This window comes from Taurulus bubalis (genome assembly GCF_910589615.1).
Source record: "Taurulus bubalis genome assembly, chromosome: 21".
Lineage (NCBI taxonomy): Eukaryota > Metazoa > Chordata > Actinopteri > Perciformes > Cottidae > Taurulus > Taurulus bubalis.
The window spans coordinates 7,646,246-7,757,748 of record NC_136609.1 but is presented as its reverse complement, the minus strand read 5'-3'; the positions used below and the strand labels follow the sequence as shown (position 1 = coordinate 7,757,748).

Below are 111,503 nucleotides of genomic sequence, written 5' to 3'. Positions count from 1 at the left end.
AGAGCTCGCTGTGACTGCGGCACGTAGAGTGTGTGTGTAAAGAGCATGAAGCCATCATCATCAACAATCAGTGATTCTGATGCCCTATTGATTGTTGTTTTTTCTTTTTGATATGCTCATTTTATTTCGTTTATGATCTGCATGGTGAAGCGTACTTTCAAATGCTGGATAAAGCGTTGGGAACAGTAAAATAATAATAATCTACCCCTTGTTTCATCCCCTTAACTGACTGCATAATTAATTGGTATATTTCCAGTATATTCATGCTGAAAGCTTCATGAAATAATCACATTTCCATCATGACGCAGCCTGGGAAAAAAATTCTACATCTGGATCAATTGTGATCCAGGTGCAGCATGTAGACTGTGCACGGTGTGAGTCATGCAAGATGCTCGTCTAAAGTTCACCACCAGCAGCACCACCACCAGCAGCACCACCAGCAGCAGCACCACCAGCAGCACCACCAGCACCACCACCAGCAGCACCACTAGCAGCACCACCACCAGCAGCAGCACCAGCAGCAGACAGCGTCACCCAACTACTGTTGCCCACACAGGCGCCTGAAGAAGAGGAGGGCGCTGCTGGATCCCGTCTGATTCGACTCCGCTGGACTGATCACATTGATTGATCGCTCGCGGGTTCGTCCCGGAGGAACCCCTGCGCGGAGCGCGGAGGGAGAGGGGAAGGGAGGAAGGGGGGAGAGAGAGGGAGGGAGAAAGAGAGAGAGAGAGAGAGAGAGAGAGAGAGAGAGAGAGAGAGAGAGAGAGACCGCCGTGTGGGTCGCAGATGACACGCAGAAGAAAGTGTGTGGGCGGATGAGGAAGTTCAGAGCACGGATTGATGGTCACACACCTATACTGTACTGTCACTTCATCGCAGCGGCGGCAGCAGCAGCAACATCGCCGGGATCTCCGTTCCACCGATTTTTTTTTTCTGTGATCCGGAGGGGGGAGATCCGCGCATGGGAAAATGACAATCAAGTTTGGGGTCATCCTCTTCATACTTCTTGCGCAAGGTGCTCGGTGAGTCGGGTTTGTGCCCTTTTTTTAAAATGTATTTTTATTGGCACGATCAACAGCTGAGAGATGTTTATTTGAAGCTGTAAAAGTTCACATGTTTACTCTGCTGTTGGAGGACGAGGGAATACGCATTGCATGTGAACGAGGCTGATAATGCATGTGGTGTTTTTTTTTATTAATTTTTTTCTCAGGGCTTTCCCTACACACACACACACACACACACACACACACACACACACACACACACACACACACACACACACACACACACACAGAGAGATAGATAATAATCCATGTATACTCAATATGCCTTCAAATATAAGCAGCATACGCAACTGCTGCTGCGACAAAGTTGTGTGTGTGTGTTTTTATTAGTTATTATGATAATGGTGTTCATTAAGGAGGGGAGCAGCGCATCAACAGGATTAACGACCCCCCCTCCCCACACACCTTTTGTTATTCACACCCCCAGTTCTGATCTACTGGAATATGGCGCCGACGACGAGGATCCCAACGACACCAGTGTCAACCAAATGCTGGTCCCCAGGTCGCACCAGGAGGACGCCACGCGCATCCTCAACAATTTGCTCAAGGAATACGACAAGACGCTGCGGCCGGATATCGGAGGTGAGGTCGCATCGCATTGACGAGTTTTAGAGCTCGTGGGGGGGAAACAAGAAAGAAAATCAAATTCTGGGTGCTGTCCATGGTTCTGATTGTCATTGGTTGGGAGCGGAGCTGTCCGTGGTGCTGAAACAAGGGGACGCTTGGTGGGGGTTGTTTTACCCCCAGTCTTTTTATCAGCTTATTTTTTTCCAGATCTTAGTTAGTTGAAGGCTGGGCCCATTTTCAAGTGGAGATGTTCTACATATGTTGTCCAGCGTTTTATACTTGTCCTCAAAGTGCAGGCGGCCATATTTGGTGTAACTGGAGGTCCACTATTCGGAATAAAGTTCTGTGTGTTTAGACGCTGTTGGGCTGGACAGCATGAGTGGACAGCATGAGTGTAATAATTACGACCCCGGGCCTGCAGCTTGTTAACAACGTTGTCTGTTTACTGAAAGATTAGAAATATATATAAGGTGTTTGAATGTGGTTTCAGTATCTGCAGTATGGTCATGCATGAACTAGGGCTGCAGACAGTTGTTGACATCATCTGCTGATTATTTCCCCGATTTTGTGGACAACATGTCAGAGTATCGTAATTTATAATTGTCTGTCGCCTGAAGTGCCATCTTCAGATGTCTTGTTTTAACCAACAGTATGAGAGTCCCCCAACCTCAAGATAATTGCTTTTGTGTCATAAAATGACAAAGAATAGCAGCAAATCTTCACATTTAAGAATCTTCAGGATTTAAAAAAAAGCATTGGGATAAGGAAAAAACAACAAATCCAGGCAAAAATTGACAACAAACAAATCAACCAATGCCATTCCTTCGAGAATAACTAGGTTTTGAGATGAGCTGTAAAACACTCAACGGACTGATTCAGCCAGGACCGGAAAAGCTCGATCACCCTGAGTCTTGAACTTTGAGCAACCTACTGTACTTGACCTGTAAGGGATACGCAGCTCACTCATACAGAAATTGTATGAGTGCTGATTGTGCAGCGCCATTACAATGGTTGTCAATTTGACAAGAAGCCAGCAGCAGGATTTTTGAATTCATTGTAGAAGTGCTGTGGCATCTTGGCCTAAACATTAATAAAGTGCATCCCAGTGGTCTCAGAGACAAGATGGTGGAAAGACAATAGGCGACGCAACTATCTTGAATGAAAATAACAGGGCTGAATGACTTGAGATGTGTCTCAACGTTCAACATGGGACTAAAAAATGGAGCCTTGTTTTGATTTAACTTCAGAAAGGCCCTGACCTTCTTCTGACCATTTTTTTTTGTTAAATGGACAGATTTATGAGTCGAATAGCTGTCATACTTGCCAGAGTATTTGTGATGTCAGATATCTCCCCAGGAGCAACTGCTTTACCAAAACAGAACTACAATAAACGTGTGTTTCAAAGCAGAACTACCAGTAATTCAGTATTATTACAGTGAAGAAAAACTCCATTACAAATACAAGTTCTGCATTGAAAATTTTACGAATTGTGATCAGTGTACGACGACACTTCCTGTCCTTTCGGGGAAACATGACTCCATGAGATCGTGGTCATGAAAAATAAGGTGAAATAGAAAAATGTAAGGCTGCATGGTTATCGTTCCCTGTAGGCCTGTCACATACAAGAAAGGTCTGTGTGTGTGAGAGTTTGAGGGTGGTGGCCTGAGTCCAAATCATTCTCTGATTGCGCCCATATTATTCCTGCACCCATATGCTTCTGGAGCAATCAAAACGCAGAGCTTCCTGCAGGGGGAGTGTTCCTCTTCAGAGACGCTAATCAAATGGTTACTGGTGAGATTCCCTGCAGTGTTTCCACTGGTGGCCTTGACTGAAAAAGTTCCCAGCCTTAAAAGAATAGAAGGAATGTTACCAAAGTCCCATTTATCGAGTTTCAAAATACCATAAGTAGCTTTAATTTTATTCTCCTACAATTTTGCTAATTTACTTCTGCTGCATTTATTTCCCCTGCTTTTGGGATTTTGTATTTACAATCAGCAGTGTGCTGCAAAAATCAGAGGAATAGTTGATATGTGGAAACCATTTGGGTATTGCTCTACTCCACATTCTGGAATAAACACTGTTTGGGTTTCCTAACTTTTTAGATGCCATAGTTGTTATCTTGTTTCCCGCGGCTCAGTGTGCCATCTTCTTCACCTCTCGTTAGCTTAAGTCCTTGCTAACCTGCTGGTATTCATGTCAGCGGGGCCAAGGCCAGCGGCATTGAACATCTATTTATTTTATTTTTTACATCAAATTCTTATATAATAGTGAACCCAACACAATCAATGCATATTATAACGTAAATATTAATTATGTTAAAATTAAATTAGTAACTTAAAAATCGACCCCGGTTGACTCCCGTCTTTTGATTGGTCGCTCAGAGCTCGTGCGTCACAGACGAACGTGTTTACGCTCTAGTCTGCAAAGTTGGGCTGAATTAGCTAGCATTTAGCTAAACTACACGTTAGCCGCAAGTGAGGGCATTTTGTGTGTTTATTTTTTGCGCTGTGGGTAAGTTGTTGTCCGGTTTAGTTGTTCCGGTAAAACGCACAAGGCGGAAGTTGACAGCGACGCAACTTCACAACATTACGGAGTCGCGCGACGTGACGGTTGGAAGAAGTATACAGCAACGATACCGGGCCCTGGGGTGCTTTCATGGACTTATTCAAACTGTTGGGCAACGATACCTTTTCTTTTTGTATTAACATTTTTGTGTAAGCGTCACGCGACCGTTTCGTGCTTTTAAGTCGGCTAAAAGCACAACCTGAGAGAAACGGGACACTGTGGCCACCGGTGAGTACACGTTTCGTTGAACTGACTATATTAAGTGGAGGACCACTGCTTGCACACTCTGTGTCGTGTAATGGATATCATGTGCCGGGTCACGTCTCTTTCTACGTCTCGTTTCTATATGTTGACCATTGTGTAGGCGGTTGGTGCAGAGAGCCTCGGAGTACCTTTTAGCGGAGGCGAAGTGCCTCACAGCGCTGGGATTACGATTACCCATCATGCATTGCATTTAGCATCATTCTTCAAAAAAGTATAGCTTCCACTTACTGAGAGATTTCCCCTACAGTTATGGAGACGATTTTAATGCAGTATGTGCTGTTGTTGCATTAGTTAAAGAGAGATGTGAAAAGCATCTGTTGAAGTATTTAATGTTCATGAAGTACGTGCATTGCTTTTAACGCAGAGAATGCAAACTAAACATCAGAACAAGCTGAATGTACTGGAAGTATCAAAGTGAAAAGTGCTTGTTTTGTGACTGATTAATCTATTCTATATGACATTGCAGCATTACATTGTTAATGTGGTTGCAGCAATGTGTTAATGGCATTTTATGTTGTAGCTGGTTTGAACTACTTGTTTATACAATGAGGTAGTCTAGTCAAGTGGTTCCCAGATACATCTAGGAAGTCGTAAGATGATTCATGGATTTAAATACATTGGATTCTTGTCCCTCTTTGTGCCTCAAACGCACACCTTTCATTCACAAACTGACGCTGTCAAACACCACCTAGGAGGAACATCTGTCCCTCAGCTGCAGGACTCGTGGGTTTGAAGTCATATTAAGGTTTAATCCGTGATGACACAGCCTCTTGAAGTTGCCGCCTTCAAGCCTGAAAAACTTTCACTTGTAACAGCTCCAGCTGGGGAGTTTGGAGATGAAGTTTCGGAAGGCTTTGTGGAAAGACTCTAGCGGGAATGCTTATCGCCAGATCACTGCAAGTCTTTATTTGTGTTCTTAGGTTATCTTCGAATGACCGAGGCAAGCAATCGGCTTTCACTGGCAGTACCTGCTGGTGGGAATTGATTTATTTGTTTGTTTTTTGTTTTCACTTCCGGGCCGCCGGCTTGCTCGGCTCAGTTCAGTCGGGGTAGCGGTGGAGGGAATCTCCCTCCAGCTCCGCTCCCATAATTAAGGATGAAATTTTGATGAGATCCAGTTGACAAACCTCCAGTGTCGTCCATGAAATGTTAATGTCGTAGCAGGATAATGTGAGGCAGCGGAAACACGCAGGCAAAAAAACAACAACACACACGTAGAGATCCACACTCTCGAAGATGACGCTGAGTCAAAGACAGATCTGGGACATTTAAGTCATTGTAAAAAAAAAAAGTGGGTTCAGTTGAGAAGTGCTGCAATGAACCTCTGTGAAACACACGCACAAAGACAAGTACACTCACATAGACAGCCAGCTACTGTCAGAAGTCAGAGCAGTGTGGTTCATTTCCGAGATACACCTGGATTTTGTCTAAATCAAAGTCATCTTCCACACACACACACACACACACACACACACACACACACACACACACACACACACACACACACACACGGTATCAAACAATGATTTTTCTCCGCCGTTTGCCTCATTTTTAAATGTGAGAAACTTCTCTGCGTTTCTGCTTGTTAACATGCTGCTGGCTGTTGGACCAGAGCACAAACTGTTGTTTTAAGCATATTTCGAGATGTTCTGTATTAATTGGCCATTAATTCAATATGAGAAGTGTGTTTGTATCTCACAGTACCCGCTCACTTCTTTGGTGGAAAACAGCCTCTCTAAGCTGAAACAAAGTAGGGGTAGACTGGAGCTGGTTAGACCTTTACATTTCCTTTGTTGTGTTAGACCTTTTCTAAATCTTCATTTGCTGCGCCATTTACACGACCACTTGTAACACATTGCTGGTACGTCTGCACAGAGCAGGTTACGCCTCGTTATGATGACATTTAGGCCACACGGATCCTTGTGGATGCCGAACGTATACGTTTGGTTTTAGGGATGCTGAAGATTAGCCGTTTTCCCCTTCCGTCCATTCTGTATGCTATGCTAAGCTAATCTACTGCTCTCTGTAGCCTCATATTTGTTGTATGAATATGAGGTTGGTATCTACCTTCTAATCATGTTTTTCGAAAACATTGTGCCTTCTAAGTATTTATTTTAGTGCACTTTAGGTGACTACACTTCTAAATGCAAATGGTATATTCTTTGTCCGTGAAATAGATCATTTCTGATGTATTCTGGTATAAAAATGTTGTTTGTCAGAATCATCTTTTAAAACTAGTAGCTAAACAATTTTTTGTAATTTCAAAATGTCATGCTATTTTTATTTACCTTTGTAACTTGCTGATATGAGAACTATTCATTCTGGCCACATGACATCTATTGCTTCTGTCCATCTGGGGAGAGAGATCCTCCTCTGTTGCTCTCCCTCAGGTTTCTTCCTTTTTTTCCCTGTGAAAGGGTTTCTACAGGGGAGATTTTCCTGATCCGATGTGAGGTCCCGGGACAGGGACGTTATGTGTATAGATTGTAAAGCCCTGCGAGGCAATGTTGGGCTATATAAAATAAACTGAATTGAATATGAATACAATGTCAGCACTTTCACTTTAGCTACTTTCACTATTATTAATATTTGAGTCTTAGTTAATTTATCTTTCTTAGGAATCTTTCAAACTGTCAACAGTACATTTTTAGTCCCGCTGTAGTGAAGCAAAGCTTACAGGAAACAGCAGAAGAAGCCCAAGATGCAACGTATAACAGGGTTATTATCTTAGTTCCCGTGTTTGTTTCCCCCCGTCTCTTCCAGTCTTGTGAAGTCAGCAGCGAGCCTAATCTTCATATAAAGTGGGTGACTGGTCCGCTCGTGAGAAGGCCTCCCCGAGCAGAGCAGGGCAAGACGTGTTGAGCCTCACCTTAACCGATAAGAAGCAGTCCGCCTTGGATGAAGATGAGATGCTTTTGTGTCCCTATTGTGTCACTTTCCTTTTGGATTCAGAGTGTGATCACTGCGTGTGCTTGTGTGCGATCCCCGTGCACTGCGCGGACACGTGCGTGCGTGTGTGCGCACGAGTACGTCGGAGCGTTGGCGAGTGTGTCGGCGTTTGCGTGTGTGCTCACCAGGGATTCAAGGACAAAGGGGGTTGGAGTAGTGGGGCTCTGCAGCCACGCACATGTACGGTTTGAGTTTGAGAGCCAGGGATGATTCAAGGTGTTCCATTAAGGTCTGGGCCTCGCTCTAAAAAAATACATAAAAATAAGGTAGGCAAGAAGGGCTGGGCGGTATGGCCAAAAATTAATACCACGGTATTTTGTAAGATTCTGGCGGTTTCATGGTATTCTTTTCCGAATAAACACATTGATTTATTGACTGCAAAAAGGACTGGCGCCATAGTTGTTGACCTGCTCGCTGGCCAGCAGCTGTTTGTACATTGGTACATGGGTTGTGTTAGGAAGCTAAACATGGAGGGATTTAGGACCCAGGGGAATGTTGTTATTTCATATCCCTTCATACTAGTGGCACATACATAGCCGTAACGACTACTGTCATTTTTCGGCAGGCAGCAACATTTAATGTTTACAGTCACAGCTGCGCTACTTACGTCTCAGGGATAGAGCTTGACTCATGGTTTGAAAGAAATGACATCGCCAAAATGTATGCTGGGTAAAGCCCGCCCACTCAGTCGCACAGGAAGAGACTTCTTCCTGCATAAGAAGAGTCTTCCTGTACCTTGTGTGTGTTGCCGCACAGCCCTACAGGCAAGGTTAGAGTCTTGAGCCCACAGGCAACCATCTTTGTCCAAAGACTATTAAAAGCAGGTCACGTAACTATCCACACACACACACACACACACACACACACACACACACACACACACACACACACACACAAACTGACTGTAGTTTTGACTCTCAACCCCTGGGGGTACGTGAAGAAACTTTAGGCGGTACATGAGATTATATATATTTAAAATTAGCATCCATTCAAAAATCCTTTTCAAAATAGTTATTGAATGAATATTGAATAAAATATAAGTGTACGTTCATAAACAGAATTGTATATGTTCTATATTAAATCAGACACTGATGGCACAGCGCTTTGTATTACATCTTTTTTCAAACCAGAAATGCTTTACGCTGGTTAGAGGGTACATCACTGCACTTAATCTGCTGCTGAAAATAGTCCCTCAACAAAAGCTGTATAATGCTGTTTGAGTAACATTTGCCACAATAACCAACTTCTTGAACACCAACAAGCACCTGTCCCTTCTCCTCATCGGTGTGTTGCCCCTCACCTCCCCAGACTTCTCCTGCTTATAGTTAGCTTGCTTGATGAATGAAAACCCTTGTAGATGTTCCGACACATACCAGTGGTTCTTTGCAGGAAAAAAAAAGCAGTTGCTGCGCAGCAAATGGTGCATTTAACAGCAGCAGCTGTTTGTTTTGCTATAAAAAAAAAAGAAGGAAGAACCGTTGGAGCTAAGCAGCAATAGACGTTGTGGCTGAAAAGACAAGGAAATTACCCTCATGGACGTAGACGCAACAGAGAATCCAAGAAAGTCACGGTACTGATCCAAGAGAAATTAGTATAGCTGCTCAGAAGTTGGAGACAGAACATCTGATTAATTAAGCCATTATCACTTTTAAGAACCCGCCCTTATTCAACATCCCTACTTTATTAGAAATATACCAGTGAAACAACTGGACCATATCAGATTTAAACTCCTGATTTTTGAGTTGATCCAACCGACATGCGGTTTCTCACTCTGTCAGGTGCTCGGTTCATCGTCAGCCGGCATGCAAATGCAATCAAGCTGACAGCTTTTCAATACAGCCAGGTACACAATCCAGAGACTGTGTGTGTGTGCGTTCGCAGCCGGTGGCTGGGACTGAAGGCTGTAATCGTCCATAACTAACAAGCCTTTGATCTACACTGACTGACCAGGTCGTTGCAATCATATCCACCATTATTGCCTCCCTGAATATGTCTGCCGCTTGCAATTATTTATGTTTGGAGTGAAAAGGGAGAGGCTGTGTTTGTGCATATGTGTGTGCGTTTTTCCATGGGAGACGTGTGTGTGTGTGTGCGTGTGCGTGTAACTGTATCCAACAAGCAGCTGCTGTTTGTAGTTGTACTGTACTTTTATCCATCTCTATGTATTCCTTTGCCTCTTTATTTATAAGATGTGTGGTTGGTCAGTGGTTTCTTTGCATACTAGTAAACTGTGTGTGTGATGATTGGTTTGTAGCTGTTTCCTGCTGCTCTCTCATTCTTTTTCCGTCGGTTTCTCTGTCTCCCTCACTCAATCACCTCTCTTTTGTTGTCCCCCCTACTTACTATCCATCACTATGTTGTTACATAATTTACATCAGTTTTTTTTTTTGGAACCCAAGTAAAAGTTTGACCCACTTTGCGTCCTATATTAAAACCTCATAGATCTGATTCAGAAGTCATGTCAGATTCAATCACTCCAGGGCGAAGCACGCGAGGAGGAAGAGGAAGAGGAAGAGGAGGGGGAGGGGTGTTTCAGGCAGTGCAATATTTGGTCTCCATGAATTCTACTTGTGTCTTTGTTCATTATATGCCAGCAGCCCTACATTGTCTCCTTGCTTGATGAAGGATTTAGATGTATCCTTTGTTTTATTAAAGAAACCAGTGGAAATCAGATCTAACAGTCTTTACTTAGAAAGTTCCATCTGGGTTTGTATTCTTTTCTGTATGCCACTGCCAGAAATATCAAGGAGGTGTTTGTCTTGCGCTCAAATGCTGTGATTTACTCTAACGAGTAGCTGGTATTGAAACGCAAAGGGAGTGGATGGAAAATGGAGGAAGTATACTGGTCCTTTTACTTGGGTGAAATTAAATAACCATTGTAAAGTTTAAATCCTGCATACAATTTTTTTTAATTAAAAGGAAAATGAGCAGCTTTTCAACCTCATCTCTAGCCTTGTTATGTATATCGTGTGAAAATCGGCTGCAGTTGCAGATGTTCTCTGTGTCTCTGGGTGCAGCTGCAAAATCTGTTCACTGTACACCAGTGACAGGATGTTGACGTACTTCTGACTGTCGTACTAATGGCTTTAGGGAGTTTTGTGTCTGTTCAGTTTGAATGCAGTGTGTTTTACAATGAGTTTATAAAGCAATCGAGCCGTCTTAGTTCAGTGAAAGAGAGAAACCTAAAGTCCGAAGGTGTGCGATTGCATTTTCCTGTTTTAGGTGTCAGAATAGAAGGACATTGTGTGAGTTTATTTAGTTCCTTTATCAGAAGTATCAAAAAGAACTCTCTGCTCTTCTCAATGCATCCTGGTACATGTAGAAATCGGTGTTCTCAGTCAATATAGCACCCACTGGGGAATTAACTTCTTCAGTGGACTACATTTACCTTCAGCACCGATTGGACATCCGACTAAAAGGTGGTGTATTTTCCTTCTAAAGCTACTACGGGGAAGTTTAATTTTGTGCTGATTTTGGACCAATACGGTGGTGTTTTCAGGCACCAGAGACTCTTTAGAAACCCTGTAATTTTACTGCCACTGGATCTGGATCGGTCCACCGGTGGGCTGGTTGCTGCCGGAGGCCCCGCTGGATTCTGAGCTCAAGGAGTGGTACCGATCCAACTCGGTGGTACCGATGACCAACGTTAATAATAACTATGTAGATATAGCCAATCTTTTGGCTGATAGTCTTCTTTACTTTATGTAGGTCATATAGAGGCATCAATATTATAGTGAGACTGTTTCATAACATGGTCAAAGTTCCTCATAGTAACAGTTTTTTTTGCAATCACATTTCATCTGGCCAAAGATATGTGTCCAATAAATACTGTGAGCAATGAAGGTTCAGACACTAGACAAGAGATATGTGATCCCCTCGCGCAATTATTTCTCCGAACACGCATTACCTGCACTGTATGAGACATCGTCTGGGGGAAATACAAAGGGATGACACAGCTGTCGAGTATTTTGCAACCAAGACTGACCTGATGGCATATTTCTTTTTAGTTAGCCCTTTATTTTGGGTAAACATTTTATTTATATTTTGCTTCAGGTGAATACGAACCGTATAAGTTTTATTTTGATGCAGAGATGTGTACATTAGCTAGAATGTAGCACAACAATGGAAGTGGAAGCAGTGTTCTTGTTCATTTAAACGTGAAAGCACAATAAAAAGATGTTGTCCCTAAAATGAATGAATAATCGTGATAAATAATCGTGATTATGATTTTGGCCATAATCGTGCAGCCCTACTATATACTATATACTCTAGCCATGACTGGGTGAATTAAGTTTGATGTATTTGTTGTTAACTTCTTTTAGAAGAGGTTTGGCATCCTGACTCCTGATGGGATGATTGCTAACCGGTTTAATCTGCCCTTTTTAGAAAACACACTGATGAGTCATGCAGTGGAATTATATGCAGATTTTCCCTGTATGCCTCTCAGTGTAAGGCCTAATTGAAACATGTGATATGAAGCACATTTCAGGGACTTTCAGCCTTTTGTTGATGTTGTTTCTCCACAATTTGGTTCAGTATCCCATTCATCACTCAAACTCCTCCGTGTTTTGTTTACTTTGTGTGTGACTAAAGTAATTTATATTTTCTCATATCCTCTTGTAACTTCTATCAGTTGATGAGGCTCTTTGGTCTTTGTTTTCAAAGATGTACATTTGCCTGAAAAGATGGTAAACTATCATAAACGAAGGTGGATGATTTAAATTGCCTTGAAGTGATGGCAGCCTCTCTGTTTATTTGCTTCCATTTAGTTTTCTGATTTGCACTTGCATTTTTTATTTTTAGATAACCTCGGAAAATATGCATTCAAATAACCAAAACATGCAGGCTAATTCTGAAAAGCTAATGCAGTTAATATTTCATTTTAACTGCATTACATTCAAATCATCAGATACGATTAATTAATTGGTTTCATGTTTTTTTTTTTTTAACGGGACATAATTATCATGAAGTGGGGTTGTTTGAGGTACTGATCCGTAGTAGAGTATTACTTTATGGTAGCTCCCATTAATGTGACCTTAAAGGGAGGGTTTTAAAAATATGTTCGAAATTCTCATGGACAGCGATTAATGAATCGAATGCAAATCCAGTGTCCGTTGTTTGTGTTTATAACAAGAATTTGAGGGAGTGGCTTTGGAAGGAATGGACAGGCTGCCAGTGTTGCTGACTTGGCGACTTAATTGCAAGTTCTAGTGACTTTTTGAGCTTGTGCTGCTCGCTACTTTGCTTGGAAAAGAGTTGTGAACACTGGTGTGGGTTCCTTGCTTGGGTCATTTAAAGGAATAACCCCCATTCCCCCCAAATTTGAAGCATTTCCGCCAGATTAAAATAGTTGTTCTCTCCACCTTTTGGCTCAGATCTGGGCGCCTTTTGAGGCTGACTCGGTCCTGGTGGGCCTCCTCCCCTTGATCCTCACAGAGATGACATTTGGCACAGCAGCGACGCCTCGCCAGCTGAAAGGACGATTCTCCGTCGAGCCTCCTCAGTATTTCAAGTCCAGTGACATTTCATTAGATGAAGAGGAGTTTAGATCCTGGCGAACGCTCCGCCTCGCATCCTCGGTAGCCAGGTTAGCCGAGCCGACAATGGCCTGCGGGAGGGAGGTGCGGGCGCTCCGGGCACACAAGCAGACGGGAATGGATACACACTCGCAGACGCACACACACAAGCTGCCGGATGGGGTAACCTTTTAGGAGCTTGTGCGTGTGTGTTGGAGGGGCTTAATGTCTCAGGATTAGCAATGTTTTCCTTGAGTTTTACACATAAGATTTAGGATATCCCCCCCTATAACACTTTCGGAATCATGATGGAAAATGTGAGATCAATCGAATCCGCTTTGCAGCCAATCAGATGCCACGTGACTCTGACTTCAGCCAATGGCTGAGCTTCATTTTTCAAAGCCAGCTGCAAGTTAAATGGTGGATGTGTTTCTTTTCACGTTGATAGCCATATAATGTCATGTATTGCCTCGTCATGTATTGTCATCTGCCACAATAGTAGACTGTGTGTGGGATGTTACGTCGCCATGGTGATGTCTGTCTGTGTGTTGGCAGGCATTGTGATCATAATCACTTACAGATAAGACGATCTCATTATGTTTTTGAAATCTTTTTCTGAAAATTAATACAGTCTCCTCTGCCATTATTAAAAAAGAAGAAAGAAAAGAAACACGCATCTGAAGAGTCGAATCACGGGCCATGACCAGATTTTTAGCTTCTCTAAAAATGTTTAATTCCTCTCCAAAGAGAGGTTGTAAACCCCCTCGCCTTTCATTCCTCCAGCATCGCAGAGTTAATGAGAAACCACAAAGGAATGGCCAAGCAATCGCGTGGCGCCTTAAAGTGGAGGGGCTGATACCAAAGTGAAGTGCATTAGGTGGTTATAAGACCAAGCTGGGTCCAGATCATGGCTGACACATCTCTCATCCCTGTGAGCTCTAACCATTTAATCGATTTCCATCTGTGTCTCCCATGTCCACTCCACTCCCGCCAAAGCACCGGTGGTTAGCCGGGGATTTGGGAGGTGGGGACAGGCTTTGAAAGAGAAAGAGAAAGGGCGGCTTGCACCTGTGCTGTTTGTGTTTCTAATTAAGCTTAGTCATTTAGTGGAGCTGCTACGGAGAACAAAGCACAGCGAGTATTTTTTTGGACCTGTCTCATACTGCTTTGGCGAGGATATGTCTTTATGATTGTGCCAGATTTGATGGCAGATTAAAAATGCGTAAATATCAACAAAGAAATACAGTGAAAAACATACCCATTGGGACAATGATTTCTATTTTTACAAATGCACTTAATGTGTCACCATTGAATAAAAAAAGATATTGGAAGGAAAAGGATTCAGCTTTGTTTCTATGATAACTGAATTAGTGGTTTTTCATTAACCGTGGTCACTGAAAAATCTAGATTGGGAATGGTTGGAAGGTGTGAGTCAGCTTTTTGAAACCCGGACAGTTCAACTAGACACCAGGGGAGCCAAATAATGCATAATTCATTGTTTACCTGACGGACACAAAGTCTAATTAAATCCAAAGTGTCTCTCGTTGTGACGTCTGTCTCGGATTTGTGTGTGTTAAAGTTGCAAAGTTGCTCGCGGAGAAAGTTGCAATGCACTGAACTCTCCTGTCAATCTCATGTCTGTGCAGCAACATGGCTGTGTGCGCGAACGAGGCGTCTAGCATTCAGTTTCTTCCCCCATCAAAGAGATTAAAGCGTTCCCTTTCGTCGTGGCAGACGTCCGAGGCCTGCTTGCATTATTATCAAAAAAATATATTCCATCAAAAAGTTTTTTTTAGTTTTTGAGCACCAAAATCTTCTCACGACTCACGGAAATGACTCGCGCTCTTTCAATTCAGTCAGTCCACGAAGTAACTAATGCAATAAATGGGTTGTATGCTACTCATTCGCCAGTGTGTGAGCAGGCATAAGAGCTGTTTACTTTATTAACAGAAATTGAATTGTGAGATAATTCATTTTGAATGCCCTCCTCATTGCATTGATAACTGTTTGTGTGAAACAAGCAAACAAGCACACCCCCATCTTATATTGCAGCATTATTACTTGGTGTTAGCTGTGTGATTGCCTGGTGGCGATTCATAAGCACTGAGACCTTTCCCTTTGCTTGGCTCTCATTAAACCTCTGCGGGAACAGAAATACCTTCTCTTCCCAGATCTATTATATTTGATTCAGGGAGCTGAATACTGTACAGCTAGTCCTGTACTTGTAGGGTATACACACCCACGCAGACGGTCAATATCTGTCCGAGGGAACGTCTTTTCATTTAGACTTGCAATACTCTTTTATGCGTTCATGAAGAGAATATATGAGTTGTTACCGAATCCTCGGCACACCTGACTCACATCATCTTTTGAGCTCCGTTCAAGGAAATGAGCCAGACTAGTGTTTCCACAGCGCGTTGGCTCACTCGGCGTAGTAAAACACACTCTGCAGGGTCACCCGGTGAACCTGCACTCCTCAATTTACATAATGTTTGTTTATCCAAGGAAGATTTGCTGAGCAAACGTGTGTCAGCAATACCAAATGTATCCAGGTAGATGTACACAGCTGGCTGCTAATTTAAGCCACAGTTCTGCTGGCTATGCAGTACCCTTGCTCAAAGGCACCAGCTTTATGGTACTGCATAGCGAGTTTCAGCTTAATGTTCAGGTGTTCGGTCTTTATGTTAAAAAACAAAAGCCCACTGTGCCCTATACCTGCCCAGCTTCAAACTCGCGAGTGAACACATTGGAGCGTTTAGCAGCTAAAGCCCAGATATGTCCCTCAGTAGCTGGCAGAGACCAAAAACCGAGCATAACTAGTGAATAAAGGACTTTCATTCAACAGGTGAAAACAAACATGGCTCCCCATGAACGATAATGTTGCTCAGTAACTGCTTGATGTGTAACATTTTAATTTTAATTGTGAAATATGTGTTTTATTCCCTGCTTGTCAGCAAAGAAGTTATTTCAGGTTTATATTAAAAACGGTTCTTATTTGCTTTCTTGCCGAGAGTTAGAGGAGACGATCAAAACCACTCTCTTGTACGCTCGCTAAACAAGAAGCTACTAATCCTGTCCTCTGTCTTGTTTGTTTTATTCGTACAAACCCAGTGTACAATTGTTAATTTAAGTTTTTGTTCAGGTCTTCATGCTAAGCTAAATTGCAGGCTTTTGCATCATATTTGGCTAGCAAGACGTGTTGTGTCGATCTTTGCATCTAAGTTAAGAAAACAAATATACACATCCTTCAAATTATTCCTTTAAGTATTATTTTTCCAACACCAAGGTGATTATTTATTTATTTTCTCCACCATTTCACAACTATTTTCTTTTCACACTGCAGTTCTGACTGTTATGGCGCTGGTATTAATAACTTGCTGTACAGGTTCACACAATAGAGCCTCTCTATTAAAACTGCTGGGTTCTCTTTGCTGTGTAGCATCACAGTTGTCAAATTAGTCCGTACTTTTTTATTATTATTATGTTATTAATTGTAATCAGCTGCTTTCACTTCACTGCTGGACTTGTAGTGTTTGCCAGAGGAAAGGCGGTCAGATGATGTGGAGGAGTTCAGCAGGAAGCATCACCTGCGTGTGAGGGACTCCAGCTTCCCAGTAGTTGGGTGACTGCAGCTGATGCCGCTCTCTGCGGGGCCGATGGCTCGCCCCAGCTTGTCCCGTTGGCGTAGGGGGATGCCGAAATGTACACATGTGGGTCAAATAGCATTTGCAAAATAATTTTTAGCCTTCGCGTCTCCCTGCTTGCAGAAACCAGATGGCTTCTGTCGTCCGCGGCCTGCATGCCGTTTGAGTTATTTAAACATTTCTTTGAGACAGAAATAGTGTCGTTAGTGGAGTTGAACCCCAGTTTCCAGCATTAGCTGCAGTGCAGTTCAGGATAACACTACGGGTGTTATTTTTACCACGTCATCTGATATTTAAGCCCGGCACCTGGCTTGCGTGACTTGAAGAGACTGGAAACTGACAAGATGAAGTTTGGGGCCCGTCTCAAAAGTGAGAGAGCTTTTCAGAATTTTTCTTTCATCAACATAATTTCATGCGCAACCTCCCCCTTTCCTCATTATTATTATTATTATTATTATTATTATTATTATTATTATGAAGAAGAAGAAGAAGAAGAAGATTGTCGTCTGAAATTGTGGACATTCAGTTATATATTTATATCTGAGGTCATAGTTAAGGGATTGATAATAACTGGGCTACCTGATATTGAGAGGCATTTACATATTTTTTTGTACTTTCCATTTACATTCATGAAGGGAGAAGACTATTAGTGACATCTCTGAATAGAGTGGGATGTTTCCATTGGACAACAAATATTGTATAGAGAGGTGTCTGAATGGGGAGGAAAAAAGTATTTGTCTGATCTTTTTACCACCTCTCCATCTAATTGCCTCGGTTTTCAACCAGTGTGAGCTGAGGTGTGCTCTGACATTTCGCTCAAATGTTATGTAAATTGATCCATTATCAAACAAATCCATTTGATCAATTTCATTAAAAGCTAGTTCTGAGAGCTTTATTTGTATATCAGCCAAGTCCTTTTGTCTTTTTTTTTCTGGCGCTTGAACAGTTTGACATTTTTCAGCAATCAACCATTTGTGTGTGTGTGTGTGTGTGTGTGTGTGTGTGTGTGTGTGTGTGTGCGTGTGCGTGTGCGTGTGCGCCTCGACAATCTACTACTTTGCCAATGTTGGTGCAGCGCCATGCTGTCTATGAAGTGCTGGAAAAGACAGCAGAGAGTGGTTTCTCCCCTATTGGAGCTGGTGCAGTCACATGCATAAATATTAGGGGCCACTGTGCCCCATCACCACATCCAGACCATTACATATAACTATACAGCGAGGCGTCTCTGTCCTTCACATATCTCAAATTCATCCGATCTACTTTACACTTGGCGGGTGTGTGTACTGCCAGGGACCCGAGAGAGGGCCGTCGTGATTTTTAGACCAACATCAGGGCATTTGTGTCTGCCACGCCAAAAGGGAGTTTGGGGAGTACATATGACGAAAAAAAAATACTGCTGCACGGCCTACTTGTGATCACCGCTAGGGGGCTGACACCAGAGAGCTGACACAGATATTCCTGTCGTCAGCCCATATTTACATGATTGTGGCTGTGAAATACAACACTAACCTATGAGAACAGGCCTGCAGGCTCTGAAACAAAAGTGCGGGAGCGGTGCTTTGGTGCTCTGAAAAGGACCGGCACACGATGGCCTCCTATTAAGTTGTTGACAATAGTTTAAGCCCAGAATTTGTACCATTCAGTCTGAGCTGGAGGTGCAGTTACTGATCGAAAAGCTCTTGGTCGCGCCCCGTCAAACACATACTCCAGGAGGGCATTGCACCCAGACAAGAAAAAGAATATAACAAAAAATATATGATTATTGTGCTTTAGACAGACTGTTAGATTATCTTTAGACAGAGCTAAGATAGCTCTTTCCCTCTGCTCCCAGTCTTTGTGCTAGGCTAACTATTCACTGGCTGTAAGTTCTTATTTAATGGGCAGACATGAGGGAGGTATCCATCCTCCTCTCAAACGCTTAGCATGAAAGCAAATGAGCTTGTTTCACAAAATGTCGAACTATAAAACGTATTTCTGACCGTTTCTGGACCCAAACTTGGAGCTACATAATTGTTTTGTCAAAGAGACTAACAGTTGTGGTACAAACACCTTTACAACTTTAGCAACAAGCATTTCTTATTTCAAAAGGTACAATTCTGCATTCTTTTATTTATTTATTTATTTCCTCTGAAAGTGTCCATAAAAGCCTTGTTTGTAACAATGGCTCCATGTGTTGTTTTATCTTTAATGTTCAGTGTCAGTTTGTACTAAACTAAGTCTTGCATGTTAGTTCTATAAGGAACCTATACTCGGTAGACTAAGTTTATACTGAGTGTATATAGTATAACTTCCTCTCGTCGACGTCGTTCAGCTTCATTACCTACAGCAGCAGAGAGCGTATGTTCACCACCGGAGGACGAGAGCAGCAACAGCTTTTCCACTGCAAACCCAAACCAAAGGCATTGTGGGCTGCAGGGCGTTTACACAAACCAACGCTGGAGCGGAGAGGTCACGCATGACATCATGTGTGATTTCTCTGGATGGACCGTACCAGCGCAGCAGAGTGTGGAGTGATGGATAATGTCTGCGGACTAAATTCTTTGTGGATCCATAACCGACTTGAACTTATTGACCCGTAACTGTGACTTGGAAGTATACGGGAAAAGCAGCTGTAGTTACGAGCAGACTGCACTTGTTGAACTGGAATAATCCTAACGAACTGTTTCTAGGAAAGTGATCTGACGAGGTTTCTGGGTTCAATTCTCTTTGACATTTTGGGTCAACTTTGAATGAATTCAGCAACTTTTGCAGCATGTTTGGTTCACAAAATTCAAGGATGAAGCATTTTGGATCCACTAGCGCTCTGATTCACGATTTAGGCCGGCTTCGTCTCCATAGCAACAGCAGCCGAGGCTCATAAGTATTGTATTTCGAGGCGTACACCATGGCTAACTGATGTACAAAAGATTTAAAGACACAAAGCTGAGCGTAAAAACCACATATAGGACTCTTAAATATTTCGGTAGAGTGCCTCATTTCTATAGAGAGATATCGTTGGAAGTAAAATTACTTTACAGCTCTAGCCTAAGCACAGTTGGTTTTATGGTTCAGAGAAATTTAATGTTTCTACGGCAATTTTATCTGGTGAAGCTGATGCCAAACAGTCACCCATATTAGGACAGAGTAGTACTTGTAATTGTGAGCCTTTTGTCTCACAGTGTTCTTCTATTGCAGCCACCTGAGGCAAACAGCTAGAGGGATTTCAGTACTGTAGACGACTTTTGGTAAACAGGACATGATGAATTATTTTACAGCACATTTATTTTGAAAGTGAGACTGAAGATGTGAGGCGAACCCTCGGGATAGCATCTGACAGCCCACTGAGGCGGCACTCCCAGTACAGTGCTCCTCGGACTCTGAACATATGGGAGTTAAACGGTCAGCTGGGGTGTGTGTGTGTGTGTGTGTGTGTGTGTGTGTGTGTGTGTGTGTGTGTGTGTGTGTGTGTGTGTGTGTGTGTGTGTGTGTGTGTGTGTGTGTGTGTGTGTGTGTGTGTGTGTGTGTGTGTGTGTGTGTGTGTGTGTGTGTGTGGGCTGACAATGCGTAATGCATTTGTCATGCCAGCAAGGCCAAGCAGGCATTAAAGCCCTTTCTTCTTAATCGAGGCCCACAGGGTAATGTGGTAATACAGATGGGGCCTGTCATGCTTTTCTGAAAAGCAAGACGAGGAGGAGGAAGATGAGCAACATGAAGAGGAGGAGGAGGAAGGATTCATCTGGTCTCTAGACTGGATCGTGGTTCCTCCATTAGAAATGGAAAATTAGGTTGATGGATGGATAGGTTGATAGGTAGGAAGATGTTTTTAAGTTTCTTCCCGTATTGATTAGACGTGCTTTTTAACTTTATTTTTCTCTTTGAGAGATGAAAGCGAGCAAAACAAGCTCCCACACAGAAGTGTGGAGGGGAAAAAAGAGAAGAAAAACTACACAGAAGAAGGGCATATCTGTCTCAAATGATCTCTTTTTACAGCAGCGTCATCATTACCTATGCACCATCCCACATGAATCTGCCATGCGCTATTTGGACATATGTCAGGTCGACTCAGCTTTTGTGATGGTTGTGTTTGCTCAAAGACACGCACACACACTCACAGACACACACTTCCAGGGAGGCTGGAATCAATGGACTGTAGTTATTTCCTCGTGTATTGCACCGGGAAATGAATCCAAGAGAAGACGGAGTGATTACTGTAACTCAGTAGAGCTGACTGTCTAAAACACGACTTTATTCCGACTGTCATCTTCTACCTTGATTATCCACCGTGGTGTAAATTGAGGACGTTTTCCCTCAGGTTGTCCCAGTTCTCAAATGCTGCTGCTAAGCTGTAACAGATCAGCTTTCCAGCCCATGCTTCCACTCCCGTGGTCTTTTAAATTGTCTCAGTTTCCTCTGCAAATGGGTCCCAAAGGAGGGACGCTGTCACCTCGGATCTCTTTAGGTGTTTTTCCGCCCCATAATCCAAAAACCTGCAGATGAGTTGGACTAGTCGGCATTGCCTAAAGGTGTGCATCTTGTTTATCTCCGTCTGAGAGGGGTTTTCCCACTGCATGCTCGAATACCATCCCCCGGTTCCCCTTCATGAACAATGGAGGCATCTGTATTTTTCTTTGCTTGTGTATTGTGTCGTGCACGCCTTCAATGCCAGATTTCCCCAAATGGACCACAAAGATTGGATTCTCAGCTTGAACTTGGGCTCGATGCCCATGCAGTAGTGGTGCCAGACAGTACTCCCTAAGAGGGTTAGAGATGTTAGCCAGGGACCAGGAGGATGCCAGGAGGAAACCCTGCTGTGACTTGAACATTATTTTAAAGCAGAAATGAACCAATCACCAGAAGTACTCCTCTTCTGGGTCCAAGGGCGCTGTCGGTTCAACATGTGACCAAACTTCATCGTGATTATTGGCGTCAACGTCATGGTGGCTCTGGAGGAAATGACTGTGGGCCAAGTCATTAGGAATCTGTAGTTAAGGCCAATCCATCCAGTCGATGTTGAGACGTTTTACTGGATCAGTGAAAATGTTGAAAACAAGCGTTATTCAGATTCATCCTCTTGGGACCACGATTGTCCGTACCAAATATCATGACAATCCTATCATAGTGGTTCATTTCCGCTAGGGCTGGGCGGTATGGCCAAAAATTCACATCACAGTATTTTGTAAGATTCTGGCGGTTTCACGGTATATCACGGTATTTTTTTTCCAAATAAACACATTAATTTATTGACGCCGAAAAGGAACGCCATCGTTATTCACCACTTACTCGCAACTGGCCAGCAGCTGTTTTGATTGGTACGTAGGGAGCTAAACTGGAGGGATTTAGGACCCAGGGGAATCCCTTGATACTAGTGGCGCATGTGCGGCCATAACAACTATTGTCATTCTTCGACAGGCAGCAACATTTAATGTTTACTGTCAAAGATACATACAGCGGTCTGAGCTACTTACGTCTCACGGATAGAAGTTGACTCATGGTGTGCAAGAAATGACATCGCCAAAATGCATGATGGGTAAAGCCCGCCCACTTTGCTGCACAGGAAAAGACTTCTTCCTGCACAAGAAAAGTCTTCCTGTGTGGGCGGTGTCATTTACCCAGAATGCATTTTGGTGATGTCATTTCTTGCACACCCTGAGTCAAGTGAGATAACATGAGACGTAAGTAGCTCGGTCCGCTGCTCCTTCAACTTCAAGCTGTGAACATTAAATGTTGTTGCCTGCCAAACAGCGGCGACTGGTATGACGGTATATGGAAAAATTCATACTGTATGGAAAACTGAAACCGGTATACCGCACAGTCCTAATTTACGCTATTGCTGAGTGCAACATTTAAAAGTAGCTCCCCCTCATATTATCAGCATTGCCACTCTTGGAAATGGATGCTGTGTTTTTTGGAATACAGATTTCTACCTAAAGACCACAGAGACTGTATCTGTACTACGAGGCAATCTGAGTCATAGACAAATAATAATAATCATAATAATAATAATAATAATAATAATAATAATAATGTCAGAAGCGCATCTGCATTGTTGTCCCTCATTGTCCAGTTGGTGGAGCAGAACATGCTGCTAGAGTCAAATCAAAGCCTCCCAGCAGGCCTTCGCGAACCAAAACTGTTTGCATCAGTGGTCCAGCACAGCGGGTCCCTGGAGACATGACACGCAGGCGTGCACACATGAACACACACGCGTGTGCACGTCAATTCAGCTTTTCACATCGACATCACAGGATGGCATGACTGGGGAGACGATTTAACGATGTCGTAAAAAGTCTTCAATATCAGCGAACCATAAAGAACCTTTAAATGAGTCATGGATTCACTAAGGAGCGACATGTGTCGACTAACATTATTAGTCAACATCGTTTAGTGCTGGTAATTAATCCAGCGCTGTCTGTAGATAACCAAATAGATTCCAATTAAAGTCGCTGTTCATTTTTTTTTTCTTTTTCTCTCCTCACCTTCCTGTCGACTTGTTTTTGTGCCGAGAAGATTTACTTGAGGATATTTGTTCCCTGCTTCGTATTCACACCTGGAAGCCGCTCTGTGAAACGGCAGACTTCGTCTCGTTGGATTGCGAGCGGCTTTACTGATCGAGGTCAGGGGTTAAGCTCACCGCTCGCAGACACCTTCTCTGCAGGGAAGGAGTATAAACATGTAGAAGGATGTTTGTAGAAGGATAACGCAGCCACAACTCTTGAAATTGTAATAATGTAATTATGCAGTGCAGATAAAAGAGGCCACTCTTTTTAGCTGCAACTGGATCTGTAAAATATCTCGTGTGTGCATGATGACAACTTGCTCCGAAAGGACTTCCCACAGAGATTTTTTTACATATTTTTTTGACAACGCAGCACCTTTATAGCGGAACGTCTCACCTTCTGGGCGCAAAAAAAATGACATTAAAAGGCGTCTCGCCCTCCTCACGTCACCCACTTTCCCCGCCAGGCCGCAGATTCCAGGCACGTCCAATCCGAAGGTCACAAACATGCAATAACAATATCAAACTGTGACACGGGCGCTCCCACATGCTCACACACTTGACCTCATTCTATAGGCTGTAAATTAAGCAGATCGACCTTCATTTGCACTATTGTCTGAACGAGGCTGTGCAGTTGTTCGAGAAGTGTTTGTGCGTCCGGTCTCTCAGCCGTGATCAAAGTGAATGGCTGCAGTAAGGCCACAGCGTCTTGTTGAGAGAGAACTATTCTGAGGCTTTAATGGATCCAATGATGTCATGAAACGGATCCATCCTTGTTTGGTTTATTGGACAAGAATGTCACCTGATGAAACGTGAAGGATTAAAATGCATCTTCTTGGGGACAGGTCTGTATATTTAGCAACAAATTATCCCAAAATTATGTGGCCATGGAGGTCACCTCGTCATGTTAAACACCCCTAACAGATATGTGTGTGTGTGTGTGTGTGTGTGTTTGTGTTTGTGTTGGGGTGAGTCATTAAATTGAGAAGAGGCAGTGTGAAAAAGAAAACTCTTTCTTGCTGTGTGGCAATACAATAATTTAAATTGACCCTATGATGTAGGATGTTTACCAGATACATCATGTGTATTCTGAGAAAACATGTTATGTGACATGAACGTCCAAGAATACAACGTTTTGTGTTGATTGCCTTGAACCACAAACGATGGAACACACAACCCATGTCTCTTTTACTGTAATGAAGCAAAACAGAGATGCAGCATTTAGGTCTGTTAAACATTTATTTTTTCTTCCTGGAACCGAATGTTGTTGCCAAGCAAAATTATCCAATATCCTACATACTCCCTGGAAATGCTATTAATTGCCATGGTAACACAGTAACAGCTCCAGGAAGCACGGTGCAGCCTTTTCTGATTTCAGGAGTAAATCTTGCCTCTCTGATTGTATTGGTTCAGGCAACATTGAGCGATTAAAAACCATTGTTTTAAAACTCTATTATTGATTTGATCGTTTGTTCTGGACACACATAACAGCATGAAAACAGACAAATGACACATAGAATGATCGCATGTATAAATGTCACATGTCCCACTTACAATATGTGCAGCTACCGTCACTCATTCTTCTCCCTTCTGCCTCTTCCAGTGAAACCTACAGTCATCGATGTGGGCATATATGTCAACAGCATCGGGCCTGTGTCATCCATCGATATGGTGAGTTAATGCTTTCTCTCTGTATTCCAGTCTCACACACACATATTTATCCATTGCTCCGCGTTAGCGTCATCCTACGTGAATGCTGCAATCACTTGGTCTGCATGTGGAGGTCGTGGCCACCTCAGCTGGTTCTGTGCTAAAAGAAGACAGGTGTGGACGCTTTGTTCGCGGCTCGAATTAGAGCAACTCGAGTGGAAAACAAAGACGAGCAGAGCTGACCTTCTCTGAGGCCCAGCCGGGGCGTAAAAACTGTGTTTTTAATTTATTTAATTGGCCATGCAGATGGTGAGGTGGTGAATTGAAGTCAGATTGTATAATGAAGCCTCTCACACATTTAATTTCCCTTCCAGGGATAGTTTAGGTCTCTTTTGGAGTTGGGCTGCACAAGGCACTTATCCATAGTCGATGTCAGCACGACCCCAGTTGGGAGAAGGAGACACAAGTTTTGGCACACCAGCAAAGCACTGCGTATTTTATCCTCCTTAAACAAAGGCAGACTTAAAAACAATCCATACCACTTTAAGTGTGCGCTATGTTTAGATTATATCCGCCGGTTAACCTTTCCGCGAGGCAGCTAGACGGTTTGTGTTTGACGAGGGAAACGAAGCCGCAAAGCCTCCAGACGGTGATTTTCTTTTAAAGGCAACATTGCATGCAGGTGTGCGTGTGCACGCCGTATCTTGGCTAATTTGCGCATATACACATTTAGTATGGATCCTTCTAATGCTGTGTTCACACCAAACCCGGCGGAAGCAGAACTAGTAGTTATTCCATGGTCGATAGCGGAAATGAAAGCTCTTTTCATGGAGAGAAGCAATGGAGATAAGCCACGCCCCCTGTGTTGTGATTTTTCGCGTTTGGGGTGAACACCCTCTTTTCACTCGCACGAGTAAACTAAAGCGTTGGTTAGACAGCATAAGTCTATATGGATCGTCGCATATTTTAATATCGAAGGCCTGATCAGATGCCATAAAACTCATGAAATGCTGAAACTAAAAGCCTTATGTGCGGTAATGAGAAAACAGCTACTTAATTAAGGCATACGTAGTCTGTTGTTTGGACTAAATGCAACCGCTGTCAATACACTCACATAATATATTTCTTCTGCTCGGAAATTCTCTCAAAACCTCATTAATGTGTTGCTTTGAAAATACTAACGGAGTTAGACATGATAATGAAAGTGTTGTATCTCTGAACTCACCATATCACCAGATGTTGAGTTGTGACAGTTGCCTGGCAACGTTAAATATTCCCAGATATAAAAGCAATTTAGCCTTTTTTTACTGTCAGCTCTGGCCTGTGACTTGTATTACTTCAGACTACATCTGCTCACTCAGAATGAAATTACGCGAAATAAAAAAATGAATTAGTCCATGAACCAATATGCTGCACTCAATGTCATTTAAGTGCAATGTTGTGCATGTCTTTATTGTTATTATTGTTATTTTCCAGAAATAAATAAATAAAATGAAAATAAAAAGATGTTAAAAGTTAATGTCTACTCGTGTGCATGTTTACCACGTATTTCATGAAGAGCTTTGCCACAATAGAATTTATTTTAAATGAGTTGTTCCAAAATTGGTTGCCAGATCATTACGATTCAGCCGTTTAGCATAGTACACTTAGAATTCCTTCCAAAGTGCAATTGGGTAAATTCAATTTGGGATACAAAATGGTGTAGTTAAACTGTAGAAGTTGTTTTTGTTATCTGGACTCAGAGGAGCCAACAAAAGATGCACAGTCACTTTGGAAAATACTCTCAACTTTGTAGTCGCTGCTTTGCAGTTGTAGTTTCCTGTAGTTATTAATTAATAATCCATTCACATGAGGGACAGAAAGAAAGAGATGATCGATGTTATTAGTGGAGTTTTTCTTTATCTGAACCAAGGGTCTCAGGATAGAATTCCCTTGAGTCAAATTTGTAACATGTGATTAAATCCTGTCACTCTTTGGCTGTTCTATCCTATAAAAAGGCAACAGCCCAAAACATGATCTTAAAAAATGAATGAATGGTAAACATTGAGTCTGATATCAATGAGGAAAATCTCTGCAGAATCACATACGAAATAATTTCCTGTATCTCCTTTTGTACACGGGAAAGCAACTTGGATCTAGCGTTGGAATGGTGGAATATTGCTGAAAAAAGTACATACCATAAAAAGAATCAACAAGAGACCATCTTTTAATGCGGTCGTACTATTCTTTTGAATTGCATTACATTGAAGAGGTGTTGCTTTATCACCCACTTGTAGGTTGTGATTTTCACAACAAAGGGATAATACACAGCCAACTGGCCACTGCTCCAGCTGAAGCCCCTGTAAGATGATTTAGCGAGTAGATAGGAGGCTCTTCATAACACTGAAGGGGCTTATTTCACCATGAGGACTTTCTTCCCCCAGAATCCCACCTATTACATGGTTTCTTACAAAAGACATCAATCAATTGACACTCCAGATAAATCTGATGCTTTTATTTCAAACTAAAGCCACCAAGGAGCTTGAAAAGCAGGTCTGCCTGCATCAGTAAACAGCTTTGTGGTAAAAGTGAGCTGATATGAAGAGAAATCAACAAAATGGACCAGACGCCCATGGCTAAATGGGATGAAAGGGACGTCTGGGCAGACCTCAGATTACCTTTCAATGGCCAATCAGAATTGAGTGTTCAACAAAGCTGTCTAATATTAAGCAAAGTGGCATACTGCCACTCTATATTGCAGCTGGCAGAGGTGCAACGCGAACACGGATAGAAGATAATCCTCAAAGATGAATCTCAGCAGCATCACATTATAAACCAATTTATAATTTGCACTTTAACTCAAAAAAAAAAGTTTGAAAAAATAATAATTGCTGACTTGAAACGCCCAGTTGGCAGACTTCTGAAGTGAAGCAGATGGAGCGGTCGGCGTTCCACAAACAGATGTCTTCGAAGATCGTGCTGCCACCACCCAAGAGCTGTGTTGGCGTTACGCTGAGCACTGACAGTTGCTGCTTGTCAGAGGGTTCCTGTGAAGTTACCGCCATGTACCTTAAACATTGGCAAAGAATGGATCCATTCACTCTTGATTGATTAAAGGGCCCAAAGGAAGCCAAAAGTAGGGAACCCAGTACTGAGCCATGGGGTACCCCTTTGTTGACACGAGCGGGGTTGCATTTAGTTCACTGCTTAAAGTAGTGAACCACATGCTGACTGATTTGGTGTTTTTAGCTGAGCTCGACCAGAGTACATTCGGTTGAAATAGATCAGTGATGCTGAACTGTCCTCATTGTTCTCCATGAAGTAGGCTGAAAGGTATTTAATGTCGCTCCATGCGCTCATTATTTTAGCATTTAGCTAACACACCAGTCAGATTTGTTTCAATCAAAACGCAACTCCTGGCATTTGCTCCACATGTTCTTCACCACTGTTGGGGAAGAAGGGAATTATGGGAGTAACAGGCTAACTAGCTTTAAAAGGGACATTTTCCATTTCAGTGTACTCCCGACCACCCGACTCGTTATCAAGAAAAACTTCCAGGGGTTTTGATAGTAGAACCCTACTTGTTTTCCTTGTTTTAGTTCAGTGTTGCAGCAGGAATGTGTGTATCCAACAGACAATGCATCAGTTCCTCGGAGATAAAAGTATGAGTACTTATTTCCATAAGTACTCATCCTTTTTTTTCATAACTCTTTGAATCGCATACATTTTGATGAAAAGCATCCTTAATTTCAAAGAAGTTTTTTTTTTTTAAAGATTTGGTCTATTTCAGGATGTCCTTGTTTCCTATTTATAAATGGAACCAGCTATGCAAATCATCATGTTTATTTTAGCATTCATTTCAAGTAAGAAAATCTCATCATTTTACACTTTGTACTTTGTCTTTTTAAATCATGTAGACTCTTAAAACTCTGTTATAATTGTTGCGAGCTCGGCTTCTACAAAATAGGAAACACACACACACACACACAACCAGGAGTGATGGAGTTGTTGTGTATTAAAAACTCCTGCCTGTAGTGGGTCAGTGAGCTATGGCTCGGCTCGCCCAAACTTTGTTTCAGCGCAGAGCCGGAGCCCGCTGTGACATTCCAGTGATTTCCTCCGTGTCAGCGCTGATTGGCTTCACCCTGTCAGGGTCGGTGGACGCTGGTCAGTGGAATGTGAGTCCTCGGCCTAGCCCCCGGGGGTGACTGGACTGGAATTAGTGCAGTCACACACTCCTTTATCTCGCTGTGTCTTTCCCTTTTATCCATTTCTGTCCGGAAATGTTCCAACGTAGAAAGAAAAACAATTTCCTCAGCGTGACCTGGTCTGGCTCGGCCTTGTTATTTTGTGTTTTTATTTTTCAGAGCTCCGCTTTCACACTCGTCCCCTTGCTTGAGTCGTACCCATGTAGCGCGTACACTCCCTCTGAACTTTGTGTGTGTGTGTGTGTGTGTGTGTGTGTGTGTGTGTGTGTATATGAAAGACTTCCCCATGAAAAACCAGGTCAAATCCCGAGGGTGCATCGGATGCATCATCCATATTGATCACACACACATACACACATGCGTACTTACTCCAGCGCTATGATGTCGGCCAAACTCCAGGGAGCTTCTCATCCGCCTTTGAACAAAACACATTATCTTTCCTCATTTGCTCCGACGGTAATGGCCACAGGCTGGGATGATGCAATGCCAAATGAAGCTGATAGTAATTTAAGACACACTGTGATGAATGGTTGAGTGATTAAACGGCATTAGCGGCATTAAATTCAGACGAAAGCGCCGGCCTTTTATAGCTGCTGCTGGGAGAGTCCGATAACGCAGCCGGTAAATTACCAGACAAAGACGGACGCACTTTGACATCGACACTGTGTTGTTGTCGCCCGCGCTGGAGCCAGTGAGTGGGTGGCATCTTGATTTTACCGCTCGACTATTGAGGATGCCAGTGCGCATCAACCAAGCATCGACATTATTAGGACCACCTGCTCTGTCACATGAAAGTAGACTGATTATGTGAAACCAAGTGGAAGCCATGATTCCCCATTATGGATGTCACAATACCAGAAATGAAGTAGTCCCCGAAGCTCGATGCCCACTGTGATGTGTTGATAAACTGTGTTGTGACTCATTTTACAGAATCCAGAATCAATTACTTATCTCATTAGTCAGTCAATCGTTTGGTCTATAATTGCACTGCAGCCGCTGGATGACATGACGTGTCTCTTCACTGCTCACATCTGACCGAAGTGTCAAAGCAGATCATTTTCACCTCCAGCATGTGTAAGCTGCTATTTGTGGCTGTGTGAAAGTTGCGTCACAGGGAAAACGGTCTCCATCTATTTATGCATTTTATTTTTTACTATGTTGTCTTGATTCGTCGCTACCTCGCCGGTTAGATCCCATGTCTTTTCTTTAGTACCTCACCCCAGCAGCTGTAGCAAATGAAGGGTGTCGGGGTGGAAAGGTGATCCTCTTCTCTGAAGGGAAATGGCTGCCGCTGGTCAATGAAGACCATGAAGAGCATGTATGCGCTGACACACATGACAAAAAGCTCATCTTAATGCAGGGAGACAACCAAACTAAGCGAGCAGGATGTGGTGTCATGTGGAGCGATCGACTCACTGGTTAGCTGAGATTGTTTTCAACACACCCGATAGTGTTTGGCCGCTAGTATACAATGTGCTTTACAATATACCATTCAATAATGTATGTTATTCTGAAATTGATTATCATATAGTATGTTTTGATGCTAATACTATTTGTGTGGATTTGTGTGGCGAAAACCATTTATTTCTTCTTGAATACAAACAATTAGATTAATACTTTGAATATAAAAGAAAGGAATGGAAAAGACTCAAAGAAGGAAAAAGAAAGAAAAACAGACACACAATAATTAAATACGGAAAGATAATTCCTGTATTTGTAGTGTGAGGAAGGTTCACTTTAATATCATTGCAAAGTATGACAAAAGCAAATAAATGTGAGATAATTTATGAACCTGTCACTTTAGGTCGCCCAAATCCGTGTGTACATAATAAATCGTCCACCCCAGTCCCTGTAGGCTATGTTGCTTTTTTTAAATGAAGTATTGTATGAGTGCTTTCTTAACGATTTACTTAAATGTTAATGGAGGCTGCTTTCAATAATTGTAAAAAGTTTCTATTCAAGCAGCAAAACAAACAAAAACCCGTAGTTTAAAAGCTTGATAGGGAAAACAGAACTAAAGTTTTACATTCTGAAATAATCGATGTGGTGCCGCTGCGGTTCCTCATGCATGAACGCTGTCTCTGTTAATGGGGAGAAATGGAGCTGCAAAGCAAAAGATCACTCAGCTGGCAGATTCTTACTTTGTTGGCCTGAAACTTGATTTATGAATATGAATTGAAATGCAACTTTCATCCAACTATATAATGTATGTGTTTTATAAATGATATCACTTTTGAATAATCAGCTTGTTTCACAAGGATAACGCGAGGATTATGATTCGCCCGAATGCAAGATTTTATCAGAGCCATAACTCAGAAAGCCTTTTGAATCTATCAAAAGCACTTTTCCCCCTAACATGTCAGCCTGAACTCGTCTCTGGTGAGTGTAAAGGGATTGATACCTCCAGCACAGACAACTGTGTTGACATGAATAATCTTTAGAGAGATGTCGACTCCAGCCACGGCACAATATTTCAAAGAAACTGCGAGTGTGATTTTACGCTTTGTTTTTGTCTTCTGTACCCCAAGTCTGAGATGAGGAAGCAGTCAGTACACGTGTGTGTGTGTGTGAGAGAACAGCGCTCTTGTTGTCAAGACTGATGAACCCACTGAAGTACAAGTTCTGTGTGAGCGATTCCAGACACTCGTCCCTGCTTCTTTTCCCTCGTCTTTGATCACTTCAGCTTATTGAGATCCTTTATTTATTTATTTTTTTAGTTCTTCTTCTCTTTCGCGCCGCAGCCGGAGGCTCTGATGATGAAGACAAAAAAACCTCCCTTTTCATTTATTCTTTTCACAAATCCTTACGCTCATCCGCGTTCGAGATCAAGGTCGTCCTTTGCGAAGACAAAGCTAACCACATTAGCGGACGTATCGACAATGAATGCGTTCACCGTTTCGATAATTGCTAGAAACGAGAAGAGACAAAAAGAGGGAGTCAGATGGAGGGGACCGATTATTATTGTCAATTTAGCTCAGTCCTTTTGTCTTCTTGGCGCACACGCTTTTCAAAGATGTTATTAGTGACCCAAAACACGAAGCGGGTCACGGCAATACAGCAATGCCCAACTTTTAATTTGCGATCGAGTGCCGTCAATTCACAGCACTTAAAAAAAATTACTTTCACGGCTTCCTGTGAGCAAGTAATCAACGCTTTATTCATCTCTTTAGTTGCTATTGTGCTTTTGGACAATGGCAGCATGGGTGCTGGTTTATTTTTTAATTAATTCTTTTGTTTTTATTTCACTTTTTCTTAACAAAACAAATCTAAAATTAAGCTTATTTGTTGTCAGTATCACTTTGGTCCAGTTGGAAATATTTTAACAACTAGTCAGGATTGCCAAATCTGGTTTAAAGATATCCATGTTCCCCTGGTGATCAATATTTGATTAGCACCTGACTTTTCCTTAATTGCCACTATGCGGTCGACATTTGCAGTTTTAAATTGAAGAAGGTCAAGGGACCTTCATGTCCCTCTTTGGATGAAACTCGGATTAAACTATTCTTTGGCTTCTCAAATACCAGCTGTACCTTGTGTACACATTAGCATACTAACGCGGTAAAAAAGAAAAACATTTCTCCTCAATGCATGTTAGCCATGTAATTACGTGCTGTATTTGCATAATAGTGGATTGAAACGGCATAAATTAGCATTCAGTCAAAATGAACATGCTAGAAGATCATTAAATAGTGTTGTTAGCATGTTGATGTTAGCCTTTAGCTAAGAGCTCTGGCATATCTAAGTACAGGCTCACGAAGTTGCTAGAATGTTATAATTTGTTTTTGTTTTATTTTTTTAATTTGTGTTAAATAATTGAAAACACTACAGTGAAGTGTATATTAGAACCTACAAAGGTTGGCTCTCTGTTTTGGTTGGCATGGAAAACAGGACTCTCGAGTTAAATTATAAAAAATAAAAAGAAGTGCCACCTGCCCAATGAAGCAAAAATGCATCACAGTGCAAAGTAATGTGATTATAAAAAAACCTTTCTCCTTTTCTTTCTTGGCACGCGACCAAAGCAGCAGTTTGTTCATTTATTTTATCGTGCTCCGCTCTCCGGCTTCAACTCTTCACCTCCTCTAACGGGAGACGCTTCTTGAATCTAATTTTGGCAGACAGGTTGAATTGCTGGCGTCTCAATCAGTGGTGATGGGATGCTCTATATCCTGCAGCTTCACTCAAGTGATTACGGTTGATAAAACAGGTGTGTTTTTAGCATAAAAGCTTGCATAACGCTGCTTTAAAGTACATTTCATCAACTTTCAATGCATGCAAATGCATACCTTTTAAACCGTGTGTCTAAGAACCCTTGACTCAGGGATTCTCATGTGTATTCTTGCTTTGTTCATCCCTGCAAGTTTAGTTCCCCATCAAGTAGACTCAACCTGTACATGCACTTAAACCTCGACAGCAACAGGGGATGGACTCACTGAATAATTGAGTCCACAGAGATTGAAGGACATTTTGAACTTCCACTCTGAAAAGACAGATGAAGCTATTTTTGTGAAATGGGACACTTACTTACAAGGTACACAAACAAGATTCACCAGAACTGAGACATGCTATTTCTTGACTCTGTCTATCTGGATAAGTATGTATTATAATGGGCCTGGGGTCACCAATGGAGACAGATCGACCAACCAATGAGTGATGTTTTTTCTTCTTTTTTAAAAGGGGTGGTTTGGCCGTGTAGTGTCGCCGCTATCCAGCTGTTATTCACATACATCAATGGTTCTCAAACCTTTTCTGTCAGGCCCCACTTTGGAGGAGGAAAAATGTTCGGGCCCCAACAAAATTGTAACAAAATGATCCATCTTTTTGTGACTACTCCATCCGTGCTTTTTCAAATAATAGAATAAAGAAAATTGAAATCCCTTTCAAGTAAACTAGATTGCTCCATCAGACAAAAACGAATAACATGTGCAATCACTTTGTTAGAACAATGCAAATTAAGTTCTATCTGTGCAAAACAAAATGAATGGATAAAAAAAGAGAAAGGAATCTGCATCTCCCCCATCCCCCTGCGCCCCACCCCCCCGCGCCCCACCTGTAATACATCCGCGTCCCACTAGAGGGTCGCGCCCCACAGTTTGAGAACCACTGACATACATGGAGATATGGAGATATGTCCTCCTCCCCTCCAGTGGTACGCTCCAGCGAAGTTTGTTTGTTTTCATCCAGTATATGGCTATCTATCTATGATTTGTTTGCACACACTCATGTGGGCAACACACATCAAAGGCTGACCCTCCTCAGAGAGAGTCTTAGTCTTGAATAGCAACATTGGGTTTTCCTCCCTCTACCTCTCCTTCCATTTCTGTTCAATATCTACCGCTCGCTTTATTCAAGGCTGAGGGTTTGTTTATCTGTTGTGGATCACTTGGCAGTATCCTAGTGTTAAAAGAGTCCGTTTGATTCCAGGGTACAGCTATTTTTTATTTTTTATTAGATTCAACCTTCATTTATCCAGAAAATAATACTCATTGAAACTGAAAGAGGAAAGGAACCGTCTCATGGCTCAGTTGATTGATGAGGTTATTAGCGGTGACCCAGCAAGTGGACTGGATTCTGAAATATGTGGCTTCAAAACGAACTATCCCGCGGAAATCTTTGAGTTTGAGGAGTCTTCTTCTACAGAAAACCCCTTCATATTATTAATATCAAACTCAGCCGTTTCCATTAGTTCCACGCCGCATTTTGGCAATTTTCAGTTCAGGTTCTCCCTCTAGGGAGCAACTCTTTTCGACAAAAGTAAAAGCTCTGGAAAAAACGCATTTCACACCATCTTCCCCAACGCAGACGGACATAAACAGCTAGCAAGGGAACACGGTGCATGCAGCCGCTTCCCACCGCTTTAATTAGTTTGGCTGTGAGGTTCTCAGCTGGGTGCCGTTAGTACTATGTCAGCGGGACCGTCGGCGTATCGCAAGCCCGGGGTAATGTCGGCGAGCTTCCTGTCGGGAATGAGAGCATGTGTTCTAATATTGTGACGATCGGTCAAATTCTTGTTAACGGCTAAACAGTTGTTCATTAACCTCCCTCGCTGAAATTGATTATCTCATTGCGGCATTTACCTTTTTAAAATTGTGATTTAATGAAAGGCGCATTGGCAAGTGAGACGCCACTACAAGTAGGGTGAGCTCGGAAAACAAGAGAGCTCCTTAATCAGTCTCAAACATCACTGATGGTCCGAATCAATTCAGGACACACTATACAGCTTGAGTAGGATCATCATTTTGATGGTTCTCCACACACTTAAATTAAAATGAGATGCACTTAGATCTCACTTTGTTCTATAGTATTTCAGGATCTGACAGAAGAAAATAAAGAGCTCAGATGATTTTGACATTTCATTCAAATCTCCAGTTTTTAGTTTTTTTTTTAATAAACATGTTCTATTTTGATGCTTCTGTTTTTAGCTGTCATCTCAAGTATTCTTCACTTCATCTGGTTCACTTCACTGCATTTTGCTAGCTGACGCTGTGTGGGGGTGTGGGTGTGGGTGTGTGTGTGTGTGTGTGTGTGTGTGTGTGTGGAGCTCAGCCAGACGGCGTGCATAGTAGGTGTGCGCTGCAGTGTGATAATAAATTACACCGAAACATCAAAGAGTACTCGTGAAAAATACCAGGAACGTCGGGGCTTATCAATACGCCGATCTTTAATAATTTAGCATAACGTAAAAAAAATGCAAAAGGCCGTCGCTAGAGCCAATGTTTGGTTTGTCCGTTCTGGGCTGCCATAGAAACAAAAAAAAGATATAAATTGCTTTTGTAAGGTGATTATTATCATATTCCATTTTTGCCAAAGAACACTGAGTTTTCACCAATCGTGCCTTGAGTTGTTAACTGTCCTCGTTCACGTAACGTAAAGTCATGTCTTTGTCCTTCTCTTTGGAAAAATAAAAAACATTGTTGTGTTTTTTTTTTCACCTGGACCTGTACACTCGATGGCACATTTAACAGGGGAACATTTTAAAATGATATTCAAGGCTTCACTCAAATTGGGGCTTAAATCCGGCAACATTTCCTTGTGTTGCCACTGTGTATGTGCGTGTGTGGGCCGGCTTGTGTGTTTTTTACCTTTTTTGCCATGCTTGACCTTCAGTGATGTGACTCATTTAGGTGCCGGGAAAGTGAAAATTCCTAAGAAAAGGTTATCTGATTGCAGCGCAAGAAGGTCGCTGTTCTTCGCCTCTCGCGCCAAGACGGCAGACACAAGTAAACTCCGAGAGATGAAATGGCATTTAGTCTGTTCAGTTGCATCCTCTAAGGTTGATGAGAAACGTGGGAACGAGAGTAATGCAATTCAAGATGTTTTTTCTCACAGAACATAACTGTCATGTAGGATCTTTTTGAAAGGGGTCACATTGTTCTCCATAGAGGGCACTGAGACAGAGCCCCACTCTGTGCTAACATACTCTTTGAATTTTAAATCTAATCTCTGCTTGTTTCATGGTTTTCCGAAAAACATAATTGCTATTTTATAGTGGGAACTTTCTAATATATAATCTAAAAATAAACACTCCAGACTATTATAGGCCTGCTTTATATGCTTTTTTTAAGTTAAAGGGATAGTTAAAAAAAACAAATCAAATCAACAAAACACATATTTTCCTTTCCCCCTTATTTGTGAGGCCGTAGAGATGTCTTCCATCAAATATATCAAGACTATATGGTGCTCGGCTTGTGGTGCTCAAAGTGCGAAAATAAATAATTATTTATTTAATCCCCATATGGGTGTTTGAGGTAGATATCAATCATCGGTGTGAGTAAACGGCGTGGAGCAGGTGGAACGAGGCGCGAGCAGCTGCAGCGTTCTGTGAGCGTGACGCCGCCTCGCTGTCCGCGTTCAATGAGACTTGTTTGAATATGACTTTGAGAGTCGGTTGATATTGATTAGCTACAGGATCACAAATTGTTTTGTTTTGTTTGTTTCCCTCTATTCCAGGGGCGTCAAACTCAGTTCTCAGATCTGAAGTGGGCCAGACCAGTAAGATCACAGAATAATAACGCATACATAACGACAATATGTCTCTATGTTTAAATCATTGGTGAAGGTTTTTGGATGATAAACCCTATTTTAAGGTCTTTCGAGGAACTCCTCGGTGACTGCCAAAATCTGAATGGATATGGCCAGTTGAGCAGTGATGTCAGTGCTCTCATCGATTGCAACATAAAATGCTACGAATGACTTTACTTTACGCTTCTTTTGGCTATCCAAATGCTGAAAGATCAGAGATCCTATCCGTCACAGTATTCCTCGTTAGGCAAAAGCCTTTTTATAAAAGAATTAAAATCTGGCAGGCCGAGCTAGACCCCCTCGCGGGCCTTATGTTTGATAGCCTTGCTCCTCCTAAATCTTTCCGTTGTCATTAGGCTCAAGTCGGACAGTTTTCAGCTGACTTCAAAGTATACACAGGAAGTCACGGAAAAAGTGACTTCCTGTTAGTTCCGATCTTTAGGCTACTTGTAGTTTACAGATCACGTTTGTATTTAGTCGTATGTGTTTATAAATATATATTTATGTAGAAATGTGTGTGTAGCTGCATCCTTTGTTCTTTTTTTGTCTGCCTGTGAAATACATTCCTACTGGTTTTCATGTGTGTTGTATAAATAAGATTTTGTATTAACAACTACACAAGATATGTTTTTAGATTAAACATGAGACTAATAGTCAACAATTGAGCTACACATAAAATAAGGATTTTCTACAACACGTGGCGTTTGCTGTCAGATCTAAGAGCCAATCAGCTTTCTGGTGTGGCGACAGCCAGGCGTTTCCCATTATGCACTGGGCCACGCAGTCGGTGGAGAGCTACTGCGGCGCCTGGCTCTAAAATCGACGGCCTCCTCGCTCTCGTGAGATTATCTTTGACCACGTGTGCATGACGTCAGAGCAAGTCGGAAGCAAGTCGGACACAAATCTAACCGCCGATCGATTCTGCCCAGAACTGGCTCATCTCAAACGAGCCTAACGTTACCCCTCGTCCCCTCTTCCCTCGTCCACATTCGATCCCGTTTCCTTCCACTGTTCCACCCTCTTATCCAGTTCCTCTTCTTTTGCCTTCCCCTCCTTTTCTCCCTCAGAACCAAATGTATACAGAAAAGCGGTGTTTGAAGTAAAACTCGGCATATTAATTAGTTATGAGCACTTTGTGTTTGCCCAGGAAAAAAATGATCACCTGTTCAAAGACACAGGAGGAAAGCTTTCGTATCAAAATATGTTTAAAGAGATAAACAGAACAAAAAAGTGCATGAATCCAGCTGCCGATTCTAGTATGGGTGCGGGTTATAATAATGCATTTCATTGAGTAAATCTGAGACTAAACTCTAAATGGGACAGCTTTTCAAAATAAAGCTCTGTCACGTCTGTGCTTTGACCTGAACGCCAACGTCGGCATGCTCGCAGTGTCGATGCCGACATGCTGATGTCAAGCAGGCAAAGTGTTTAACATGTTGACCTTAACTCGCCATCCAAACAGCCTGAGCTCACTCAACTTTGTGTGTCTGCTTCTGTTGCTGTTACTACCTGTGCTCCCTCCCTTGCTTCTCCTGCTGCGGATGAATGCACACAGTCCTGCTGCCTCTTCCACGTCTAGTTCCGCTATACCTACCAGCACAAACAAAGGCAACTCATTTGTCTTACAGTTGGACAAAGACACACAGGTGTCGATTGTACCTCGGGCTTGATGCTCAGTGAAGCTCAGCCGACGGTTTGCGCCATTTCTTATCTCGTGTTTCTTCCACCGTCACAAACCGACTTCAAGTAAACAGCCAGGTATGCAAATCACTTCCTTTTTTGTTTCTCTCAAAGGTCTATTTTCTTTATTTGGTTCTCAGGGAAGAACAAGACAAAGGCATGTTTATGAGATAAGCGCCACACACACACACACACACACACACACACACACGAAAGTGATCTTTAAAATGCCACTCGTGTCCGCAGGTAACGCACAGTTTTGTTTATTACACACGACAGAAGTTCATCAGCAGCCCTAAGCGGCGGTTGAATGGTCGTGTTTACCGGTACCCCTGCCCGTCGTCACACGCGAGGGGCATCACCGGGAGGCTGCCTGCGGGGCACAGCGATGCATCATGGGTGAATTTAGGTAGTGGCTATGAGCGCTCTGAGAATACAACCGCATCTTAGAATATTGTTTCTGACGCCGCAGTATGACGAGAACCACAGAAAAGTTGACGTATGACTCGCCGAAATCAAACTCTCCTCTTGTTTATCTTTCTTCTTCTTCTTGAGGGATTGAAAATGTAGTCCAGCGACCAATTTTCCAAGGTCTGGGAGATATAAATATTTCCCTTATAAATATTTATACCAACTATGCGGCATCGGTTTTGCCTGAAGAAATACATTAGTCAGTGATCTGTGCTTTAAGTTTGAGATTTCTTTCACTACAAAGCATAATATAATAAAGTGCAAGACGCTGTTTTAGGGCTCACTGGATTCTCCTTGATCAGCAATGAAGCAGTAGAGTTCTTTATGAGGGATGTAAGGGTGAAATATTTATAGTAGACTGACTTTTTGGTAAGTTAATTAAGGAAAGAAGAATAACTCAGATGCTTTACTTAAGTAACAGTGTAAAAAACAATTAAAGTACTCCTCATAATGTATTACTGGATAATGCTCTTGTCTTCTTGGGTTACTTTTTTTTCAGCTCAGAGGCCCGGTCAACCGACATTTACATGACTAAACTTTGCAGCAAAATCATGTTATTCCAATCAGCGTAGGAAACGTACATATTTTTTAGGGGGCAACATTTGCCCCCACTGACTGAAATCCAGGGGCATTCCGAAAAGAAAATTGGGGGCACTTTTTGAAACTTTCGAAATAACATTTAACCTTTGTTCAAAATAATAAATATACTTGTTTAGGCTTACAGTATATGAGCAATTGTCATCAAATGGCAATGATAGGACTATTAGGCAGTAATGGACCCGTACTTGTATAGCGCTTTTCTAGTCTTCCGACCACTCAAAGCATCATTCACCCATTCACACACTGATGAGAGAAGCTACCATGCAAGGTACATCAGGATTATCAGCCATTCATACACCGTAGGCACAGCTACAGGAGCAATTTAGGGTTAAGTGTCTTGCTCAAGGACACATCGACATGGGCTAGTGGAGCCAGGGATCGAACCGCCGATCCTCTGATTGAAGGACGACCCTGCTCACCACTGAGCCACAGTCGCCCCCGTAGGGTTGGGAATCACCAGAGTTCCCCCAATACGATTTTATCACGATACTTGAGTACCAATGCGATATTATCACGATGCTGCGATATATTGAGTATTGCGATATATTGCGATTTATTTTTTTTCAGCCGCAAATTATCCCCAAAGGAAAACTTTGTCACTATATTTGATCATCATATGTTTTCAGTCTGTTCATCTCACTTGAATCATTTTTATTTCAGCAAAATGTGATTGTCAAGCAGACAAACCAACACCGTCATAAATGTTGCTCCTGACAAACTGAACTCTTTGTATTACAGTCTTATTTCTTTGTGGTTATTTATTGTTATTACATTTTTTAAACAATTATAACTTTTTTCTTTCTTTTTTTATAATTCTAAATTCAATTTATTGATTTTTGTTGTTACCTTAATCACATTGTACCTACGTAGTACAGGAAATACAGATAGGACAGACAAAACAAAGAACAAAAACAAAACGCAATATAAGTGCTATACATAGATTCATTAAATTCAATTTACAAACAAAAAGCTCAGCAGAGCTGAGGGGAAAATGTAATTTCAGAGAATTTAAAAGTACATATTAAATTATATGTACAGTGTAGAAAAATTATAAATATGTACATATACATAACGAGTGTCTTATTTGTCAAATGGCACCAGTTCATCATCGTCCTCATCTGTGTCACTGTCAGGCATTGGAGAAGTTGCTGGTAAAAACTGTAAAAAAAAACAAACATGCTTGCTCCTGTAAAAACATGCTTACTCAATGCTTTACTCCATGCTTCTGTAAAAACATGCTTACTCCATGCTTTACTCCATGCTTCTGTAAAAACATGCTTACTCCATGCTTTACTCCATGCTTCTGTAAAAACATGCTTACTCCATGCTGGAGACTGTGCTGGCTGATCCTCATTTCTCCTCATTTCTCCTCACACTCGCACTCACAGGTGCGCTCCATTTTTTTCTTAGTTTTTTCTTCACGAACACGCAACATCAGTCAAGGCGGAAATCCAAAACATTCTATGGCAACTGGACCGGGTCATATTGGCTACGATGTTTTTGACAAGTTCATTAAACTATCATAATTATTAGAGGACATTATGGGGGAATTGTTTGCCCCTCTCCTAGTGATATCAAGGGCAAAATTATATTTCTCAGGGGCAGTTTTGCCCTTTGACCTCGTGTATTTCCGACGCTGATTCCATTAGAATTCCTGCAACTATTGGATTCGTTTACAAAGGGACAAAGTAACGAGTCAACTTTATTATATATATATATATATTTATTTGCTTACATTTATTTTCCATGCTGTTAATTTTAGTGATATTAATGGGGAAAATGGCTCGGCTTTCCTCCATTTCTGTAATTTCTATCCAAATATATAAGTAGCAGCGATGGTCGGCAGGTAAACCTATGAACAGTGGAACACTTTATCCTTTTTATTGTTGAGTTGTGGTCACTTTCCTTTCTGGTGTTTTAACGACTGTTAAAGAAACTATCGATCCTCTTAAAAGTCCTACTACTAAGATGTTTTGTGAATAACTTTTTTTTTCTTCACCAGCATCTTGTCTTAACTGTAAGGGGGAATTGTTAGAAAATGTCTTAATTCTAAGAATTTTCGTATAATTTCGTCACTAGGAGCAACTCTTTGAACTGGAAAGCTTTAAGGATGCAGCGAGTCTCAGACCTATAATGAAGGAGGAGGCAATAGGCTCGCAAAGAATTTTAATTCAGCAGAGATGTTGCAATGCATCATATTCTCCAAGAAAACCCTATGTTTTGTATGTAAAACGTGCTGACACCCAGACTCCACATCAGGTCATGAATGGAGGGATCAGCTGTAAACAACGGACGACTCAATTGAATTATTGATTTGAAAGCCTTTCACTACCAACCTAGACACTTTTTATTTATTGAAAGTTTGCAATCCTGAAACAGTCAGGCGAGAAGAACATTTCTGGCTCAGTGAGTGTGAAGATTTCAATCAAGCTCCCACTAAACACAAAGTTATAAAGATCCAACGTCGTAAGTCTATGCGGCCTCTCGGGAACACGCTTGGTACACGGACGTGGGAAACGTGGCTGAGTGACGTCTGTAATTGGTGAGGAGCGATCGGCCGCCGTGCAAAAATGATGAGGCTGGATAAGGAGGAAGCTATTTGTTTAGACACCGTTCAAGTCAAGCTAATTAATTTCAGCCAGACGTGCTTTGCTGTCAACGTCCTTGGCTTTTAATAATGGATTTCGTATTATCAGATTCTGAGTAGTATTTGCAGTCCCCAAGAGAGTAGGGGCAAATCTGTTGATTTTCCCACCAAAGTTAATTTGCTGGTTACCAGTGTGTGCTGAAGGTGTTTCTCTCCTTTTTTAATATGGCGAGAGGATTTTACTCTCAAATAATAATAATAATCTGCAAAAGCCTACCATCGTGTGCACCTGAGAGATCGACACCAGCGCCTTCACCTTTTTCCACGGCCGTGAATCGGACTCGCGATGCCCACGAGAAAGCGCTCGTCTTCGATGGTGTGGCGTGGCCCGCTGTGTAAAACGTAGTTAGGGACAGGAGGGAAACAGTTTATCACACTCTGAATATTTTAAGACAGATAAAATATTCATCCCCTAAATAATGAACTCTCATCTCGCTGTCTGTGTCTTTAAATGTTGGATTTCCCCGGCCGAGCATACACGGCACAAGTCACCATTGATTATCTCGCCCACATATTGGTGCTTCGTTGGGTTTTTCTTTGTCAATAGCGATTGAGTAATGGACTCCCTTAACACCTTTGTTTTCTGACTTTGAAATGGATCCCCTGGGGAATAATGCCAGCCTTCCGTAGTTAATTTTAGTCGGGTATCTCCCAACACTCGGCTTCATTGTTTTGCATAATGGCCATGAATAATGGACCTGCGTCGGCGCCTCGGCTCGTCGGAGTCGTCCCCAAAAGGACCCAGCGGAAGCAGAGAATCCCATTGTGCGAGTTCATCCGCGCTCTGCGTAACGTGTAACACGCTGTGATCTGCCGCCTGAATTATTGGGGCCTGTGTCTCCCTATCATTATCCTCCAAAGGTCGAGCGTGCCGACAGTAACAATGGGGATTGTGACAACAGATGTATTAGGAAGGTCAGGGCCCGTCTGTCTGTTTTTGGAAAAGGTCAAAGAAAAGTCAGGAAGCGAGCGACACTGTGCATGCGATTGTGATGTTTGGGGCAGGGTTTTACTTGCTCTACTTTAAATGATGTCTCTTATGTTTGGGTTACTCTTCACATTTTTGCTGAGGATAAAAATGACAAATCAGACTCGGCCCCCTGGAGTAAATCCTCCTGTAATTGAACCCAGATCGGCTTTTTTCGCCAAAACGGTCTTGCATAATAGGTTCTGAAATGCCATTTTTTTTTGTGCTACATTTCATATCGGCTAAGGCTTGTGATTGGCTTCCAAAGAGTTCTCCCTGTCTGACCTTATCATTGAAGTATCAGTCTTCTATAGAGGACTTCCAGCTGATGTGCTGACCTTCTGCCTGCCGTGTTGGAGGTCCTCACTCGACGAGCTCTGGGAAGCTGTGACAGCTTATGGGTATTAAAATGTGTTTTAACATCTCGGCTATTAATTATACAATCAATGTACCTTTTTAAATATGATCTTTTTTTCAATTAATAAATGGTATTCTGTAATATTCTGAGAAAGTAAGCCACTTTTGTGTGTACAAAAATTTGATTATAATCTCAGTGGTGTTTACTAAATGAATCTTATACTGTCTCAGCAAATGAGTGTGCTTATTACTGTGGTTACTATAAAAAAAAAATATTGGAGACAAAGTGAACCAAACGACATTGTGGAGACCACGTCGCACATAGGATGGAATCGGTGTCGCAATCATTTGTTCAGACATCACTAATGAAATTGTAGTTCTGTAGAAACAGTATTTAAAGAAGATATTTCTAACCTGGTTTTCTAAATATTCTCAGTAGCAGTAAACTACTGCAAACGCAACATTTCATGTACTAGTACAGAAGCGGCCGGCTGCTATTTGGAGCATATTCTAGGATTTGGGTGAGTGAAGACAGCTGTGTTGCTGGCTGTCAGCTGAACCCACATCTTTCCAAATTTAAAGATAAAGACGGTGGAGATAAATGAGTGACACACTCTGTCGGCTATATCTTGCCAGGTTATATTTAGCCATTACTTGGATGCAAGGTTTCTCAAGGGATGAGATGTGGCTACAGATAAAGCTCCGAGCAAACCAAACTATATATCTTTGTGTATATTGTGTTAAAAATCCACTTGTTCAAGCATTTAACATGTTTTGTAATGAAAATATAATATACAATACCAGCTAGACACATACTTTACCTTGTCATACCTTTTATAAGTAACGATTTGTTGTCAAAGTTTCTCTCAATTGGAAGATTGCTGGGGTGAAAAGTGCTGGAGTAAACAATTTGTGAGATGGTGTAATTTCATTTCCATATCAAAAGCGTCGTGTGTATTTGAGTGTTTCCAGTGAGTGCCGCGCTGCTTTAGTGTTTCCTTTTTGATCTGGACACATTCGCGTTCAAACGGAGGCGCTATCGGCTCCACACGAAGGACGGGACCTCCTTCCGTCTCCACGCTGCAGTAGAAAGGCTCGTCTGATCACTATATTGAGTCTGCTTTTCTCTCCACAGGAGTACCAGATCGATATTATCTTCGCCCAGACCTGGGTGGACACCCGTCTGCGGTTCAACAGCACCAGCAGCAGCAGCAGGCGGCTAACCCTCAACAGGTACGCTGGAATTACTGCGGATATACAGCTGGATTTCAAATTCCCATATGTGTCCGCTGTGCGTAGAGCATTTTGTGTTTAACGTTATTTTCATTGAACTCGGAGACACTGCTGTGACACTTTCTTTCCACTGTAACAACTATCGTATTTCAACATTTTCATACTGTGAATATCTCATTTGAGAACAATATCCGCCTCTCCCTCGGGAAGTGGCCTGTAATTAATGGAACCAATTGATTGATGTGCTTTGTTGTCCCTGTGTTACCGATGGTTTTTTATTATCCTCCTCTTGGGAAGTGAATCTGCTTCATACATTTCAGAGGAACGTGAAGTAATTCAACAGAAATCGTTTCTCACCTTCTCCCCACCCTTCTCTCTCTCTCTCTCTCTGTCTCTGTCTCTCTCTCTGTGTCTCCGTGTCTCCTTGTCTGCCTCTTATTCAACCAGCAATATGGTCGGCTTGATCTGGCTGCCCGACACCATCTTTAGGAATTCCAAGAATGCCGACTCCCACTGGATCACGACGCCCAACCAGCTGCTCCGGATCTGGAACAATGGAAAAGTGCTGTACACGCTGAGGTAAAAGACATGAAAACACACAGTTCAGTGTAATAGAGGAAACAAAAGACTGTGAGAGAAGTACACAGGGAGTCAGTGGCACGCAGCGCTAATGTCAACTAAACACAGTAGGGAAACTGAAAAGCCTTTTTACTGTTCAGAATTCAGCCTTAACTGCAAATCATTGACATTGGGATCTGTTACATCACCCCAGGCTTTAAATAATTTGAGTATGGATTTCACTTTATAGCTTAGGAGTCACTGAAAGCATGAAGTCCAAATTTGGGAAACAGGAAGGAAGCCTGGGTGTACTTGTCGTACTCATTAAGAGGCAATTAATGGTGCATTTTGCCGATTAATTCAAGCTGCAGTCATCTAAAATGCATGTCCCTCGCAGTAGTTTTCAATCGTGATCAAAACACGTGGTTCTGTATGTTCCCATCAAGCCTGTTGGCAGGTTAACTGACTATGAAGTTCATGTTACCTTACACCATATGAGATTAGAAGAAGATAAGTATCATTTTAGAAAGCTACTTTTTATTAATATAATTTTTTTCAGGAATATTGCTTTTATTTTGAAAGAAACGGTAGAATTAGAGTTTGCAAAAACACACACACACACACACACACACACACACACACACACACACACACACACACACACACACACACACACACACACACACACACACACACACACTTACTTCAATAGCATTATAACTACTCTGTGTGCTCGTTCTGGCTCCTACTTCTGTACAATAAGGTATATATTCCTTCCCTGTGTGCTTTTCTCTATATTGAAATCCGAATATCTTATCTTTTGCTCCAAAGCCGTGTCATGTGTTACTGCTTGTTTAGGCCTGCTCTCTGTGACAGCTTCTCAGTGGGAGAGAAAAGACACACAAGGGAGGGTTGTGAGTGAGTGTGCATGACCTGATGACAAAATAACCCTCACTGTGTCAGTGTCTTCAAAAATAACCACTCTGGATTAGAGTGGACAGGTTCTTTTTATATTTGAGTGGCATCTGGGTTTATGAACCCTCGAGCTCTGACATGAGCCTTTTCTGTCTTGAGGATCCAATTTCACCTGCGTACCTGGGATATCATGCAATCATAGTTGTGGTTTGCTTTCAAGCCCTTGGAGGAACCGACGCACAGCTGAGGGAGATCACTCAGATCCGTCTGATCAATCCAATAAAGGTGAACCAGAATGGAAGAGAACAGTTCTAATCATGACCTAACATCAACACAGTGGAGCATTTAGCAGTTAGAGTAGGGCTTGTACCGAATGTCTTTTTATATGTTATGTTTATTTTTAACATTAAAAGCTTTTTTAGGTTTTTGAATGAAGCTGTCGTCCTATTTCATGTTGTTGTTATACAGATGTAATGTATGGTGCTAAACCGCCCCGTTAATACAGAGGTGTCATCCTTTGTGTCCCGCAAAGCCTAAAATCCAACAAATGTAGATTGAAGCAGAATATTACGTTAGATAAAAATGTGTCGCTCTTTTTTTCCCAATCATTTTTTCACTTTAGGACATGCTGATGTTTAACAGGCAGCTGTAACCAAACATGTTCGCCACACAAATTCTCTGTTGATAGTGTTCTGTTTTTCTAATGCAGATTCAACAATGGGGTCACTTTCTACAGGATTAGTATTATTTTGACATCAAACTGTCTGGTTTCTTGATTGTTGGCATTGATGATCACATATAAATACAATTATTTAGATACGCTGACAATTCACTTGGTGCTTATACTCAGACAAAGATGTGTAGCAATAAATACATGTATTTAATGTATCTTTTAAAGCATTGGCCTATACCAGGTACACACACACACACACACACACACACACACACACACACACACACACACACACACACCATTTGTTTTTCAGCAGTTTCCTTTTGTTTCAGCCAATCAGCAGTTTCCTTTTGGTGCTAATGGAGCTTTCTAGAGACGTCGACATGTACACGCCTACAAATACTCGAATGGAAAAACATATTCTCTGAAGAAATTCCTCCTCACCACCACAGCTTCCCACAAAATGTTTGTCTTTTAATAGCTAATTTCTCTTTCGTTAATGCGTGCCCCGGTGATGAATTTGAAAATTATTGTTTCATTAAAAGGATATTAAGTCTGAAAGAGGCGTATGTTCGGAGGCGTATTTGCATTGAGTGATGCATCTCTCACACTCGCATCTCAGCCGTGTTTGCTTTCCTCTTGCTCACCTCGGCTCGGCACTCGTGCCCAAATTTGGACTTCCTGGCTCCCGACAAGGATGGAAGATTATGCAAATTGGGACTGTACAGTACATCATCTGCACTTTGTTCACCTACAAACAAGACGAGCGACACAGCCAGCTTCCTGCTTTGAATTAGGCCTGTTTTGTGTCAGCGGAGTCGGCGAATTAATGAGAACCCGTAACAATTTTCATGATGGTCTCATTTTTACATTATCGTATCCAGTGAAATACAATTTTAGGATGATATATATAGCAAGTAACGAGCGGAGAATATACATTTAGTCTGATTTATATTTTGCATGCGTGTCTTTGTGCCCACCGTTGCTTTGCCAAAACATCTGGTGTATTGACTCGTCCAGTGATCGTAGCTAAGTACTACTGTTTTCAGACGCTTAACATGCCTCTGGGCCCTGACCCGTAAGTTAATGCATTCTCTCAAAAAAACATGTCCGACACTGATGATTAAGCAGTTCTGTCATTTTGAGGGATTTTGCACATCAACAAGGCAACCAAGTGTGGTCCTGCACCATCTGGTGCGAAGCCAGCGCTCCATATAGTGCCGTGTAAAAAGTGCATTCTGTGATATAAGCCGTGATGAATACTGTGCATCACACCATGTGCTTCAAGAAACCAGACAGTGAAGCCTTTTCTCAAAATGGTTCTCTCTCTCTCTCTCTCTCTCTCTCTCTCTCTCTCTCTCTCTCTCTCTCTCTCTCTCTCTCTCTCTCTCTCTCTTCAGGATGACCATCAACGCAGAATGCCAGCTGCAACTCCATAATTTCCCAATGGACGAACACTCCTGTCCCCTCGTCTTCTCCAGCTGTGAGTATTGGCATAACTCATAGCGCATGCACACACAAATATGCACATATTCATGCGTAGCTGTGCCTATCTATACATGGAACACCTGCTGAAGTAAAACGTTCAACTCAGAGATGGGGCTTTGTTTGCTCACGAAAAAAAAATCCAAATAGCAACGTCAAAAAGGTCGCTATTGACAATTAAAGTTCCAAAGATGATTGCCCTTTGCGTTGGCATTAAGAGGTGGTCGGAGCGGGTGGAAATGAGGACACAAAGAACGAGAAGCGAAACTGAACTGTGCCACGAACCTCTTTTCTTCTTTTTTGTGAAAGGTCAATTACTGTCAGGGTCACAGACTTTAACTTATCGAGATATTCACTCAGACTACGTGGAGAAAGCTGCTGTGGTTTGAAGGAGAGAGAGTTTTGGTATAGACTATAGACTAGACTATATTTTTTCTGTCAACCGGGCTTCTTCCATCATGATGCAGAGAGTAGCAGAGAGAGTGCAGGAGCAGAGGGGTTGTTTAGTTGAATATGTTAGTCTAATCTGCCCGACGCATCGATCCCTCGTCTGATTGAGGTTTGTGCAAAGTTCGTGGTCCCACGGCTCTGAAATCTCAGCGGCCTAACTGTTCCCGGTATTGATAAATCCATGGCGCTGTCCGTGGTGCTGGACTGAGAGCTCCTGTGACGCACCGTAGGTTTAACAATGTCGCACATTTGCTCCTACCAACCCACGCATTCAATTTCTGACCCAGCTTTTTTCCATTAATTTCCGTTTCTTCCTCCCACATTTTGCACCCTGATTATAGTTCTGCCTTCCAACGGCTCATGAGATTCAGATGAGGAGAATGGAGAGGATGAACTTAATCATAGAGCATCAGCAACAGTAGAGCCACTACTGACTCTAATGAGGAGGCTTAGCTTCGAGTGCTTCTGTGATTTACAGCCACACACACTGTTTAGTTGTGTTTAGCAAAAGACGTCACAAAATGTTTCAGAATAAAGACAAAAGACGTAAAATAGTGACATATTTTGAAATAAATGTAGAAAGAGTCTGAATTCAACAGGACGCCAGGGTAAATAGACCAGGAATCTCTTTGAAGCTTTAGGTCAAAATCATAGCAGCTGCATTTTGGACACTTTTATAAAGGCGGCATGAAATAAAAAGCGTGAATAATCACCTCCTTCTCAGCTTTAGACACAATGGGCTCACACTTAGCAATATTTCTCTGCTGGGAAAACAGAAAGGAATCAAACACTTCCTACGCCGGTCCAGAGTCAGTGAGTCAAAAGTGGCACCGAGGTTTCTGACAGATTTAACAGATGAAGAGAATGAACTAAGGACCAGACCAGTAGTGGCGTTAGATAATGAAAAGGAGTATCCATCTAGTTTGTAATATTATTTCGGTCGATCATGGAACATATTTCTATTATAACACTTACAAAAAATGTTATCCAAAATCGGCAACATATCAGAGGAGATACAAACTGAAATGTAAAAAAATAAACATGGATTAGCTAAGACCTAATGTGTTGGGGAAAACAACTTAATTGTATTACCGTCTATGTTCTTGCACATTTATGTGGTTTAGAGCCAGAAACTATGGCGTGATGACTGCATTAGATCAACCAATGGCTTTATGCTGGCGTTAAATTGGAGTCCCCAAAGCGTTTGTCGTCCCATTAACCAGTCCCTTATTAGGTTACTTGCCACCTAAAAAGCACCAAAATCACATTGGATTTTGTACGATGTCATTCTATTGGACCAGACATCTTCCAGGGCTCGATGTGATTTAATTAAGGTTATTATCATGACCTGATGCGCCTACAGATGGCAGTATTTATCATCACAGAACATTGTATAACCTCCCTGTCTCTGCATTGAGTTCGGCTAATTACTCGACTGGATGTCACTGTCACACGGTTGGTAGTGAAAGAGCTATTGACCGCAAATGGGCTTCCATTATGTGTCTGCTCTCCATGAAAGGATTGGCAGTAATAACCCTTTTTTTGCCAATCCATGTGGATGGACATTTCTTCTGTCTGTGGCAGCAACGGAGCGGCTAAGATCTTCAGCTTCATGGATTTAAAGCCTTGACGTTTTGTATTGTGCTGAATACTGCCATGTTGATAACTAAGTAAACAAACAAACAAACATCTTTTTTTTTTAATTATTTTTTTTAATCCCTGCATGATTTCATGGCGTCCTGTACATTTTAGATTTGACCTCTCAAGCACAAGTAATGATATTAGTCATGAAAATAAATGCAATTTATTTTTGGCTGATGAGACTTTGCAATAATATTAAATCACTCTAGTAAAAAACGTGCTTTTAATTCAGAACAAGACTTCTTGTTAAGCAACACTTGGCTACACACAATATTCAAGCATCTAAAGAAATCTCATCTGAAAGAATGCTTTTCGATGCCAGAGCTTTGTACATGAGGGTGATAATGAAGCCCTCCCGGTTCTCCACCGGCCAAACCTCTCTGACCTCTCTGACATGCTGGAACATGCACCGCTATCGACAGAGGAGACCAGCACTCGGCGTGCGTGGCTGTTAATGTGTTATGATACTGTCCAGGCCCTAATGCACACAAATGTTCCGTCTCTTCATCGTGAAGCAAATTAAAAGCCTTCCTGTTAGGACTGCAATCAATTCCATTAATAAACATGACGAAGGCCTCGATGACCTCACTAATCTATCTTATTAATTCTTAATGTTTTGATAGCAGATGCTTTTTCCCAGACACCTTGCAAACATGTTTTGAATTCATGGCTTTTAAGCTCTCTTTTTTTTAATTTATTCCCTGTACAATACAGAAGGAAACTCTCTTCTGATGGCAGGTGAGCTCCGTATAAAAGCCTTCAAAACTATGATTACACGGACCCATGCCGGTATCCACACCACAGGCACAGCCGCAATCACATCGCACCTAAAGAACACCCTCTGTGGTGTAATATTAGAACCATATTTACATTCTTGCAGCACCTACCATTATATATAAGTAATGGCAAATCAGTCACAAAAAAATCTTCATGATTGATGTCTAGCTGTGTAATGGAAAAATATCCTTTTCAGTATATTTCTTTGCTCCCTGTCAATCAGCTGACGGCTATAGGAAGAACTGTAGTTAGAAAAGGAAATGTTTAGCATGATTGCTCACCCTATATATATATATATATATATATATATATATATATATATATATATATATATATATATATATATATATATATATATATATATATATATATATATGTATATGTGTATATATATATGTATATATGTATATGTATATGTATATATATATGTATATATATGTATATATATATGTGTATATATATATGTGTGTGTGTGTGTGTGTGTGTGTGTGGATGGCAAGATCTATACGTCATTTAAAAACTCAGAGGCTACAGCCATGGATAGCGGCACTTTGAGCTCAATGATAACACTTTGTTGCGTAGCATGTCAGCATGCTAACATTTGCTTAGCTTTCGTGTTGTGTGTGTGTGTGTGTGTGTGTGTGTGTGTGTGTGTGTGTGTGTGTTCAGCTTGTCGGTGAATAAATGCTACAATTTCCCGAGACCCAAGCTAAGTTCGTGCCGTGCTAATAAAGGGTAATGGGGTTAGCCCTGTAGCTAGCAACAGCCCAGGTGGGCTGACATAGGGTACATCCCAAGTCCCTAAATTGTCGTTTCCTCGATCCTCGATTGAACCGGAAGTGGTTCTGCGCCGCCATCTTGACAGCCGTCCCAAAGCTCTTATTCTGCTCGGAGGATCGAGGAGCGAGGATCGAGGAGCGAGGAGCGAGGAGGGAAATCGGAGGAGCCATGATCGAGGAGCCCTGAGAGCAGTTTTCCAGGAAGTGTTTTAACTCTGAACACGCCCCCTCACTGTTCATCTGTTATGTGATTGAACGCTGCAGCTAATATGTAACTCGTTATATATTAGATCTGTTTTCTTATTCACCATCTGGTTAAAATATGTTCATTGTAGGTCTGAACAATAAAAGGACCTCAAACAACTGTCTTCAAAGATTTGAACTGTTGTTTCCCTCAATAACTTTTATTATGTAGGTCATTAAAATCAGAGAGAGGAAACACTTGTTTACAACACGTAATGAAGAGAAAACATATTTATATTGTGGGTTATTTTATAATGATGTCACAATCAGAATGTCAAAACATACCGACGTAAATAATAAATAAATAAAAATAAGACGCATTCCGCCGGTAGAAATGGATCCTGCGCGTATAAGCAGGACACATCACAGTATATAAATACTCAATGCAGTTTATTAAACGGTAACAGACGACAGATAAAACATCTCCACTCTGACATGATAACTTTTTCTTTATTAATATAAATTGTAGTTTAACACCATTAAATCAACTGAAAACATACGATAATTGTTATCAATATTTTAAGTGCATTTTTATTGGAATGTTCGCTAAAAACTCTCCAGACAAAACTCTGTCAGCTGTTAAAGCGACTGCCAGCTGATCAGCTGTGATCAGCTGGCAGTCGGCCGCAGTCATCAGAAACCGACGTCGCTTCACGTGACGCTTCAGAGGAAAGGTCTCATGTCTCTTAAAACATACATTTTATAAACACAAAATGGCTGTTGCAGCAGTTGCAAAGTGATCACTTCCCAACACAAATTGCAGAAATAACCACCGCTCGGTGCTGTTGAAGCGGGCGGGTCATGCATTTAAAGATGTAATCAGCAGTTCTGTCAGTCCAAAAAGCTGAGGACCTCCATCCTAGCTGCCACGGGGCTCGTTGTGTTATTTGAAGCCCACACAGGAGGTCTTGAATGGTCAATCATGGGGAGCTTTCAGTCTGATTTTAATGTTCCACACAACTTTTCATTTTGCAAAAACCTCATCGAAAAATGGCCCACCGTTAAAGTGTTTGGTGTCTGTGTAAAGAACAAGGGAAAGAATCCTGAAGGCTCACGGTTTAAACAAAGTCCCAAAGCAGCTGACGTTGGAAATAAACTGTTCCTGACCTTCGGTACAGGTGTGGTTGTTAGAAAAGACTTGCTCTGCAAAAATAGGGGAACATTGTGCTTAGAGGCAGCTGTTTTCTTTCCCTTCTCTTTACAATAAGTTATCTTCACCAAACACACTGTAGTGTAATTCCAGACAAAGCCTGCACACCCATATGCATGCGTACTATAGGTAGATAAGCATGGTTTCCACATTTGAGGCAATGAGATGAGCTCGATATCAGAATTATCCTCATGAGGTAAATTCTAGTCTGGGCAGTCCAGAAATGCACCTTTTAAAAAAAGTTGTTCCCCAAATATTGTCACGGAACAGATATACAGATAATATTTAAATAGCAAAAAGGTAAATAATCATAGCTTTGTAGGCTTGTTGAAAAAGCTGGGAAACAAATTATTGTCCATAATAGCTGCAGTATCACTATGGCATACATTTCCCAACGCAAGAAACGAGGAGAATTTTCAATTTGACCTCCACTCTCTGCTCACACGATATTGTTTTGAGCCGCACACGTCACAGTAATATGGCAGAATCGGAGGCAAAGCACCAGAAGAGGGTAGTTTGTGTCCTTGTGGAAGAGCATGTTGCTTCGGGGGGCTTTTAAAGGCATGACATATGAGTAACATTGTGCAGCTATGAAGAAACACTGGAACATAATGATAATGCTGTTTGCAGTGAAGATAATGGTACAAACACACAAGAGAAATATGATTGCAATAATGTTTGCCATCTACTGTATATTAGTGTTTGAATGAAAAAAATAAGTCATGTTTGTGATTGCTCCTCTTGGTTATCGATGGCTAAATGAGACTGTTTTACATAATTAAGTCTGGTTGCCACTACAGGGCTCAACTGCGCCTGCTAATTATCGCTGTCACTCTGTTTTCTTTCTCTGTAAAATTGCATCAACTTGTCAAATGAGCCAAGCTTCTTCTTTTCTTTCTTTTTTTGAACACTGTGGTTAGCCTGCTGTCTTGTGCTTCCTCCTCCAGCAAGGATCAGCATGTGAAATCCTGCCCGTTTATAGCGTTTAGCTGGTCCAGGATCAGCGGCTCTGGCTTTAACGCGGTCGAGCAGGGTCATTGTACTCGTGAGCGCCACTTGGCTCCTCCTTTGTCACAGAAGTCTATGAGAGATGCATCGCCTCTAATCTAAGACTAGAAACATGTATCCAGTTCTCTGAATAAAAGTTAAGCAACTTAATTTTGTTTGCCCTTAAAGCAGCCTTCCTTTTTCACACCCAAGATGACCGTATCTCACAGTAAAGGCCGCTCAGTTTGGTTACCATTAAAATATAATTTCATTCAAAAGCAGCCTTGAGACCAATTGACTTGAAATAGGTGAAATCATTCCACTGAAATGAAGATTTTAAACTGAGTAATATATTGAATTACATGGGAGACGGGATATCTGTTCACCCGGGGTGCACTACAGCAGATTCCAAGCAAACAAGTCCTCAGTAATTGCTCAGTTGGTCTGCAGTCCACTGAATTGCCAATGAAAACGTCCTGTATGAATTTGTGTAAATCAGGTTTAAATCATGCATACAATGAATGCTGCATTGCTGCATTAATCGTCCCTGTATTCTTTCTCTCTCTCGCTCTAAGTCTGTCTTTTCCTTACACACGTTTGACTCGCCCTCTGTGTCGTTTTCCAGACGGCTACCCGCGAGACGAGATCATATACAAGTGGAGCCGGAACTCGGTGGAGACTTCGGACCAGAAATACTGGAGGCTTTACCAGTTTGACTTCATGGGGCTCAGGAACACCACAGACGTGCTCACGACCACAGCAGGTAGGAGAAAGGTCCACAGCGACTGATAATAATATAAAACTTTATTAAGGTCTTTTTGCGTAGCGGAGGTCAAAGGCCCACGTTTCAGCCGCAGACGAGCTTTCTGGAACCGGCTTGCTGTTTAGCAGCCTTCAAGATACAACTCCCGAGCTGCTCCACTACCTCTGGGCCCCGAGCTTTGCGCAGGTTAACATTAGCACCAATGCCCATAAATGTAATCATAAAACTACAAGCTCAGAGCTCATAAGTATTCCCTCCGGGTGCAAGGGCAAATAGGTTTCTCCGCTGACATTAATCACCAAGATTAAAAAGGAAGTTTAATTATTCACTCCTTCCCTTCTCTTTTCCCATGCTTTCAGTGTGGTTATTAGGCCTTGTGTTCTTTTTGATGACTTAATTTAAGTGTGTATGGGAGGCACAGAGAAATATTGTTGCTCCAACAGGTGCCCGTAATTAAACCCACGACTGGCACGGGGACGGACAAGTTTATAATCCATTTTTAATGCTTTCACGTGGCAGATTCTAACGGCTTAATAAGCAGAGCATTGTGAATGAGGGCGATGCAGAAAGAGCATGACGCAGCGATTGTTAACCCCTCTTAACCTTGTTTATATGAGTTGCATAATCCTTCTAGTTTGTGCCATACGGTCTTTTGTCTTCGGTGCTCGGGTCTGCATAATGTGACCTAATTCAGCTTTCTAAGAGCCCAACCTCCGTTCATGAATATTCGAGGAACAGGAGTACTCGGCATGGTTGGGGAAGAGATAACAAGGAGTGGCATCAAATTATTAAGGAGCTCAGTGGAAATTAGTTGTACAGCTTCATTTTGAAAATGTTAAAGCGTGGTAGTGTTTGGGTACTCATGCACGACGTGTTCAAATCAAATATATATATATATATTTTAGTTTTTTTTTTAAGCCGACAAATTGGTTAAACTGTTCCACCCATTGGGAAAACTCATCAAGCCTCCTGTTTAATCTAATGAGAAATGGTATCTTTGTGTCTGATCACACTAGAAAAGAGAAAAGGTGACTGATGAGCATCCCGAGACGCGTCGATGGTCTTTTCAATGACGTGTTTTCCTGGACTCCCGCTCCATCGTCAAAACACAGCCGCGCTCATTTTCTGCTGAGATGCTCAAAAGTAACGGCAAACCTACACATTTACCTCACGCTGTTCCAGAAATTAGCAGTTTTCTAATTTATTACCTAGTTTCTCTTTCCTGTTTCACTTGCCGGCTCCAGCTCCACACGCATGATGATTAGATCCCCGGCTAAAAATACCTATCATTAATTTACATCATGACAAACTGTGAAAGTGCTGCGTTTCTCTTCCTCTTTATTTCCTTCTCTCTCCGTCTCCTCACTCTCCAGCTTCACCCTCCGTCCCTCATAAACACACGAGAGCCGGGGCTGTTTTAATGAGGACAGAGTGGACAGATCCCCGGCCACGGCGCCACCGGGGACCTCCGCCACAAATCCTCCGTCGTTATCAATTCAGCGGCGTCCTCTTCAAAAGGCCCCGATGCGGAATCCCAAACACTTCAGTGCTTTGTTCGACTATCCCCTTCTCGAATTCCCCGAAAGCTCCCATTCTGCCCTTTTCTGCAGTTACATTGCAGAAATGCTGATGTTCTGTCTTTCTTTCTTTAGCCTGGAAATTCTCCAAATGCTGTTGTGGAGAATCTGTCGTGAAATTGCTGACGATCCTTCACCTTCGTCCGAATACAGACATTCAATTTGGTGTTCCACCTTCTGCTCCTCACACATCCTTTATCCTCTGCAGCTGACCACTTTCAAATCAGAGGTAGAAGTGACGGGTCCAGGCATGCAGACATAAACAACTAAGAAGAGCATCAATTTTCCAATCGTAGCTCAGCGACTGTAACTAGACCCTGTCTAGTTGAAGATGTTCACGAGAGATGCTCCGTCATAGCTCAAGAGTTGGGGAAGTTCACTCTCCAGCAACCAACCAATGTTATTCGAGATAGTATGACATTACATTTTTACTTGCCATACTTGTTCTGGTTTAAATAATAATATTGTGTATGTAGTGTAGCCACCAAGGGCATATTTAGGACCCTTTTTAAAACGGTTTCCTTTTCTATTTTTTAAAGCCTTTTTGAACAAACCCAAGGAGATAGCGTTTGCCTAATTGGCTCGCTACAGCTGATAAAAGTCCATCTTGTCATTTCAGCCGACAAAATCAATCGTCAGCAAAAAAAGAGAGACCTGCTTTCGCCGAGCGCTGTCTGAAATCAAGTAACCATCCTTTCAAATGTGTCACCGTAATAAACTGCACACGTTGTAAGAACGAAAATGACGATGAGTAGTAGTGGATGAATAGACTTAATTGGCCCCTAATGCATTCCTCCAGAATATAGTACATACATTCACAATAAACAGTACATCACTACACATGTACATGCAGACAAAAACATGCGTAAAAGCAAAGTATGAGTTCAACCTGAAGCCTCACTAACATTGCTTAACCTTTTACATAACATTAATAACCATCCCACAGTGATGCTTTAGTTTACTTTACACAAATACAAAAGTGTGGAAAGATTTCCAAACTTGGTGCAGGAAAAAGACACGCCGTCATGCTGTCTTCTTGACATTCCTGCCATTGTGTGTCAGTGTAGTGAGGAAGTCAGCAGCCTCAGGGACAACATTTCAACGGAGTTGTCTTGAGCTCATTAATGGAACAGTTTCCCCCCCAAAAAGAGATTCCTCGCTGCTTCCGAACAGGAAGTAGACGTGACCGTATGGCTTGACAGAGTGTAGAGCGGGCATCTCTGATAAGTATTCTGCAGGCGTGGACAGAGGTAAACAGAGGGGTTGTTGCTGTCCTAGCAGAATGTAAACAGAGGGCTTGTTTGCTCCGATGCACAGAGCGAATGCACACAGTTAGAGATAGTCCATCTGGCAGTGAACTTTTTTTTTAATAGCCCCCATACAGTCTTTGACGCAAGCTTAACATTATTATCCTGCACAATTTGCAAGAATGACAAATGCAAAAGGACCTTTATCTTCTTCTGCGCATTAAACTGTCAAATTAGACAACCTGTGCAGCGTGCAGACTTCTTCTGCTACCGTGCAGTTTGGTCCTGAGAGGAGAAACCAACCCCTCTCGGTATCTGTACATTGTTTTTTCCAATCCAACCTGCATTATGTTCAGTCTTAACCCACTTTGGATTGCTTTAGAAGAACATGCACTCCATCTTGGACATAAACGGGTACATAACATAAAACTAGACAATTTTATTTTGGTGATTATTTTATGCTGCGCATACTGTGCGCTGATTAAGATTTCCTTTGACATTAACCAGATAATTTGTGGTACTCTTTGTGATATACAGTTAATTAATGCTCTTTTAGTACAAGATCAGATTACAAGCATTCCTCCTTAACTGGCTACAAAAAGCTCTCTTTGGTCTTTTTTTAATAGAATTTTCGTATTAGCAACCATGGGATTTAGAGAAAAGATTCGATATGATTAAGGTGATTAAATGCACCTTACATATTATCTCTATTTTCCCCTTCCACACGTTTTTATTACCCGTTGCTATAACGGTAATAATTTTCTCAAGACCTATCTGCATGAGGGTTGTTAAACAAGTTGCCCTTGAGCAAACAACATGAAACAAAATATAGGAATGTGGTTTTTAGTAGAAGATATGGGATATCGTCAAGTAGTACACACACACACACACACACACACACACACGTTCTCAGTTGTATAACAGAAAATGGACCCATGTATTGACATGCTTCTAGTGCTCTTAATTAAGTTTATTCTACTTTAAAGTTCCACTCCACTACATTTTGAAAGCCAACATTAGTTACTGGTTTATTTTCAGATTTAGATTATTAATACAAAATATAAATCGACTAATAATTGCCGTTGTATTATTAAGGATTAAGGATTAAGCTACCTGGCTTTGTTATAAAGTCGTTTAAATGACACCACTTTTACTTGCTGCAACATTAGTGAATGCATCAATATTTACAATCCAGTGGTATAATTTCATACAACATACACTACTCACAATCCATTAGGGATGTTTGGATATTTGACGTAGGATGAACTCGTCTGTGAGCGTGACTGATTGTTGTTGGGCCCAGTTCACGCAGTCACATGACAACTGGAGACTCGTGAGCTGACTGATGACTCAGATTGGCTGATTCCTCAAATGTACACAAGCTATGGCCAGGGGGGCGTGGCCTCTCCATCACTGCCCACAGTGCACTCTGGGGCCAGATCCTTTATTTACGATCCCAACCAGACAGCGGCACGCCCTGGTGAGTTGTATTATGCATTTGAGGCACAGAACTCTGGAGCACATATCTCACAAAGCTCAAAACAAGTAGAGTCTGTCATCTAGATAGAGCTGCCTCGCCATGATCAAAACCGCTCCTCTCCTTCTCCTTCCAGCCCATTGTTTGTAGTGGATATGTATCATCATATATATTGTAATCTTTAATGGGACATTCTGAATAGTCGCTGCTATCTGTTTAGTGACTTGACGTCAAAAAAAGGGGTCTTACAAAAAACGTAAATATAATAAATGGCAAACATGAAAATGTGCAGTGTGCAGATAGCGGCTACATCGCTCCTCTGCAACAGTGTCGCCATTAAAAACGGCGCTCCTTTCGTTGCAGCCGGTGATTAAAATGATTATTTCAGTTCTATGTAGGATGTATGCGGTGAGACTCGGCTGCGAGCCGAGGACAAAAGGTCTTCTACAGATGTTTTATTCAATCCGACAACCTTTTCATGGAAGTGGCGGCAGATTATCAAACGACATTCTTCAGTAACATTTAAAGTGACGCTCGTCTGATGCGTCGAACTTTGTCAAGGTTACGGAACAATGGCTTCCGTTTGCCACGTGTTGGAGCTCAATGTCTCCCCGCTGCTGTCTATTAACACGCTCGGGAAGAAAAAAGCATCCTACTATTAGTCGGACCTGTAAAGAGGCAGCAGAATAAAGTCCGTCCCCATCCCAGTTTTTCCTTCACATGGATTGTATAGTTGCTTGTTTTCTCCACTCCTCTTCCTCTCTTTTTGCCCTCTGCTCCTTTTATATCACATTCATTGTATTTCGTTTTTTTCCCAGCTTTCCCGTCTCCTTCAGTCTGTGTCTGTCTGCTTACCCATTTGATGTAGATTATTTAACTTTAAGCAATTATAGATCTAATTCCAAGCTGTCAAACACTTTTCTGATATGATTTTCTGTCTTTTTTACGACCAAAAATAACGACTTCGACACATCTCAGTGAAGTTTATCGGCTCTTCACTGCACAGAAACAGTCTTGATTAAAGTTACTCAAGACCTTAGATCTTAGTACAACTTTGGACACTTCTAATGATTTTGATAGAAAAGTTTCTGAAAGGGTTTCACATAAACTCTACTGACACTAAATGTCTCTTTTTTTATATTTTTTTGTGTGTTCCTCGGGTCATTCCCTGGCCCCTGGCTGTTTTGTAAGCGCTACACCTACATTCTGTTACACAATACACAGACATGTCTTCTTACAAAATCTGCTGTAAAATGAACACATTTGTGCAGTAAAATGTGGTTCTGGCCTCTGCTTTGATGAGCAAGTTAAGAGCACAACGTGATGGAGCCTCCAGCTACGTATCAGACCTTTTAATTACTCAATGTGCCGCTTCAGTGATCCTCGGGAAGGATGTGTTGTTCATGGGGGGATTAAAGAAAAGTGTAACTAAAAAATAGCAGGGTGACCTTGCAATAGACGCAACTTAAAATGTTTACAAATTACAGCAGACTTCTCACTCAGAGCTCTGTGGGGCCGTGTTTAGGAATCATAATTTCATAGCGTCAATACAAACAGTACACATAGTCTCCACGATATAATAGTGCACTACCGCCTCAAGCAAAGTGACTTTGTGGTAGCAGTAAAATATAGTATATGTATGTACATGTAATATGATCCCACCAACCTAAACACTGTACACCAGAATAGTATAACATACTATAGTATAGCCTGGCTTATAAAGTGTAATATAAGGTGAAATGTAATGATATAGATGTATAATATAGAGCAGAATATAAAATATACTAATGTATAGTATGAGCATAGTATATAGTGATAAATCATAATAATAATACTAGATATAGAATAATATAAGATCATTCTATATGTATTTGGTGTGCAATAATTGCAAATCAAAACCAACAAACAGAGAGGGTGAGTAATGAGTGTCCTGCGTGTGTGTGCCAGACGCTGTGTGTGCGTGTGATATTGTGCATCTGTGATTTTGGCTGGCTGGTCACAGCGAACGGGACAGTCTGTTGCTTCTAATGCTGTCGTAGCGTCTGATGGCACTGGGCACGCACGGGCGCCTCAAGCTCCTGGGTGGGACGATCCGCCGGCTGAATGAATCACGCCGATTCATCACGAGGGGAAACACGTTTTCATGGCAATACATCCGATACTTGTCGAGATGTTTGACTGTTTTAGTGGTGGGCCGGCCAACACTGCCCTCCCTTGAGCCACGGCGGTAGCGTGGTTAAACACACGAGTCTGACATGTTCTTGTACCCCGTCTCCTCTCTCCTGGCAGGTGAATATGTGGTGATGAGCGTGTACTTTGACCTCAGCAGAAGAATGGGCTATTTCACCATCCAGACCTACATCCCCTGCATCCTGACTGTGGTCCTCTCCTGGGTCTCCTTCTGGATCAAGAGCGACGCCACGCCTGCCAGGACGGCCTTAGGTACAAACATAACGTGAAAGGGCTCATAGAATTTGTCATTTCTATTTATGTGTTTCCTCTTAACACCCACCAAATTAGCAAGTGACTCATTTCTTTCCACCTATTGGTGGTAGGGAATAGTGTTGACGTCCAATACTTTGCTTTAATTTAAGTGTTGGGAACATGACCAGATAATACTCATTCAAGCTGTGGCTGAGTCTAATATGTGGAAAATGAATTGGAAGTTGGTGGCAGGATTTAAAGCTTTTTTTGATAATTCACATTCAATCTGAGATTTGGATCGCTTGATAGCAAAAGCAATAATCTCTTTTTGATTGGTAACTGCAATATTATAACTCAGCCTTTGTCGCCGCAGTTATTACCGACAAAAGCAATCATATTACTGGAATACTTGCACATCACTCAACGTGGTTGTGGAGTGAGAGAACAAAAACTATAACCTATAATTCTGTGTGTGTTATTCTGTTTATCAGCCATTCAGAAATGAATATGCATGTGTCACTTTTAGCTGTTCATGATGTGTGTCCCATCAGTGTTTTTTATTATCGTTTCATCCTTTGTTGTAGTTTTAATCTTATTTTCTTTGCATGAGTTGACATTTATTTTGAATTATTTTCCTCCCCCGCTGCATGTCTACCATTATCTTATTTGCTTTCCTGTGGATGATGATGATGTTGTGCTGGCTAGAGGTCTTCTAGTTAAGGTGGAACTCAAGGTAAGTGTCTGGAGTTCATGTCCATGACAGTATGCTATACAGAATATATACAACATATAGACTGTATATCCAATTTGTAAATACAAAATAATTAATATTTAACACAGGATAAAAAATAAAAAAAATACACCAAATTAGTTTAAAGTGAGGGGAAATGTGAAGACAAAAGATCGCAAGGTAAAATAATACCTAGTGTGATTAATAGCAGCAGTGTATGTTAACAGTGTACTATCAAATAAATAATAGTATTAAGTGCTTGCCTTTATTAACATAGAGATGTAATATTAATATAAAACATGATGCAACAATCAGTGACATGACATAGTATACTATGATGAAGTATGTATAGTATTAGTTAATATAGATTATAATATAATACAGTATATAGTCTGCTGTCCTTTCCTGAAGAGGACATCGGTGTTTTGAGACCAGTCGATTTGTTGTTGATTGGGACCCCAATGCGAGTCCCTCCTCTCCTTGGGTGTGGGATAGTCCACCACCTGCTCCCTCTTGTTAGAGACTTTATTGATTGTTCGCCACATGGTGCAAGAACAATCAACAAAGGTGGCAGGAAGCAGAGGTGTAAATAAGGAACTGTACCGGCACAATTTCCTCTTCACTGAGGTGCATCCACTCTGACATACTGTGGCCGCCTAGTGAGGTAGTCCGTGGTCCAGAATGGAGAGTCTGTATTTGCATTGCATCCCACCGTGCTGCCCTGCTTCTCCGGGTGTGATGATGGCATCTGATGTTTGTTTGGTCTTCCAACTGCAGCCGGTCCAGGAAAGCAGTCAGCAGGGTCCTCGGGTGATGCTGGGACGTCCTTTCTTTGGCACTGTAACGACTGCAGGAGGTCTTCCATAGATAGGGCACCTTCCTCAGCCTGAAGGAAAGGTTAATGTGTTTCTGCAAGCTGCCAGCACGCACGTTTAAGGACCCACGAGCTCAAATCACACTGACTCTTACCCAAAGAAAATCTTTAACAAAATACATTCATCTCTGTAGGCTCTTACCGTGGTTCATTATCACCGTGCTAACTTTAGTATTTGCACGAAACACACAGTGAAGGTGAATGTCATTAGTTTTGGACTAAATTAAAGTTGGACCCGATAATGACACCAGATAAAAAGTTACAGTAATAACTACACCAAGTTTAATGGTTACGCATCCAGTAGTAGTCGAGGCATTTTAATCTGACCATCCAGCAGACTCTCTAAAGCCAGACCGTTAGCAAAAAAACAAAAGCTTGTAGACTGTAGACGCACACAATTTGTCACAAAAGCTTCTGGAATTCAGCCAGATTGCAAATTATATTTTCTGATAACCACCGCAACAGTGTTGCATGACTCAGGCCCTCGATGACATTTAATCACAGGCTATAATCATAATCATAATATAATTTACTGGCTGATTATTCCATACCTTAATTAAATCTACTTCACTTAAGTGGTTCTTATTTAAAGTGTAATGGCTAAGATGAGCAGCTGATGTCTAAAATATAGCAAACCAGTCGTGATATTAGTTGCACCCACACGTTTAATATATTTGTTATGATAGTATATCTGACAGAATCCTGCTCACATTATCTTCTTTTTGCTCTTAAAATACAGCAGTTTAACCGTCCGAGTCAACGTAGGACTATACATTGGAGACGGGGCTGCTTGGTTGCAATGTAACGGCGTAAACTGGAATACAAATTAGAAGTTAAAACATCCCCTAGGTTTCACAAACGGACCAGTGCCTTGCTCTCGGGCACTTTGGCAATGCTTGTTAAAGGTTAGACTCTTAATTAACTCACTTGACCCAAGAACTTAACCCGACACGACCTCTCAACCTCCTTCACCCCCGATGTCACCATCACACGACTGACGTACTTTAATTCCACTCCGTCCCTGCTGCTCTTCATCAGCCTGCCAGTCAGACAATTTCACAGAAGGTCATTTGGAACGCCTCCGTGGTAATAAAGAAGTTATATTGGAGTTCAGTCCGTCCTGATCTGTTATCAGGCCCAAAGAGAAAACTTCACTGGAGTCGCCTCATGTTATATCGAATTCAATAATAAGCTAACGTTATTACTCTGGCATGCGCTGAGATGGAGCCTTTTGGTCTCGTGCTTTAATGAAGCTGATGAGAGATTGTGTTGTTCGTTCTGCTCACATGAACGTTTCAGAGCATGTTATGTCTGTAGCAGCTGTAGATATGTGCTGAAATACTTCAATTGCATGTCATTGAAGTATTTCAGCACATATCTACAGTCTTTATCGAGCAATAGATTAATGAAGACATTTGACTTCCTGTTATTAGTCCAGGCTGCATAGGAAAAGAGGTTATAGCTGTTAGCTGCTGCAGATGCTGTTTGATATAATATCACTCTGCTCACAATGTGTGCCCGTCTCTGTCTGGCTGCTTACCGAATAAAAAAAATAAATAAAAAAAACAGTCAGGGCTTACAGTACGTGGGTGGCGGTGTGATACATGACCAAAGGCAGTGAAAAGCTTGTGATCTCCCTCAAACAGTTAGCGCAGAGAAGCAGGCTGTCCCAGTCCTGATAAACATCCACATTCAGCTCAACAACAGAAAGTCATTTAGCCTTTCTTCTCGAGCACATCGCCCCCGTTTTCAGGTCGGCCTGAGACCCGATTCCAAGGCTGAAAGGCAGAGAGGGGAGATAAGAGGAAGAAAAGAGGGGAACAAAACAAGAGCGTTAAGTGAAAAGCTCTGGCATGGAGCGGCAGGCGAAAAAACGTCAGCAGGAGGGAGGAGGATCGGTCGGAACGCGGAGAGGTTGAAGTCCAAGGGAAAAGGCAGGTGGTGCCGCAACCCCCACCCAACCCCTCAAGGCGCTGTGCCATGACAAGCTGTTAACATGTTCCAGGTGGTATTTCCAAAGAGCTGTCACTCTCCTGCTCTGCCTTCAGCAACAGGACGTGTGGATAGCAGCGAGGTGGAAGTAAGAGAGCTCCGCTGGATTCCCATTAGACCTCAATATCTGGAGCTCAGATGGAACTTGACAGCGATGTGGGGGGTGGAAATAAAACCACCTCCCAGAACAAGTGGAGAATGTAGAGCTTAAGAGGGTGACGGAGAACTCATTAAATTGATTGATTGTAGTTGTTCTTGGGAGGAGAGTCTCTGTTATCCACCTTTTTCACTGGAACTCTTTTCCACCAAAGGAACTGCTTCAATACCCAAACAACTCCCCGTTTGTTTCCTATGTATTCATCTCAAATATTGGGTCCCTGGCTTGCAGGAAGGTTATTTTATGTCATGGGAGAACAAAACATTTAAAATGTTTCCCTGTGAGAGCTGTCATTCACACACATGGCCTGTCATTGGTGAGCTCGGGCGTAAGAGCTGACAATGTTCCTCATGGGAGTTCTACCAAGAAGGCAGTGAGTTAAAGACGAGTGCAGCGCCTCAAACTGTGCTGTGAAGAGATGAGGCATCTTCACCACAGACAAACTCTGGCCATGTGTTTTATCTTTGTCTAGATATCAGATAACTGGGTGAATAGTGGCGTCTCCTCGGTCAGAAGGGACTCGAGGGCCGTTTCACTGATTACATGCCTGGGAGATGCGGCCTCTGCAGTGTGCGTGAAACACCTTTAATCCGATTAGACTGCAGTTGCCATGTGTAGCATTTTAACCTCAATCACGAGCACATTAATTTGAAAACATCAGCATAATTACCACAAACAAACAAGCTCTTGCGGAGGAGACTGTCGGCTCCGATGTGCACTGCATTTCACTTTGTGTTGATGTGGTGGAAAATGTGCTTTCGGAGCTCACTTTTGCAAATAATACACACTTTTATTCCACTTCAACTGCTCTCACTGCATAATTTCAACTTCACATTAGCCTACTTTGTCAGAACATATATATATTCACTGTTTTTTGGGGCTGCAGTGATCTCTTATCTTTTTTTCTTGCTACTTAAAACGAGCATACTGATGGAAACAGTAGTGACGGCCTCAGAGGACTGAAACTGGCCAAAACAGGTTTGTAAACGCAACACTGAACGCTGAGTCTGAGGTTATTGTTGTAAAAATCATGCAGGAAAGTTACAAGTCTCCCCACCTGGTTCACTGGGACATATCCCCACATCTGATATTTGTTAGCATATTGTTGCAACATCCCATCACTGTGTTATGACCAATGCCACGTCTTTGAGATCTAATTTGGTAAATGCATGTTTAAAAAACCCCACAAAAAACACCAATCTGTGCTTTCTTATTGCTGTGATCACACCGTCGATATTATTCTGCACTCGGTAGCATATTTGCTTTGCACGGGCCATATGCGCTGGAGCTTTTCTCACTCCTTTGTGGCGGCCCTTGTTTTCCGTCTGTAGATGTGAGACTTGGGAGTGTTGTTGAGATCGCCCGCTCAGACAGAAATCACAGTTGCTATGGCATCATGTCACCACGATTCAGAATGAATTAAACTGTACAAAGAAAACTCGTGACCTTGATTTGATTTAGCAGCAAACTGTGAGCAGCCGGTGGTTAGCTTGTGGTACTACAAAAGAAATGTCAATGCACTTGCTGTTTTCTTCAGATCACATTGTTTACAGGATAATTAGTACAGATTAGAATAGATAGTAAGATTTTGGGTGAGATTAGAAGCAGAGATTGTTTCATTTACCTAGTTTAGCGTTTAAATCTAATGAGCTGGCGAAAAAGAGAAAGTCTAGACGAGCACTAGACCAAAGGAGGTAGCTTGAAATAGACGGGAGCAACTCGTCTCTATGGAAACCACAGGCGAAAACAGTGGCATACTCTGCCATGAAAGACATGCGGGAGACGAGGATGAAAGGGAAACAGAAGAGAGAGGGGAGAGAGGGAAAGAAGAGAATGATGTGTGTGTCACAGGAGGAGATATCGATGCCCCCAGTGGGCATTAATGTCACCGGGTTCATCTCTCTTTGAAAGAATTGATTTCATTCCACCAAGCGAACACAATATTCTCCTTTCAAGACTCCATGGGGAGTAATATCCGAAACAATGGCACTGATGACACAATGAGCGGCACAAACCACGGAAATTATCTCCAATTAAAGGTGTTATTTACCAGCGTGACGGTTATGTATCGAAGCAGCGACTATCACAACGTTACACCTGCTGTAGGAAAGTGAGTCACTGACGATCCGATGGACCTCACTTGACCCCCGAAGAGAGTTAGTTTGATTAGTGTGAACACCGTGAAACGTGCCTCCACTTGAAGAGCTGCTCTGGAGTACAGGCCACGTGTTCAGATACGGTTCACTTCTGCTGCGAAAACTAACTGGACCCACACAAGCAATTGGACTATTATTTCTAATTGGATGTCATACATAGTAATAATGTCAGTCGGCGTGCAGTTTTGAAAAAGGCATTTCTCAATGGTGGCGTCTCCGCAGACATCTGTGCACACGCAACAAATGTCGGCGTGCGATGATCTCATCCGTAGAACGACACAGGATGGAAGAGAGGATCATTCTTGACTTTGTCTCCAAAACTAGTGCCGAGGCATGGAGATGGAAATGTATTTATGGCACATTATGATTTTACTTATGTTCATATAATAATAATAATATAAATATTTAAGTTGATGTGTATGCCTCAGTATGTCAAGAGTCAGTGTAGTATTATAAAAATCTGTGACATATCAGAAAAGTTTGTTATTTTAAGTCCACAATAGGGTGTGTATAAAGGTCATAAAACAGTGCTAGTATAGTTTGCCAAGTCAAGTCATAAAAGTCATAGTACATTCATAAAAAGTAAATACATAGTATGGTGGCGAAGAGTCCTAAAAGTCATACAAAGTTAGAGTATCGTATATTAAATAGTTTTTGTGTAGTAAGAGTTCTTTAGTTTTACAGCCTTCTTTCCTTAACAGTAAACTAACCACAAAAAGCCTAAATCCCACACAATATAAATGCAAACCAAAAACATGCCAAGAAGATACTTAAAATACTTAAACTAGAACAGAAAGAGTCCGTTAAATAGTCACATGAGCCTTCGCACTCCTTAAATGAAACCTCCATAAAACTAAACTAAAAGTCGGATAAAAGTCATATTATAATATGTTGAGAAAAGTTAGCGTATTGTGTATAAAAAAAACTCTGAATAGTATAGTCTGTCGAAATATTTCATGTATGTCAAGGAAGTCAAACAATCACAGCATAGTATGTTGAAAGAAACCACAATTCTGATGTGTCTCTACAAGGAGCTTCTTAGAGATAACTTCTGAGATTAATTCTACTTCACCACTCAAAGGCTGCAGCGGTTTAATAGGCACAGGATCGATGCAACAACATCTACCCAGAATACCCCGTGTGCATTATTGATGGTGTTCATAGGCCTCTGCCCACATGACTTGGCCGTGATTGGGTCACCCCAGTGCTCTGCACTCCGTGATATTCATACATCATGCGTTGCCTCCTAGGTATCACCACGGTCCTGACCATGACCACGCTGAGCACAGTGGCCAGGAACTCGCTACCCAGAGTGTCCTACGTGACGGCGATGGACTTGTTTGTCACCGTCTGCTTCCTGTTCGTCTTCGCCGCCATGATCGAGTACGCCATGCTCAACTACTACTCCTACAGCGTGCGCCGACCGCCCGCCAAGATGCAGAGAATGGTAAGCCTCTGGTGAATGTTGGAGTGCTGGGCTCCGACTGTATATTTGTTAGAATCCACCACCGCTCATTTTCTTCTTTGAGCACAGCTGTATAAGAATCATGCATCTTTCATCAGCATCGCTTATCTAACACTCTGTGACGTCGCAACATGGACGCATTGATGAATGAGCTTCTGTTTGAAGTGATTGTTCACACCGCTAGTTGAAAGTCAATCAAAGGACTACAAATCAACAACGACGACTTAAATCTGCATAATTAATAAAGATTGCAAAATGGCGTACATGTGCGTCAAAATACTCTTTAATGAACTATTCTACACTTCTTATTCCACAGGCTTAAGAACATGTCTGTTGGTACAGACCCCTGCAGACAAAAAGACAGAAAACCAGCACAAAGCTAAAGGACTCGTAGTCTTTCTGGGTGTTTTATGTTCGCCCATGTGTATCACGGCTGTATTAATAATGATCTCGTTAGTTTAAGGACAGCAGGTTTGCGGGTGTCATAGCAACCTTGGCCGTCAAGACCCCCGGTCCCCCGTGGGACTGATCCCCCGGGTGTGAGGTGGCTGTCTGGACGAAGGAAAACAACACAATGCCTTCAACACCTGAGTACAGTCACAAAGGCGTCAATTAAAAAGAGCTCCAGCCAGAATTCAACCACAATGAGCATTTGGATGTCGACTACCGGTGCCTTCAGAAGCTCAGACTCATTGAATCCATAGGGTGTCGGCAGCCATCAGTTGAAAACATTTCTTCTCGAGCGACGCTCCGGTGCGAGAGCCGAGCGCTCCGTGTAGGCGTGCCGGAGGCTGCACCTGCTGCGAACGCTTTAATGGCGGCGGCACACATCTACAAAGACCCAGTCAGCCGCTGCTGCTGTCACTTCCCCCTCTCCAGATTCCCTCCCTCTTCATTATTTCCTCCCAGTGTCGGGGACTTTTGCTGAATGTGTCTCGCGGCTAAAAAAGACTGTCGGCTCGGCCCGAACAATTAAGCTCCGTTACACTCGGTCCCCTCCTCTGCCTCTCTGGCTCGGTGCTGTTTGGGCCGAGCCGGTCTGCGGGGAAGCCGCATATTTCCCGCCACCCGCGTGTGCCTCCCACTCAGTCAATTCTGTTACTCCGCAAGACTGTTTCTCTCGCCTTCCACTCTTCCTGTAAGAGTGGAGGACTGGGGAAAAAAAAGTGCTCCGATTTTTTTTTTTGACCCAATTAGGTCGTCCAATCTGATTTTAAAAACATCAGGGAGGAAGTCACATAATGAATTTTCTCAGGAGGGACTTATTCAGCATTCAGACTATCGGGGTCTATAAAAAGCATAACAATAACAACGATTCTTGTGATATCTTTAACAGTATTGTATATTATCACTATTCTGTTAGAAAAACATCGATCCAGCAGTACAAAAAATAGTGTCGTTCTATTCTAAGTGACATCTGGACACATGTTGAGACTCCACATTTGTGTTCAACACGTCAATGTTGGCTTTCAGCAAAGCAGAACGATGGTCCATGTCGGGGCTTTGAGTCTTTATCGACCGGCCATTTTGCACTATACCATCACAGAGGAGTCCACTAGAGGTGGCACGGTTTCTCGACTGCCGCGTGAATGAACCACAATGACAAACAGACCCTAATCTTGTTCTTGTATTGCAGTGTACTAGTTACTAGTCACCGGTCAATCTCTCCACCGCAACTCTGTGTCGTCCCGTACAGGCTTACTCGTCTTTCAACATGGGCCACGCCCCCCGGTCCATGATGCCCGTGGGCAACTCCCTGTTCTGGCAGGACTACGACGACAACTGCCTGTACGAGTGCCTGGACGGGAAAGACTGCAAGAGCTTCTTCTGCTGCTACGAGGAGTGCAAGGAGGGCGGCTGGAGGAAAGGACGCATCCACGTCAACATCTGCGAGCTGGACGCCTACTCGCGGGTTTTCTTCCCCACCTCCTTCCTGCTCTTCAACATCGTCTACTGGGTCAGCTACCTCTACCTCTAGTCTGGGATGCGTGGGCCACAGTCCCCGCCACTTTGCGCCGCGGCTCGTGATCTAAAGGTCAAAACTAAGCGTGGGGGAGGAAATAAGGTGGATCTGCTCTGTGGGAAGCGTGAAAGACCACGGCGCACGCTGTAGAGGCCGTGGTACTTTGAGCAGTGGAACCAAAAAACGCTCCGCAGTAGAACAACAAGCCGCCAGCATTAACTCGAATGGATAGGTCCCGTTTATGACTCTCAGAAACCAAACGACGGACGGATGGGACTTCAGAGACGTTTGGGGACGGGGTTGCATTGCTGAATCTTGGTCATCGAGATGGCGAAGCACCCATAGTGCCTTCTTCAGACAGGGTGCGGCACCGAGAGACCCGGCTCCAGAGTTCCCTCCATTATCTTTATTACATCATCCGTCACAACGCCACACGCCGAGCCGTCTATTCTTTGATCAATCAAACCCAGAACACCACCGGAGAGGTTAACAACGAACACCCATCATTCATTCTGTAGCACCCTAGTTTTAGTTGTACTCTGGAACTAGCTCTACTTTATAATAATAGCAACATTTTCCTTTTCTTATTATGATTACTAGTGGTTGTATTTCAACAGCAGGTCATAGCTCACCCAGCAGGTGTTAACTGTTGAACATGAGTCTGTGGCTGTCAGTCAAATCTGGTTCATAAGTCAGTGATCTTTACCAAGCGATGCAGTTTACAGTAAATGCCAAGAAGATTTGGGTGTTTTATAATAAATTATGCGGTTACACGCAAAATGTTTAAGACATACCGATCAAATATATACATGCTAATCCCATCATATTCTGTATCGTACAGTAACTGAATACACAGATTAGAAAACGTTTACATTTTACACACTTTCATCCTTATTCATACAGAGTAATGTTGTATTATTAATAGGACCTGTGTATTGCCTTGGTATGGAGATACAAAAAAAGTTCAATATTTTGGTAAATATACCTATTTTAAATTCTCAAATAGTGACCAGGGCCTTTTTTTCACACATTTCTAGTTTCCCGTGCAAACGCTCAACAACCCCTCATGTTGACAATTTGTCTTATTAAAGTCAGTATGAAGATCCAAGAAGAGTTTCAGCGGTGGACGATGCAATTCTGACCACAAAACCATTGTGTGGCCATAAGAATGATTCACTATATAAAGTATATATATATATATATATATATATACATACACAGTATATTAGCACAGAATGAGTGCAGAACGCACATACAAACATATACTGTACATGGCCTATTTATTTTGGGTGAGTCGTTCCCTTCAGTTTCAAAAGTAGAGCTTGAGTGCATCAAATTGTCTCGAGGAATCTTCATGTCCTGAAACACGAGGACCTGAAGGTGCATCTTCTTGTGCGCTGCTGGCCGTGGTCACAGGTGCTGTAAGATAGGGTCTATCTTTAATAGATTGAATAGGTGATACTCATACACTACACACACAGCGCCGTCCCGAGGACACGACAACAACGCGGGGACGGACGGCAGCGTTCGACACATTACGGTTTTCTTTCCTGTTCTCTGGTGTTTTTTGCAGTCGTTTGGCTTCGTAGAACAATCAACCCCTCTCCTCCTCCTCATTTTCTTCTTCCCCCTCAACACACACACACACACACTTTCCCCTCCCCTCCCCACCCGGTATTTGTATGTTCAGAGAAAAGCTTTTATGTAAGATGTATCTAATTAATGTTTCTATTTTCATACAGTTATATATGGAATGTAAGTTAGGCCAGTAGCGAGGCCGGAGTCAACCTGGTTCCAGTTCAGTCAGTTCAAGCCGCCTAAATGAGTTTTGCTCCTCGGAAGACCTCCATATTCACGAGGCCTCCAGACACACGTGTGGCCTGTCCAGAGGTTTGTGATTACGATGCAAACCGCCTCCAGTGATGCTGGAGAAACAGCTGAGGGGCCGTTAGCCTGAGGGCAGTTACTTACTCTGCCGGTGTATCACAATAGCTCAGTGACATCGCATTAGTCGTTGAGATCTACCTACATCTCTCCAGGAACTGACTGAATTGACCAGCGCTTGGCCCACACCGCAGTAAACTCCTCACCGCTGATATTTCTACTACACTTTATAAGTGTCTTGGTCCGTTGAGATACTTCAATAAAACAAAGTCACTATTTTCTACGTCTTAATGAAAATCACCTGTGCGTTTTCAGCTGACTGGGACCTGTATTTATAAAGCATCCGAGTACTAACCCGGGATCAGCGCTGGCGAGCATAATGAACTCGCTCAAGAGCCTCTTCCGGAGACCTCGTCACCCCAATTAAAGCTTTCCCGGCTCCTCTGAAAAAGCGGCGCATCAGTCGCACCGAGGTGTCACAAAAACATGCATCGCTCCTGCTTTATCATGCGGACCGATCTTGTTTTGATTTGTCGGTGAGGTCTCTGGGGGGGCGGGTGCATTCTGACTCTGGATCAGCACTCTTGGGGGAAATATTTTATGAAAACAGGATCTAGAGTGAAAATAGGTATCTTTTTTCTAGTGCGTGGTACATTGCTTATATTAATAAATGACGTTTTGGTCAAGTGCTACTGTGAAGTCTTTTTCTGAGAGACACCATTATTCAACTTCCATCAACTTCCATCCACAAGTGTAGCTCAACATCCTTCATAACATTGATCCCTGTGAAGTCCTGACACAAATGACCCGACAAACGTCTCTCTCCTAAAGCCCTCGTTTACATGCAAATACTGTGAGTCTCTACAATGTGTTATAGACAACAATACTTGTCGCCATCCTGTGGATCATCACTATATTCAATAGCTGAGTCCCGACAAAAATGACCCAACAAATGTTATCCCAAAAATAACTTCAGAAAAGCGCAGGCAGGTGCCATCTCACGGTCAAGTCCAACTACATTTTTTGGAGCCCAAAAATCACCTCAAAGAGCTTTTCAACACACAATGTTCTCTCTACACACATATACATATATATATATATATATATATATATATATATATATATATATATATATATATATATACACATACACTTAATCCATCCAAGACTCTTTGCCAAGCTCTACAGTCTCTGCAACATGCAACACCGTCTATCCTCAGACTCCTGATTTGCATACAGAAAAACACCCAAAAATAACTTCAGAAAAAGCGCAACAGAGGAGGGATCCCTGTTCTGGGACCAGCGGTGCAAGAAGTCCTCAGATCTTTTACGTAAAGATCTCAAAGACATTCATTTATTTCAATAAATCCGTTTAGTCACCATCGCCAAAGAAGGTATCGCAGCGGTTATCGAGCCCGCCGATGGAAGAATTGCAATATTTAGATAACAGTAGTTTTACAAACTGGGTGTCTTTGGCAACATTTCCAGAACAAAATATGTGCTATTAAGATTCTTCTCCCTTGGTTAAACACAACAAAAATCAACCAAACCAAAGATCCCATTGTGTAAAAAATACTCTGTTAAAAGTTCTGCATTCAAAGTTTTACTTTGAAACCCAATGAATAGTCCCTAAAATGCAACATGACATGCAATGTGCAAACACCTCAAAGATCAACATGGACTCCATCATTGAAATACTTGTTCACTTGATGCAACCCCGGGCGGCGCCATCTGGAACCTCGCGACTCGGAGCTCACAATTTCTCCATTGCACATTCATCGGCTTCATTAGTCTAATCCAATGTTCTGACGGGCAAGTTGACAAATGAAGCTCCTCGTAAACAACAGAGTGCGTTGTAACCGTCCTCGGGCCGTCCGCCGGCCTGGTAACAATGACACGACTAACATCCAGCGACGGATGCATGGGCACGTCATCGCTTCACCCCCCTCCCGCAGAGTTTGCTGACCTAGTTTGAAGCGAGCGCCGTGGACCGAGAACAAATTGGGGGGGGCAGACAAATAAGTGGAGTCAAAGCGGCGGACGCGACGGCGTCTCGTAGAGGCTCTGCTGCCGCCCACGCGAGGCAAAGAGCAGGACGGGGAGATGCACTTGTGTCAGACCAGTGAGCTGCTGCGTGTAATTGATACATTATGTGTTAGTAGTGTGCACAGGTATGTATGGCTACTGTGTGTGTGTCAGTCAGAGAAAATAAACAACAGGTGTAATGTCTACTCACACTACAATGTCTAAGGTCAACAATGCACCTTTGAATGCAATGAATAATACATTTCCATCTGTATCGCAGCGAGATGTCTTGTATTTGATTGATGAGCAGCATCTTTTTGGGAGAGTTTTCTGGAAATACAAATAGATTGTATTGTTTTTTTCACATGAAACTGTAGAGGAGCTCTGAGTTCTGTCTCCAGCGACGTCCACCAGGAGCACAGCCGCTTGTCTGAGGTTAAGAATAAGCGTTTTATTGCCTCCTCTAACCGCCCGTCAACCGTTTGGGTGGCGTTTAAGTCCCCTGCTTCAGCTGAGGGTGTTCCAGTCTCTGAGATAATGGGCGGCGTTCAGGTGATTCAACGACTTGGGGAAATGGCGTCGGTGGATAATAGCTGCCCGCCTGCCAAATGGATTTCTGCTTTTGGAACAGAGCTTCACCATTTCGCAACAATGTGATGGACACTGAATTTTTATGGTGCCACAACGTTCGGCGTCACATCCAGCAGCGTCATGTTTCTGGCCACCGGACGAATGTTAGTCCAATATTTGCTCTGTTGCGAGCTTTGTTTTGGTCGCCAACAACTCATAGGGGGCACATCTGGTATTTAGCTGCTGGACGCTGCTCTGTGTTCACCAGCACTTTGTCTGTTTGCTGCTGGGCAGATCCTGTACAGACTTTTTTTTATTTATGGGGTTAAAAAAAACAGTTAAATCCAGTTAAAACTAGTTAAAGATAAGATGGTAAAGCAGAGTGCTCTTTGTAGGAAGGATGGAACTACACATAAGCTATCAGCTTTGTAAAGGAAACTAAAATTGATTTTCAGTCCAGTTGATGCAACATATTTATATTGTACTTTGCTTGATGGATTAAAACGTATTACTTAAACACTCAACTAGCATAGTTGGTAATTTCTAAGAGACCGGGATGAGATAAGCGAGCTCTCAGCCAGTCAGCTGCTGAAACAGGGATCCAATCAGGAGCAACGAAGTCAATCCAACACAGTAAAGTATGTAAACAAAGGCGGGCAGCTGGTCTTCAGTGTAAAAATGTAACAACTGCACTGGTATCATGACTTCTGAAACGGCATGTTGGAGATAACATGCACTCAATTCCAAAAAGATCTGACTTTCATGATTCTCAGGCTTGGAGATCTGAGATTTCATTTCAGATGACTAAAGTGTTATTTATCCGCGTCTGATGTTGACTTTTCTCTTTTGATTCCTCACTTCCACAGACAGAGAGTTCCACCGGATCCACAAAGCCAGAATAACTTTTCATCATTAAATGAAGTGATTGCTCTGCACATTTTCCTGTCGGAGGTTGAAGTGATGTTCATTTGCAAAAATCTCAATCTTTCCTGAAATGTAAATTGGAAACTGCGCAGAATGTGCACATAAAGCATTATTTTAATTACCTTTTCGTATTGGTGCAAAATGGAAGAAGTGTGTTTCTGTCTTTAATGGTAAATAATTCATTATATTCTGATAAGGAAGCACACAGATTAGGAGAAGAGAAAATTGGGTGAGATAGGACTTCTGCAGTGTCACTAACAAATCCCTGCTGGCTGCCCAAACCCATGATGGGGGGTGTGATGCCTCTGCATGATAATCGAGAAAAATTGGGCAGCGGGTCATTATCCGCTCTCACTCTCTCTTAACCATCTGATTTTACTCCCCTGCAGCAGGAACAGCAGGATAACACAGAGGGGGAAACTAATCATGCATTTCTGAACGTGAAGTTGCCACAAGCTGATTTTGGGGAACAGGTGCAGCCTCGCTGTCAGTAATATGTTGCTGCGTCTCATTTTGCAATTCGATAAATAGTCGGAATCGGTTTCAAGATCCAGAGGATTCGTGATCAAAGGAGGTGAACAACAAACCTCGGCTGTCAGAGGGATTAAATCATTACAGTCATGCAACACAGAGTTGTGATGGAGTCCTGATCAGTGACAAGATCTTCATTCATCAGCAACAAGGAAGATGAATGAGATGAGACTTCAATCGTACGGTGCATAAAAAATACAATCTGTAATCGGCATTCCAGAGGCAGAAGTCATTTCTAGTTTGCAATACGTCGTTATTGTAAACTACATTTGACATTTACATCCGGCACCTTTCAGATTGTAAAGCAATAGTTTGACGTTCATATGCTTTTTGACTTTCTTGATAAAAGTGTCTGTAAATTAGGAATGGAGTTGGAGCTAGGCGACGATTAGCTTAGCTTAGCATAGTACAAAGGCTAAAAGCAGCGAGCAACAGATACCTGATACTATTTCAACATTACAATAACTTGATATACAGACATGCTAGCAGCTTTGGGGGGCAGCGCTTTGCACTACATGCTAAAGTTAGCATGCTCCCATGCACAATATAGCGACACATCTAAAGCTCACTGATTAGCATGTTATGTTTGTTTCCTCTGAACAAGTCCTGTGTGTTGCCGTCAACAGCCTCCGAGTTACTGATAAAACACTTTGTTTTTGTACAGATTAAACAAACAATATATAACATGTTTATTACTGTGCTTCGGATGCTAGTAGGTGACTGTTACTATAGCTACTATGGCTACAGTTGTTAGCTTAGCATTACATAATACTAGAGTATTTATGTAATGCTAAGCTATCCTGCTGAGTTCTAAAGGAGGAATATGAGTGTATAATCACCTAACTCTCGGCAAGAAAGCAAATACATTTGACTTGTGTAAATCAAATGTAATAGAACATATAACTGAGTAAATACAATATGACAAGCTGAAATAAGGAGAATATGTTATAGATAGTAGTCGGATCATGTATTTTTCCAGCGGGCTTGGACTCATGACCTCAGTCACTGGAGTTATTGCTTTAATTTAACTGACGGCTCATTCACCCCCAACGTTAATTATGTATTAGTTACAAGTTGCTTTATTGGACCAACACAAACGGCTGCCGAGTGATGTCACTCTGTGGCAGAACAGGGCCGTGTTGCCGGGAGGCAGCGGCAATGTGCTTCACCACACAAAGCCAAAAGGAGAAGAAAGCACAGCAACTCAAACAAATTAGCTTTTTATGTTACTGAGAGACATCTGCTCTTCAATAAACTCCTCTGTAGCCATAATTGATGCGCGTGCGTGCGTGTGTGTGTGTGTGTGTGTGTGTGTGTGTGTGTGTGTGTGTGTGGCTGCATGAACGCTTGTTGTTGCACTCCTTTATGTCTGTCACTGTTAATGGACACTTCACAGCAATTTTATAACAATCTGAGGTCTGACATTCACCAAATAGCTTTTCAAACATGAATGTCAGTGTTTTGAAGAACAACTTGAAGCAGACGTCATTCATTAAGCCGACGTCTCCGTCAGAGGAAACAACACAACCGCCGCCTGAGGGCTACCGACACTGACCTGTTGCTGCAGAGGATATTCATTGTCAATAGAGGGTCAGCGTGATAAAAGTCACATTAAAACGTTGCCTTTAATGTGATCAAGGCCGTTAACCTCGCTGCTCTGCGGCGGTATAATTATATCACAGAATCAGGGTTTGTTGATTCAGGGATCAACACCTGCCTGTCTAAATGAAGCAATCTGATATTCAGAGTTTAGGAATGAAAACTGAGCATGTCGACTTCATTACGGCTGAAAATTGGATAGTGGAATGAAGGCATGTGCCGCATGCACAATCGTATCTCCGGCTAAAACGCTCGTGGCTCATCCGAGGGCTTTCATTAACGGGAACTCGGGGGAAATCTGCTCGTTGGCGAGGTTTGTCCGGCGCGGCGGCGGCGGCAGAAACAGAGAGAGACGCGCTGCCCGCCACTGACGACTTCATTAAAGATGCATCCCGTTTCTGTCTGGGTGCCTAAAGTAGCAAATAGGAGCTCAGGGGAAATCCTGCATGCGATATCTGCATGTTTCCCAGGGAAAATCTGACGGGATCATATTGCTCACCCAATTTTTATGTTTTATTTACGGTTCACTCCATTCAAATGTTCTGGTAAAAAAAAAAATGTATATGGAAATCAAATACAAATCAATTTGAGTTTATTCAATCTGTGGAATCTGCGGAATATCCACTTTAATTTATGCAATTCAAAGATTATTGATCTGTGCATTTATGACAGGCTTTTATCATTTAAGGAATGAAAAAAAAAACACATATAGAAATTTTAAAGGCATTGATCACAAAGGTCATTTTCTGTTTCGCGACACGCACAAACCCGTGGCCCGGGGGAAATCCTTTGACTTTCATTAAGAGAAATGAGCAGCTGTTATCCAGACCTCTGTGACAGCTCTGCTAGCCTCTTTGGCTCCTGTGAGGGGGAACCGGAGTCAAAGTCATCACGTCCACCAGCTGTCACCGCCGGGCGGCTCCTGAGGTCGGCTATTGTGGTATCTTTGATGTGGCCTCTAGCGTCTGCGCCTCAAGTTCGTGGTATTCCTCTCACTTTTAAAGCACTCAAGCTTTTGGCTTCAAGTGTAATCCTGGACTGGCAGCCATCTTGTAGAGCAATAACACATCCTCAAAGGTTTTTTTTTACAAAGTCAGGATTTAAAACAAGACGTCCCATTCGGCTTCAAAAGGCGGATTAAGAATCAGTCGAGCCAAAAACCGAAGTGCGATTAGGGTCCTGCATTGTATTGACCCGCTATCGATTCACTTGTTCCTCAAGCCGCTGGAATGAAAGGAACTTAAGTGCACATGTTGCTTTGCTTTTATCTAAAACGTACAACAGACGGTACAAGCTAGTCCAGTGGGTGTCTTAATGGACGAGCAGTGAGAAGAACTACGTGTTTTCTTTACATGCCGTCATCGTTCTCTGCCATACGTTCACATTAATAGCCTTTAGACATTTTCAGCGTTCTTCAGGTGAGATGCCACTCTAGTGTGGGAGGTTTTCAGTTACCTTTGAAATAGCAAACTGCTGAAAAAACAACAAAAACAAAGGCAATCTCCTGGCAGCTGCTACCTCACAGAGGGCTCTCTGGAGTCAGAGAGGGTGAGGACAGATGCCAGCGGAGAAGCCGGAGACAGAAACACTGTCAGAGTACAGCGGTGCGATGTTCAGAGGAGCAGCAACTCAGAGATGCAGCTGGATTCTTCCCCTTTTCACTTGATATCAGGCTGCTTTTTAAATTCGGTGCACACTGTATTTAATCTGGCATGAAAAGGTTTTCATCTAATAGCGATTTTTTTATTTATATTTTCAAGGAATTTCAGAGAAATTGATTTCTGAGCCTTGGAAGGCGATGATCGCAGCTTTTGATTTGACTTAAAGGGCCTTGAGATTTGAGACTTGAAATAGTGTTGGACACGCACTGGAAATGCAGTAATGATTGGTGCCAAAAAATATCAGCACCGACACCTATCAGCGATTCACAAAATGTGAGTCTTTAGAGGCCCAAAGTACGGGGAGTACAGAACCTTCAGTTCTACAAGCCAACTGCACAACCACGAGCTAACGCTATGCTCACAAAACATCGGGTAGTCATGCAGTCAATCTACTGGCGTCTAGTGGAATGAAAACCATAACATTCGTCTGCCTTTAATATTTATTCTACATTTTGTGTTTTTAAAATTGTATTCATTGTGTGGTATTTTCAAATAGTTTCGCAGTTTTTTGGCGCTTGTACTCTGAAATGGCAGAATTGCTTTCAATCACATAACATTGCCATGCCACACACACACACACACACAGCAAGATAACCTTCACAAATGAACGCCCCTTTTATGATTTCTGAAGCGTGAACGCAATCGGCAGAAGTTCAACAGTAATGTTCGGCTATGAACAAACTACACCGGGGTCAGGGAGGGAGTTGGTGAAAAGTCAGTGACAGACGCACTTGACTCAGAGTTCGTTACAGATCGTGAACTCAGAGGGGACTGGACCCTGGGAGTGAACCGGGCTAACACCTGTAAAATGGGTTAAATGCACAAAGCGTGTACGTGCGTGTATCTGCGCTCCTCCTGCATGGGGATCCACACCGCATTCATTGAGGTGCTCTCTTAAAGCCTCCACTCCAGGCACATGATTGCATATAGGGGCCGACGGCACCAAAGCCATATATAAGCAGTGTGCAGGGTGCATTCATGTGAAGTGGAGAACCTTACACCTACTCATTTAGAAGATGGAGCATCTTCTCTTCTTTTTTTTTTTCCTTTTGCGCTCCAGTCAAATAAAATATTCAGGCTTCATCCCTGCAAGCTGAAGACACTCCGGATGGAATTTTTCTGAATGCACACTCTGCTTTTCTCTTTCTCGCTATATCTCTGTCACACACACACACACTTTGCCTCTGTGTGCTACAGATAATCTTCATGAAGCAGAGACCCCATTGAGAGTATTTATAACCCAATCAGACGAGTATTCAGCCTTTTCTTCTCTTTCCACTGTTTCTGCTCTTGCTCCCGTGTGAATGTTAACGCTGCTAAATAAACATATCAACGTGAGCTCCACGTTAGCCTAGCATGTGTGCGCATCCTGCGTGTGTGTGTGAGCAGGTGGGTATCCACAACATTTACAGTTAATACAAAAATCATTCTCGATCTAAAAAAAGAAAAACGCGTCGTTTGGTTAAACGCAAACACAAATGTGCGTGCAGGAAAGGTGAAAACGCTGCACACACACACACACACACACACACACACACACACACACACACACACACACACCTCTCTTTCAGCCAATAATCACAGTTGTCGACTTAAGATGTTCAAACTCCAAATGGCAGACTTTGAGGGAACATCTTGTTCGTTGCATGTCATTTCCCAGGCAGCTGCACTATCTTGTTGCTATTTATTTTGTCAGAGCTCGGGGTGTGTGTGTGTGTGTGTGTGTGTGTGTGTGTGTGTGAGAGATCAGGGATGTTAAAATTACACCTTTAGTGAAATCTTGCCAGAAATGACAAGTCGTATCCCTGAGCTGCCGCGGTGTCTTAGTAGTGGCAAGAAAATACACGAGAGCGGCAGGGTATGAATATTCTTAGATCGTGTTTGTGTTCGTGTGTTCATGGTAATTGGCTGGTGACAGTCGTGTCTCCCTTGCTTTCATCTGAAGAGGTGGGCGGCTGTATCCCAGGGATATGTGTATATACAGTATAGCGGTGTTTTGGATTTTAAATCGGCAAAACTAAACAACGCTAACCGGATGGAAAGAAGGCGAAAATTAAAGCGAAAAGAAACGAGTGGCCACAAAAAGCGTTTTTTTTTGTGTGTACAAAAATATAAGGTCATTACAACGCTGTGTAAAAGTAGCCTCTATGTGAAGTGGGCACGCATTTGATTTTTTCAATAACCTATTAACACACACAGCGGTAGCGGATAGATTTGTTTGCTGTGTCCGATGCCTCGGGCTGCTGGCAAAAGCCTGAAAAAGCATCATAACGATTTAAATGCTGCGAGCGTGCTAAGTGTGCGAAAAACACAGCGCGTTTTCAGTAAGGGAACGGAGAAAAAATGTTTTGGTTTGTATGTGATTATGAGGAGGGAAAACAAGAGCGCTCTTATCGGGATTGAGTTCACACTAATGCAAAAAGTGCTTTCATGTGCATCTGTAAAATGGGCTTCAGGATCAAAAGAGCCGGCTCTTGCCCAAGTGTGCACCTGCGTCATGAGAAACATCCCTCTCCACTGGAGTTACTCAGCTCGGATCATCTGTAATGTAGTCTCCGCTCAGGAGCTGCTGCGCTACATCGATTCAATGGCAGGAGAGAGAAAGAGAGAGAGAGAGAGAGAGAGAGAGAGAGAAAGAGAGAGAGAGAGAGAGTGTTAAAGTGGGTTTTCCATTGTGCAAGCCATGCATCAAGGATGACCATTGTCATCAGCAGCGGCTAATGACTCTATTATTACATGTTAATATGGCCGTCAGAGGCGGGGAAATTACCGGGACAAAAATAAATAGCATGTAATTCTCAAAGAGATGCAAATTTTCCAAGAGCCAGGGTCCCACCACTGAGGGAAGAAAAGATGGTGTCTCCCTCGTGCCTGAGATGCAGAACCATCCTTTTTATTTTCTGACAACAAAATTCAATGTTGTAGACACACCTCATCAACGCCCCGCTATCTCCTCTTTGGCACGCCGCATCAATCAGGCGCTTCACTTCCGCCAGACCGCACATCAATCACACACTGATTTGGGGAGTTTCACGCGGCGCGGATACACACCCGCGGGGAGCCGGAACACACCGCATGGAGAACGGGCACGGCGTGCTCACGTAATCCCCGGGACCGAGTACAGACACACCTTGTTGTTTTGAGAGTTGTCGTTTTCTGCCCTCGCATCACTCCGATGACACGGCGGTGTGTTGTTTGCGAAATGCGTCGTAATTTCAAAACACGGTCGTAAAACAAGGTGGGTACGGCTGATCGGAGGCACAGAAGTCGAGGATAAATCCTGTGAGTGGTAATTAAAATTGAATGAGACAGGAATATTGAGAGAGGAGGGACATGCAGGAACACAGAGCACCCTCTGGAATGGCTTTTACTGTACTTGACAAACAGCAATCTATTAAAATGTGCAGTGGTGAGTGTCCAAAAATGAATTATGAACATTACAAATTCAGAGCGGGGCGAATATCAAGTAGGCGGTTCGCCTACTTGATATTCAAAATCGATTTAACGATTTCTTGCAGGAGGAATATTGCTTGTTTGAATGTTGAATATTTTAATACTCGTTGCATTTCTGATGGCGTAACACAAGAGGAGGAAGCAAACAGATGACACGTGGCAAAGGTCAACACTTCCTGATTCAATTATCATCGCTAAAGCTGCTAACGGACGGCTGCAGTTTGGAAGGAGCTCCATGAGCGACTGCTAAATATTAATGTTTAATTAATATGATGCTTCATATTACTTATTCACATCCTTTGGAGTTAGACTGTATTCAGTCTTTAACACATTTTACAGTTTTAATTAGTTTCAGTAAAGCTCTTGATGCAGAATTGATTCATATTTTTCCCTTAATTACCGTAAAGCAGCAATATGTAACATTTAAAAGAAGAGATGACATTCTTCATCCTACAAATGAAGAGTGGGATTCATAAGTAATACAACTTAAACAGAGTAAGAGGTTTTGGTGCCAGGGCCTTACAGTGCTTGGTCTGGTATGACCAGTAGCTAGCGGGTGGCTAACGTTAGCTCAGGTCACTGAACACAACACGGATATTCAGTTTTATTACAGTAGTTTAGCTAAATGCTCCAGATTTTAGCATTCAAACAACCCTCACAATTGCAAAGGTGAAAAATGATTGCATCCGAGTTGCTCGAGAAGATTATTCAACAGAAGGATTCTTTTTTGTTTTCTTTCTACAGTGCAAAAATAATCCTACTATGGCGGCGCGGAAACTTTTATGAAAGCTCTGCTTTCATAAAACAAGAAAGACACAAAACTAAATGTGCAGACAACTCAAGAGCGACCCTGTTCTACAGGGCCTCGGTCGTACATGTAGGACTCCGACTACGAGGAGATCCCCTCTGGAGAGCAAACAAAGAACAACATGCTTCCTGGTTTCCATCACAATCCATAATTCATATGATCTTCCAGTGGCTGCCCGCATGCTTTGACAATACGCTGAGACGGTATGTGGACCATCCGAGGGGCTGTGTAATGCCAGGTGTGTGTGTGTGTGTGTGTGTGTGTGTGTTGCAGGTTTGGGGTCTAAAAAGTCTCACCAACAGGAGACGCTGAATGACATTCACATCTTTTAAATGAATAACATAACAGGAGATGTGTAGTGGCCGAGTTACACTGGTAGAGATGTTTCAAAGACCTCTTTGTCGTTGATCGTTGACAAACTAACGTTATTTATATGAATTAATTGCACGTGTAGTGTTTTGTTGTCAAATCGATTCAGGGATTTAATGAGGCCGCATGCTGCCAGTTCTGGCTAAATGCTAGTTAGCAGCATGTTTGAATTACTCAGATCGCTTGTTAGCACAAACGTCTTTTTTCAGTGTCGAGTGTGTGTTATATTAAAACCATCCTCTCAAAAGACCTAACGGTTCAAACACACCTTGCAATATCCTATGGCAATGCTCGACCAACCGTTGCCATATTTCATGTGTATTGATTGAGTGATCATAATATTCAGGCTGAATCTAGGTTGCATCGCCCCATTTTCTTTTGCGTCAAGGCCTCGACAGCTTTCCCTTTGAAGGGGAGCGCTCTGAAGATTGAGCGGGGCCGATCACTCTCACATGACTTTCAGTTTAATCTCCGATGCTACTCCGCCTCTTAAATAGCTTCTCGTTTGGTCTTGATCGACAGTAGAATTGGCCGCTGCTCGTGAATGAGGTGACGGAACAATAAATAAATAAATAAACAGAAAGTATATTTCTTCACAGTTAGCTGTGATCCTGGAGGGGATACGGGCCTTAAGTTTTCAACGTCAAAATGTAGCAAACATAACAGGCGTGAGCTTCTGTCCCCAAAGTAGCTGAATAGAAAATCCACACTCAGTTCCTCCAGATCAATTTCTGATGTTTTCTCTTTCACATTATCTTGTGATTTCCCAGGATGCAAAAGCTCAGAGAGGAGAATGCCGTTTTACCAGTCGAGAGTGTGGCATTAAATTCAAAATGTAACACAAACTGTGAAACGGTGAATCCTCAGCAACCTGCAGGCTGTCCTGCGCTCAATAAAGTGAACCAGTATTCATCAGCGAGGTGTTACTGGTTAAACTGGTGGAGGAAGCTCAATACAGACAACTCTAATTTATTTAGGAGTTTTTATCAATTTGTTTCGAGTGTTTCTCCGTTAACCGCCGGTGTAAAATAGGGCAATGGTAGCCTACAGGTTACAGAAGCAGGCTTGTGCCTGGAAGGCCACTTTTCAAATCCCCTTGAAAACAGAGAATGGAAGATGAATGAGTAACGCTCCTTTGTCCTTCGGCAATTATACTTTGCGAGCGAGGCAGTGGAGCTGCTCGACAATAAAAGGTGGCCAGTGCACATGAGAACACATTAGAAGAGCTCGCTGGATGGTTTCAAACCCTCCTCCTCCACCAGCTTTCTGATGCCGGGATTGGGGGGCGTTGCGTCAAACAATTGATGCAACTTTCGAACAAACCAACAATTGTACCATTCCCACACACTTCATGCAGGGATTGGGCAGAGGAGTGCAGGAAACACAAGTAAGAAGACTCTAAATGTCTCTCTCAATTATTTTCTGTTCACTTTTCATGGCCAACTCGATGAGTGTCCTCCAGGAAATACAATAATCACATCTAGACCCTTTCTATTGCCTCACACTGTTCAGAACAGGTGCACTTGTCCGTACCGACAAAGTGCTCGATGGACTAGTTTCCAGGGAGCTTCACGCAGGGAGGATGAATCATAAAATCTTTTCTGTGAAGGAATAGTTTGACATTTTGTTCAGCACTTCATTGCGCTTTCATTGATTTGTCATATCTTGTTGGTTTAAACCACAGAATAAATGAGTTCACGTGTTATTGTGTGGGCTTTAGGACAAGCGGCCATGTCTCTAGAACAGAGGTCTATTTGTGGTAAAGTGTGCCTTGGTGTGACGTGAACATCACAAGGTCACATTGGCTTGATAAACAATTTGCAGGATCCACACAAGCCCGTTTATTAAGCTTGTGTTTACGCCTTGTTCATTTTTGATAAATGCTTTCTTTTTCATGCAATCAGCAACTCTTAAATCTATACATTTTTGAGTAGGAGATTTCTGGCCTATTTCAGACTCTGAAAACACAATTAAAGTCGTTTTCCCCTTTGATTGATGGAAACCGCATGATGCTTTTGTAATTAATGACTTACAGTACCGAGTCATTTGCATGAAAAATTATTGTATTCATCACGAGTTGGAGGATTCTGAACCGACCATTGAAAGTTGGATGTCAGAAAGTTTGGGCGTGAATAGTAGAGATCAAATGCATCCTGCTGCGAGAGAAATGATTAACAGGCGACACAATGGAAATGTGTGTGTGTGTGTGTGTGGGGGGGGGGGGGGGGGGGGGGGGGGGGTTAAATAAGAGTAAATGAGGAGATTGGGGTGAACATGAGAAGGGGTAAACTGGAGGAAGCTAGAAGAGAGAATAAACCCGAAATAGAGCGGAAGAGAGTAGTGAGGGCAGCGAAGGAAGAATCTTCCTCCCTAGCGGGAGATAAGGGGGGAGAGAGAGAGAGAGAGAGAGAGAGAGAGAGAGAGAGAGAGAGAGAGAGATAAGGGCTGGCAGTTAACAGGGGTAGCCTGCTGATGTGGACAGCTTAGGGAAAACATGTCTAAACACAGCAGCTCTGGGGAATTATACCCGGGAAAAAAACTCATCTACCCTACAAAGGTAGCCACAGCAAAAAAAATGAAAAAAAAGTAGGAAAAATAAATGTGTTTTTCTTTTCAAAGCAGATTCTAGCCTAAAATTGCGTTCTTTATCGAGCTACAAAAGCCTTTCAGAGACAGATCATTAGCGATTTATAGTCACTTAAAGATAAAAGATGTTGTCCCTCTCAGCTGTTGCTCATAGAAGTTGACAGATTAAAGAGCTTCAGCCATCTAAATTACCGTGTTTACCCAGAATGGGCCAGTTTGTGAAGCCTTGACACCCAAATGGTTTCAATCAAACAGTTGTCATGCATGTTGTGAATTTGTAAATGAATACGCTTGAATTTGAAATGACAAAAAAACTAGACATAATATACAAGACAGTCAATTTAAAAAAATCCCAAAAAATAACTTAATTCATGAAAATAAATGATTTTCACGCTGTGGAAAAGTTAGGAAAAATAAGTTAGCGGAAAAACAATAGGGAATAAATAACATCAGACGGCTAAATCACTCAGAAGGTAAAGAGGTGCTTTCCTCGTAGTTGTTTTATAATTGCTTTTTAAATTTAATTTCACTCATTGCCTGTGGGACACGCTAAGGTGGGCCGTTACTGTTCCTGGGGCTTTCTGCTGTTTAGTGTTGAGAGGCTTATTGCTAGGAGCTCTTTTTTAGATGTTACGGCCAAAATAAAGAACTGAATTCATAAGTGTTCTTGAAACAGTGAGTCATGAATAACCCATTTATTATCCCGTTGATGTGTTTGCGCATGTTAACCCCATATCTTGTTTCCAGGAGCTCCCGGATAAACCCGTATCCCGTTCATGAGAAACCTGAACATGCTAGCAGCGCAGTCCTGCTAACAGCTAACATGCGGAGCTAGCAGTGAGATGATGATTATGATGCGTTCAATCATCACTCAGTAAAGATGAGTACCGGGCAAAAGTAAATTCAAGTGTTATCCCGATGTGTTCAAATGTAATCTTGTAAAATGCCTTGAATAAATACAGATGTTTGAAGGAGATGTTTTCACAGAAAAAGCTAAAAGATGCTAAAGTGCAACACCTTCCACGTTACACAAAGTCTTCTGATCTCTTTCTAATATAAATATATCGATTGTAGCGGTTTCAAAACTAAGCCACTAACCACTCTGCCATGTGCGGATAAATAACCCAATTCAGGCCCGTTCGTAGAAGCACAGTAAAGGCGGCAGCAGAAGCTAAGACAGGAGCATCTATCATGCAGAGGTGCAATCAGGCTTAGCTTCTCAGTGGCAGTGCTACGAAGAAAGAGGATAATTACTTGGAAAGCCTGTTGTGTTTGTGTGTCTGCTGTTTGTAGGCATTTCAGAGGGGAGGACAGGGCGTCGCAACAACACAAAGCACAAGTGTTGTCTTCACTAATTTATTTCTTATATGGAGGCTGAATTTGCCGGATTTTACATAAAGGAAAGGAGATGAGGGATTGCATAGCAACTGCATTAGTAGCTCCAGGAGAAGAGAGCCGTTGGTATGGTGCGACTCACGGCTGTGTGAGCGTCTCGTGGCTGTGTGCAGTTCAATGCAGTGCATTCTGGTCAATTGAAGCTGACAGCAGAGAAATTGGTACTTCTTCTTGCCCCGAGGACTGACACCTAAAGCTGACACTTTCCCAGCAGACATTTTTTAGCTGTGTTGCAAATAACTCGCCGCACAAAATGGAGGAGGAGAACGAGGTAAAACAGCAGCAGCCAAATTATTTTACAAAATCCATTAAGATACTGCAGCGAATTAGAACTTAACACTTTGATAACGTCAAGGGACTTACAAACCGTGTTAAGTAACTAAAATTAGTTAGTCACTTCTCTCAAAGGTAATTTAATTACTTCACCAAATTGTTACTGGGAAAAGTTACTTATAAATATAGATGACTGCTTCAATTCCATTATGACTTCACACAGAGCTCGGCTGTTTGGTGTTGCTGTGGCACGAGTCTGCACTGATTAGCCTGATCAATGAATACATAATGAATATGTCAAACAGACAGAAAGGTAGAAGTGCGCGCTGGTTTTCTACCGGTAAGACGGACTACTGCAAGGACGTTTGTAGGCCGACCCCCGGAGGTTAGCGTTGTTAGCGATGTGTAGCGATGTGATTTTTCAATTTGTATATTGCAGAAAACAAAGCTCCGTGTCAGACGAACAATTACGATATGGACATGTTTTTGGTCAAACAGATAATCTTCATTTATGCCGTGATTGTAATCGCCAGGAGTAAAAGGCTGACGTTACACGGCAGAAACGAACTACACTGCGACCGCGTGAGCCCGAGTAAACAATTGTTATTGCGGTATCTATGGTGAAAAATAAATCCTTGTGTTTAGTCCCTGATATGAGCCAAACTTGGGTCCTATAATTCCCATCACGCAACTGAGTAGCATCTTTCATTTGACCTTCGACACGCTCATCTTTCAAACTCCACGGCCCCAGTTCGTAATGAGGGTTTTCTGTCAAATACCTGAACTATGAAGCCCAAGTCAAGGATGAAGCCATCTGGGTTATTATTTGGGGTTAGCAGGCTCCCTCCACAGCACCGAGGACACAATACAGCTGTTTTCACAGGCAGAGTTCCATCCACGAGTAAACTGTGGGGTGTTTTTTGTTTTCATCTCCACAAAAATGGACACTGGAGCGCACTGGAATTATGATGTGAAAAGCAAACTCCATGAGCAGATGGATGTGCGTTTGCCATGGCATCTGCTGCCGAGCATGACAGTTTTATAATTTGCTGGAAAAAAGCAAAATCTACACGATGAGCCATTTGAACATTACACCGAGAGTCTCCTACAACTGACCTGCATCTGTCTGCAACTTGCTTAGACAATACATATTCGTTTAATTTGCTTTTTACATCTCTCGGTGTTCCTGCAGTGGTTCCTCTTTTTATTCTGCATGTTTTTTTTTTTTTCTTGCCTTTTTTGTTTTGACCGTCTTCTCCCTGGTAGGCGAGTTTCATTCAATCATGCATGACAGCTGAAACAGAACTCATTTTCTGGGGAGCAGAGTGACGCCGCAGCAGCAGCAGCAGCACAGGGTAGATATATAAAGTAGGGCTTGCACGTCTTTATTTAGAGCTTGGTTTTTGTCGAAGAAATCCCTACTTTAAAAAAAAGGAAGAATTAGAAGAGTGGCGAACTGCGTGATGTTGCTCCCTCATGTAAACTGGTTTAAATAAATCATGTCTCCTCTGAAAGGCTATTCAGGCGCCATTTCCCAAGCTTCAACTGGGCAGAGAAAGGAGAGTCCCTTTCTTATTCTCTCTGTTTGTCTATTTATATCCATGTATCTCTAAACTGTTTCTGTATCCACATCGATTCATCATTGCTGTTCAATGCCTAACAGATAAACGTGTGGGATTTGTCCCCCTCCATACTTTTCCATCCATCGCCTCCTCTCTTATTGCCATCTTAGTTTACTCCCCCAGCGGAGGAAAAAAAAAAAAAAAGGGGGGAATCTTTCAATGGAGCATGAGCAAACAAGCAGCTCAAACCATCACAGAAACAGAATCGAATAGAGTGGGCAGCTTACTGAAGTCAAAGGCAACCTAATAGCTGAGGCCGGCTGGAAGGCAGTTTTCATGTTCCTTTTGAAAGTTTCATACCCGTCACTTAAAGTCTGCTGTGTTGAAAGAATGTCGTTAAACCGACTGCAACACAGCAGCTTTCAGGCCAGTAATCCACAAAAGGCTTGTTCGGGTTCGTGTGAATCTGCTGACGCTGCAGGTCTGTAGAACTGGAGGTTGTCCAAAAGTTAAAGGACCACGTAAAGGAATAGTTTGTCATTTTGGGCTATACGTTTCTCTATTATTATTTTTTTAGATGAATAGATCGATACCACTCTGCCAGCAGCCGGTTAGCCTAGCTTAGCATAAAGACATGAAGCACAGAAAAACAGTCAGGCTCTGTGCAAAGCCAACTAATCTGCCTTGTCACACGAACACACATGTCAGTGAACTACTGTTGCTGTAGAGCTAACCGCTAACACGCTAGCCGGTCGTGACATGCAAGTGCTAGTCAGTCACTCTTCTTCGTGTGCTGTGTTGTTTACTCCCCCCTGGCATTTTGTTCATTAAATTAAATTTGATAAACAGTTTTAATAAAGCTAATGAGCTCGCTAACTGTCGCTAACAGCAAAGAATGTCTTACAGTTTGTTCGAAAGGTCTGTTTGTGCCAAACTCTGAGGTCTGTAAAACATTCCTCTATTGAAAAAGACAGAAAGAACGCTGCTCGTGAGCTATGAAATCTTCCTTCGTTATGAACACTCCTGCCCAAACAGGACGTCAAGACCGCTTGCTATTGGTAAAGGGCCCACTTATCGCAATCAAAATATGAGCAGATTTATTTTGCCATCTGTCAAGGAAACGCTTCCTTGACAGCTGTGCGCTTAAAGCTTTGATTCACTCGCTGCAGTCCGGAGTCGACTGAAGTTTTGCATTTAATGTAGAAGTTCAAAAACCGGAAAGCAATTACAATACACGTGTTCCGACAAAAACACATCAGGAAAAAAGGCATAATGGGGGCTAGGTTTAGACGGCGAGTCCAGTAGAGTACATAATAGTCAGAAAGATTGCCCCCCCTTGATTCCAGCTAAAAATCAGCTTATAATTCACTTTCCATCCCACAACAGCAACATCAAATATGAGTAACTCACACCGACAGCCCAGACACTCCATGTGGTCCATTCTGTGAACTCTGGTTCTACCTCTTTGCCAAACTTCTACTCATAAGAGAGCGAGCGTATACCTTTCTGCCTCTAAGTGTAGTGCATCAGCAAATGCACCATGCTGCTGCTCTGTAATGGAAGGAGCAGGAATAGCTAAGAGGCCTTCCTACACTATGTGTGTGTGTGTGTGTGTGTGTGTGTGTGTGTGTGTGTGTGTGTGTGTGTGGAGGAGAGCTGGAAGATTGTATAAATAACAGCGTATTCTATGTTGTTGGCTGTGTCCTGTTAAACTGTCATAACATAAACTGGAATAAGTTTGTGAATCCGGTTTATTTTGTGTCTAAAAAGATGAGTGAGTCAAAGAGACGGGAAGAAAAGCCACATACATTCACATGCTTGTATTTTGGGATGTAATGGAGGAGTGAGGGCTTTGGAAATAATTATTGGGAGCCAGGAGTGGCGACCGAGGCCAAGAGGACAGGTGTTAATTGCTTATTTTTGAGGGTCGAGTCGCAGTGTGTGATTTTTGCCGAGCGCTGCCCGTCTTCCTTGAGTGCAACATGCCTTAATTGCTCATTCTCCTTGGCAGGAGGAAACACTGCAAATCAAAATGGCATTTGGAAACCTTTGCAATGCGGCGCCATGACTGGGCGCGCTCCATGTTTCTGTCATATGCTGCTTTGGTGCTTGGGGAGAAGTAAATGCCAATTAATCTAGTTTCCAATGAGAGTCAGGTTGCTTTGCTGAAGCTTGCTTTCGTATTTTTGCAGGACTGACACGGAATATTTTAGAAGAACGCCGCCACTTTGGAAGTGTCACACTCTGGGGTCTGATTTGAAAACACTTTTCTATCCATTCTAAGGTAAAAACATAGTTGAGATGATAATCTTGTCGAGCTGTAATCACAACATTGACATATAATCATCCTACAAAGATGTTTTATGGGGTTTCTGGCCACATGATGGCCTTCTTTTAATTCGGTTTTGATTGCCACCAACTCCAGAGGGAAATATACGGTTCTTCAGCAGCTAAATTGTAGACTCTATAACCAGCTAGTCACTGGCCCTGTCTGTCTGTTTGCTGGTCAGGTATTATTGAGGGGGTTCATTAGAAATGTTTTGCTGAAAACAGATTCCTTATGAGAGCCGTGTGACTGAACCAAAACAGAAAGGTCACGGGCTGAAAGACGCTAAAACGCTCTGAAAAAGCTTGAGGGAACTGCAGCATGGAGTGACAATTTCCTGAGGGTTTGTTACTACGAGCAGCGGCTTTCATTACTAATAGTCATTTGAGAAGTTGTTAATCATTAAATCTTCTGTAGTATTTGACAATCAAATCTTCTGAGCATCTGGACTGTTGGTTCTTTTTCCTGAGCAGAATCCTCGAGCTAAGCGGTGCATTTTACATTTGTCACACCGGATGAATATGAACAGCAACAGCTGCCACTGAATACAAGTAAACAGACTACGAAAAATGTCCTTATGTGTTTTAGGTTTTCATTCATTTCAGCAATTATTTTTTTAAAGAAAAAATTCACTCATTTGCTTTCAGCTGTTTAGAAACCCCATTCCTCTACTGGAGACGGCGGGCCGCGCCCGTGCAGATCACATTGGTACGCCGTTCCTCGTCTGTGCTGTGGAGTCACGCACATGCGCCCACAGGCTGAACCGCTGAGTAAATAACGAAATAAAAGAGTACTGTTGTGCTGCTGCTGCTCATGTGCTTACCCACTTTATGCTGGGATTGCATCATGAAGAAACATCAGCTGTTGCGTTTCATTCGCCCCCCAGATCCCACCAGCCGCCACGAGTTGCTGATCTGTGGCGAGTGAAGGAGGCTGAAAAGACAGATTGCAGTCATCACTTAGGCTACATGCAGAGACTCGCTTCTGCAAAGTCACTTAGGCTACATGTAGAGACAATTCTCTCAAAACTGAGCGCTGTGCAAACTCCTGTTTGGCCCTGAACGCAAGCCAAGCTATAAATAACATGTGGTGAAATGTCCAAAATGAAAACGAGTGGATGAAGGGAGGCGGGATGTTGACATTCAGGAAACAATAACTTTTGTACAGATGCCAAGTTACACAGAATGTGACCAGTGTACGAAATGAATCCCACTGTACATACTATAAACGTTTTAAATGGATATTGGCAGATGCTGGAATAATGACATACCCTCCTTCATACACAATATGGTATTAAAGTACATACAAAGTACTCCGTGTACTATAAATATTAACAGACACACTGTCAAGTCCACTTGAAGATAATGGACTGGTGCGGCAGAACCCTCCAAACAATAATGAGTTATTGAAAATACAAGACAGGAAACAGTGGGCGTCTGTGCTTGTTATGCTTGGAACATCTGCATGGAAATAAATTAATTGTTTGCAGGGGATGTTTTCTGAGAAAACACCATCCCGAGCCGTGAGCTTGTCAGCTGACCCGCAGCCAGAGTGCGCGGCACTCGGCTACTCCGCTGTCCTCTCCCTTCCTGCCGGAGCATGGACATCATGTCAGGGCTCGTCAGAAATAGCACGAGGCCCGTTGCACTCCAGCCACCAGAGAACCAGAAAGTGGGATGCCGTTTCTCAGCTCATTACAGAGCAACAGTCTGCCTTATTGGTGTCACAATGCAACGCCTGGGAGAGCTCACACCCCCCAAAAGGCATCTGCCTCTTGAAGTGGGCAGAGCGGGGATGAATTTAAACTCAGTATTTATTCTGGGATTCAAGGGTTTTCTAGGAAAACAGAAGTCTTCAACCACTGGTGATTGAGCAGGGTCCATGTGCTCTGATCAAGGGCTTCCTAATAATGGTATTTGAGGTAAGGGGGTGGTTACTCATTTGATTCAGTGTCCTTGCCAGATAGAATACACACACACAAGGAATTAATAAACCTACCATTCTGATTGCAAAGTCATGAGGAGAAGGTAAGAGGTGGTGAGAGAAAACACCTTTGTGTACATTCAGGCTTTCTCGCTAAAAACAATTGGGGCTATTAGCAGCTAAGCTAATTAGCTGCTAATAGCCCCAGTTGGCCAATTTAGCTCAGCTAAAACGGTGTTTCGCGAATCGCGACAAACCCACATGAATCATCACCCAACTCTGCCATTGAGCCTTCGCCCCCTCAAACGCAACACTGGCCAATCAGAGCGTAGCATCTGCAGGCTGCGGGGCACGAGGTAGTGCTGTTTAAATGTTAGTGCTACGCTGGTGAACATCCAGCATTGTTAAGGGACCAACAACTGGGCTAAAAGACATCACAGGTTTGAACCATGAATGAAGCTAATGCTACAGGACAGCTATACAGAACAGTAAATGCATACTCCGTCACAAGCATGTCCTTCTGCTAGTAGACGTACAACACGGGGAATCTCTCATCAAAACATGACATCACAAGTGGTCAAAAACACTATATGATCAAACTTTGTGCCATTACGGTTAAGATAGCGGATGGCTAATTATTTATTTATTCTTGATTGCTTGTCCTGTTGCATAAGGTTATTTTGTCTTTGAAGTGCTCCAATAGAAGTGAGCTCGCCCATTAGTGTAATATTTGTGGAGATGAATCCACAAGAGTATTATTTTTTTTCCCCCCTTCAAAAGTAGCTTCGTTTTACTTTTTTTTTGCAAAAACAAATCTAGTTTGCAGCAATTCATTTTGACACACACACACACACACCCCGTTTGGTGTGAGCGCAGCATTAGACAATTTGCAGTGCTCTGAATAGTACTAGCGGCAAAGAATAGTAACAATGACGGTAAACAGGTCTATGTTTGTACAGCGTGTTGTGCACTGAACAAAGGGGGAAGTACAGTGGCTAGAATGCAGCGTAATGAGTCACTTTCATGAGATCTGAGGACACAGCATTCAGACGTGGCATGTAAGCAGCATGCAGTAAGCTACGAGTATTTACACATCTACTGGCAATATTGATCCTGCATCAAAAGCCTTGTATTCAAAAAGTACAATGCTGTCAGTTTAGCATTAAATCAATATGTGAATATCTCCATTTCAAATATATCCATATGGATACATATAATTGCATTCTGTCCCTTTAAGATATACAGTATATACTTGCTAAAAGCAAACGGTTGTACGGATCGTTTGGGTCTTTTTCAGCAGGCTTGAGCGAACTGCTCCTATGGGAATCTAGATGGACTTATCACCCTAGCTTTGGTGTCAGATACCAGCATGCTGGCGAGCTTGCACCCACAATGACATAATTTTCCACCACAATCCAGCAGCCAACTGACTCTCTGCCCAGCTTTTGACCTTCAAGGACAGAGAGACTTCAATTTGAGGCTGAATGTCCAGCACAAGCCCAGTTTTGATAAATAGTGGCCTTCAGATTCAATAGAGGCCTCCAGCACCGACATTATGTGATGCTCACTGGACTTGGCAAACATCGATCGTGCAGAATGTGTGTGAAAAGCAGCTATGTGGCGCCATCAGCACGTTGGTTGATAGCCATATTACTGCAAATCTAACCACACTCCCACCAGCCTCCACGGTCCTTTCTAGTGCAGTTCAAAATACCAAATGTCCGCATGCTAACACATTAAACTAAGAGGTGAACTTTGGTAAAACTATTAAAAGGTGCAAGATATGAGATCGGGTGTGGTTTCCATTGCCTCTCTACGGCTCTCAACATGGCGACGCTTGATCCGGCAGCTCATTTATAACAAACGTGCAAACAGTACGAACAGTGTTTACCTGATGTGAGCTCAAACCAGCACTGTTCCTAAGTACAGTCTTGCGGGGCCGTCTTGTTAATGTACCATATAAATGTGATGCATCCTTTTAATCCAATTTACAGCCGCTATTTATTTATCCAGTCAATACAGAATTAGCTGAGCAGGCAGATTCTCCCCAGCAGCCTCTTACGGTCTTCCCATGGAGTCCCAGGTGGCCCCAGGCCAGCTGGGTGATCCACCAGCATGTCCTGGATCAGTCTGCGCAGGATATTTACAAGGGGAAGGTGCACAGGGAGCTTCCTTCTCAAGCACTAAAAATAATCTCATCGGACTCCAGCACAACATCCACATCACTGCAGCTGGGGTTGAATGCGACCCCAGACCTGGAAGTGCTGATCCACATCACATCCAGCCAAACAGACTGCTCCAGTGCACATCAGTGATCACAGTTGGTTGCAGCCAGAAGGACAGTGTCGTCGGCAAAGCAAGCACACAACACCCTGATGTCAGTGAGCTGGACTCTCTCCAGACATCAGCTGCACCTTTATACCCTTTTGAATGTGACAAAGAGAAAAGGGAACAATGAGCTTAAGGTGAGTTCACCTTGAATGTGCGGTGCCTTCGTGCCAGGGAGACACAACTCTTGCTCAGAGGGCTTGCAGCAGTGACCCTGGCAGTCTGTTCTCCTGTAGGATATGTCAGGCAAAACAGCCAACATATCATGTGCCTTTTCCAAAGCCCCCCCCAAAAAAATGATGTCAGCCTTTGATTCACCAATAACATCCACCTGTTTCTCTATAGTTCCCTAATAAAGTACAACGATCTAAGCATTCTTCAGGTTAAATACATCTTCCCATGCATCTCTAACCATCTGCTCTATGAGAAATATGTAAAACATAAATAAAACAATGATTAAGTAGTGCAGTCGTCACACAAATCATTTTGACTGCGTACTCTGACTCAAAAGTACACAGGCGCTGTGAAATAGGGGGTTAGCTTTATTGGGTGGGAGGCGCAGTGTGTTCGTGTGTGTGTTCGTGTGTGTGTGTGTCTGGAAGGGAAATCAATATTTCATCTCATCAGGTGTTTATAGCTGAAGCGCCGTGCAGTAAATAACACTGATGCGATGGGTGAGAGAATGCACATTACACTAACAGGTCAAGATCTCAGGCGCGCGCGCACACACACACACACACACACACACACACACACACACACACACACACACACACACACACACACACACACACACACACACACACACACACACACACATGCAAGAGAGAGCGAGAGAAAGAAAAGGCAAAGAATAGCAACTCTCAATCTTTGCCATTTTGTGAGGACATTTGGTCCTCACAAAGATACCGCCACAAGAACACACACACACACACACACACACTGTAATAGCAGTGGGTAACCCTTAGTAATCCCCAGCCTCCTCTGTCTCTCCCAAGCAGCTGTGTCGCTCATCCCTCGTGCCTGCGAGTGTGCGTGCACATGTGTGTGATCCCAGAGGGATTGGACAGCAGCACAGCCGACAGTGATGATAGCCGACAGATTACTGCTCGCCGCGTGCCCCCATGTACACATATATAGGCTAATCCACTGTGTGCATTTACACTCCAGCAATGGAGGGCTGCCTCAGACTACCTCGGAGAGGTATAAAAGAATTTTCAGTGATTTGCTGGAAGATTTGTATATTTTGGATGGTGACATGCTTTTGAACAGCTGATGGATTTAAATGAAACTGACTCCAACCGTGCTTCGATAAACAACCTGTGTGTGTGTGTGTGTGTGTGTGTGTGTGTGTGTGTGTGTGTGTGTGTGTGTGTGTGGGGAATACCTCAAAAACGCCAGGCGATACAGTTGTTTTGACAAGTGCAGAGGGAATGTACGGTGCAGAAGAGCCTCTCATGTTAATGTTATGTATGATGAGGTTCTACGTGGACACACTTTACATGCTGTCATGTGACCAAAACCTGTTGATGGCAGCGTTAGCATTAGAGCCTGCACTGGATATTGAAAATTTTACTTTAGAATAAAATTTAAACTGCAAAAGAAACTATCATGGGTACATGTTAAACTAACTAGAAAAATATATATATGTTTTTAGTTTCAGCACGAATAGGCGTTTTGAGGGTGATTTATGGGCTTAGAATTTGTCAGTCGACGGAAAAGTAGAGTCTGCAGTCATGCTAGAAGCTCTGATTTGAGCTAAATGCTAACGTCAACATGCTAACATGATGACAATGCCACGGTGCTGATGTTTAGCGGGCCTAATGCTTACGGCAGTGTTTACCATTTTAGTTCAGCCTCTTAGCATGCTAGCATTAGCTCAATAGCTACTGAACATCGGCATCGAATGAAATGTTGAGAGGATGGGGGTGCCAGAGGGACAGTCAAGGGATCACCAGAGTTATTTCACATTTATAACAATGATGGAGGGTTAGCGATGGGTGAGAGAATGCTTCATTACACTAACAGGTCAAGGTCTCAGACACGAGAGAGCAAAGTGAATGTCATGGTGTCAGTTCATTGAAAAAGAGACATTCACTCACAACCACGAATGTAAACCTGATGGTGACCTTGAGGGTAAGTCAGTAGGCCTCAACCTCTTGGGACCATGAATGTCACTACAAACCTCTTGGTAAAACCGCCAATAACTGAAGTATTTCCGTCTGAACTTAATTGGTGGACCGACACCGACAGACATTCCCCTATTGCTGCAGCACTAGCGTGGCTAAAAAAGGAGAAAAAAAAATAATCCACATGGAAGAAACTAAATAAAACACAATGGCATGAAAACTAATAACATTCACAGTAGGTACTGTAAGGCAATCGCTGAATATGTTATCCAAGCTTTGGCTTAGCAAACAGACCATTAGCTAAGCCTTCTGCCCCTGCTGTGGAAGCCAGTGGGCCAGCCTGCACTGAAAGCCTGTTGAATACGCATCCACCAAACCAGCAAATCTCTATAAGCGGTCAGGAAATAGACCGTGACTTGGGAGCCCAGGGGTTAAAAAAGAAGTGGGCCGGTGACAGAACGATTGCTGGGCTGAAGCCCTGGAGTGGCAGAAGAAACCTGGGCAGGTGGAAAGAAATGGAAAGCTCTCTGCCGCTGAAGTGACCACCGTTAACGTCTTTGAACCTTGGCAAAACACACAGAGCAAGCTTCCCTAGCACCAGAGAGGAGAAAAGAGATAGTAGGAGACTGAGCAATAAAATATAATTCAATAATAAAAGCAAGACGGGAGCAAACAAACCAACATTATATAAATTAAACAGTAAAGTGATCAAAAGTTCATAATCAAATGCCAACACACTCCCAGCTGTGTGTGAAAGCGTGAAAATCTCGCAAGAGCTCGTCACCAAGAACGTGTTAAAAAGGGTTTAAATAGGAGTTACAGGTGACGATGTCTCATCTCCTTCTGTCTTCGGCACGTCGCGAAGAAGTGCGAGAGACTTTAAGGGAAAGGTGGGAAAGAAAGAGTCCCCCATTTATACGCGGCCGCAAATAAGAAAGGTAGCCAGGGAGGATCCTGAACGCAACAGACATCCACTGGCGCTGACACTGTATCTGAGAGTGGTGAAGCCTTTCGTAGAAACCCAGAGTCATAATCTGTATCAGAGATTAAAACTGTGCTATGGGCCTTAATCCTTCCCCGGAGCGCATACACACACTGATGAAGCCCGGCAGCATAAATCCCACTTAGGCAGCTCTAAAGCATGCTTTAATTGAAAGCATTCCGCATATTTAAAAAGGTGGCTGTCGCAATGCAGCCTCCATCAATTGGTAACGCACGCTGGTGTGCTTGCAATGGAAATTCATCTGGGATCAGGATGAGACGAGAGTAACGGGATGCCACACTGGGAAACAACAGCTACTGCGCTGTGGCGACAACTCGTACATGACATGCGTGCACAGCTGTGTCGCGTGCATTTGTCTCTTCAATTCCGGTGCTTAAGCCGCAACACGCACGGTCGAGAAATTTCACACACGAAAGCCTTGACAGCCCGTTTGTCTCTGCTCTTTGTGCCATACCGGCCTGTGTTGTCATTTTTGACCTCTCGAACCACTTTCTTTCTCGCCCGAGGTCACCGCCTGTCCCTCCTCCGCTGTACCGTGACACCAAAATGTACCACTAAGTGTGTCGCTTCACAAGACTGAGCCTCCCATCACCACCTGACACCACAGATTAGACAATAGTGAAATTGAGTGCCAGGGTTAAATCGAGTCGTAGGCCCGCTCGGCTTGTTTGCAGCCGGGCGACGTCCGCCTGGGGCCACGAGGCGAGTAACACGCGCTGTATCTTTAAATAAATCGTGGGTGGGAGGTCGGGGGTCGCCGAGAGCAGAATGGGTTTTAATACCGAGCGGCTATAAGGGAACAAAACAGGAACATGACCTGAAACGCCAGGATTCAACCCGGGCGTCAACTCTGGATAACGGCATGTCAACAAAAGCGAGGTGTGTCGGATTACGCTGGATGCCAATTAGCAGCGACCGGGTGTGACAGTAATGACGGCTCAAAATGTCACGGTGAGCCTGTAAAAATGTCAGTGACAAAAATCACTTCGTCCGAATCATCGGTTTACCCAACTAGACGACAAAACTTTTAAAATCATTACAATTATGCCCATGCAGAATGCTGCAGGAAGGATATCGGATTTCAAGCTTTCCCATATTATTTGTAAGACCAACTTGCTTGTCAACTCCGGGTTGAAATAGTCTCAAATCTCTTCTTATTACTTTCATATTCCTGTAAAGCCCCTTTTTATATTGATATCCACCTTCAATATTATTGAATTTGTGCTTTTTTTTATTCTACCGGCCTTTGTCTGTTCCCTTATTGCTTAAAGGTTTCATCATCACATAAATTCTTTATCCCTCTCAATTGTTATAATATTATTGATATATTATGATGGAGGCAGAACAGGGATTTGTGTGATATAGCTGGTGGTGTTTGCCTGCTGTGACAGCATGCCACAGCACAGTGAAGAGCAGGCACAATTTAAATGAAGGGAGTCGAGACCTGGCAGCCTGTTGATATCTCAAGATGATAATGCACAGGTATAATTGCCTTTCGTGATGGAATCAGCTGAGGGACTGTCAGCCCTGGGCTATCTGACGGACGGCCTGTCCCTCCAACGCACAAAACCTCAGGGGCTCGGATTCTTTTTATTTATATTTTTATTTCTTATCTCAGTAAAGTATAAACAACATCCAGTGAGCTAAAATAGAAGTCTGTATGTACGTCCTTTTCGATTTCCTCGACAGCCGTTCATGCGATCGTCTTCAGACTTGGCGGCTGCATTGCCGAGGAAACAAGGAAGCACAGTGACGAGTGTGAGATTTTTTGGATGAGCGGTTCTCGGGAAAGCTGCGAGCAGGAACCCCCCTCCCCCTCCTCGGCTGCCAAGCGATCGGCCCGTTCCAAGCAAGTTTGGAGTTTTTGGAAGGGCGCCGAGCTGCACTGGTTCAGAATAATCAAATTAGGGGAAATAATGCATGCTGTTGCTCCATTTGCACGAATATTGGAGTCTCTAAGGCAGGGCATTCTCCACCAGCATGTCCTTGTACCACGGGGGATGTCTGTACAGTAGTTTAAGTGCTGCAAAATCGATCGGGCTCTTCTATGTTGGTCTGAATAAAAGCCAAGGAGGGCTACTGTCACAAATGCATCCACATCCATTCATTTTTATTTTTTCTCCTACAGTTAAACAGTGTCATTTGCCGCTTTCAATTAAGGTTTCCTGCAAAAAACTAAAGTAGTGGTGTGTTTACTGAAGCTGTGTGGGAACACAGTTTGACAGCATGCCACTGCTGTGATGTTAAAAACATTGAAATGTAGCTTTGATTCCTCACTATGCTTTACTCTGAAACCACAGTGTGCTCAAACTCCTTTCATTTTGTGAAAATAGACGCCTGAACAATCACACAGAAGGGAGTTATCAACACTTTGTGCTCTAATTAACTCTGATTTTGCGACTACTCAAAATGAGGAAACGGGTCTATGCATCAAATGGCTTTAGTTACTGTAAAATCAATAATAGAAACATGAGCCCAGAAAATGGAAAAATACTTGTGGACAGCAGGGAGAGCGTCGCTCTTCAATGATTTTCTAACGTGTGTCTTTGTGAGACCCGTTGTCACATCGGACGAAGTTACAAAAAGGCTCCGGGGTTCAACAAACGCACCCTGGTCTGCGATCCGGGCCGAATGCCCAGTCAGGATCCGCGAATCTGTTGGTGGTTAAAATGGAGCTCTCTTTCTGAAAACATGTCAGATGGAGAAGAGAGGAACGGGGCCAGACATAAAAACAGACAGCAAGGAGTCATTTCAGTGCCAGGCACGCAAACCAGAGATGTGCCTGAGCTGACAAGAGGGCTTTTCTCACATAATTCTAGAGGTTCAGTGATTGCAATGACAATCATCACTGCAAGGGATCTGACCTTGTGCACTCCCGTTGATGATCAGCAGATCGGGTAGTGCATTAAATTCACTGTGGGAATAGAACTGTTTTACACAAGTAGCTCGGGCTAGTAAATGCTACAAACTACAAGTCTGAACTGAAGGGCGGTTGAGAGGATTCCTCAAATCCCACGGCGTTCTATTTTAGGCAGCGATATCTATCTCCACGGGCTAATTATGTGTATTGTTCTCGTGTTGACCAGCTCTCCCTTGAAAGCCAAACCTCAAAGGAACTAACCTGCATTCAAAGAAAACAAATGAGAATAGAGAGCGTTCCAGTGTTGCAGTTCTGGAGGCGCTCAATGGGAATACTGTTGGACACAATGGGCTTTCTGTTGCTCAGTAATTGGATAGATAGCCGGGAGTGAGTAAAGCTTACTTCTGTGTTTGCACTGCGGTTACTAAGCTAATTAGCGGTAAACGAGTCGCGAGTAACCACCCTTCAGATTGTCTTATGCGATCTTGTGTCTCGCACAACACGGCCTCACCTCCTGCACTCATGCATCGGTAACCGCTGCTGAACGCCGTCCAGCCCTCCAGGCGCTCCACTGGAGCGATTTAAGTCCTTAAGTGTTGGCGACTCTCTCGGGTATCATAGCGAACATGTGTGAGTGTTCACTTCATATGGCCCGAGTATGCCCAGGGTCAACAGAGGGTTGGCTTTGATTGAAAGTACGGCACCAATGTTAAGACCACTTAGGGTTTCCAATTATCCGATGTACAATGGGCATTGAATGCAGCGCTTTCACGCCGAGTGTGATATGAGAGGAGAACGTCTTCCTCCGAGCCTCCCGGCCTTTTGACAGGATTAACCCCGGCAGAGTCGCAGGATTTGTGCCAAGAACTGCAGGTTCACGTGTCGTTAATGACCCTAATTAAAAAAAAATATGAAAAAAGGGGCCGTCAAGGATTATAGAAACATGACAACGATACTGTGCCATTGGAGACGAGTGTAATTAGTGTCGTCGCTTTCAGCAAAGCACGCTCTTAAAAGAATGATCATTATTATGTCCGTGGGGAGGCTCCACCTTCCTTCTTCCTCGAAACTTTACTCAACTTTTAAAAAGCTCAGCTCGTTCACACGCCACTTGACTGCTTGCACATCAGCTACTTTTACAACTTACACGTCAACTGACATTTAAATTGCATTCATATATTACTCCTAAACTGTCATTTCAAGTGTCTCCATCCCTTACTCGTCCACTGACATTTCGATTGCATTCATTACTTACTCCTAAACTGACATTCAACCGCTTCCATCTCTTAAGGCCCGAACGCACTGAAAGCGATAATCGACCCGCCTCGTTGGTGCTCTTATGGCGCTCTGCAGGCCTCAGTTTAAATGCCAACGCCACAGAACCGCCAGTATTTTCAATATGACAGACACCCCTTACTCTTTTAACTTAGTCTAAATAATGAAGTTCCTGGTTAAAAACTATAAAGCGTATAAGAGTAAATTATTGATATGATATAGATAAAAGTTTAACTAGATAATGTGAAATTGACGTCAGACAATCCGCTAGATGGAAGATTTAACACTGTTGGATTTATTGGGACTACAGAAACCACTCAGTCCAGTCGCTGTCGTACAGTGGTGTGACAGAGAAGCTCTTCACTCATAAACAATCTGTGGGTCAGTGCAGACGCCTCAAGTCACAAGCAGAACTTACGCTAAGTAGTGGCAGCCGATGTGACCGGCAAACATTTGTCATTTTCCCCAGTGAAAGCACAGTGTGCATTTCTTTAATACAAAATTGTTGTGTGAGGGGGAAACACAAAGCTTCTTACTTTTTTTTTTAGCTCTCACCAAACTGGTTTGAAAAAAAAACAGCATCGGTTACAAAACAAAAACGGAGCAGAGGTGTCAAAGCGCAAGCCGCTTTTGGTGCATGTTTGGCAATTAAATATAGAGCTAAACTTCATTAAGCGCGTCATACACTTTGAGTGAGTTTGGGCCTTTACTCTTCAAATGGCTTTTAAACTGCTTTCAGTTGTAGCCTGTTTAATTATATTATTTGCACATATTTCAGTGCTGACACGTCACTTCGTGCTTGCACTTAAATTGACACTTAAACAATAAACTAAAACTTCCATTTTAACTACTTGTTCAACTTCGAACAATATTTGTATTTTAACTGCCACTTAAACTACAACCTCAACTGTTTAATGACTTAAAAATGTAAAACTGCGAATAAATTCTTCTTCGGGTTATTATTGTCATTACATTTCCTTATCTGTGCCTACCATGTCTACATGGTGGGGCTCAACCATTAGGTAATACATACACAGGTTCAGCCATCAGGCAACTGGATCTTATTTAGAAATAAATACCCCGCAGGCTTTTATATTGACGTCTTCGACAAGGAGAAGTGCACCCCAGATCTCAGTTTCTGCTTCGTTTCCAAACCTCGTCTGTATTCCTCTCACTGCTTCCCTGTCACCCTCCTCACTGTCTCAATAAAACCCTTAAAGGATAGCACGAGGCCTTCCGTGACTCACAATACCTTCATTTATCAAGTATAGGAATAGATAGTAAATTGTCTAAGGGGAGTACGGTGCAGATAATTTGAGAACCCTACGATTTCACGAGAGCACAGACACATATGATGCGAGGATAACAGGAACATCTTTAATAATAGTAGTGGGAACTACTGCACATGCTCGCAAGCAGCAGTGATTTGGTTCTTTAACCCGAGATCTTGTAAAGCTCTACCTTAAATAGAAAATATGTTCACAGAAAAACAGCCTGAAATAGCTCCTTGTTCCTTTTCTGGGAAATATTTCTTGACACTAATGCAAAACTGAGATCAAGACATACAGATGGCTGAAACGGGCAGAAATCTGAATGTTTAGATGTAACGAATGAACCGAGAGAAACATTTTTAAACCCTGAAATCCAGGGATGCAACCTTGAAAGTTGCTGGATCTGCAGCCATCCTCGACTCAAGTCACTTATTTTTATCCAAGCTCCAGCATAACCCATTCCAAGGTAATTCCTGCCCACTCTCCTTGACAAAAAAAAAAGATTTCATTTGCAATTTGTTTGTTATTTTCTCCCATGGTCACAAATAACATTTGTATTTCCGTCCGCAGAAACGTCAGGGGGATTAATGTGGTCCCTGCTTTGTGTCGGTGGCCTATTTAACGCTACAGTGCACACTCCTCACAACCTGAAATGAAAGCATTGCTCTGTTTGTTGCCGGTCATGTTCCCTGCCAATCAAACTGACAATCATTCAGAATTCAGATTCCTGGATAGTGTGTTCTTGGAAATGCATTTTCCAGGTATTAATAGGAATCCTATTTCTGGTATTTCGTCGGCCGAGTTAGACCCACTAAAGAACAACAAGAGAAAAAGTGAAGAAATGGGATTCGGGCCTCACCTGTGTGGCAAAAGTAGTTCTGGGTACTGCAGTGCCACTTGGTGGACAGGTTGTCATCTTCTAAAGAATCAAGATAGTCCTCTACACATAGCATGAGTACTCCATCTGATGCCCTTCAGAAACGAAAACAGTGAGTTCTAGATCAAGGGCATTATACTCAGAGATAGACAGGCACACAAACCTTTAGCCTCGTTACAAAATTGGACTTAAAGAGTACCCAGACTCCATTTAGCCTTTCTTCTCAGAATCCAGAGTATTAGTCCGTCTGCGGTTGGGCGTTGTGACATCTGCCAGTTGGGTTTTTTCTATTTGGATCTTTCGGTTATTCAGTCGTCTCCACTTTCAGATGTGGTGTGACGTCTAAGAAACACCCGGCACAGTAATCTCTGAGATTCAGAGTTTGGGGTTCTTTGGAGCAGATGCTGTCAGATTAAAAGTAGGGCTTGAAAGAAACCATCTAAATCGTGCTTCGACTGAAGGTGAACTCATGCAACGCTGTCTGAGGGATTTGATTGAGCCAGAACCTACAGGTCATGGTCCACCTTCCTTGGCGCTGTCCGCCGCTACTGTGGTCAGGCTACGTTTAAACCAATCTTTTGGGAAATTGAATTAAAGTCACCCAGTGCCAAGGCAGAGTGAAGAATCTATTCCATCTCATCTCTGCTTGTTTGACTTATTATTTTAATGCAATGGGGGAATATTTCCTCAGTGAGAGGTGGAGAATTGTCAATGTTCCATATTCATCTTGAGTGGGTTCAGCTGAGACTGATAACACAAGCACGGTAACCACGCCACTCAGAATACAGAAAGTTTTGCACCGCCTCGAGCTACGTCAAGGCACTGGCATTTCAAAATACAACATTAACAATGAAAACACAAATGCGTCAGCGAAACCAATTACGTGCAATTTAGGTTTGAAAGTACACTAATCAAGACTGAGTCACTACAGAACAAAAGAGTAAATCAAAGTAGAAGTTTAGATTTTCTTTTCATAAGTTGTAGCTATGAGGAACATGAAGGTTTAGTATGATTAAAAGGAGAAAAAGGACATTTAAAAGTCAGGTAAGTATGTTTGGACAAGACAATAGGACGTCATTCAACACATAACTCGGCTAAGTGCGTCAAACAAAGAAAGACTGCCTCGTACAGCTCACTCAAAAGGTGACTTATCATTTTAGAAAATTTGTGAAATAATTTTGCAGCCTATGGGTGAGACAGGACTCTGTCTTTGCCAAAGAAAAAAAAAGCTTTTCGCACCACAATGAAAGAGTGCGCGAGTGAGAAAGACTTCATCTTCACCTTTTAAAATTACACAGCACTCTGGGTCCAAATTATGATGCTGAGAGTCGGGCTTCTTTTTCTCCAGGACTGCAAAATCGTTCACTCGCTTGAGCACCGTAAGAGTTGATGAAAGAATAAATCAATCATTCAATTGCGCTTAACCCTTCGAAACAATCACGTTTAGTACACCTGCTCCTGATTTTACAATATCTTCTTACCAGATGTACGCAACCAAAAAAATAGGTTTTATAATGCAGATACTTGACTTTGGTTCGCCTTCACAGAATGCAAGGACAATATTTCTATATCTACAAAGCTGTCATCATGTAGCTTACTTGTCCATTTTGTTAAAAAAAAAAAAAAAGGATTATTTACAGAACACAGTTTATAAGAATGAAATGCATCTATTTTGCTAGATGACGGTCTGTCCATCTACTGTTGGAAACCATCATGTCAAATGTATTTCTAATTCAACATTTTTAAATATTTGAGCTCAACGTAAACAAGAATTCCACTCGACTCAAAGCTGAGACTGTAGCGCTCCTGCACTGGTAAGCTAGTTAGCATTAGCAGGGGTATAGCGTTTATTTTTCCTCCTTTCTAAAAAGATAGAGATACTGCCTTTAGTTATGTGTAACTACAAAATTGAATCACAATGTGTTTTTTTAAATAAATATTTTTTCCATTACATACAACAGCTAGAGAGAAGTTAGTAGCAGCGTAGTTTTAGCTAAAGCTAACTGTGGCTAACTCCACAGCTATTGGAGTCACTGTAGCGTTAGCATACTTGGTAATCTGGTATAATATTTGTTGATGGTGTCCAGCCCTTCATGTATAAATATACTCCAAACTCTCACACATAACGCCATCTATCATCTGTGAATGGAGCTCTGTGTTTGAGTCTCCTAACAGCGAGCCGGCAACTGCGTGACCAAACATTCAGGTCAGCCGTCGCAGACACGTCCGTGTTGTGCCGTCTCGGTTGTTCCGTCCACTTAAATGCACCCAGTTCTGACAGAGGTAGAAGCGCGCCATTCGCCTAATTCAGACAGGCCTTTTCAGTGATTTCCGCTCTGCCAAAGGTCCAGGGCGCCTTGCCACTGCCACAGCCATTATGGCGCTCAATCATCGAGGACAGGACGTGTAGCCGGCTCCACATTTAGCCCGAGCCTCAGCTGAGAGTCGGTGAAAATGTTAGGGCGGTTATTGAGAGTAGAGTTGTTCATGGTGGATAAACTGCTGACATGGCGCCACGGCTGAGATGTTCTTTATCACCGGGTACCGACAGACACACAGTGTCCTGACACATCTCAATAAACACTCACTGCTTCCTTATTTTCTCAGAAAACACGGACATCAATTCAAAATGATGAAAAAAAAAAAAAGCTTCAAGAGCAGCGCTTTGTATTCAAGGCTAAACAAATCTGGTCTTGAAGACAATCAAAGCTCTACTTGAAGCCATTCCAAACACGGACTGCGCCAAAGACTTTGTTCAAAGTCGGACCAAACGTGTTTCAGCTTGTGACAGAAGTTTCCGGGTTGCCAGTCAAAGAATTTCAGGGAGAACGTGGTATCTCTGAGGGGCCATTACTGTGAGGCAGAGCCCACCAAAACCGCCACACGACTTCTCTCCCAGGAAGTTTGAGGGAATAATTCACTGAAATGTGTGACGTGAGAAGCCGCCGCGAGGAAAAGTGCGAATCGGGGATGGAGTGCGTTCAAGGGAGAGAAAGAGAGATGGTCCGGGGGGGGAAAAAATGATGCTGTTAAAAGTTGCCATCGCATCTGTTGCTGTAGGTTGTTGTTGGTTTGAGTTGTAAATAGATGGAGTTCAGCGACAGCAACAGAGCCAGACTCTCTCACAAACGACCCTCCTGCTTTCATTTTTTATTTTAAAGCTTTACCGGATGGCGGGGTCATTGTGGTGAGTGTGTCAACTGGGCAAGGCTATTTTCTTGAAATGCGGGGACCGACAAATGGGCTGGCTGAAGCAACACTTCCCATTTTCCCTGTCAGTAGGTCGCCATAATGTTTCAATCAGGTCGGAGGAAAAGAAATGTACATTTATGGGGTGGAAGCTTCAAGGTAAAGTCATCCGTAACAGGAACCACATTTCTTACTGGAAACGGTAGCTGCTGGGTGAATGAATTATACAAACAGACTGTAATAGGCTGTAGTACTGTATCTCCTCATTCTCTCCCCGTCTCTTGGCGCACATCAAACATACAGCTTCCTCTCTCACACACACCCCCAGATTCCTGTTACTATTATTACACCATCTATAACTTATTCAATGTGCACCATTGCTGGGGCTTTAATTAAATATGTAGCTATGGTATTGATTCCCATGAATATTTGCCAGGTCTCAACCTGTACTGGTGCGCAAAAATACAATGACATGTTATACTACAATGAATTTACAATGGATTCTTTTTTCTTTTTTTTACTTTGCAGTCCATCCAAAGTGCTTTTGTTTTGATTAAGTATGGGAAATGTGAGTGTTTGTATCTGTAGAGGGGAGTTTAAATAAGCAGTGTCCTTCCACTCTATTTTTCTCAAGCACACTGCCATTAAGCGAGTAGAGAGACCCACGCACACTCAGTGAAGGACAAAAATAAATGTGGACGTCTTCCTCCAACTGTGAAACTCAGAGTTGGAGCTCCCTCTAGGGGTGAGCGCGGTCACATGACTGTGCTGGACTCCGTCCCAGTGAGTTCACAGGATGTCAGCCCTTTTGAGAATTTAATTCTGACCTAAGCAGCTTTCTTTTTACAACCATATCAATACAAACTTGTATTACAGTGAACTATTAAGGTTTCAAATTCATTTACAAATAATACCCTTGGCTGGCAATGAATCAGCACAAATCAATATTAAGAACCCATTTAGCATTCCAAACAACAAAGATCTCATCACGAAACACAAAACCAGAAGCAACAATGAAAGGGCTTTTTAATGCGAATGCATTTAGATTTAAAAGGTCAATCATGTTTAACCGTCACCAAAACCAAGTATGACACTGTTGTAATGCGACACAGGTTAAAAGAAATAAGCTCCATGTTGCTCACTCGCTTCTACAACACCATTAACTACAGCATAGAGATGCAGAATTATCATTTTTAACCGAATGTAGTTGTCAGTAGTGTTAGGTTGCTCGTTGGAATATACTGTAACTGTGCTTATATATGGATCTGTGTGGGTGGAGGGATAACGTATTTCCCGGCTTTGTAGGAATAGCTTCCTGTAATTTGGAGGAGGTGGGAGAGAGGC

At 42.6% G+C, this 111,503-nt stretch overlaps 1 protein-coding gene across 1 annotated transcript; it reads left to right on the top strand.

The window, feature by feature from the left end:
- Positions 1–800: 800 nt before the first annotated feature.
- LOC306752885 (gamma-aminobutyric acid receptor subunit gamma-3-like) lies at positions 801–71,353 on the top strand (the record flags this gene model as incomplete). The annotated part of the gene is made up of 10 exons (XM_079236714.1): positions 801–1,022; positions 1,492–1,646; positions 24,648–24,715; positions 44,758–44,855; positions 45,303–45,434; positions 48,402–48,484; positions 55,139–55,276; positions 61,867–62,019; positions 69,161–69,357; positions 71,072–71,353. The coding sequence occupies exons 1-10, from the start codon at positions 970–972 to the stop codon at positions 71,351–71,353; spliced, it is 1,359 nt and encodes a 452-aa protein (XP_079092840.1). The 5' UTR covers positions 801–969.
- Positions 71,354–111,503: the final 40,150 nt, after the last annotated feature.